General features: G+C 37.8%; 8 protein-coding genes and 2 pseudogenes across 17 annotated transcripts; 4 read left to right on the plus strand and 6 right to left on the minus strand.

Moving 5' to 3' along the window:
• Positions 1 to 14,583: 14,583 nt before the first annotated feature.
• Positions 14,584 to 20,311, plus strand: LOC118812869 (pepsin-3-like). The gene is made up of 9 exons (XM_036577974.1): positions 14,584 to 14,681; positions 15,097 to 15,238; positions 15,778 to 15,895; positions 16,047 to 16,165; positions 18,133 to 18,332; positions 18,614 to 18,727; positions 19,616 to 19,760; positions 19,917 to 20,015; positions 20,162 to 20,311. Exons 1-9 carry the CDS (start codon positions 14,629 to 14,631, stop codon positions 20,294 to 20,296), a joined length of 1,125 nt encoding a protein of 374 aa, XP_036433867.1. The 5' UTR covers positions 14,584 to 14,628; the 3' UTR covers positions 20,297 to 20,311.
• A 9,386-nt stretch (positions 20,312 to 29,697) lies between these two features.
• Positions 29,698 to 35,792, plus strand: LOC118813178 (pepsin-3-like). The gene is made up of 9 exons (XM_036578372.1): positions 29,698 to 29,820; positions 30,236 to 30,377; positions 30,931 to 31,048; positions 31,214 to 31,332; positions 33,688 to 33,887; positions 34,169 to 34,282; positions 35,125 to 35,269; positions 35,426 to 35,524; positions 35,643 to 35,792. The coding sequence occupies exons 1-9, from the start codon at positions 29,768 to 29,770 to the stop codon at positions 35,775 to 35,777; spliced, it is 1,125 nt and encodes a 374-aa protein (XP_036434265.1). The 5' UTR covers positions 29,698 to 29,767; the 3' UTR covers positions 35,778 to 35,792.
• Positions 35,793 to 47,314: 11,522 nt separating this feature from the next.
• LOC118813177 (pepsin A-5-like) lies at positions 47,315 to 51,875 on the plus strand. The gene is made up of 9 exons (XM_036578371.1): positions 47,315 to 47,427; positions 47,806 to 47,947; positions 48,537 to 48,654; positions 48,835 to 48,953; positions 49,603 to 49,802; positions 50,070 to 50,183; positions 51,080 to 51,224; positions 51,383 to 51,481; positions 51,643 to 51,875. The coding sequence occupies exons 1-9, from the start codon at positions 47,375 to 47,377 to the stop codon at positions 51,775 to 51,777; spliced, it is 1,125 nt and encodes a 374-aa protein (XP_036434264.1). The 5' UTR covers positions 47,315 to 47,374; the 3' UTR covers positions 51,778 to 51,875.
• Positions 51,876 to 52,572: 697 nt separating this feature from the next.
• LOC118814036 lies at positions 52,573 to 56,160 on the minus strand (annotated as a pseudogene).
• A 3,214-nt stretch (positions 56,161 to 59,374) lies between these two features.
• Positions 59,375 to 63,448, plus strand: LOC118812870 (annotated as a pseudogene).
• Positions 63,449 to 64,184: 736 nt separating this feature from the next.
• On the minus strand, positions 64,185 to 70,412 carry LOC118813181. The gene is made up of 6 exons (XM_036578384.1): positions 69,466 to 70,412; positions 68,315 to 68,629; positions 67,492 to 67,594; positions 66,782 to 66,897; positions 66,605 to 66,681; positions 64,185 to 64,476 (listed from the first exon to the last, which is right to left on the minus strand). Exons 1-6 carry the CDS (start codon positions 69,503 to 69,505, stop codon positions 64,288 to 64,290), a joined length of 840 nt encoding a protein of 279 aa, XP_036434277.1. The 5' UTR covers positions 69,506 to 70,412; the 3' UTR covers positions 64,185 to 64,287.
• Positions 70,413 to 70,562: 150 nt separating this feature from the next.
• Positions 70,563 to 92,677, minus strand: znf335 (zinc finger protein 335). Of its 10 annotated transcripts, none has more exons than XM_036578376.1 (28): positions 92,368 to 92,677; positions 90,137 to 90,368; positions 89,648 to 89,918; positions 89,414 to 89,491; positions 88,185 to 89,162; positions 85,530 to 85,691; positions 85,266 to 85,430; positions 83,018 to 83,279; positions 82,699 to 82,876; positions 82,218 to 82,330; positions 82,023 to 82,041; positions 81,625 to 81,762; positions 80,659 to 80,735; positions 80,392 to 80,552; positions 79,539 to 79,756; positions 79,032 to 79,131; positions 78,847 to 78,935; positions 77,492 to 77,793; positions 77,157 to 77,298; positions 76,287 to 76,493; positions 75,960 to 76,102; positions 75,062 to 75,210; positions 74,739 to 74,839; positions 74,432 to 74,518; positions 73,953 to 74,036; positions 72,690 to 72,755; positions 72,414 to 72,519; positions 70,563 to 71,324 (listed from the first exon to the last, which is right to left on the minus strand). In XM_036578376.1, exons 2-28 carry the CDS (start codon positions 90,326 to 90,328, stop codon positions 71,200 to 71,202), a joined length of 4,713 nt encoding a protein of 1,570 aa, XP_036434269.1. In that variant the 5' UTR covers positions 90,329 to 90,368; positions 92,368 to 92,677; the 3' UTR covers positions 70,563 to 71,199. The 10 variants fall into 10 exon arrangements, with proteins under 10 accessions (XP_036434269.1, XP_036434276.1, XP_036434274.1 ...); XM_036578383.1 differs by having other exon boundaries at positions 75,071 to 75,210; positions 81,625 to 81,741; positions 83,018 to 83,282; XM_036578381.1 differs by having other exon boundaries at positions 81,625 to 81,741; positions 83,018 to 83,282.
• A 2,772-nt stretch (positions 92,678 to 95,449) lies between these two features.
• Positions 95,450 to 100,275, minus strand: LOC118813185 (matrix metalloproteinase-9-like). The gene is made up of 13 exons (XM_036578387.1): positions 100,015 to 100,275; positions 99,499 to 99,737; positions 99,159 to 99,307; positions 98,751 to 98,879; positions 98,380 to 98,553; positions 97,536 to 97,709; positions 97,184 to 97,357; positions 96,917 to 97,072; positions 96,556 to 96,763; positions 96,201 to 96,340; positions 95,960 to 96,110; positions 95,726 to 95,829; positions 95,450 to 95,559 (listed from the first exon to the last, which is right to left on the minus strand). The coding sequence occupies exons 1-13, from the start codon at positions 100,147 to 100,149 to the stop codon at positions 95,450 to 95,452; spliced, it is 2,043 nt and encodes a 680-aa protein (XP_036434280.1). The 5' UTR covers positions 100,150 to 100,275.
• Positions 100,276 to 109,012: 8,737 nt separating this feature from the next.
• LOC118813183 (matrix metalloproteinase-9-like) lies at positions 109,013 to 114,065 on the minus strand. The gene is made up of 13 exons (XM_036578386.1): positions 113,403 to 114,065; positions 112,712 to 112,950; positions 112,339 to 112,487; positions 112,098 to 112,226; positions 111,708 to 111,881; positions 111,179 to 111,352; positions 110,837 to 111,010; positions 110,570 to 110,725; positions 110,209 to 110,395; positions 109,869 to 110,008; positions 109,628 to 109,778; positions 109,410 to 109,513; positions 109,013 to 109,231 (listed from the first exon to the last, which is right to left on the minus strand). Exons 1-13 carry the CDS (start codon positions 113,535 to 113,537, stop codon positions 109,122 to 109,124), a joined length of 2,022 nt encoding a protein of 673 aa, XP_036434279.1. The 5' UTR covers positions 113,538 to 114,065; the 3' UTR covers positions 109,013 to 109,121.
• A 6,435-nt stretch (positions 114,066 to 120,500) lies between these two features.
• On the minus strand, positions 120,501 to 125,772 carry mmp9 (matrix metallopeptidase 9). The gene is made up of 13 exons (XM_036578385.1): positions 125,454 to 125,772; positions 124,938 to 125,176; positions 124,617 to 124,765; positions 124,247 to 124,375; positions 123,634 to 123,807; positions 123,079 to 123,252; positions 122,748 to 122,921; positions 122,479 to 122,634; positions 121,983 to 122,199; positions 121,522 to 121,661; positions 121,281 to 121,431; positions 121,035 to 121,138; positions 120,501 to 120,879 (listed from the first exon to the last, which is right to left on the minus strand). Exons 1-13 carry the CDS (start codon positions 125,586 to 125,588, stop codon positions 120,770 to 120,772), a joined length of 2,052 nt encoding a protein of 683 aa, XP_036434278.1. The 5' UTR covers positions 125,589 to 125,772; the 3' UTR covers positions 120,501 to 120,769.
• Positions 125,773 to 144,179: the final 18,407 nt, after the last annotated feature.

The raw sequence follows: 144,179 nt of genomic DNA on the forward strand, positions 1-144,179 counted from the left end.
GCAGTGAACATGAGGGACCACTAATAATACAGAGAATTTCTTTAATGTATGTTATTTATATACAAAAAAAAACAAGAATACAAATTAACATGTTAAACCTCTTTGACAACATAATGTCTCAAAATAATTAGACACTAAAACTAATGTCGCATTATTAACGATAGCCAAAAATGTGATTAATGCTTACCAGTCTGTGTGGTTGATCATCTGCAGGTCTCACTGTTAACTGCAGTGCTGGAAATCCAGCACTCAGACGTATGCAGGTAGACAGAGAAAGATAAATAGAGAAATATGTGATTATACCGACTGTTATTGCCTGTTTGGTGAATGAGAGAATTAACAATAAAAAAATCTTTAACCTTTTCAGTTTGATCTCTCCTCACAGTGTGGACCTGGATGAGTAGGGAGGTAAAAATTGATATAAGTGTCTTTTAGAAATACAAGTAAATGGAAAAAAAACACATTTATAACTGGAAAATAAGTTGTCAGAAAAGAGAGAATATAGAAGATCAGTTAAAAAATACAGATCATTTCTGTAGCCCATATTATCTTTATATTAATGAAAAAGAAAAACAAACCAACCATGTCATACCACTTTGATGACAGACTATTGTCTTAAAGTCAACAGACACTAAAACTGACACAGTGATATTAGCTGTAGCCAAAAATGCTAATAACACTTACCAGCCAGTGTGGACGATCATTTAATTCACTCATCCAACATGTAGACAAAAAGAAGAAGACACTGTATTCATTTATCTCCACAATGAGAAGTGTACATCATTTTTCACATAAAATATCATAATTTTAGAGAATTTCTTTACTTACCTTTACAGTTTTGTAATTCTTCACAGTGCGAACTCAGATTGAGAGAGAGGTAAAAAAGTGGTATTAGGGTCTTTTAGATAGACAGCCATATACACTAAGCAGTGAACACGAGGGACCACTAATAATACAGACAATTTCTTTAAAGTATGTTATTTATATACAAAAAAAAACAAGAATACAAATTAACATGTTAAACCTCTTTGACAACATAATCTCTCAAAGTCACTAGATACTAAAACTAATGTCGCGTTATTAACGTTAGCCAAAAAATGTCATTAATGCTTACCAGTCTGTGTGGATGATCATCTGCAGGTCTCACTGTTAACTGCAGTGCTGGAGTTCCAGCACTCAGACGTATCCAGTTAGACAGAGAAAGAAAAATAGAGAAATATGTGATTATACCAACTGTTATTGCCTGTTTAGTGAATGAGAGAATAACATATAAAAATTTTTTTTAACCTTTTCAGTTGTATCACTCCTCACAGTGTGGACCCAGATGAGTTGGGAGGTAAAAAAGTGATATTAGTGTCATTTAGAAATACAAGTAAATGGAAAAAAAACACATTTATAACTGGAAAATAACTTGTCAGAAAAGAGAGAATATAGAAGATCAGTTAAAATACAGATCATTTCTGTAGCCCATATTATCTTTATATTAATGAAAAAGAAAAACAAACCAACCATGTCATACCACTTTGATGACAGACTATTGTCTTAAAGTCAACAGACACTAAAACTGACACAGTGATATTAGCTGTAGCCAAAAATGCTAATAACACTTACCAGCCAGTGTGGACGATCATTTAATTCACTCATCCAACATGTAGACAAAAAGAAGAAGACACTGTATTCATTTATCTCCACAATGAGAAGTGTACATCATTTTTCACATAAAATATCATGATTTTAGAGAATTTCTTTACTTACCTTTACAGTTTTGTAATTCTTCACAGTGCGAACTCAGATTGAGAGAGAGGTAAAAAAGTGGTATTAGGGTCTTTTAGATAGACAGTCATATTCACTAAGCAGTGAACATGAGGGACCACTAATAATACAGAGAATTTCTTTAATGTATGTTATTTATATACAAAAAAAACAAGAAAAACACAAACTAACATGTTAAACCTCTTGGACAACATAATGTCTCAAAATAATTAGACACTAAAACTAATGTCGCATTATTAACGATAGCCAAAAATGTGATTAATGCTTACCAGTCTGCGTGGATAATCATCTGCAGGTCTCACTGTTAACTGCAGTGCTGGAAATCCATGACTCAGATGTATGCAGGTAGACAGAGAAAGATAAATAGAGAAATATGTGATTATACCGACTGTTATTGCCTGTTTGGTGAATGAGAGAATTAACAATAAAAAAATCTTTAACCTTTTCAGTTTGATCTCTCCTCACAGTGTGGACCTGGATGAGTAGGGAGGTAAAAATTGATATAAGTGTCTTTTAGAAATACAAGTAAATGGAAAAAAAACACATTTATAACTGGAAAATAAGTTGTCAGAAAAGAGAGAATATAGAAGATCAGTTAAAATACAGATCATTTCTGTAGCCCATATTATCTTTATATTAATGAAAAAGAAAAACAAACCAACCATGTCATACCACTTTGATGACAGACTATTGTCTTAAAGTCAACAGACACTAAAACTGACACAGTGATATTAGCTGTAGCCAAAAATGCTAATAACACTTACCAGCCAGTGTGGACGATCATTTAATTCACTCATCCAACATGTAGACAAAAAGAAGAAGACACTGTATTCATTTATCTCCACAATGAGAAGTGTACATCATTTTTCACATAAAATATCATGATTTTAGAGAATTTCTTTACTTACCTTTACAGTTTTGTAATTCTTCACAGTGCGAACTCAGATTGAGAGAGAGGTAAAAAAGTGGTATTAGGGTCTTTTAGATATACAGCCATATACACTAAGCAGTGATCACGAGGGACCACCAATAATACAGAGAATTTCTTTAAAGTATGTTATTTATATACAAAAAAAAACAAGAATACAAATTAACATGTTAAACCTCTTTGACAACATAATCTCTCAAAGTCACTAGATACTAAAACTAATGTCGCGTTATTAACGTTAGCCAAAAAATGTCATTAATGCTTACCAGTCTGTGTGGATGATCATCTGCAGGTCTCACTGTTAACTGCAGTGCTGGAGTTCCAGCACTCAGACGTATCCAGTTAGACAGAGAAAGAAAAATAGAGAAATATGTGATTATACCAACTGTTATTGCCTGTTCAGTGAATGAGAGAATAATATATAATTTTTTTTTAACCTTTTCAGTTGTATCACTCCTCACAGTGTGGACCCAGATGAGTTGGGAGGTAAAAAAGTGATATTAGTGTCATTTAGAAATACAAGTAAATGGAAAAAAACACATTTATAACTGGAAAATAACTTGTCAGAAAAAAGAGAATATAGAAGATCAGTTAAAAAATACAGATCATTTCTGTAGCCCATATTATCTTTATATTAATGAAAAAGAAAAACAAACCAACCATGTCATACCACTTTGATGACAGACTATTGTCTTAAAGTCAACAGACACTAAAACTGACACAGTGATATTAGCTGTAGCCAAAAATGCTAATAACACTTACCACTCAGTGTGGACGATCATTTAATTCACTCATCCAACATGTAGACAAAAAGAAGAAGACACTGTATTCATTTATCTCCACAATGAGAAGTGTACATCATTTTTCACATAAAATATCATGATTTTAGAGAATTTCTTTACTTACCTTTACAGTTTTGTAATTCTTCACAGTGCGAACTCAGATTGAGAGAGAGGTAAAAAAGTGGTATTAGGGTCTTTTAGATATACAGCCATATACACTAAGCAGTGATCACGAGGGACCACCAATAATACAGAGAATTTCTTTAAAGTATGTTATTTATATACAAAAAAAAACAAGAATACAAATTAACATGTTAAACCTCTTTGACAACATAATCTCTCAAAGTCACTAGATACTAAAACTAATGTCGCGTTATTAACGTTAGCCAAAAAATGTCATTAATGCTTACCAGTCTGTGTGGATGATCATCTGCAGGTCTCACTGTTAACTGCAGTGCTGGAGTTCCAGCACTCAGACGTATCCAGTTAGACAGAGAAAGAAAAATAGAGAAATATGTGATTATACCAACTGTTATTGCCTGTTCAGTGAATGAGAGAATAATATATAATTTTTTTTTAACCTTTTCAGTTGTATCACTCCTCACAGTGTGGACCCAGATGAGTTGGGAGGTAAAAAAGTGATATTAGTGTCAATTAGAAATACAAGTAAATGGAAAAAAACACATTTATAACTGGAAAATAACTTGTCAGAAAAGCAAGAATATAGAAGATCAGTTAAAAAGTACAGATCATTTCTGTAGCACATATTATCTTTATATTAATGAAAAAGAAAAACAAACCAACCATGTCATACCACTTTGATGACAGACTATTGTCTTAAAGTCAACAGACACTAAAACTGACACAGTGATATTAGCTGTAGCCAAAAATGCTAATAACACTTACCACTCAGTGTGGACGATCATTTAATTCACTCATCCAACATGTAGACAAAAAGAAGAAGACACTGTATTCATTTATCTCCACAATGAGAAGTGTACATCATTTTTCACATAAAATATCATGATTTTAGAGAATTTCTTTACTTACTTTTAAAGTTTTGTAATTCTTCACAGTGCGAACTCAGATTGAGAGAGAGGTAAAAAAGTGGTATTAGGGTCTTTTAGATATACAGTCATTTACACTAAGAAGTGAACATAAGGGACCACTAATAATACAGAGAATTTCTTTAATGTATGTTATTTATATACAAAAAAAAACAAGAAAAACACAAACTAACATGTTAAAACTCTTGGACAACATAATCTCTCAAAATAATTAGACACTAAAACTAATGTCGCATTATTAACGATAGCCAAAAATGTGATTAATGCTTACCAGTCTGCGTGGATAATCATCTGCAGGTCTCACTGTTAACTGCAGTGCTGGAAATCCATGACTCAGATGTATGCAGGTAGACAGAGAAAGATAAATAGAGAAATATGTGATTATACCGACTGTTATTGCCTGTTTGGTGAATGAGAGAATTAACAATAAAAAAATCTTTAACTTTTTCAGTTTGATCTCTCCTCACAGTGTGGACCCAGATGCATTGAGAGGTAAAAAAGTGATATTAGTGTCATTTAGAAATACAAGTAAATGGAACAAAAACACATTTGTAACTGGAAAATAACTTGTCAGAAAAGCAAGAATATAGAAGATCAGTTAAAAAGTACAGATCATTTCTGTAGCACATATTATCTTTATATTAATGAAAAAGAAAAACAAACCAACCATGTCATACCACTTTGATGACAGACTATTGTCTTAAAGTCAACAGACACTAAAACTGACACAGTGATATTAGCTGTAGCCAAAAATGCTAATAACACTTACCACTCAGTGTGGACGATCATTTAATTCACTCATCCAACATGTAGACAAAAAGAAGAAGACACTGTATTAATTTATCTCCACAATGAGAAGTGTACATCATTTTTCACATAAAATATCATGATTTTAGAGAATTTCTTTACTTACTTTTAAAGTTTTGTAATTCTTCACAGTGCGAACTCAGATTGAGAGAGAGGTAAAAAAGTGGTATTAGGGTCTTTTAGATATACAGTCATTTACACTAAGAAGTGAACATAAGGGACCACTAATAATACAGAGAATTTCTTTAATGTATGTTATTTATATACAAAAAAAAAACACAAACTAACATGTTAAACCTCTTGGACAACATAATCTCTCAAAGTATTTAGACACTAAAACTAATGTTGCGTTATTAACAATAGCCAAAAATGTTATTAATGCTTACCAGTCTGTGTGAATGATCATTTAATTCGCTCATCCAACATGTAGAAAACAAGAGGGACACACTTTATTCATTTATCTCCACATTGAGAAGTGTACATCATTTTTCACAAAATACATAATGATTTTAGAGAATGTCTTTACTTACCTTTACAGTTTTGTATTTCTTCACAGTGCGAACTCAGATTGAGAGAGAGGTAAAAAAGTGGTATTAGGGTCTTTTAGATATACAGTCATATTCACTAAACAGTGAATTTAATGGACCACTAATAATACAGAGAATTTCTCTAATGTACATTTTCTATATCCAAAAAAAAGTAAAACAAACTAATATGTTAAACCGCTTTGACAATATAATCTCTTGAAGTAACCAGACACTAAAACTAATGTAGTGTTAATAAGATTAGGTAAAAATGTTAATAACTCTCACCAGTCTTTGTGGATAATCATCAGCAGGTCTCACTGTTAACTGAATTGCTGGAGGTCCATCACTCATATGTATGCAGGTAGACAGAGAAAGATAAATAGAGAAATATGTGATTATAAAAAAAGCATAAACATATATCAGGGTTGCACTTTCATTCACAAATTCTATTTAACATTCCATAAATAAAAAAACTCGAGACTTAATTTGCCAAATTTTATACATGTTGTTAAATGCTTGTGGCAAGTACTTCCACACACTGTGATATTAAGAAAGAAATACTTTTAATTGTGCATGTGATTAAAATATTAACATATCAAAACCTCCATTGAACCCAAACATGTCTTCTGAGCTTTCATATGTAATGATGGTTGTGAAATGGTAAAATACAGACTATTTAACTCCCTGCATGTACCCCTTTGCAATGAATGGCTGAAAAAATATATACTTTTGAAGTTGAACATTGGCAAAACAACGTTACAGGCATCTAAATTATATGAAGATCGTCTTGATTTTAAACATATTGACATCTAGGCCACCAAAAGACACCAAAATAATTTTAAATTACTAAATTTTGTAAAATGACTGCTTCTTAAGTTTAATTTTAAAAGTAATTCCAAACTGTCTCATGTCATATCCACGGCCACATTAAATAGGTTTATGTTACTTATCACGTGTTGCTTTAAATTCTCACACAAAAAGGCATCAAGTTTGAAAGATCTTGTAATGTAGAGGCAGCAGTATTAAATGTCAAAGTTATATCAGCCAGTCTGGGCTATCTAGTTGTCTTAATAGGAAATGGCTCGCTGACAGTGTGGTGCTTTAGCTCACTAGCTAAAGTTTGAACATGTAAGCTAGCTATTAGCTCATCAGGTAACGTAGCTATTACTCAAGCAAATGATGGCCAAACTTGGGGATTTTTATTTGCCAAAGTGTTAACTAACTTACCTATAATATCAGTGTGTACTAATGAGTTAACGTTAACAGTAAAAAATATCACTGACTAGTTTTAATCTAAAAACAGTAAAAGTTCAGCTATTAACTTTAGTTAGCTAATGTAGCTAACGTTAGCTAGCAAACATATTTCAAAATAGGCTGCTATAGCTAACTAGCTAATTTTGCTGTGTCCTCTCAGTTGTCCTTGAATGTTAACGATAGCTTTAAAAACAAGAAACACGCATATTTTAGGCAGTGCTAGTCATAGAGATATATAGATGTTATTAATAAATAACATTTAATCGTATATATGAATAAAATTCCAAGCATTACTCACCAAAGCCGACTGTAAACCGTCAGGAGTGGCGACGGTTAAACCGAAGAAATTCAAATTTCAAATGGAACGTTCTCCTCCGTGGAAGATGCGGCTGTGAATCAGTGCTGATGTCACAGAGAACCGACTCGCGAATCGAATCCGGTGATTGTTACGCGGTTCTGCCGTAATAAAAGCGGATCAGGAGCGGAGTCCTCTGAAAGTTTCACGCTTCTCAAAATGCATGAAGCGGATTAGATTTCGTGCTTAAATGTGAGCACAAATATACTGATGGTGAAAAAAAAAATCCTGAATGAATGCACATAAACGCCACCACGATGTCGTGGGAAACTCGGATTCTTCAATGAGCCCCGAGTTAACAAAAAACAATGACAGCCGCTGATAAACTGGCTGTATGTCAGTGAATTTATCAGCCACGCCCTTAAAACTGCAGGCTAAAACCATCCACAAACGGAAATACAGATATAAACACGTTATGTGATACATATAACTGCATAAAACATGGCTCTTCTCATAAGCATCCTCTGCTCTTCACACAAATCAAGTGGTACCTACGACCAGTTGTATCGACTTCGAGGACTTGAAGGCAGAATATACTTTGTAGGTTTACAGTACAGAATGTAGCCCATCTATTGCTACAGTTTTTCAGTGTATAGAACTCATGGTTTGGTTCTAAATAGATCCAGTCCATTCACTAAAGAGCCATTGAAAAACCACGTTTTTAAGTGTGTACTTTTCATAAACAGTCAGCTTCTTGTCACATGATCACTGTTGGCTGGATATGTTTAAGTGGTGGACCACTCTCAACCTAGCATGATGATGAACCTAGTATGATACACTTGTACCACATCAGTGTCACTGCTGTGCTTAGAATGGACCACCACCCAACTACTATCTGGTTCACTAACCAGTGATGAATGGGGAAGAGAGGGAGCTGATATAGCGGCAACAGATGGGTCTGTAAATGTACACCTACAGAGAACATCTATATGGTATGTCTACCTGATAAAACGGCCAGGTGTAGGTATAATGTAGATGGATCTAATAAACTGACAACTCGATGTAGAGTCACTGTGGTGTAATGCAGTGATTTTTGTTGTGGAAAATTGTTTGTATCTAATTAAAAATAAAGGAATTCCAACACAAAGAGTGGCAGAAAAAAACAATTTTTAATTCAAGATTAAGGCTCAACAAACACAAGCATTAACCTGAGTTTTCTTGAGAATCAACTGAAGTGCATACAAAATTCAGTCCTCTCTTATACAGTTCTGCGACAAGGAGTGGTCATCACCGGACCCTTTACTTGCTCCTCCCAAATGCCTTATATCACCTGATTTGCCCATTATTTATCAGTCACATGCTATTCTGACTTCATTGAATACTGTTATGTTTGAATAAACATGCAGAATCAACATACAAATACACTGTTTCTTTAAGTCGTCCTTGACCTTTTGGAAAAAATACTTTGTCATTCTTTCTGGCTGATTTACAATTACTCCACACACATTCTTCCATTATTTACAAAAGGTGAGTGATATAAAAAAAAAGTAACAGGCCGAGGCCACAGACCATATCAGCCATACACTGTAAAAAATGTCTCGTCAGTTCTAGCTCAGAAACGATCCCTTCACTCTTACCAGGACTGTGCATTGTGGATGGCCTGCCCCTAAACCATTACATTTTCGTCAACAGTCAAAATTACAGTGTGTTAAAGGCTCACATAAAGTCAACATTTTGCCTAACCAATAGAAATATTCTAGCATTATTCAAAATATTCAAAAACTGAACCTGAAAATATGAAAAATGTAGTGTAATTTCCATGAGTGAAGTGTGCAATAATTAGGACAAGCATTGTAATGTTCACTGTAAAAAACTCTTTAGGCAGTTCAACCAAAAAAATACTCTATGTGGCAACAAGTAGCTTAAAATAGGCTTTGATAGATATAATACTTTGACAGACACAAAGCAAAGCAAAGCAAAATAGATCTCCTGTAAATCAACCTCAGTATGATTTTTTACAGTATATAGGCTACAACTTTGCATGTGACTCCCATAGGATCTTCCCATCTATCCGTACTGTATTGTCCTTGGTAGAAAGTGAGCAGTAGTTTACATGCAAGCATTTTTCACTTTTCAGATTAATATCATCAAAGGTTTATCAGCATAAAAGGACAAAGAGAGAACAATGTACAGTACCTCTTGCTGAAATTATCTACAAAACAAAGTTTGAAAAGTATCTGTATGTTAAGTGGTGCAAACTGTATTAAATATAAAAATTTAATAGAAAAAGAAGAATAGAAGGAGTAACAAATAATAGGAATGACTACTTTGTATAAGTCTGTGCAAAACTCATAAATACTTACACCTGATCACTTTGTATGTATTTGCAAAGAAACTATAGACAGCCATGGTATGTATTTATAAAAATAGACTAAACCAGTGGTCACCATGTGTCCACTTAGAGATCTAAATTTCACCTCCAACATAAAACTAACATGTCACATTCAGCTAATTAAGGATTTCTGAATCAATAACTAGATAGGTCAAGTGGGGTGGACTAAGGTTGGAGCTAAAGTCTGCAGAAAGGCAGATGTCCAGGAGTAAGGTTGGTGACCAGTGGACTAAACTATACACATCCATGTGAGTGGCAAAGTATCCAAACCTCAGGAATAATGTTGAGGAACACTGCATCTCACTGTTCATTTCTCATGAATTAAGGTGAGGAGCACTGCATCGCACTGTCCACTCCTCAGGAATTAAGGCGAAGAGCACTGCATCCCACTGCATACACATTGGTGTAAAGACGCCAATGTACATCAACATGTTAACTAACATGGATACCTGCCTGACACACTGCAACGTTTTCTTTAATTGGTATGAAGATTTATTCATGATTGGTACAGTCTTTTACACCTGGCATTAAAATCCATCTTTAATGGGGTCTGGTCTGCGACAAATTATGTATTTTTAAATCAAAAATTGATTTGAGTCCTGCCAGTTTTAAAATAAACAAATCTGAAACTACCGAAATGATCAGTTTACAGGTGCTGTCTGGCTCAAAGTAATGTGCAAGAAGTAGATTTCCGTGACGCGCCATGTCCATTTATTTTTGTTACTACACACACATCCTCTTCTCTAAATATTACATGTATTTACACACACATATGAGACGAAGGAGTTAAAACAGTAGGTTTTTAAAAGCGTCAGAAATCCAAATGGAAGAATCAACTGTTTCATTTTAGTTTTTCAAAAATACAAACAGCTCACATTCTTGCAAAAGCTCACAGTCTAACAGGCCCCCCAACTCACAGTTAGCCTTTAGGCTGAAGTACTGACTGAAGGATTCACTGTAATACACAGTAAAGATATGTTATATGCTTGTGTTACAAGCTCCAAAACCCAGTGTTTAAGCTAGATGTATAGTATTAAACTCAGTGTGAAAAATGGAATTAGCTGGATAAAAGTAGCTTATTGTAGCAGTGGTAATAAGATACATACAAAGACACTGATACTTACAAAGATTCTGCTTTAAAGTCTGATATGTAATGACATATGACAAAAAAGTCCATGAACTCAAATGAAGTCCATGAAAAAATAAGCTAGCAGTTCTTGGGGGGAGGTGGTGGGTTGGGTACATTGGGTTCATCCCCCCAAATCTAAAAGAAGGAGGGCGATGTCCTCCCAATCCTAGTCCAAAGCTTGAGAAAAGCTGCTTTAGTGCAACTGCATACAACAGCCTGAAAACAGCTGCTTTAGTGAAACCACATATAACAGTAAGGATTTTAAGCTGTGGTGATGCTACAGCAACCAAAAAAGTGTGCAATTTTCACATGCTCATGTTTCACTCACTTATTTGTTCCCTGTCATGCAGGGTTTCCAGATTTGCAGGTTTCCTTACAAATCCATCTGGTTTGAAAGTGCAAAACAGGTGTGTTTTATATAGTTGTAGTGTGCATTTATCTTTGGACTACTTTCTAAATGTACTGCAGCCGTGGAAAGAGGTTTGAAAGTGAAAACAAATTGTCGCATGAATGCATGTCAATCCTAGTGTTGAAAAGCTGGCAACCCGAGGATGCACGTAACAGAAGAGAAGTGACAGAGGAGCGTGGCTTGTTTGGTGGTGATGCTGACCATTCTTAACCTCAAACATGTCAGGGACATATTTTATTAGCTGGTTAAAACAGCACAGCTAGCTAGCTTCAAGCCCAAAAATAATGCAATTTATGCATGAAAGCCAGAAAAAAACACTTTTTTTTAATTTATGAAGTATTGTTGATGGTGTTTGTGTGTTTCCATATCATCAGATGTGGAAAAATTACTGGTGATTAGAAAGTCAGGTGCTGCCTGACCTTGCACGAATCTTTCCTTCAGGAGGAACAGCCAACAAACACTGGCACGCGCAGAAATGTTTCCAGTTGATAAAGATCACAAAAGAACAATGTTTTCATTAGACATTAATCACGTTTCACTAAAGGAGCAAAATCTTTATAGATTATTTATATGATACAAAAGGACAAGAAAGGGACAAGTCTTTAGCATACCTTAAATGTGTGATATGTCCAACACAGAAGTTTACATTCATTTTAATATCTCTTGATCGAATTGTATGTTATATTTATTAAGAATATATTAGCTAAAATTTAAACTAATGCAGTCGTGTTCAGAATTGGGATGTAACAGATTACAAGTATTCAGAATACCAAAATGTGTATCATTCAGATACAAAAGTATCTGTACACTTACACAATGAAGAAAAAAAACATTCTTTAAAAGAAACACCATCAATGTTTGTTTAATTATTCTATCAATCAATGCTTGTTTTAAAATCAGCACACAATGGGTGGTAAACGAACTCTAAAGAGAAACAAACAGCTTCTTTACCAACACTGTACTACTGCTAAAGCCTGAGTAGTCTGATAAATCAGTGTGATGATCCAGTCACTAACTCAGCATTACTAAGCTCTTTTGAGGGATGATTAAACTGAGCAGTCTTGTAGTTGACATGTTCATGACTGATAATCTTAGTATGCTGAAATGAGCATGGATGTCCCTGAAAAAGACGCTGTCTACAAAGCAGCATATCGCTGCTGTTGGAAGAAAACCTTGTTTCTCCATTTTTGTTGTTTTTCAGTTTTTGACATAATTTGAAAATGTCGGTTATCCTTTACATTGTGCCAAAATTTAATGCAGAATGGACCAAAAGAAACGGCCCAAAATTACTTGGAAAAAGTCTGGTTCCATTGACTTACATTAAAAGTAAGGTAGGTGTTTTTCTTTTCCTGTAAAGTTATCGTTTTGTTTTCTTCTGACAACAGTGATGAGTTGCTCCAATACGTGTTTATATCTTAATGCCTTTCAGATGTGTAAGTTACCTATGCCATGGGCTGTAATGCATCCCTATCCCATGATAAACTCTGGTTTTTGAACTTTATGCTAGAAGCTTTATGCTTCTTCATAAACAATCTAAAAATTGACTCACCAGACCACAGCACACACTTCCACTGTGCATCAGATCAGTTTAGTTGAGCTTTAGCTCAGAGAAGTTGGTGGCATTTCTGACTATTATTGACACATGGCTTCTGTTGTTCGCAGACAGACTCAACTTTTGCATTTCTGAGGGCAGAGAATGGTGTTTAATAGCTACAGCTTCTTAAAGTATTCTAGAGTGTTCTGGATTTTATTGCAGTGCCATGGAAGGGATTAAGGGTCATCCGCATTCAGCTGTGGTTTCTGGTCTTGAATTTTATGCACAGAAATTTCTGCAGATTCAATGAATCTTTGGAAAACATTAGGTACCATAGGTGGTGAAATACAAGGTGACTCAAAGAGATCATCCAAATTCAAAATTATTTATTTTACTTGTAAATCAATACAGAACAATGCAATAAATTGTAAATGGTTTAAGTGAGCATAAAGTTTATTATGTCATTTTACAAGTGCTCAATATGAGCCTCCTCCAGCTGTACGGACAACATCAACACGATAGTCAAATTCATCCCAAACTGGATTGAGCATGTCGGGTGTCACTGAACTCATGGCTCTTTCAATGCGATTTTGGAGATCATCCAGGGTTGTGGAACCAACAACGAATGCTCTGAGCTGATGGAGGTTCACTGCCGACGAAAATCATGTTGCACAGTTATGACAGATTCACTCTTATTGAAATGGAGAACGGCAAACGCTTCCTGCTCAGGGGTTGCCATCTCCTCGCAGACTGAAGGGAGCCATCTTCTGGTGACAGTCAGAAACTCTATGATCCTCTCTTTCAATTGGTATGTGATTGGTTCCTAGGCACCTCACGGTTGTAAAAATATGGCGCTTTGAAAACGGATGAATCTTTTTGAATCACCCTGTACCTAAAAATCTTGCAAATCCTTGCCTATAAAAGATGAGGTCTTTCCTGTATGCTGCTTTTGTCCCTCAGAATCATTCATGAATGAGTACATATTTCCAAAAAAAGGAAGGAGTTGATGAGGGAAAATATTAAATATCTTGTGTTTGTAGTGTTTTTGTTTAAATAAAGGTGAAGTTGAATTTCTAAATCACAGGTTTTCTGTTTTTATTTGCATTTCACATACTATCCTAATTGATTTTTGCAATAAATATTTATATGTTTTCTAGATGCTCCCCTTTTGTCTCCTTCACAAACATCCACATCCTAAAATGTATAATTTAGTAACTACATCGAAAAACAACGGAAACTGATTGAGTCATTAATAAGTTATTTGAAGAATGGAAATCTGGATCTGCCAGCAGGTATATGAATTTTAAGAGTACCTGATACTCTTTCATGAGTCAATAAAAGTAATGTAAATTCTAAACAGTGCATAGAATATTTAAGTGTTTCGTTTGCATTAGTTTCATTCATTTGTTAAGCTCGTCAAAGTTAAATATGATGTAAGCTACAGTTTACCTTGCAATGAACAAAACTATCAACCTTGAGGGAAGGGAAAAAAACAAATTTCTCACACACACACAATGTGTATCTGATGTTTCAAGTTCAAATTAACAATTTACCGGTGAGAGAATCATGCGAATGCAGTTATGTAAAAGGTCATGTTTTAGATTCACTGGCTTAATCTGTGTTAAAATCTGGCCGATAAGAAAAACTAAAGATAGAAGACGTGAGCTGACCGTATATAAGGGCTGAACTCTGTGGGTGTGTACTCACTCTTTGAGCCCAACAGTAAAGACAATGAAGCTGATCCTGGCCTTGTGTGCCTTAGTGGCACTTTCTGAGTGCCTCAGGTAAGTGCTGTATATATTCATTTTCTTATATTAAGGCAACACTGGGGACACACTGACAGAATGTGTCTTGGTGTTACTTATTTTCAAATGCTTCTTAAATTCTTTTCAATTTTCAAATTCTTTTTTCTGGATTCCCATTCAGAGACTTTGGGGTTACAATGTTATTCACGTCCAATGCATCTTATTAGAATATAACAATGTGACCAGAATATGATGTGGACAGGGCAGTGTGGCTGGTGACTGATCTATAAATATGGGCATTAGTACTGCATGAGTCCCGAATTTCTTGTGCTTTTGTCGTCACAGTTCCCTCTCTCTCTGGGGTTCATGATGATATTCAGTCCGTTTTACTCTACACTTGTTTTGTGGTTAAGTTTTAAAACCTGTAGAAGTAACACTGTAACCTGTGCTTCAGGGTTCCTCTGATCAAAGGCAAGACTGTACGTGAGAAGATGAAGGAGAAAGGCCTTTGGGAGAAGTTCAGGAAGCAGTTTCCCTACAACCCCACCGTCAAGTTTGTGCAGGATGGTACTGAGTCCATGACCAATGATGCTGATGTAAGTTACCAGAATGTCAAAGTCAAGTCAAAGTGTTCTACCAGCTTAGTGGCATAGATTGATTTATTTTCACAGTATTGAACTTCGTTTTCTTCACCACAGTCAACATTACTACTTACCTAACTCACTAACTAAGTAAATAGTAGTCTAGCAGGGTAATGTGATGTTTATGTGTTACTGTCGGAAAAAAAAAAGATTTAGTTTGCGTAAAACTGAAATGGCACACAACCGATCATGGCACTGTGCCATGTGAAAGTTGTCATGGTCACTAAAAATGAATGATCAAAGTGATCTTTGGTGGCCTCTATTATTTATTTAAAGAGAAAAAAAGACATGAAGATTCATTGGGGTGGGCCAAACTGGGTAGGAATGGGTCCTCCTGGCCCCCCAGCAATGTGTCTGTCTAAAGTGCAAAGTGTCCAAAGTTGTTCAGAGCCAGATAAATCATTTAATAAACGAAAAAAAAACAAACAAAAAACTAAATAGTAAGACATGAAAAGTGCTGTTAACACCTACAAATACGTTGTTGTTCTTCTCAGCTGTCCTACTATGGTGAGATCTCCATTGGCACCCCTGCTCAGACCTTCACAGTGATTTTCGATACTGGCTCCTCCAACCTGTGGGTGCCCTCTGTTTCCTGCTCAGACGAGGCTTGCCGTAAGTACTGATGTGAACACATAGCGGAATGAGCTGAAGTTATTTAATGGTCAAACATAGTGTCCTCCCTCATGGTCAGCTAACTTCTTGAAGGTTTCTTTATAGAGAAGCACAAACTCATTTATCTTTCAACACTATTTCTTTACTTTAGAGAACCACAAGAAGTTCGACCCTGCGGATTCCAGCACTTTCCAGAATGCCAGTGAGGCTCTCTCCATTGAGTACGGCACCGGCAGCATGACTGGATACCTGGCATACGACACTGTGACGGTACTCACTGCATTTCAAAATCCTAACATTGAAAATTAGATGACTTTCCTTGAGGAAAACTAGTAGAGATCAAATCGAGTTTCAGTTTAAGCCTAATCACACATAAAGCTGTAAATGCTTGCTGATGCTGCTACTGATATTGTAGCTTATTATTTCATATTATTAGCTTAAACAAGTTGACATCTTTTTATCCAGCAAAACATCTTTTGAAGCTGCACTATGTACAATTACTTTTATAATAATGTTTTAAAAGTCAGAGTTGAGAGTTGAGTCAGATTTTGCAGTAGCTTGTCAGACCTCTTCACACATCTTTACGTTACACGCACAGATTCACAAAGTAGGTTCAGCTCGATGTTTGGGCCTCAAATGCAAACTCAGCTTTATACTGATGAAAATATAATCATGATAGTAGATAATTCATATACTTCTTTGGAAGACAAAGTTACCAAGTTCTCAGTACTCTTTGAATACTCTTTCAGCATGCTTGCAATCATCAGACCCATCCTCTCGGGGAAGGGGTCTGAAGCAAAATCGACATTACAAATGTCTTCTTCTGCATGTTGCATGCAGTTACACATTTCTAACAATGAGTTCCGTGAATCTCCTGAGCTTATATAACACAGCTTTAATTTATTATAAAATGATATTATTTACCAAAACAATATTTTGTACTGGCTTTTGGCTTTAAGTTTTCACTTGGAACCTCAGCCTGCAAAAACTAGGAGAGAACAATTACACTTCTTTATGCCTCTCAAAGCTAATAGGCCTTTTTCACATTTCCACATATTCGAAAAAAACTGTTGCACAGTCTGGCTGTGAGGGCTCTAATGCTGCGGTACCTTCTTCCAGATGGCAGAACAGAAAACAGTTTGTCTGAGGGGTGTGTGGGGTCAGTCACAATGCTAGTGGCTTTTCAGATGCAGCATCTGGTGTAAATGTCCGTGATGGAGGGGAGAGAGACCCCGATGATCTTTTCAGCTGTCCTCACTATTCGCTGGTATTAGAGTATTAGAGCTTGAAGCAAAAACAGCCTTATCTCAATTTCAATGGTTCGTCAGCTGATGATGAGCAGAGGAAAATGGGTGTGTGCAATTAATAAAGAAATAAACTTTGTCATATGGAGTAAAAGAACCTCTGTGTCTGCATTTCACCACTGCTGACTAACATTACACCGAATGCAGTTTGTGCTTTAAAGTTGCTGCTACAGCCATGAGCCATTCATTTTCTCCCTCAAAAATGATCAGCAACTGAGAGAGGGAGTGCTCGGCAGAGAGTAGATGTTCGTTCACTGGTGCCAGTGGTTCCATCTTAAATGGTGCCTGAGCCACCAGAATGTAACTGCTGCACCATTTAAGGTGGAACGGTAAAATTCAAACTGACTTCAACCTTGCGACTTTTTAGTGTTTGATAGTTTCTTGTTGCAGATCAAACATATCAGGAAACCAAGTGAGTGCTTACAAATCCAAATAAGAAAAATGTCTATAGTGGCGCTACGCTTTAACTAGTTTATCGTTAGTGAGCTGTTTCAACATCTCCAGCTAACATGGCTTATCTAGTGTTTTGGTTATAGTTATTTTCACCTATCCATCGATTTATCACTCTGTAGAGGTTAGCTGACGTTATTATATCCTAATAGCTGTAAAGGATTTTATCCACGAATCATTCATATCCTTTATTTTGTGTGGGCTCCCACATTGTTGCGTGTTTGGTTCTCCAACAGTTCTGAACACATCCTCAAATTATGACAAAGATAAAGTGACACACCTTTCTGTGGTAAATTGAAGTGATACAAATGCCTGTATTTCTGAGGTTAGTAACTGTCTGAAAAGCAATGGCGGAACTAGTTTTACTCAGCGTTTACGCACTTCCGTTTCTTGTGAAAAGGGCCTATTAACTGAATGTAATGAGTGAAGGGAGAACTGAATAATGATATATCAGTGTGCTAATCCTAAAGTCATGTGTTGTAGGTTGGTGGAATATCAGTTAAGGATCAGATCTTTGGATTGAGCGAGTCTGAGGCTGCTTTCATGGCTAGCATGACTGCAGATGGCATCCTGGGTCTGGCCTACGAATCCATTTCCTCCGATGACGCCACCCCTGTCTTTAACAACATGGTGAGCCAGGGCCTGGTCTCTGAAGACGTCTTCTCAGTCTACCTGAGCAGCGAGTAAGATGACACCTGAAACAGTTTGTCTCCAACTAATTCTTACTTTTAACTTGTTTAGGCAACAAACAGCAGCACACAACCCTGAAGAAGTTTGTAAGCGTGCCTTTACAGTCTCAGCAGCAACATGCTTTAGATCAACATCATTGCTAGTTCAGCAATCTCCAGTCTGGCTAAATTCCAACAATATTTGAAGAGAGTTTTAACTTTGGCTGTTGTTTAGTTTGGGTTTGAAAAACTTAAATGGTGGTTCATCTCAACTTGACATCTTTTGAAATCTGCAGTGAGGAGGAGGGCAGTGTGGTGATCTTTGGTGAGATTGACAGCTCTTACTACACTGGCGATATCTACTGGATTCCTCTGTCTTCTGAGACCTACTACCAGATCACCATGGACAGGTGAGCTGTGCACAGTCTGATCATAAACCCATGCATGCTACACTAAAATTCACCATTTCACAATGACTTTTACAAGCATTCTCAAAATGATATGACTGGTGGTGTTGAAGTTGTTTTCGCTCTATTCTCCAAAACAATTTAGAAAATGTAAGTCCTGACTGAATAACCAAGGAGACATAATCACAACAAAAAATGTCAGAGTTAAAATGTTTAGTAAGACCTACCTACATAAACACTCCATAACACATGAATAATTATTATACATTGTATATACATTATACATGAGTGTTTATGAACATATGAACAGCTTCTGCCATTAATTGCAAGATGACATGTGATGTTTTTTGATGTAAATGAATTTGTATTGACCTTAAACTAAAGCGACGGACACTTGTTTTATTTGTAATACTGTTATAAAGCTTCATTCCCATGTAGTGTAACTCATACAGCAGAGGCATATTTAACACCAGATATCAGTTGCATTTATTTCTATTTGAGTTACTTAAACTCATTTAAAAGCAAGTGTCTTTTGTTATTGTAGACTAGATGACAAACATTATGTCATCTTGCTGTTAATGGCATAAAACATCTCTAAATATGAAAATATTGCTTTATAAATATATAATTTAATGCTTATGCATGTAATATGAAGTCCCTATATAGGTAGCCTTCAAATACTCCAACCACAATAAACTCACCATACGTTGAAAATAGTAAGTTAATTTGGACTTTTGCATGGTTTTCTGAAACGTATGTCTGTAAAAGTTAGCACCAAAATGCAGCTTTCAAGCTCCCAGTTCCAGTTCCTCATCTATTTCTTACCTCTTCAGACACTCACCAAAAACTACACTGATGTCATCTACAAATTATCCTTATTGATGTTTGCAGTGTTATCATCAACGGGAAGACGGTTGCTTGCTCTGGTGGGTGCCAGGCTATTATTGATACTGGAACTTCCTTGATTGTGGGGCCAACCAGTGATATCAACAGCATTAACTCTGTGGTGGGCGCCACCACAGACGAATATGGAGATGTAAGTTGATGTACTTAGTGACGATGTCTGATGTTGAAGTTGTCTTGATTCAGGTTAGAAAGTCTAACTTCAGCTCTTCTTCTGATCAGGCACAAAATTTCACTGAAAACTGAAAACTGGCAAATGACATTGTGTGTTCTCGTGTTTGCCTTGCAGGCTATTGTGAGCTGCAGCAGCATCCAGAGCATGCCTTCAGTTACCTTCACCCTTAACGACTACACTTTCACCATCCCTGCTTCATCCTACGTCTCTGAGGTCAGTTCTCTCACACCTGTTAGTGCATATTATGAACTGCATATATATGAATGTTTACTCAGACCTAAAGCCGTATGAAAACTTTTGTTCAAAAATTTCAAAGAATATATTTTGTATAAATAACAAGACAAGCTCTTTTTTTTCAGTCCTCTGATACCTGCACCACCGGTTTTGGTGGCAGCTATGACTCATTGTGGATCCTGGGTGACGTTTTCATCAGAAACTACTACACCATCTTTAACAGAAAGGACAACAGCGTGGGCCTGGCTAAGCTTGCATAAGTGAAGATGGCAAAATCTGTTGGCTTTTTAAACAGAATGCAATGTGTTCACTCAACAGGAGGTACCTATTGTAAACAATAAAATATATACTAGAGCATCAAAACTTTGAAGTCCCTGTGTTTTTTCATTGTGTTTAGAATATAAACAGTTTTCTTTGTCAAGTGGAATACTGCAGCATGAGAGCATGTCATGTGCATTAAGGAAATATCAGAGAATTGGTGTCAACAGCACCCTTTTTGATCGTATTTGGTGCTAGATTACTAAGATAATGGTGTATTGCTACAAGGAAACCCTTTTCTTTCTTATGGATCAGCGTTTTAATACTGGCTAGGACCCCCCATTGCTGTCAGAACAGCCTGAACTAATTGAGGCATGGATTCAACAAAGCACTGGAAACACTGTCTAGAGGTTAAGGTTCATGTTGACATAATAATTGCTGCAGTTCTGTCAGTTGCATGTTCATGCTGTGAATCTCTTGTTGTACCACATCCCAAATATGACCTACTGGATTCAGATCTGGTGACTGCGGAGGCCCCTGAAGTACACTGAGCTCACTGTCACATACATGAAACGTGTCTGAGACGATATGTGCTGTGCTATGCATTCAGCCACATACACATTCAAATTCAAATACGGCAGATCTTTACAATACATCCTTTACAGCTAGCTAGACATTACATAGTCTTTTCTTTTACTAAACAAATGAATTGTTAACTCGCACTATTCGTGCTTATATAACAAACAAAATGTAGCTTTACCCTGTTCTTTCTGCTAAAATGGCTGCTATGTAGCTATAGCACCATTAACTATTCACTTAGGTATCATATGTATACTGGTTAAAAAAATGGACAAATTGCTCTAGAAAATGACAATATTGTCAACAAAAATGTGCTTTAACATCAAATATAAAACTAGATTCTATACATACGTGTACTTAAAACAACTTTTAAACAATATAACCACCTAAAAAGGAAAATATGTGAGCAGCAGGTTCCTCAACACGAGCTTGTGCATTTGAATGAAGAGGAAGACAGTTGGTTGCTCCCCTTACTGGTGATTTTAGGTATTGCAGCCCAGGAAATACTTGCTTCGATTAACACAGATTCACAGAATTAAACACCTTTAAATCTTCATTTATCACTTTTTCTCAGTTTGTGCTTAGTGTGAGAGATCAGCATGAAAAGAAATAGAAGAGTCACTGATTGGACCCCCCCAAAAAATAACACCAATGTTTTTAAGAAACACCATTTTTCTTGCATTTTATATTTTCTTCTATAGTAAGTAGTTGTTACTGAGAGACTCAGAAAGATGTAGTGCATTATTTTTAAATCAAGTTATACAGTACAGCTGGATATTTAATGATGGGAAGCTAAGTAAGAATTAAAAATGCTTACTCAGCTTAAAAAATGCTAATAATGCTTACCAGTCTGGGTGGATGATCATCAAAGGGTTCTTCTGCAGGACTCATTGTGAAGTGCTGGAGCTCCATCACTCAGATGCATGCAGGTAGACGGAGAAAGATAAATAGAGAAATGTGATTAGACAGACGGTTATTGTTTGGTGAATGAGAGACTAAATAAATAAAATCTTTAACCTGTTCAATTTGATCACTCTTCACAGTGTGGACACAGATGAGTAGGGAGGTAAAAAAGTAATAATAGAATCATTTAGAAATACAAGTAAATGAAAAAAGTAGATTTCCAACTGGAGAATATGTTGTCAAAGACAGAATATGGATTAGAATAGTTAAGATACAGATCAGTTAATATACAGATAATTTCTGTTGCACATTCTCTGTATATAAATGAATAAAACACTTTGATAATAGAATATTGTCTTAAAGTCACAAGACACTAAAACTGATATAGTGAAATTAGCTTTAGCTAAAAATGCTAATAACACTTACCAGTCATTGTGAACGATCATTTAATTCACTCGTCCAACATGTAAACAAGAAAAAGAAGACACTGTATTCATTTATCTCCACAATGAGAACTGTACATCATTTTCACATAAAATATCATGATTTTAGAGGATTTCTTTATTTACCTTTACAGTTTTGTAATTCTTCATAGTGCGGGCTCAGATTGAGAGGGAAGTAAAAAAGTGGTATTAGGGTCTTTTAAATATACAGTCATGTTTACTAAACAGTGAATATAAGGGATTGTGGCATGCACCTGTCCCCCGCGCCTGGAACGAAGGCAGGGCCTGAACCCTGAGAAAGGAAGAAGCCCTGCGAGGACAGTAGGGAGAGGAGAACTGAGTGGGGGGACGGTGCGTGAGTCCTGAGCCCTGCCTCCTTAAAAGCTTAGCTTTGGTTTGGTTTCATTGTTGAGTTTGTGTTCAGAGTAAAAGTAAAGTTAATGACAGGTGTGACCTTGAACCCTGCCTCCAGCGTCCTCCTTGTGCCTGGGGTAGCACATGGTGTGCTACAGGGATCATTAATAATACAGAGAATTTCATTAATATTCATTATCCGTGTACAAAAAAGAAAAACACAAACTAACAAAGTGGTTCAAACACTTCAACTGTTTTTACTGGTATTAAATTTCAAGCATGCTAGAAGAGTTATTTATTATTTTACTCTATCAACTTTATTGATTTTATAAGCATACATGACTTGATGCGTAACATAATTTGATGCCTGCAATACTTTCCAGGAAAGTTGGGGCAGAGGGAATATAAGAGAGGAGAGTTTATGGGAGGTAAATGGATGAACAGGTATCAAGTTGTTATCAGGTTAAGGTAGAAAAGGTATAAAACAACAGTTTACGAACAACATTTCTCAGTGCACAGTTGCAAGGAATTTAAAGATTTAACCATCCACAGTTCCTAACATAATTAACAGATTTAGCGGATTTAGATAAATCTGTGCCTGTGAGATGACATTGCATTGAAAACAATATGCTTCTGTAATGAACATAACCACATGCGGTCGCAACACAGTTTTGTCTCTGCATTTACAAAAAGTCTCCCATTGAAAACATATGGCGCATTATAATGCGCAGTATCCAAAAACAGAGACTCTGGACTATCGAGCAGCTGAAGTGATATATTAATCAAGAATGGGGGAAAAAAAACACTTTCATAATTAAAACAATTGATGTCCTCAGCTACCAAACGATTACTGAACGTGCTTAAAAGGAAAGTTAATGTAACACAGTGGTAAACATGCCTCTGTCCCAACATTTTTGGAAGATGAAATTTACAATAAGCCTACGTATAAAAAACTGAGTAAATTAAATATCATGTCTTTGTACTGTTTTCAGCTTAATATAGGTCAAAAAGGAATTGCAAATTATTGTTGTGTTTTTATCAACTGTATTTGTCCTACTGTTCCATTGTTTTTAGATTTGGGTTTGTAAATTTTGTTACTCAACACACGTACTTCTCATAAGCATCCTCTGCTCTTCACTCTTAACCTCTTTTTTAAGTGTGTACTTTTTCATAAACAGTCAGCTTCTTGTCACACGATCACTGTTGGCTGGATATGTTCAAGTGGTGGACCACTCTCAACCTAGCATGATGATGAACCTAGAATGATACACTTGTACCACATCAGTGTCACTGCTGTGCTTAGAATGGACCACCACCCAACTACTATCTGGATCACTAACCAGTGATGAATGGGGAAGAGAGGAAGCTGATAAAGTGGCAACAGATGGGTCTGTAAATGTACACCTACAGAGAACATCTATATGGTATGTCTACCTGATAAAATGGCCAGGTGTAGGTATAATGTAGATGGATCTAATAAACTGACAACTCGATGTAGAGTCACTGTGGTGTAATGCAGTGATTTTTGTTGTGGAAAATTGTTTGCATCTAATTAAAAATGATGGAATTCCAACACAAAGAGTGGCAGAAAAACACAATTTTTAATTCAAGATTAAGGCTCAACAAACACAAGCATTAACCTGAGTTTTCTTGAGAATCAACTGAAGTGCATACAATATTCAGTCCTCTCTTATACAGTTCTGGTACGAGGAGTGGTCATCACCTGACCCCCTACTCGCTCCTCCCAAATGCCTTATATCACCTGATTTGCCCATTATTTATCAGTCACATGCTATTCTGACTTCATTGAATACTGTTATGTTTGAATAAACATGCAGAATCAACATACAAATACACTGTTTCTTTAAGTCGTCCTTGACCTTTTGGAAAAAATACTTTGTCATTCTTTCTGGCTGATTTACAATTACTCCACACACATTCTTCCATTATTTACAAAAGGTGAGTGATATAAAAAAAAAAAGTAACAGGCCGAGGCCACAGACCATATCAGCCATACACTTTAAAAAATGGCTCATCAGTTCTAGCTCAGAAACGATCCCTTCACTCTTACCAGGACTGTGCATTGTGGATGGCCTGCCCCTAAACCATTACATTTTCGTCGAAAGTCAAAATTACAGTGTGTTAAAGGCTCACATAAAGTCAACATTTTGCCTAACCAATAGAAATATTCTATCATTATTCAAAATATTCAAAAACTGAACCTGAAAATATGAAAAATGTAGTGTAATTTCCATGAGTGAAGTGTGCAATAATTAGGACAAGCATTGTAATGTTCACTGTAAAAAACTCTTTAGGCAGTTCAACCTAAAAAATACTCTATGTGGTAACCAGTAGTTTAACATAAGCTTTGATAGATATAATACTTTGACAGACACAAAGCAAAGCAAAATAGATCTCCTGTAAACCAACCTCAGTATGATTTTTTACAGTATATAGGCTACAACTTTACATGTGACTCCCACAGGATCTTCCCATCTATCCGTACTGTATTGTCCTTGGTAGAAGTGAGCAGTAGTTTACATGCAAGCATTTTTCACTTTTCAGATTAATATCCTCAAAGGTTTATCAGCATAAAAGGACAAAGGGAGAGCGATGTACAGTACCTCTTGCTGAAATTATCTACAAAACAAAGTTTGAAAAGTATCTGTATGTTAAGTGGTGCAAACTGTACTAAATGTAAAATATTAATAGAAAAAGAAGAATAGAAGGAGTAACAAATAATAGGAATGACTACTTTGTATAAGTCTGTGCAAAACTCATAATACTTACACCTGATCACTTTTTATATATTTGCAAAGGAAACTATAGACAACCATTGTCCAGACCTCAGGAATAATGTTGAGGAACACTGCATCTCACTGTCCACTTCTCATGAATTAAGGTGAGAAGCACTGCATCCCACTGTCCACTCCTCAGGAATTAAGGTGAGAAGCACTGCATCCCACTGTCCACTCCTCAGGAATTAAGGTGAGAAGCACTGCATCTCACTGTCTACTCCTCACAAATTATGGAGAGGAGCACTGCAGCCTTGTGTCCACCTCTCAGGCATGAACCTGAAAGAAAAAAAAAAAGACATTGGTGTAAAGACGGCAATGTACATCAACATGTTAACTAACATGGATACCTGCCTGACACACTGCGAGGTTTTCTTTAATTGGTATGAAGATTTATTCATGATGGGTACAGTCTTTTACACCTGGCATTAAAATCCATCTTTAATCGCATCTGGTCTGTGACAAATGATGAATTTTTAAATCATGCATTGAGTCCTGCCAGTTTTAAAATGAGCAAATCTGAAAGTACCAAAATGATCAGTCATGCAACCGGAAGGTCACTGGTTCGATCCTCTGAGCTGACAGTCTGTGACTTGAGCAAGGCACCTAACCCCCCAACTGCTCCCCGGGCACTGCGGATAGGGCTGCCCACCGCCTCCCCCTAGTCTGTGTCTTCACTAGTGTGTACGTGGTGTTTCACTGCATAGATGGATTAGATTGCGGAAGTGAAATTTCCCCATTGTGGGATTAATAAAGGTCACTTAATCTTAATCTAATCATATGCTGTCTGGCTCAAAGTAATGTACAAGAAGTAGATTTCCATGACGCACCTTTTCCATTTATTTTTGTTAGTACACACACATCCTCTTCTGAATATTACATGTATACACACACACATGTGAGACAAAGGAGGTAAAATAGTAGTTTTTTAAAAGTGTCAGAAATCCAAATGGAAGAATCAACTGTTTCATTTTAGTTTTTCAAAAATACAAACAGCTCACATTCTTGCAAAAGCTCACAGTCTAACAGGAACCTCTACTCACAGTTACCCTTTAGGCTGAAGTACTGATTAAAGGATTCACTGTAATATACAGTAAAGACATGTTACATGCCTGTGTTACAAGCTCCAAAACCCAGTGTTTAAGCTAGATGTATAGTATTAAACTCAGTGTGAGAAAGTGAATTTACACTGCTGTTAGCCTGGTGCTAACATGACACTGTAAGCCCCATAAAGACTGAATCCCATATCTGGATAAAAGTAGCTTATTGTAGCAGTGGTAATAAGATACATACAAAGACACTGATACTTACAAAGGTTCTGCTTTAAAGTCTGATATGTAATGACATATGACAAAAAAATTAAAGTCCATGAACTCAACATAAGCTAGCAGTTCTTGGGGGGAGGTGGTGGGTTGGGTACATTGGGTTCATCCCCCCAAATCTAAAAGAAGGAGGGTGATGTCCTCCCAATCCTAGTCCAAAGCTTGAGAAAAGCTGCTTTAGTGCAACTGCATACAACAGCCTGAAAACAGCTGCTTTAGTGAAACCACATGTAACAGTAAGGATTTTAAGCTGTGGTGATGCTACAGCAACCAGAAAAGAGTGCAATTTTTCACATGCGAGTGTTTCATTTACTTATTTGTTCCCTGTCATGCAGGGTTTCCAGATTTGCAGGTTTCCTGACAGATCCAGCTGGTTTGAAAGTGCAAAACAGGTGTGTTTTATATAGTTGTAGTGTGCATTTATCTTTGGACTACTTTCTAAATGTACTGCAGCCGTGGAAAGAGGTTTGAAAGTGAAAACAAATTGTCGCATGAATGCATGTCAATCCTAGTGTTGAAAATCTGGCAACCCGAGGACGCACGTAACAGAAGAGAAGTGACAGAGGAGCATGGCTTGTTTGGTGGTGATGCTGACCATTCTTATCATGAAGAATGACAAACATGTCAGGGACATATTTTTATTAGCTGGTTAAAACAGCACAGCTAGCTAGCTTCAAGCCCAAAAATAATGCAATTTATGCTTGAAAGCCAGAAAAAACCCTTTTTTTAAATTTATGAAATATTGTTGATGGTGTTCGTGTGTTTCCATATCATCAGATGTGGAAAAATTACTGGTGATTAGAAAGTCAGGTGCTGCCTGACCTTGCACGAATCTTTCCTTCAGGAGGAACAGCCAACAAACACTGGTACGCGCAGAAATGTTTCCAGTTGATAAAGATCACAAAAGAACAATGTTTTCATTAGACATTAATCACGTTTCACTAAAGGAGCAAAATCTTTATAGATTATTTATATGATACAAAAGGACAAGAAAGGGACAAGTCTTTAGCATACCTTAAATGTGTGATATGTCCAACACAGAAGTTTACATTCATTTTAATATCTCTTGATCAAATTATATGTTATATTTATTAAGAATATATTAGCTAAAATTTAAACTAATGCAGTCGTGTTCAGAATTGGGATGTAACAGATTACAAGTATTCAGAATACCAAAATGTGTATCATTCAGATACAAAAGTATCTGTACACTTACACAATGAAGAAAAAAAACATTCTTTAAAAGAAACACCATCAATGCTTGTTTTAAAATCAGCACACAATGGGTGGTAAACGAACTCTAAAGAGAAACAAACAGCTTCTTTACCAACACTGTACTTCCTGCTAAAGCCTGAGTAGTCTGATAAATCAGTGTGATGACGGCGTCTACAACACATCATATCGCTGCTGTTGGAAGAAAACCTCGTATCTCCATTTTTGGCATTTCTGACTATTAACACACTCATCTTTAGCATTTCTGAGGGCAGAGAATGGTGTTTAATAGCTACAGCTTCTCAAAGTATTCTAAAGCCCATGTAGTGATATCTACAGAAGTGTTCTGGATTTTATTGCAGTGCCATGGAAGGGATTAAGGGTCATCCGCATTCAGCTGTGGTTTCTGGTCTTGAATTTTATGCACAGAAATTTCTGCAGATTCAATGAATCTTTGGAAAACATTAGGTACCATAGGTGGTGAAATACAAGGTGACTCAAAAAGATTCATCCAATTTCAAAATGATTTATTTTACTCGTAAAGCAATACAGAACTATGCAATAAATTGTAAATGGTTTAAGTGAGCATAAAGTTTATTATGTGATTTTACAAGAGCTCAATATGAGCCTCCTCCAGCTGTACGGACAACATCAATGCCATAGACAAATTCATCCCAAACTGGATTGAGCATGTCGGGTGTCACTGAACTCATGGCTCTTTCAACACGATTTTGGAGATCATCCAGTGTTGTGGAACCAACAACGAATGCTCTGAGCTGATGGAGGTTCACTGCCAACGAAAATCATGTTGCACAGTTATGACGGATTCACTCTTATTGAAATGGAGAACGCCAAAGCTTCCTGCTCAGGGGTTGCCATCTCCTCGCAGACTGAAGGGAGCCATCTTCTGGTGACAGTCAGAAACTCTATGATCCTCTCTTTCAATTGGTATGTGATTGGTTCCTAGGCACCTCACGGTTGTAAAACATACGGTGCTTTGAAAAGGGATGAATCTTTTTGATTTACCCTGTACCTAAAAATCTTGCAAATCCTTGCTCATGAGGTCTTTCCTGTATGCTGCTTTTGTCCCTCAGAATCGTTCATGAATGAGTACATATTTCCAAAAAAAGGGAAAATGATGAGGGAAAATATTAAATATCTTGTGTTTGTAGTGTTTTTGTTTAAATAAAGGTGAAGTTGAATTTCTAAATCACAGGTTTTCTGTTTTTATTTGCATTTCACATACTATCCTAACTGATTTTTGCAGTGAATATTTATATGTTTTCTAGATGCTCCCCTTTTGTCTCCTTCACAAACATCCACATCCTAAAATGTATAATTTAGTAACTTCATCGAAAAACAATGGAAACTGATTGAGTCATTAATAAGTTAACTGAAGAATGGAAATCTGGATCTGCCAGCAGGTGTATGAATTTTAAGAGTATCTGATACTCTTTCATGAGTCAATAAAAGTAATGTAAATTCTAAACAGTGCATAGAATATTTAAGTATTTCGTTTGCATTAGTTTCATTCATTTGTTAAGCTCGTCAAAGTTAAATATGATGTAAGCTACAGTTTACCTTGCAATGAACAAGACTATCAACCTTGAGGGAAGGGAAAAAAAAACAAATTTCTCACACACACACAATGTGTATCTGATGTTTGATGTTCAAATTAACAATTTACCGGTGAGAGAATCATGCGAATGCAGTTATGTAAAAGGTCATGTTTTAGATTCACTGGTTTAATCTGTGTTAAAATCTGGCCGATAAGGAAAACTAAAGATAGAAGACGTGAGCTGACCGTATATAAAGGCTGAACTCTGTGGGTGTGTACTCACTCTTTGAGCCCAACAGTAAAGACAATGAAGCTGATCCTGGCCTTGTGTGCCTTAGTGGCACTTTCTGAGTGCCTCAGGTAAGTGCTGTATATATTCATTTTCTTATATTAAGGCAACACTGGGGACACACGGACAGAATGTATCTTGGTGTTACTTATTTTCAAATGCTTCTTAAATTCTTTTCAATTCTCAAATTCTTTTTTCTGGATTCCCATTCAGAGACTTTGGGGTTACAATGTTATTCACGTCCAATGCATCTTATTAGAATATAACAATGTGACCAGAATATGATGTGGACAGGGCAGTGTGGCCGGTGACTGATCTATAAATATGGGCATTAGTACTGCATGAGTCCTGAATTTCTTGTGCTTTTGTTGTCACAGTTCCTTCTCTCTCTGGGGTTCATGATGATATTCAGTCCGTTTTACTCTATACTTGTTTTGTGGTTAAGTTTTAAAACCTGTAGAAGTAACACTGTAACCTGTGCTTCAGGGTTCCTCTGATCAAAGGCAAGACTGTACGTGAGAAGATGAAGGAGAAAGGCCTTTGGGAGAAGTTCAGGAAGCAGTTTCCCTACAACCCCACCGTCAAGTTTGTGCAGGATGGTACTGAGTCCATGACCAATGATGCTGATGTAAGTTACCAGAATGTCAAAGTCAAGTCAAAGTGTTCTACCAGCTTAGTGGCATAGATTGATTTATTTTCACAGTATTGAACTTCGTTTTCTTCACCACAGTCAACATTACTACTTACCTAACTCACTAACTAAGTAAATAGTAGTCTAGCAGGGTAATGTGATGTTTATGTGTTACTGTCGGAAAAAAAATGATTTAGTTTGCATAAAACTGAAATGGCACACAACCGATCATGGCACTGTGCCATGTGAAAGTTGTCATGGTCACTAAAAATGAATGATCAAAGTGATCTTTGGTGGCCTCTATTATTTATTTAAAGAGAAAAAAAGACATGAAGATTCATTGGGGTGGGCCAAACTGGGTAGGAATGGGTCCTCCTGGCCCCCCACAAATCCAGCAATGTGTCTGTCTAAAGTGCAAAGTGTCCAAAGTTGTTCTGTCATGCAACAGTTTGCAATAGAGCCAGATAAATCATTTAATAAACGAAAAAACTAAATAGTAAGACATGAAAAGTGCTGTTCACACCTACAAATACGTTGTTGTTCTTCTCAGCTGTCCTACTATGGTGAGATCTCCATTGGCACCCCTGCTCAGACCTTCACAGTGATTTTCGATACTGGCTCCTCCAACCTGTGGGTGCCCTCTGTTTCCTGCTCAGACGAGGCCTGCCGTAAGTACTGATGTGAACACATAGGTCATAAACATCAGCGGAATGAGCTGAAGTTATTTAATGGTCAAACATAGTGTCCTCCCTCATGGTCAGCTAACTTCTTGAAGGTTTCTTTATAGAGAAGCACAAACTCATTTATCTTTCAACACTATTTCTTTTCTTTAGAGAACCACAAGAAGTTTGACCCTGCGGATTCCAGCACTTTCAAGAATGCCAGTGAGGCTCTCTCCATTGCGTATGGCACCGGCAGCATGACTGGATACCTGGCATACGACACTGTGACGGTACTCACTGCATTTCAAAATCCTAACATTGAAAATTAGATGACTTTCCTTGAGGAAAACTAGTACAGATCAAATCGAGTTTCAGTTTAAGCCTAATCACACACAAAGCTGTAAATGCTTGCTGATGCTGCTACTGATATTGTAGCTTATTATTTCATATTATTAGCTTAAACAAGTTGACATCTTTTTATCCAGCAAAACATCTTTTGAAGCTGCACTATGTACAATTACTTTTATAATAATGTTTTAAAAGTCAGAGTTGAGAGTTGAGTCAGATTTTGCAGTAGCTTGTCAGACCTCTTCACACATCTTTACGTTACACGCACAGATTCACAAAGTAGGTTCAGCTCGATGTTTGGGCCTCAAATGCAAACTCAGCTTTATACTGATGAAAATATAATCATGATAGTAGATAATTCATATACTTCTTTGGAAGACAAAGTTACCAAGTTCTCAGTACTCTTTGAATACTCTTTCAGCATGCTTGCAATCATCAGACCCATCCTCTCGGGGAAGGGGTCTGAAGCAAAATCGACATTACAAATGTCTTCTTCTTCTGCATGTTGCATGCAGTTACACATTTCTACCAATGAGTTCCCTGAATCTCCTGAGCTTATATACAAACATACATACATACATACATACATACATACATCATCTAAACCGCTTATCCTTCTGGGTCGCGGTGGGGTGCTGGAGCCTATCCCAGCTGTCATTGGGCGGAAGGCAGGATACACCCTGGACAGGTCGCCAGTCCATCGCAGGGCCGAGCTTATATAATGCAGCTTTAATTTATTATAAAATGATATTATTTACCAAAACAATATTTTTAACTGGCTTTTGGCTTTAAGTTTTGACTTGGAACCTCAGCCTGCAAAAAACTAGGAGAAAACAATTACACTTCTTTATGCCTCTCAAAGCTAATAGGCCTTTTTCACATTTCCACATATTTTCTGCAGGGAAGAGTTGTTGCAGGGTAACGCTGCTTCCGATAAAGCAATGACTATAGCAAAGAGTTGAGCGTGTACAGCTTATTCAAGTCAAGTCAGGCTTTATTGTCATTTCAGGTATATAGAAGTACACAGTGAAATGAAACAACATTCCTCTAGGACCATGGTGCAACACAGGTGCAAAACAATTCAGACTGTGGTAGTTGAGGAATCTAATGGCTTGTAGAAAGAAACTGTTGCACAGTCTGGCTGTGAGGGCTCTAATGCTGCGGTACCTTCTTCCAGATGGCAGAACAGAAAACAGTTTGTCTGAGGGGTGTGTGGGGTCAGTCACAATGCTAGTGGCTTTTCAGATGCAGCATGTGGTGTAAATGTCCGTGATGGAGGGGAGAGAGACCCCAATGATCTTTTCAGCTGTCCTCACTATTCGCTGGTATTAGAGTATTAGAGCTTGAAGCAAAAACAGCCTTATCTCAGTTTCAATGGTTCGTCAGCTGATGATGAGCAGAGGAAAATGGGTGTGTGCAATTAATAAAGAAATAAACTTTGTCATATGGAGTAAAAGAACCTCTGTGTCTGCATTTCACCACTGCTGACTAACATTACACCGAATGCAGTTTGTGCTTTAAAGTTGCTGCTACAGCCATGAGCCATTCATTTTCTCCCTCAAAAATGATCAGCAACTGAGAGAGGGAGTGCTCGGCAGAGAGTAGATGTTCGTTCACTGGTGCCAGTGGTTCCATCTTAAATGGTGCCTGAGCCACCAGAATGTAACTGCTGCACCATTTAAGGTGGAATGGTAAAATTCAAACTGACTTCAACCTCGCGACTTTTTAGTGTTTGATAGTTTCTTGTTGCAGATTAAACATATCAGGAAACCAAGTGAGTGCTTACAAATCCAAATAAGAAAAATGTCTATAGTGGCGCTACGCTTTAACTAGTTTATCGTTAGTGAGCTGTTTCAACATCTCCAGCTAATATGGCTTATCTAGTGTTTTGGTTATAGTTATTTTCACCTATCCATCGATTTATCACTCTGTAGAGGTTAGCTGACGTTATTATATCCTAATAGCTGTAAAGGATTTTATCCACGAATCATTTATATCCTTTATTTTATGTGGGCTCCCACATTGTTGCGTGTTTGGTTCTCCAACAGTTCTGAACACATCCTCGAATTATGACAAAGATAAAGTGACACACCTTTCTGTGGTAAGTTGAAGTGATACAAATGCCTGTATTTCTAAAGGTTTAGTAACTGTCTGAAAAGCAATGGCGGAACTAGTTTTACTCAGCGTTTACGCACTTCTGTTTCTTGTGAAAAGGGCCTATTGACTGAAAGTAATGAGTGAAGGGAGAACTGAATAATAATATATCAGTGTGCTAATCCTAAAGTCATGTGTTGTAGGTTGGTGGACTATCAGTGAAGGATCAGATCTTTGGATTGAGCGAGTCTGAGGCTGCTTTCATGGCTAGCATGACTGCAGATGGCATCCTGGGTCTGGCCTACGAATCCATTTCCTCCGATGACGCCACCCCTGTCTTTAACAACATGGTGAGCCAGGGCCTGGTCTCTGAAGACGTCTTCTCAGTCTACCTGAGCAGCGAGTAAGATGACACCTGAAACAGTTTGTCTCCGACTAATTCTTACTTTTAACTTGTTTAGGCAACAAACAGCAGCACACAACCCTGAAGAAGTTTGTAAGCATGCCTTTACAGTCTCAGCAGCAACATGCTTTAGATCAACATCATTGCTAGTTCAGCAATCTCCAGTCTGGCTAAATTCCAACAATATTTGAAGAGAGTTTTAGCTTTAGCTGTTGTTTAGTTTGGGTTTGAAAAACTTAAATGGTGGTTCATCTCAACTTGACATCTTTTGAAATCTGCAGTGAGGAGGAGGGCAGTGTGGTGATCTTTGGTGAGATTGACAGCTCCTACTACACTGGCGACATCTACTGGATTCCTCTGTCTTCTGAGACCTACTACCAGATCACCATGGACAGGTGAGCTATGCACAGTCTGATCATAATGCCATGCATGCTACACTAAAACTCACCATGTCAGTGACTTTTACAAGCATTCTCAAAATGATATGACTGGTGAAAATGTAAGTCCTGACTGAATAACCAAGGAAACATAATCACAACAAAAAATGTCAGAGTTAAAATGTTTAGTAAGACCTACCTACATAAACACTCCATAACACATGAATAATTATTATACATTGTATATACATTATACATGAGTGTTTATGAACATATGAACAGCTTCTGCCATTTATTGCAAGATGACATATGATGTTTTTGATGTAAATGAATTTGTATTGACCTTAAACTAAAGCGATGGACACTTGTTCCATTTATAATACTGTTATAAAGCTTCATTCCCATGTAGTGTAACTCATACAGCAGAGGCATATTTAACACCAGATATCAGTTGCATTTATTTCTATTTGAGTTACTTAAACTCATTTAAAAGCAAGTGTCTTTTGTTATTGTAGACTAGATGACAAAGATTGTCATCTTGCTGTTAATGGCATAAAACATCTCTAAATATGAAAATATTGCTTTATAAATATATAATTTAATGCTTATGCATGTAATATGAAGTCCCTATATAGGTAGCCTTCAAATACTCCAACCACAATAAACTCACCATACATTGAAAATAGTAAGTTAATTTGGACTTTTGCATGGTTTTCTGAAACGTATGTCTGTAAAAGTTAGCACCAAAATGCAGCTTTCAAGCTCCCAGTTCCAGTTCCTCATCTATTTCTTACCTCTTCAGACACTCACCAAAAACTACACTGATGTCATCTACAAATTATCCTTATTGATGTTTGCAGTGTTATCATCAACGGGAAGACGGTTGCTTGCTCTGGTGGGTGCCAGGCTATTATTGATACTGGAACTTCCGTGATTGTGGGGCCAAACAGTGATATCAACAGCATTAACTCTGTGGTGGGCGCCACCACAGACGAATATGGAGATGTAAGTTGATGTACTTAGTGACGATGTCTGACGTTGAAGTTGTCTTGATTCAGGTTAGAAAGTCTAACTTCAGCTCTTCTTCTGATCAGGCACAAAATTTCACTGAAAACTGAAAACTGGCAAATGACATTGTGTGTTCTCGTGTTTGCCTTGCAGGCTATTGTGAGCTGCAGCAGCATCAAGAGCATGCCTTCAGTTACCTTCACCCTTAACGACTACACTTTCACCATCCCTGCTTCATCCTACGTCTCTGAGGTCAGTTCTCTCACACCTGTTAGTGCATATTATGAACTGCATATTATGAACTGCATATTATGAACGTTTACTCAGACCTAAAGCTGTACAAATAACAAGAAAAGCTCTTTTTTTTCAGTCCTCTGATACCTGCATCACCGGTTTTAGTGGCAGCTATGACTCATTGTGGATCCTGGGTGACGTTTTCATCAGGAACTACTACACCATCTTTAACAGAAAGGACAACAGCGTGGGCCTGGCTAAGCTTGCATAAGTGAAGATGGCAAAATCTGTTGGCTTTTTAAACAGAATGCAATGTGTTCACTCAACAGGAGGTACCTATTGTAAACAATAAAATATATACTAGAGCATCAAAACTTTGAAGTCCCTGTGTTTTTTCATTGTGTTTAGAATATAAAAGTTTTCTTTGTCAAGTGGAATACTGCAGTATGAGAGCATGTCATGTGCATTAAGGAAATATCAGAGAATTGGTGTCAACAGCACCCTTTTTGATCGTATTTGGTGCTAGATTACTAAGATAATGGTGTATTGCTACAAGGAAACCCTTTTCTTTCTTATGGATCAGAGATATGTTTTCACTCTCTTTTGAACACCATTTTAATACTGGGTAGGACCCCCCATTGCTGTCAGAACAGCCTGAACTAATTGAGGCATGGATTCAACAAAGCACTGGAAACACTGTCTAGAGGTTAAGGTTCATGTTGACATAATAATTGCTGCAGTTCTGTCAGGTGCACGTTCATGCTGTGAATCTCTTGTTGTACCACATCCCAAATATGACCTACTGGATTCAGATCTGGTGACTGTGGAGGCCCCTGAAGTACACTGAGCTCACTGTCACATACATGAAACATGTCTGAGACGATATGTGCTGTGTCACCATTGACAAAGCATTGACAAAGTTATGTTATGAGGGTCTTTGAATGTGTACTCACACAATTAGCCCAAAAGAAAGACCACGGCAAAGACATTAAAGCTGATCCTGGCATTGTCTGCCTCAGTGACACTTTCAGAGAGTCATGAAGTGCTGAACTTTTTTCATTTATTGAGGCAACATGGAGGACACACTCTTTGATGCATCTCTTTGATAGTTTTTTCAAATGCCTTTTAAACTATTTTCAGGTCTAAAGTCTCTGGATTTTCCCTTCAGAGAGGATTGAAAATGAGATTTTTTTTTTTTTTAACACCCAGAGCATTTAATGAAAGAATAACAATGTTTCAAAAACTGCAGAGGGGTTGAGAGCAAATCATTTGTGTGTGTTTGCGGGGGGCAGCAGGTGCCCCTTTACAATCTTGTGCTTTTACCCTTGTAGTTCCTCCTCTCTCTAAAGTTTATAATGTTATTCAGTCTGTTTGTCTACGCTTGCTTATTTCAGATGCAAAACATGTCACTCAATCATGTTCATGTGTAGAAGATTCTCCACAAGGGGGAGCTACTAGCACTTAGATCTGTGAGAGCCGTGCTTTACAGCCGTGCTTCACTGGCAGTAATTAAGGCATTTACTAATGAATAACTAATCAGAAAGTAATGAGACATTAATCAGGAACAAATGAATGTCATATATTAACAACCACAAGACTAAATTACTAACGCATGTAATGAATGAAGATGAAGGTAATAAAGGCTTTATTCAGTGCCTGTGTTGCATGTGTTAATTAAGCATACAAAAAGAATGTTAGTACACATTGGCGAACTGCTAGAAGCTCTGTTAGTTTCATTCTATTCATGCAATTTATGATTACCTATGTCATACTGCAATGTCATACTGTTACAACAGAAACATAAACTGTTGTATGTTTAATAAACGGTAAACTAGTTTATTTACTGAAAATAGCCATTTGATTTAATTAAACCTGTGAATTATCTTAATATATGCCACAGTTATTCTGAGAAATACCACCTTCAGAAAATGAAAATGTGTTTCCCATTATACATCTATTATTCTTTTTTTTAATTTTTTTAAAAATGCTATATCTAAATGTTTTATTGATGGAAACACAGCATTTTGCAATGTAACACTTCAACTGTTTCCGCAGCTGGAAATTACTGCTATTTTTCTTCGCCAGTAAATGGCAGTAATTGCGTTAAATGCTATATGTCAGGGACAGGGACTCTTATTGTGAAGGGCTATGTGTGCGGTGGCAGTGCTTCACACGGCCTAGTAGTAAACAGACTGAGCCGAGACAGCGAGAAGGCGCTGACTGCGCTTAGCCGAGCGCTACCTAGCGCTGTGTTCTCCCCTTTCTTTTGTACTCCGTTCTGAGTTTTTCAGTAAAGCTGAGTCACAGACTCGATGTTCAGCTTGTGTGAGTTATTTGGAAATACCTCTGCAGTGTGAATATCTTTGTGACTTTAATTAGCTAGTAGTTCTGTCCGTTTTACAGATGTTTGTGGTACTACAGAACCAGTATGTATTGGTTTCTCTTCATTTTCCGTGTTACAGTGACATATTCACGTGCTCTAGTTCTGTGTATTGTGTAGAAGTCATAAGATGATAATAAAATATGCTTTTTTATTCCTGTGAATTTCGTCAATGTCATGTTTTCATATGAGCCATATTGTAGCTAACTTACTTATCCTTCATCACTGTTCTTGAGAGGGCAAAAGAATGACTGTCATTTTGGTAAGTAAAATGATTAACCCTTGCTATTTTATTAGCTCATGAACTCATCACGAAGAATTAGTATATAATCAGTAATAAATTGCGATTCGCTCATCACTTTCAGGGGCACAAACATGAATTCATCATGAAGAATCAGTATTTAATAAACATTATAAAGTGTGACTGTTCATCACTTTACTTTAGGGGACACAAACATTATGAATTCATCATGAAGAATCAGTAATGACTGCTTTCTTTATCGTGAATTGAGAATTGACACTGCATAGGTTATAATTTCTCACTCTGACACAACTCAACCAGCACAACAGGAGCTTATAAATTAGCAGTTGAGTTCAATCAGGTGTACTAGATCTGGAAAAGCACAAAAATGTGCATACAATTAAGGATTCTTATGAGCCCAGGAGAAAGACACTCCAATAATCAACTCATTTCTGAGTTCAGTGGTAACTGTAGGCTAAACCATTCCCTCATGAGGCACTGTGTATCAATACAGGAGTTAAAACATGTCATATTACTAACATGAAAGATGAATTAAAACTATGGCAACTGTCACAAATGAGGACTAGTTGCAAAACAATGTCGGTGTAAGCTTTTAATTTTACTGTGCAGTCACTAGGTGGGTAGAAACAGACGAGGTAACATGAGAAATCAAAAACAATAAACTCAAGACCTGACAGAAACAGGCAAATACAAGGGCTGCTTACGCAACATGATGAAAAAGGTCAAGATGAGAGGATGGAGCTATAAAAAAAAAAAAAAAACAGTTGACTTTGATAGGCATAATATTCCAGAGCACTGTGTCTCAGGGGGATCTTGTGACAGCATTAATTAACACATGAATTCCTAATAAATTCAGGCACTGAATAAAGCCTTTATTACCTTCATCTTCATTCATTAGTAATTTAGTCTTGTGGTTGTTAATATGACATTCATTTGTTCCTGATTAATGACTCATTACTTTGATTAGTTATTCATTAGTAAATGCCTTAATTACTGCCAGTTCATGTACCCTTATTATAAAGTGTCACCGAAATATCCCTACAACTCCATTATCAAGCTGATTCAAGCAAACGCTGAGTCCATGACTAATCTTTGACTTTTCTTTTACTAAACAAATTGTTAACTCACACTATTAGTGCTTATATAACAAACAGAGTGTAGCTTTACCCTGTTCTTTCTGCTAAAATGGCTGCTGTGTAGCTGTAGCACCATTAACTGGACAAATTGCTCTGGAAAATGACAATATTGTCAACAATCATGTGCTTTAACATCAAATATAAAACTAGATTGTACAAATACGTGTACTTAAAACAACTTTTAAACAATACTCCCACCTAAAAAGGAAGATATGTGTGGACCCAGATGAGTAGGGAGGTAAAAATGTGGTATTAGTGTCATTTAGAAATACAAGTAAATGAAAAAAGTAGATTTACAGCTGGAGAATATGTTGTCAAAGACAGAATATGGATTAGATTATTTAAGATACAGATCAGTTAATATACAGATAATTTCTGTTGCACATTCTCTGTATATAAATGAACAACAACAAAAAAAAAGTCATAACACTTTGATGATAGAATATTGTCTTAAAGTCACAAGACACTAAAACTGATATAGTGAAATTAGCTTTGGCCAAAAATGCTAAAAACACAGTCATTGTGAACGATCATTTAATTCACTCGTCCAACATGTAAACAAGAAAAAGACACTATTCATTTATCTCCACAACGAGAACTGTACATCATTTTTCACATAAAACAAATGATTTGAGAATGTCTTTATTTACTTTTACAGTTTTGTAATTCTTCACAGTGCGAACTCAGATTGAGAGGGAGGTTAAAAAGTGGTATTAGGGTCTTTTAGATATACAGTCATGTTCACTAAACAGTGAATATAAGGGATTGTGGCATGCACCCGTCCCCCGCGCCTGGAACAAAGGAAGGTCCTGAACCCTGAGAAAGGAAGAAGCCCCGCAACGACAGTAGGGAGAAAAGAACCGAGTGGGGGGGCGGTGCACGAATCCTGAGCCCCGCCTCCTGTGCATGAGGCCACTTTGATTTGCCTCATGTTCCCGGTGGCTGAGCCGGAGAGCGGTGGTGGTGACGGAGGCAGAACAATGAGCTCTCTGTGCCTTTTAATAAGAGCAGGGACGGAACAGAGAGAGAAGGGATGAGTAGCAGCAGTGACAGATGGAAGAGCTGAAAAGCCAGAGTGAAAAAAGGACTGAAAAGTCTAGTTTGAAGTCACATGAAAAGTGGCCAGCTTAGCTTTGGTTTGGTTTCATTGTTGAGTTTGTGTTCAGAGTAAAAGTAAAGTTAATGACAGGTGTGACCTTGAACCCTGCCTCCAGCGTCCTCCTTGTGCCTGGGGTAGCACATGGCGTGCAACAGGGATCATTAATAATACAGAGAATTTCATTATTGTTCATTATCTTTGTACAAAAAGAAACAGACTAACAAAGTGGTTCAACCACTTTGACAACAATTTCTCAAAGTCACTAGACACTAAAAGTGACTGTGTTATTAGCTTTAGCTAAAAATGCTAATAATGCTTACCAGTCTGTGTGGATGATTAAAGGGTTTGTCTGCACGTTTCACTGTTAAGTGTAACGCTGGAGCTCCATCACTCAGACATATGCAAGAGGAAAAAAGAGAAATGTGGTGAGAGAGCCTGTAACAGTATGGAGTGCATGTTGCTATTTATATAAATTGACAAAAATTAGTTACATTTACATAAAGTACTGGCTGATGCCTCTGACTGTTTTATGATCATTGAGAATGTTTTGGTATAAAATATTTATTTTAAAACACGTTCATGGTAGAGAGGTATACGCAGGGTGTCAAATCAAATTAGTTAATTCTTAAAGAAAACTTGACGTGTAGGATAACTGGTGGTTTTGCGTAGTAAATAAGACAGCTATATTTGTGTTGTGGTGATGGCAACTCCCGGTTCCTATCCCCACCACTGTAAAGGAATCTAAGTCTCAATACATTTCACACCATCTCAACCACTGAATTATGAAAGAACATTGAAAAAAATTGTATATAAATAATTGAGAAGGGCTTGATAGTTCCACTATCGATGCTCATGGAAAATGCATAATAGTACTGCACTATTAGGTATTATACTCAACCCAACTGTCAGGATGCTTTGGCAAAAGGCTGTAGCAAAAATGCTCTTTGGTAAAGCCCCTGGCAGATTGGTAAATGTAACGATTTGTAATCCTTTGTTTTGCCAGAAAAAGGGCATTGTAACATTTGAGGCGAGATGCAAGTGCAAGTTGCTTTTATTAAAAAAAAATAAAAAAAAACAATAGTCCAGAAACAGATTAGCAGAGGGTGGTAGAACAGACAAGGCCATAATGACTAAACCAAAAAAGATCAAAGAAAACAAGCACACACACAATGCAAGACAAGGAGACTGAACAAAACAGAGGTATAAATACACTGAGGAAAAACAAGAAACACCTGGGACTAATGAGGGGGCAGAGCTACCAGTAGGTGGAGCAGATAACAAGAGACAGGACCAGGGAGGAGACACATGGCACAAATAAAGGCCATCCAAAGTGGGAGCCGGGCACACAGGAAACTAGACAGGACAGGGCCCATATACTAAACTGTGCAAGGGACTGGACAAGGGATTGAACTACACAAAAAGGGACAGACCACAACAGTAACAGGTACTGGGACAAGGACAGTAATATGGACAGACAAATCCAGAAATGTATACAAAAACAAACACCAACAGGCACAGGTACTCTAACAGAAAGAGGAATAGAAACAAAACCTTGAGTAAAACACTGGGGAAAACACAGACTAAGTTCTCAAGGCTGGGCAGGAAACAGCAAGGGTGGCTGGGCAGGTGACTGAAAGAGCGGCTGGGGTACAGGAACAGGGGGTGCTTGGGTAGCAGAAACACTGGTAGCTCGCACCAGAACACAACAGGGAGTTGGTACCAGAACCTGACAAGGAACTGGCACAGGAGCTGGACCAGGAAACAACTCAGGGGGAGCAGCAGCTCTGGAAGCCAGCTTCGGAACACAATGGGTAGCAGGAACATGACACACAGGGTAAGCAGATCAGAAGACATGATGGCCATGGGCATGTCTAAAGATATGGAGGCTACAGGTATATCAGGTTTTAATGCGATTCACCTGTGTCTGTTTGTCTCAGACTCTAAATAGTCTTTGGTTTGCTCTCCTCATTGTGAGGTATTGCCCTTTCCCTGGTTTATTGAGTGTTGTTATTCTGATCTTTTGACTTGTGTTTTGAACCTTTTGCCTGTTTTGTGGATTTTGCTTTTTGTATTTGCCCTTCTGATCTGGTTGCCTGTATGTGTCTTTTCTGGTTTTTGACTCTTGCCTGGTTTTTGGATCTTGATTTTGGATTTGCCCTGAAACTGCCTTTCCATCTTTACCTCTCTCATTAAACAGCCTTTTGTTTAAGATCCACGAGCGTCTTCTTGTGCTTGTGCAGTGTTACACTGGTATTAAATTTCAAACATGATAGAGTTATTTATTATTTTACTCTATTTACTATTTTATCAGCTTCATTGATTTTTGTAATCATGCATGACTTGATGTGTAGCATAATTTGATGCCTGCAACACGTTCCAAAAAAGTTGGGACAGAGGGAATATAAGAGAGGAGAGTTTGTGGAAACAGGTAAATGGATGAACAGGTATCATGTTATCAGGTTATGGTAGAAAAGGTATAAAACAGTTTGGAACAACATTTCTCAGTGCAGAGTTGCAAGGAATTTAAAAATGTAACCATCCACAGTTCCTAACATAATTAACAGATTTAGTGAATTTCAGAGAAATCTGTGCCTGTGACCTAAGATCACTGAGATGACACTGCATTAAAAAACAATATGCTTCTGTCAGGCGCATAACCACATGTGCAATGCAGCACAGTTTTGTTGCTGCATTTACAAAAAGTCTCCCTTTGAAACCGTATGGCACTTTGTGATGCGCAGTATACAAAAACAGCGACCCTAGACTGTCAAGCAGCTAAAGTGATATATTAATCAAGAATGGGGAAAAAATCTACTTTCATAATTAAATGTACACCTACAAAGAACATCTATATGGTATGTCTACCTGATAAAACGGCCAGGTGTAGGTATAATGTAGATGGATCTAATAAACTGACAACTCGATGTAGAGTCACTGTGGTGTAATGCAGTGATTTTTGTCATGGAAAATTGCTTGTGTCTAATTAAAAAAAATAAAGGAATTCCAACACAAAGAGTGGCAGAAAAATACAATCTTTTATTGAAGATTAAGACCCCACAAACAAAAAACATTAACCTGAGTTTTCTTGAGAATCAACTGAAGTGCATACAAAATTCAGTCCTCTCTTATACAGTTCTGGGACAAGGAGTGGTCATCACCTGACCCCCTACTCGCTCCTCCCAAATATCTCACCATTATTTATCAGTCACATGCTATTCTGACTTCATTGAATACTGTTATGTTTGAATAAACATGCAGAATCAACATACAAATACACTGTTTCTTTAAGTCGTCCTTGACCTTTTGGAAATTTTTTGTAATTCTTTCTGGCTCATTTACAACATTTACTCCACACACATTCTTCCATTATTCCACAGGCCTAGGCCGCAGACAATATCATTCATACACTCTAAAAACGGCTCGTCAGTTCAACATAACAACCAATTGAACTAGCTTTATTAAACTAAAATATGAGTTAGTCATTTATTTAGTTTAATAAAACTAGTTGATTTTGTTGTTGCCACATCAAGATTTTTTAGGTTGAACTGACGAGCCATTTTTCAGAGAGTACTGATTACATTTACAACCTTAAAGAAAATCTTCCACATTTTCAATCACAGTTCTGGGGATCCACTTATTGACTGTTTCACCAACTCCTTATCCCAGCACACTCTTCATGAGCTGGGTCAAGTGTGTTAAAGAATATCATAAGCTGTGAAAGGCAGTGGGTCACCAAGACTAGGACTGAAATCCCCTGGTGCTGTGTGGTTTGAGTAGGGGGCAGGGCACCATTTCAGGAAATGTGCCTCAACTGTAAAATTAAAAAATACCAACTTACAGACAGACTCAGATGGATTCACGAGTTAGGCAGTCAGAAAGGCTCCCTTCACTCTTACCTGGACTGTGCATTGTGGATGGCCTGCCCCTAAAACATTACATTTTTGTCGAGAGTCAAAATAGCAGTGTGTTAAAAACTTACATTAAGGATCTTCTCATCTATCCTTACACTGATGCTCTTGGGAAGAAGGTAAGCAATATATCTGCAAGCAAACATTTTTCACTTTTCAGATTAATATCCTCAAAGGTTTATCAGCATAAAAGGACAAAGGGAGAGCAATGTACAGTACGTCTTGCTGAAATTATCTACAAACAAAGTTTGAAAAGCATCTGTATGTTAAGTGGTGCAAACTGTATTAAAAATTAATAGAAAAAGAAGAATACAAGGAGTAACAAATAATAGGACTGACTACTTTGTATAGGTCTGTGCAAAACTAAATACAAAAAAAAAATAAATACTTACACCTGATCACTTTGTACAGATTTGCAAAGGAAACTATAGACAGCCATGGTATGTATAAATAAAAATAGACTAAACCAGTGGTCACCATGTGTCCACTTAGAGATCTAAATTTCACCTCAAACATAAAACTAACAAGCTTTATTCTGCTAATCAAGGATTTCAAAATCAATAACTAGATAGGTCAAGTGGGGTGGATTAAGGTTGGAGCTAAAGTCTGCAAAATGGCAGATCTCCAGGAGAAAGGATGGTGACCAGTGGACTAAACTGTAAACAACCATGCGAGTTGCAAAGTGTCCACATCCCAGGAATCAGGGTGAGGAGCACTGCATCTCACTCTCCACTTCTCAGGAATTAAGGTGAAGAGCACGTCATCCCTATGTCCACTCCTCAGGAATCAGGGTGATGGGCACCGCAGCCTTGTGTCCACCTCTCAGGCATGAATATGGAATTTGAAAAGCTGACAGGCTAACAGGCACCTCAACTCACAGGTAACTCACAGGCTTCAAGTTGAAGTACTGACTGAAGGATTCACTGTAATACACAGTAAAGATATGTTACATGCCTGTGTTACAAGCTCCAAAACCCAGTGTTTAAGCTAGATGTATAGTATTAAACTCAGTGTGAAGAAATGTACATTGCTGTTAACAGAGGTGAAACTGCAGTAGCGCATTTAACAGTAAGGATTTTAAGCTGTGATGATGCTATGGAAACCAGAATTTTCACATGCGCATGTTTCACTCACTTATTTGTTCCCTGTCATGTAGGGTTTCCAGATTCTCGGTTTTCCTGACAAATTCAGCTGGTCTGAAAGTGCACAGCAGGTGGATTTTATATAGTTGTGGTGTGCATTTATCTTTGGACTACTTTCTAAATGTACTGCAGCGAAAGTACATTGAAAAGTGAAAGCTTCAAGCCCAAAAATAATGCAATTTATTCTTGAAAACCAGAATTTTTTTTTTTAATTTATGAAATATTGTTGATGATGTTTGTGTGTTTCCATATCATCAGATGTGGAAAAATTACTGGTGATTAGAAAGTCAGGTGCTGCCTGACCTTGCACGAATCTTTCCTTCAGGAGGAACAGCCAACAAACACTGGTACGCGCAGAAATGTTTCCAGTTGATAAAGATCACAAAAGAACAATGTTTTCATTAGACATTAATCACGTTTCACTAAAGGAGCAAAATCTTTATAGATTATTTATATGATACAAAAGGACAAGAAAGGGACAAGTCTTTAGCATACCTTAAATGTGTGATATGTCCAACACAGAAGTTTACATTTATTTGCATATCCTTTAATCTAATTGTATGTTGTGTTTATTAAGGATATATTAGTTAAAGTTTAGCTTAAAGAATACAAGTTTTCTGAATACAAAAATGAGTATCATACAGATACAAAAGTATCCAAAAAAAAATGTGAAACACCAAAAATATTTGTTTAATAGTGCTATCAATCAATGCTTGCTTCTTCTTGCTAAAACCTGAATGGTCTGATAAATCAGTGTGATGATCCAGTCACTAACTCAGCATTACTAAGCTCTTTTGAGGGTTGATTAAACTGATCAGTCTTGTTGTGGACATGTACATGAGTGATGAGCTTAGCATGCTGAAATATGCATGGATGTCCCTGAAAAAGACTGCCAGAAAGCAGCACATGTTGCTCCAAAACGTGTTTATATCTTGATGCCTTTCAGATGTGGAAGTTACCCATGCCTTCCACTGTGCATCAGATCAGTTCAGTTGAGCTTTAGGCCAGAGAAGTTGGTGGCATTTCTGACTATTATTGACACATGGCTTCTGTTGTTCACAGAACAGACTCAACTTTAGCATTTCTGAGGGCAGAGAATGGTGTTTAATAACTACAGCTTCTCAAAGTATTCTAGAGCCCATGTGGTGATATCTACAGAAGTGTTCTGGATTTCAATTCAGTGCCATGGAGAGAACTGAAGATCACAGCCATTCAGTTGTGGTTTTTGGTCTTGATTTTTATGCACAGAAATTTCTGCAGATTCAGTGAATCTTTGGAACATTAGGTACCATAGGTGGTGAAATGCCTAGAAATCTGCAAATTTTAGCTCATGAAGAATGAGGCCTTTTATCCCTCAGAATTATTTATGAATATGACTGAGTACATATTTACAAAAAAGGAAGGAGGTAAATTATTAAATATCTTGTAATGTTTTTGTTTAAATAAAGGTGAAGGTGAATTTCTAAATCACCATTTTTCTGTTTTTATTTGTACTTGCAGCATGCACACAATCTTATTTACATCATATTTCTAAAGCTAAAAGAAATCTGTACCTGATACTCTTTCATGGGTCAATATATAAAGTAAATTCTAAACAGTGTGTAGAATATTTAAGTATTATATTTGCATTAGTTTCATTCGTTAAGCTTGTCAAAGTTAAATATAATGAAAGCTACAGTTTACCTTGCAAGACCACTGACCTTGAAAGAAGGGAAAAAAAACCTCTCACACACAAGAGTATTTGATTCAAATTAACAGTTTAACATTGAGAAAACAATGCGAATGCAGTTATGTAAAAGGTCATGTTTTAGATTCACTGGCTTAATCTGTGTTAAAATCTGGCCGATAAGAAAAACTAAACATAGGAGACGTGAGCTGACCGTATATAAAGGCTGAACTCTGTGGGTGTGTACTCACTCTTTGAGCCCAACAGTAAAGACAATGAAGCTGATCCTGGCCTTGTGTGCCTTAGTGGCACTTTCTGAGTGCCTCAGGTAAGTGCTGTATATATATATATATATATATATATATATATATATATATATATATATATATGTATATATATATCTTTTTTTTTTAATATTAAGGCAACATTGGGGACACACTGACAGAACTGCATGTATCTTGGAGTTATAAAATATAATATTATTAAATGCTTATTTTTTGGATTCTCATTCAGATACTGCAGTAGTTTTGACTGATCTATAAATATGGGCATTAGTACTGCATGAGTCCTGAATTTCTTGTGCTTTTGTCGTCACAGTTCCTTCTCTCTCTGAGGTTCATGATGCTATTCAGTCCGTTTTACTCTATACTTGTTTTGTGGTTAAGTTTTAAAACCTGTAGAAGTAACACTGTAACCTGTGCTTCAGGGTTCCTCTGATCAAAGGCAAGACTGTACGTGAGAAGATGAAGGAGAAAGGCCTTTGGGAGAAGTTCAGGAAGACGTTTCCCTACAACCCCACCGTCAAGTTTGTGCAGGATGGTACTGAGTCCCTGACCAATGATGCCGATGTAAGTTCCCAAATAGTCAAAGTCAAGTCAAAGTGTTCTACCAGCTTAGTGGCACAGATTGATTTATTTTCACAGTATTGAACTTTGTTTTCTTCACCACAGTCAAGATTACTATTTACCTGACTGACGAACTATGTAAATAGTAGTCTAGCAGGGTAATGAAATGTTTATGTGTTACTGATGGGGAGAAAAATTGATTTATAGTAGGCGATCGATCATGGCACTGAGCCATGTGAAAGTTGCCATGGTGATAATGGCTGCTAAAAATGAATGATCAAAGTGATTTTTGGCAGCCTCTTTTATTTAAAGTGGAAAAAAGACATGAAGATTCAAGAACTCTGTGCCATTGGGGGTGGGCCAAACTGGGTGGGAACAGGTCCACATGGCCCCCCACAAACCCAGCAATATGTCTGTCTAAAGTGCAAAGTGTCCAAAGTTGTTCTTTCATGCAACAGTTTGCAATAAATAGAGCCAGATAAATCACAGATTAAATGAAAAAAACCACAAGTAGTAACACTTCTAAAATACACCAGCATCAAGACGTGAAAAGTGCTGTTAACACCTACAAATACGTTGTTGTTCTTCTCAGCTGTCCTACTATGGTGAGATCTCCATTGGCACCCCTGCTCAGACCTTCACAGTGATTTTCGATACTGGCTCCTCCAACCTGTGGGTGCCCTCTGTTTCCTGCTCAGACGAGGCCTGCCGTAAGTACTGATGTGAACACAAAGGATATAAACCTCAGCTGAATGAGTTTAAGTTACTTAATGGTTAGATATAATCTCATCTAGTATTCCCTCATGGTCAGCTAACGTCTTGAAGGTTTCTTTTTAGATATACTACAAACTCATTTAGCTTTCAGCACTAAACATATTTCTTTTCTTTAGAGAACCACAACAAGTTCAACCCTGCGGATTCCAGCACTTTCCAGAATGCCAGTGAGGCTCTCTCCATTGCGTATGGCACCGGCAGCATGACTGGATACCTGGCATACGACACTGTGACGGTACTCACTGTGTTTCAGAATCCTAACATTGAAAATTAGATGACTTTCCTTGAGGAAAACTAGTAGAGATCAAAACGAGTTTCAGTTTAAGCCTAATCACACATAAAGCTGTAAATGCTTGCTGATGCTGCTACTGATATTGTAGCTTATCATTTCATATTATTAGCTTAAACAAGTTTTTGTAACTCTTTAACCAGCAAAACATTTTTTGAAGATGTACAATTATTTTTTAGATAATATTTGAAAAGTAGAGGTGTAGAGTCAGATTTTGCGGTAGTACTCTTTGAATACTCTTTCAGCATGCTTGCAATCATCAGACCCATCCTCTCCGCGAAGGGGTCTGAAGTAAAATTGACATTACAAATGTCTTCTTCTTCTGCATGTTGCGTGCAGTTGCACATTTCTACCACAGAGGTCCCCAATTTTCCTTAGCTTACATAGCACAGCTTTAATTTATTCTAAAATCATATTTCTTGGCAAAACAACATTCTGTACTGTCTTTTGGCTTTAGCTTTTCCTTGGAAATTCTGTGAAAACAATCACACTTCTTTATGCTTCACAAAGCTATTTAAGTTGACTGAAAGTAATGAGTGAAGGGAGAACTGAATAATGTGTATCACTGTGCTAATCCTAAATTCATGTGTTGTAGGTTGGTGGAATCTCAATTCAGAATCAGATCTTTGGACTGAGCGAGACTGAGGCTGCTTTCATGGCTAGCATGACTGCAGATGGCATCCTGGGTCTGGCCTACCAGTCCATTGCCTCAGATGACGCTACCCCTGTCTTTGACAACATGGAGAGCCAGGGCCTGGTCTCCGAGGACGTCTTCTCAGTCTACCTGAGCAGCGAGTAAGATGACACCTGAAACAGTTTTATTTTAACTTGTTTAGGCAACAAACAGCAGCACACAACCCTGAAGAAGTTTGTAAGCATGCCTTTACAGTCTCAGCAGCAACATACTTTAGATCAACATCATTGCTAGTTCAGCAATCTCCAGTCTGGCTAAATTCCAACAATATTTGAAGAGATTGATGAGAGTTTTAGCTTTAGCTGTTGTTCAGTTTGAAAAACTTAAATGGTGGTTCATCTCAACTTGACATCTTTTGAAATCTGCAGTGAGGAGGAGGGCAGTGTGGTGATCTTTGGTGAGATTGACAGCTCCTACTACACTGGCGACATCTACTGGATTCCTCTGTCTTCTGAGACCTACTACCAGATCACCATGGACAGGTGGGCTGTGCACAGTCTGATCCTAAACCCATGCATGCTACACTTAAATTCACCATTTCACAGTGACTTTTACAAGCATTCTCAAAATGATATGACTGGTGGTGTTGAAGTTGTTTTGGCTCTATTCTCCGAAACAATTTAGAAAATTGTTTAAAAAGTGTAGGTCCTGATTGAATAACCGAGAAAACCCACGACACAACAAAAAATCACAACAAAAATGTCAGAGTTAAAATGTTTAGTAAAACTACCTGCATAAAGACTCCACCTAAATAAGCACTGAATAACATAATTATACATGTATTTATGAAAATATGAACAGCTTCTACCATTAATTGCAAGAAGACATATGATGTTTTTTGACGTAAATGAATTTGTATTGACCTTAAACTAAAGCGATGGACACTTGTTCTATTTATTATACTGTTATAAAGCTTCATTCCCATGTACTGTAACTCATACAGCAGAGGCATATTTAACACCAGATATCAATTGCATTTATTTCTATTTGAGTAACTTAAGTGCATTTTAAAGCAAGCGCTTTCGTCATTATAGACTACATTTTTTTTAATAAACATTATGTCATCTTGCTGTTAATGGCATAACATTTTTATAAATGTGAAAATTGCTTTATAAATATACAATTCTATGCTTATGCGTGTAATATGAAGTCCCTATATAGGTAGTCTTCAAATACTCTTAGACATCACCATACATTGAAAATGGTAAATCGATTTGGACTTTTGCATGGTTTTCTGAAACATATGTCTGTAAACATTAGCACCAAAATGCAGTTCTCAAGCTCTCAGTTCCCAGTTTTATCCAGTCCTTACCTCTTCAGACACTCACCAAAATCTACACTGATGTCATCTACAAATTATCCTCATTGATGTTTGCAGTGTTACCATCAATGGGGAGACAGTTGCTTGCTCTGGTGGGTGCCAGGCTATTATTGATACTGGAACCTCCTTGATTGTGGGGCCAAGCAGTGCCATCAGCAACATTAACTCTGTGGTGGGCGCCACCACAGACGAATATGGAGATGTAAGTTGATGTACTTAGTGATGATGTCTGACGTTAAAGTTGTCTTGATTCAGGTTAGAAAGTCTAGCTTTCTAACCTTCATCTTCTGATCAGGCACAAAATTTCACTGAAAACTGAAAATTGGCAAATGACATTGTGTTCTCGTGTTTGCCTTGCAGGCTATTGTGAGCTGCAGCAGCATCCAGAGCATGCCTTCAGTTACCTTCACCCTTAACGACTACACTTTCACCATCCCTGCTTCATCCTACGTCTCTGAGGTCAGTTCTCTCACACCTGTTAGTGACAGACTGCATATTATGAATGTTTACTCAGACCTAAAGCTGTATTAAAACATTTGTTTTCAAAGAACAAATGAATTTCAAAAAATATAGTTTAAATATAGTAAATAACAAGAAAAGCTCTTTTCTTTTTTTTTCAGACCTCTGGTAGCTGCATCACTGGTTTTAGTGGCAGCAGTGACTCACTGTGGATCTTGGGTGATGTTTTCATCAGAAACTACTACACCATCTTTAACAGGGAGAACAACAGCGTGGGCCTGGCTCAGCTTGCATAAGCAAAGATGGCAAAATCTGTTGGTTTCAGCATGCAATGTACCCCCACAAGGGGGAACCTTTTGTAAGCAATAAAATATATGCCATAGCATCAAAACTCTGAAGTCTCTATGTTTTTTCATTGTGTTTAGAATATAAACAATTATTAACCATTTTGTGAAGTAAATATTTCTTATATTATGTTGAAATGATGCAGCAAACAATGGAAAAAGCATCCTTTAACTAAGGAATTAAAGAATACTGCAGCATGAGAGCAGATTGTGTGTATTAAGGTAATATTAGAGGATTGATGTTTATAGCTCCCTTTTTGACCATATGTAGTGCTAGATTAATAAGATACTGGTCTATTGCTACAAGGAACAGTTGAATACACTGAACTCACTATCACATTCTTAAACAAATCTGAGATGATATGTGTTACAGGTTATCATGCTGAAAATAGCCATTTAATGGCTAATTTGGGAGGCATATGGTCAGCAACAGTCAGGCTGTGGCACTTAATCAATTCTCGATTGTTATTAGCATGGCTAAAGAAAACATTCCGCACACCACTACACCACCAGCAGCTATAACGGTTGACATAAGGCACAGTGGCTTCATGGATTTGTGCTGTTTATCCCCACATTCTGTCCCTGCCACCTGCAGCAGTAATTGAGATTTGTCAGACCAGGCAATGTTTTTCCTGTCTTCAGCTGTCCAGTCATGTTGAGCCTTTGTCCACTGTAGCTTTAGATTTCTGTTCTTGGCCAACAGGAGTGGAACCAAATGTGGTCTTCTGCTGTTGTAGCCCATCCACCTCATGGCTCAATGTGCTGTGTGTTCAGAGATGCTCTAGAGCCAGAGATGCTCTAGAGCCAAAACAGCACGTCAACATTGCTCCTCTACATAAATGAAGTGTACTGAAGTTAAACCTACTTTTTTCGTTCACTAGCAGTTTGAAAACCACAGAGACTAAAAAGGTATAGACTAACCTCAGTGATGAAGGATGAAGCAGGAATGGAGAAGGAGTAGCCGTTAAGGGTGAAGGTAACTGACGGCATGCTCTGGACGCTGCTGCAGCTCACAATGTACTGTAATGAGAAATTTAATTTGGGATGCAACTTGGGCACTGTCACCAGGGTGGATTAGTTACGAGTCGCCTTCACTGAGGATCAATAAACACATGTCCAGCCATCCTCTCACATCTCCGTTTTCATCCTGCTCAGCACCCAGATAGGCATTCAGATTGCTGACGGCACTAATTGGTCCAACAATAAGGGAGTATCTCCAATAGCCTGGCAACCACCAGAGCAACCAACAACCTCTCCATTGATGGTGACACTGCAAAAGGCCAGAGAAAAGAGACTTGTAAACAACTTCTATGTGGCTTTACTATTTGATAGCTAAACAGAAGAATACATTAATAAATACAGCAGACATTAATGTGATATCTAATGGACACCGGATGGACATCTGCTATATAGAAAGTCTAGAAGTGACCATATTCCACAACATTTACACAACTCTCAGGGCATGTACCCCTTTAGGAGGCTGCTGTAGCTCACCTATCCATGATGATCTGGTAGTAGCTCTCAGAGGAGAGAGGGATCCAGTAGATGCTGCCAGTGTAGTAGGAGCTGTCAACCACACCTAGGAACAACATGCTGCCCTGCTGATCACTGAAATATTAAAATAGATTTATTTTAGTTTCTCAAACTAAACTCGACGTAGCTTAGAGTAAAACCTGATCTGACACAGCTGTAAATGCTTCATAGCAGCACAAAAGAATGTTAATTTGGGTCGTTACTTAGTTTGGGATTTTAATAAGCATTGCTATGCCAAGGGTTCAGTTATGGTGCTAAAATTCCCAGGTTTGCATCCTAAGGTTTATTCTTTCTGTAAATGTTAACTGACTGGATTATTCCTAAGTCATTGGATAGTGAAATGCAAGGCTTACCATTTAAAGGGTTAAGTTAGGAATGGTTTGAAAGGTAACTTCAAGAGTAGGGTTGCATTGTAATGGGGGGGTTCATCTGAATATTATCTTGTTTAAATATACTAACACCTCCAGAAAAACAGTAAACTCTGTAGCTCCAAGACTCTCCAGGAATGTTTTAGTGTTTTAGGGCTTCTACAGCACGTACAATGAGTACCAAATAAAAAATGTTTTGGTGTAGACAATTATACGATAAGATTGTATGTGATGATCCGTGCACTACAGACAATGTCAAAATTGCTACACAGAGTAAGACCAAGACTAAGACTAAGAAACGATAATTACTGTCACAGTGTCGTATCCCAGGATGCCAGTCATGCTGCCAGGGCCGTATGCAATGGAGAGAGCCTCATTGGTGCTCTGGAAAGTGTTGGAATCCTGAGGGTTGAACCAATCATGGTTCACTAAAGGAAAAAAATAGATTTTTTAGTCTAGTTCTACTTTTTCTTGCAATTTTATAAGACTACAATGTAAATGAAATTCAGCAGGCCTGGCTTGAGCAGTAGACAGAAGGCACCCACAGATTGGAGGAGCCAGTATCCATAAGCACTGTGAAAGACTGAGGAGGGGTGCCAATGGAGATCACACCATAGTAGGAGAGCTGAGAGGGACAAGAACACTGATGTTTAAACAGAATTCTCTCATGCCAATGCTAATGCTAATATCTGCTCAGTGAATTTGTAAACTATTTTATTTGTTTATTTACTTGTAAAAAACACAATCTTCTTTGATAAGACACAGACACAGACAGAGATTCTGGTTAACGTACATCAGCATCATTGGTCATAGACTCTTGACCATTCTGCACAAACTTGGTCCATGGTGTATAGGGATGTGACCTTCTATACACGCCCACAGGCCTTTCTCCTGCAGTCTCTGGCGAGCAGTTTTGCCCTTGATCAGAGTCACCCTGGAAAAAAATATGGCAATTGTTAATTATTAATACTTTTTTGTACATAGTATTTTTAGAAGTTGACATAAAAGAAAAACTCAGCAATAAACAGCAATAAAATGATAAAATATAGAGTAAAGGAGTGAAGGACCCAGCTCTTTCTACATAGTATGTTCAGTAACAGAACACCTACATAATCTTGTCAGGACAACTGACATAAACATTTATTCATGGCTTATACCAGCAGGTGTCATCTGTCATAAAGGCTGCATTTGTCGACTTTGATGTCAATTTTTTCTGACATTCGATGTGTCATTGCATGAAACTGGGTGACTTACTGGGTGACATAGTGCAACATAACAACTGACTTAGCATAGCATAGTGCACATCACAGTACAACATAATGCTGATATGACACATTTTCAGTCTAATAAATGATAAAATGAATGACTATGAGAAATGATGCCTATTGAAATAAGTGTTTATAAATGCTTATGTAGGTCTATGTCAGATGTCATGAAAAGCTTGTGTAGGTGTCATTCATTGCCCTACAGTAAAGTGTTAGTGTATCTTTTCAAAATTCACATGGTAAAGAGAAACCCCAAAACAGAAAGAGAATGCCACAATACCGGATAAAGCAAAAGACTAAATGTCCATATCTACACTTATTGTCTATTATATCAGCGACACTCATGATAACGGAGCACTTTGTAGTTCTGCAATTACAGACTGTAGTTTGTCTGTTTCTCTGCATACTTTGTTAGCCCCCTTTCACCCTTTTCTTCAATGATCAGGACCCCCACAAGACCACCACAAAGCAGGTATTATTTGAGTAGTGGATCAATCTCAGCACTGCAGTAACACTGATGTGGTGGTGGTATGTTAGTGTGTGTTGCGCTGGTCTGAGTGGATCAGACACAGCAGTGCTGCTGGAGTTTTTAAACAACTCAGTGTCACTGCTGGACTGAGAATAGTCCACCCACCAAAAATATCCAGCCAACAGTGTCCTTTGATGAATGACTAGAGGATGACCAACACAAATTTGATGAGCTATTGTCTCTGAGTCTAATAGAGTGGACAGTGAGTGGACAACACTGTATATATATAAAGCCAGCCCTAAAGCCAGCCCTGTGCACTTGTATTTAGAACAGCTCAGGAGTAACTGAATATGAATAACTGACTACAGCTTCCGTGAGCACTTTCGACTAGACAAAATGTAAATACAAACAAGACTGTGACCTTTTGTGTATTCGCACAGGATGTTTTTTTCACCTAGCATGTGTGACAATATGTGACATATTGTACATACACCTAGTATGTATGTACAATATGTGACATTGTACAGCCCTGGTCTCTTATTATTAGTGACATTATACACAGTTGAACTACATACAGCGCATTATAACATCAAGACCTTCGACACAAATGCGTCCCAGTTCTGACTAAGGCAAGTGTAATTGCTTACCTGATGCACTCTGAGAGTGCCATTAATGCACACAGAACCAGGATCAGCTTCATTGTCTTCATGGAAACCTCTGTCCAGCTCAAGAGTGTGAGTACGCATCCAGAGACCCCACACTCACTAGAGAGCCTATGTTTACTTTTCCAATAGATAATAACCCAGATTAGTTTGTGCCACTCATTGGAACATCCTATTACGTTTCCTTACTCTATATAATTTCAGTATGAGTTGGTTGAGCTAAAAAGCTTTTGCTTGAATAGGAGGACATCGGCAAATTAGTTGCTTTTTGCGACTTCAAAAAACAATTCATACAAAATAGGCTGTTTTTGCGGCTTGGTCTCTATGTATGGACTGTATGGACTGGGGTCAGTACATTTTGAAACTTTAATAATGTTTACATGCTACATCAAACTCTTCTATTCAAGTAAAGTGTGGAAGGTCTCGTTTCCCCATGTTACTCTCAGCTCTCTTAATATGGTGTAATCTGCACTGTCCTCCCTCCTTAGACTTTCAAAATGATTTTTGATGCTGACTTCACTTGAAGCAGAATTGCAGCATGACAAGGAAGCATCAACTATCAATGGATACATGTTAAAAACACTCTTTATAATGGTAAAATTTGGGTTAAAACATACTACATACTTCTCTCTCTTACACATCAGCAATATGAATCCCATTTGTTCCTGCCATGGTTTTGCACACAGACGTGCAGTGACGAGTATAAATGTTCTGAGTGAGATCAGGCTAAGCAGTTCTCTTGTATTTATCATTACAAAGTCATACACAGAGTGAGTGAGTGGTCAGGTTTGACGATGGGGAAAGGGTTCAGTTAAATTAACTTTGTTTCCAAAGGCTAACAAGTTCTATTACAATTATTAATATGAGTAAATGTAATGATTTTGATATCAGATATATGTAGGCTGTTTCTTTAATAAAACAAAGCAATTTAAAATTTTGTTCTGAAGATTTCTGATACATCCTTGACCCACCCAAATTCAAAGACTTGCCTCAAGGCATGATACAACAGTTCTGCTGTTTCAAACCCAAGAAACATAGTAACTTTATAAATGTGACAGCGCTGTCCTCGTTATGAGACAGCTGCATCACTTAGGTTAGACTGTTCCACTTTCATGTGAGCCAGTTTAGCATTAGAACATAAAATCATGGGATGTGAAACTTAAAAAAAATATGCTGAAAGATGCTGATAGTTATGTTATGTTATGTTATGTGTATGTTATAACATAAGCCATCACATCATATCTTACTGGAGAACAAAAAACATTTAAATAATAGGAAAATCATATGCTTTATAGGCTAAATTGAGGCATTCCAAAGCTGTATTTGTTGATAAGCAGAACCCAATAAAGCAAAAATAACATAAACAATTACGTAGTTTTTCATCTGTTTCTGGAACAAAGCAATCTAACATTAAATTTCTTTATTGGTAAAAGTATGTCAACCTCTTGAATTATCAGTTGGGTATAGGTAATAAGGGTCAGGAGGTTCAATCGATTAGATGACAATCAGGTGTAAGTGTCGCTGAGCCTGTTTAAAAAACATTAACTGAGTCTTCACCATCAAAGTCTGGTCTTTAGGCTGGAAGAGGTTCCAAGACTATTTTTGATGAGTTTGTATTTCACTGATCCATTGTCAGGCAGTTAGTGTCCAAATGGAGGAAATTCAACTCCATTGTTACCCTTCCCTGGAGTGGTCATTGAATAAAAATGACTCCAAGACTAAAGGGTAGAAAATCATAAAGAACCTCAGAGTAATATCTAAGGATCTTCTAAGTCCATCGTCATGCAAACACTGAACAAGTACAGTATGTATGGAATGATAGCAGGAAGAAATCCACTATTGTCTAGGCAGAATATTTTTGCAAGACCACCTGGATGAGCCATAAGACTATTGAATAATGTAAACATATGAGACCAAAAATGGATCTTTATGGTTTAAATGAGAGACGTTATGTTTGGCAAAAACTAAACACTGCATAAGATCCTCATCTCAGCTGTGAAACACGATGGTGGCAGTATTGTAGTTTGGGGATGTTTTGCTGCTATTGAACCAAGACAGATTGCCATTATTTGATGGAACTATGAATTCTGGATTGTATCAAGAAATTCTACAGGGGAATGCTTGGCTGTTCATCTATGAATTGATCCCCAGCAGAAGGTGGATCCTCCAGAAAAACAACGACCCTAAAACACCAGTTAGTCTACAAAGAATGGTTGAAGCAGAAGAAATGTTACATTTTGGAAAAAAGTCTAGAGATTAATCCCACAGGAAGAAAGCCCGCCAACATAACACAGTTGAAGCAGTTCTGTAAGCAGGAATGGGCCAAGATTTGCGTTTTTTCTTGCAAAAACCTGCAGAAAAGCTTTGTGTACATCTTGTGTTTTCAGTATCAATAAGGGAAACTATGTTGTATGCTGTGTATATATGTGTTGTATATTGTACTGTTGTGAGCTGTGAGAAGCTCAAATGTAATGCAGTAACTTCCTGGAATGCCAGAAGCATGGCCAGAAAGTATGTTTATAAAAGTCACACACATCTACACTTGGCATCATATCCACCTGGAAAATACTGATAACATAAAAGCAGTATTTGCTATTGTTTAAAAACAAATAAGTGACCATATCTCAGTTTCACATTAATTACTTGATATAGCTACACCAACCACTTTGTTTTTTTTCATTTATCTAGATAAGATAGTATCTGTTAAACTGTTGTTTATTCTTTTTCGTTTGAAGCTGGCAAAGTCATTCCATAATCAGAGAGACAGTGATGAGATGTCTCTGATCTGTGTTAAAATAACGAAACAATTATACATATTCATTGACCTCATCAGTGTTATTTGATTTAAGTATAAACACATTTAAACACACTGAAAATACTTCAGACCACCCCCTATCATTTTCAAGTGCAATAAAAGATGTGATGGTTGTTCAAAGAACAAGTATTTCTTGGGCCTGTTGACATTTGATATCATTAATCTTATCAAAGCTGAAAATGATGTAAGTGATCTCAGTATTGTAGAGAGCTAAGCACTGACCTTGGAAAAAATAGCATTTGATAATCCAAGAACATGATTCCAAAACATTAAGAAAAACATATGCAAACAAGTAAAATGCTACGTACTGGGACGTTCCAATGAGTGGCACAAGTTAATCTGGGTTATTATCCTTTTGCAATGGAAAAGTAAAGATAGACTCTGTAGTGAGTCTGTATATATAAAGTGTGGGGTCTCAGAATGTGCACTCACACTCCTGAGCTGGACAGAAGTCTCCATAAAAACAATGAAGTTGATCCTGGTTCTGTGTGCGTTGGTGGCACTCTCAGAGTGCATCAGGTAAGCAATTACACTCGGCTCTGTACTGGGACGCAATTGTGTTAAAGGTCTTGATGCTAAAATGCGCTGTATGCAGCTCCACTGTGTATAATGTTATTAAGAATAAGAGACCAGAGCTGTACAATGTGACAGTCACACATACTAGGTGAAATAAATCCTGTGTTAATACACAAAAGTTCAGTCTTTAACAAACACTTATTTCAATAGGCATCATTTCTCATAGTCATTCATTTCATTTTATCATTTATAAGACTGAGGATGTGTCATATCATCAGCATTATGTTGCTGTGATGTACACTATGCTACAAAGTCAGTCGTTATGTCGCACTATGTCACCCAGTAAATCACCCAATTTCACGCAATGACACATCGAATGTCAGAAAAAATTGACATCAAAGTTGACAAATGCAGCCTTTATGACAGATGACACCTGCTGGTATAAGCCATGAATAAATGTTTATGTCAGTTGTCCTGACAAGATTATGTAGATGTCCTGTAGCCATATGAACACTGCCATACAGTGAAGTGTTACCGAACATACTATGTAGAAAGAGCTGGGTCCTTCACTCCTCACTTTACTCTATATTTTATCATTTTATTGCTGTTTCAGAGTTTTTCTTTTATGTCTACTTCTAAAAAATACTATGTAGAAAGAGTATTAATAATTAACAATTGCCATTTTTTTTTTCCAGGGTGCCTCTGATCAAGGGCAAAACTGCTCGCCAGAGACTGCAGGAGAAAGGCATATGGGGCATGTATAGAAGGTCACATCCCTATACACCATGGACCAAGTTTGTGCAGAATGGTCGAGTCTATGACCAATGATGCTGATGTACGTTAACCAGAATCTCTGTCTGTGTCTTATCAAAGAAGATTGTGTTTTTTACAAGTAAATAAACAAATAAAATAGTTTACAAATTCACTGAGCAGATATTAGCATTAGCATTAACATGAGAGAATTCTGTTTAAACATCAGTGTTCTTGTCCCTCTCAGCTCTCCTACTATGGTGTGATCTCCATTGGCACCCCTCCTCAGTCTTTCACAGTGCTTATGGATACTGGCTCCTCCAATCTGTGGGTGCCTTCTGTCTACTGCTCAAGCCAGGCCTGCTGTAAGTGCTGAATTTCATTTACATTGTAGTCTTATAAAATTGCAAGAAAAAGTAGAACTAGACTAGAAAATCTATTTTTTTCCTTTAGTGAACCATGATCGGTTCAACCCTCAGGATTCCAGCACTTTCCAGAGCACCAATGAGGCTCTCTCCATTGCATACGGCCCTGGCAGCATGACTGGCATCCTGGGATACGACACTGTGACAGTAATTATCATTTCTTAGTCTTAGTCTTGGTCTTACTCTGTGTAGCAATTTTGACATTGTGTGTAGTGCACGGATCATCACGTACAATCTTATCGTATAATTGTCTACACTAAAACATTCCTGGAGAGTCTTGAATCTACAGAGTTTACTGTTTTTCTGGACCCCTCCCCCACCATTACAATGCAACCCTACTCTTGAAGTTACCTTTCAAACCATTCCTAACTTAACCCTTTAAATGGTAAGCCTTGCATTTCACAATCCTATGACTTAAGAATAGTTCAGTCAGTTAACATTTACAGAAAGAATAAACCTTAGGATGTAATAAACCTGGGAATTGTAATACCATGAAACCCTAGACAGAACTGATTAAACTGATTAAGACACAGAGAAATCCACACTTTGGTAAATGAAGGTATTCACTGATGACGTCTGGACCCTTTCGGCAAGATGGAGCGAGTGAGTGACTCCTTAGCTTTTTTGCTGTAGGTTGGTGGACTCGCAGTTCAGAATCAGATCTTTGGACTGAGCGAGTCTGAGGCTGCCTTCATGGATAGCATGACTCCAGACGGCATCATGGGTCTGGCCTATCAGTCCATTTCCTCCGATGGCGCCACCCCTGTCTTTGACAACATGGTGAGCCAGGGCCTGGTCTCTGAGGACGTCTTCTCTGTCTACCTGAGCAGCGAGTAAGATGACACCTGAAACACATTCTCTCTCTTAATTGTGTTTAATTAGTTAAACAGCAAAGACATGTTTGGTTTCTTCTTTAGGTTTAGTTGAAGCTAAGTTACAAGTAATGTAGACTCATAGCCACTAGGTTAGCATCATGCCACACTGCATGCCTAAATCATCAGCTTGTCGTAAAAAGTTTCTGACTACATGATTTACTGTTTTCTTTAAAAATGGACATGCCACAGTGCTAAAACAGTGGTCTGTACTTTGATCTACATTTAATGATAACAGTACATCAAACGTGTCAGAAAAAGCAGGTCTATTTGAGATGACTTAATAGGAGCTACTTTACTTACTAATGGTAGCGAGATGGCTTGAGGAGCAATGATGAAGCTATGCAGTTTGCATGTAACCTAGTGACTACAATCATCCATTACTTTTCTTTTGTCATTTTCTCCAATTTTCTCCCCAATTTAGTCATGTCCAGTACTACCTGCTAGATAGGCCTTCCCTAATCACATGATACTACAAGTGCTAGGAGGGTGAAGGCTGGCACATACATCATGTGAAGCCAGCCACCACATCTTTTTCAACTGCTGCTAACACAACATCATTGGATGGCTCAGTGTGCTTGTAGAAGAACATCAGCTAACACATACCAACATAGGCTAGCATCATGCTAGCAACGAGTGATGGGGTAGATGGGGGCAGTCCTGCCCACTCAGAAAGAGCCAGGCCAATTGTTCAGCCATGCATGCTCCACCAAGCTTCCTAGCTACATTAGTTTTATAGCCTGATGGCAAAACTAAAGAAGCAAACGTCTTTAAACATTTTTAGCTGAACCAGTGTTCTACAATTTATCCAAGTGGACAGCATAGCAATGCATATTAAAATCCCAAACTAATCTTATTTTCATTTTTCAGTGATGAGCAGGGCAGCATGTTGTTCCTGGGTGAGGTTGACAGCTCCTACTACACTGGCAGCATCTACTGGATCCCTCTCTCCTCTGAGAGCTACTACCAGATCACCATGGACAGGTGAGCTACAGTACATGATGGTCTACACTGAAACCCTGAGTTTGTTTACATAGAATTTACAGCAGCCCCCCAAAGGGGTACATGCCCTGAGAGTTCTGTAAATCTTGTGGAATTTAGTCTAGAAATGTAATTTCTAGACTTTCTCTATAGCAGATGTCCATGTGGTTTCCATTAGATATCACTTTAATATCTGCTGTATTTATTCATACATGTGTTCTTCTGTTTTAATCTCAGTGTTTAGCTATCAAACAGTAAAGCCACATAGAAGTTGTTTATAAGTCTCTTTTCTCTGGCCTTTTGCAGTGTCACCATCAATGGAGAGGTTGTTGGTTGCTCTGGTGGTTGCCAGGCTATTGTTGATACCGGAACTTCCCTTATTGTCGGACCAAGTAGTGCCATCAGCAATCTGAATGCCTATCTGGGTGCTGAGCAGGACGAAAACGGAGATGTAAGTGGATGGCTGAACATGTGTTTATTGATCCTCAGTGAAGGCGACTCTTAACTAATCCACTTTGGTGTAACCCCAAATTGAATTTCTCATTACAGTACATTGTGAGCTGCAGCAGCGTCCAGAGCATGCCGTCAGTTACCTTCACCCTTAACGGCTACTCCTTCTCCATTCCGGCTTCATCCTTCGTCACTGAGGTTAGTCTATACCTTTTTAGTCTCTGTGGTTTTCAAACTGCTAGTGAACGAAAAAAGTAGGTTTAACTTCAGTACACTTCATTTATGTAGAGTAACAATGTTGACATGCTGTTCTGGCTCTAGAGCTACTACGGCTGCCAGACAGGTTTCTTGGAACCAGCTTCTCCTGGATCCTGGGTGATGTTTTCATCAGGAACTGGTACACCATCTTCAACAGGGAGACCAGCAGTGTGGGTCTGGCTCAGTTCGCCTAATCATAAATGGCAACATCAAGAGAATTTTCGACCTTCATGTTATGTTTTTGGCAAGCTAGGAAGCAGCATATGTATTAGAGCAACTCTAACATGCAATAAAACAAAGAAATCAGCACCAGAAATGATACCTGCTTTTGTCATTGCTTTATCAAGTTCAACACAGAAAAATGTGATAATGGATCCCTACTTTGATGGACTGGTTGAAAAGATGACACACACACATGATCAGTTACAAAAGGATCAGCACTCTGATTTATTTAAGGTGTGGAGAGACTCTATCAGCTGTCTTAGATCATCATTAGAATTTTATTCATATTATGATAGAACAGGTTTCACCGCTGAAGTTCTCACACATTTTTGTATATAAATACATTGTTAAATGATCAGTAGAAGACATTCCCATCATCATGACAACAGGGAACAGTGAAAAAATCATCTACAGCATTGTAATAAACTTAACAAGGTCACTTTTTAAGGCCATGATGGGTTAATAATAGACATATATATTTCCACAATATACAGTACTGTGCAAAAGTCATTGATTTAATTTCCAGTCAAAGCCAACATTAAGAACAAGTGATTTATTTTTCAGTGTCAGTAAAAAAACATAAATTAAACAGAGGGTTTCACAGAAGGCTCAACAACTAGGCATAGTCAGGTGCAAAAATATTTGGATGTTGTCACAGTTGTTGTCATTTTAGCTTTCTACTAAAACATACTGGAATCATTAGATAATCAATATGTGCTCAAAGTGCAGATTATCAGCTTGAATTTGAGGATAATCGGGTGAATGCTGTAGGCTGTTTTCATACACAGAACCCCCCCAACCATTTTTCTTGGCTCAAACATAATTTAGCCCTTGCAACAAAAAAGAGCATTTCTTCAACATTTTAAAAATCAAATATTAGATATTAAACTGATATTGTTTTTGGTCATGACAGTGGACAGCTATGGTAGAGTACTCCACGTTCTCCTGTGACTTCAGTGCACTTTTTGAGTTGTGGAGGCACAAGTTGGCATACAGTTGAGATGTTTCTTCATGGGGCTTGAAATCCACAGTAGTGTAGATGATGCTGTTGAGCTCCTGTGGTGGCTGTTGAAGAATCCAAAGAGATCAAGAATGAAAATAATTGCAGCAACCACATGTAATATTTTAAGATCTATAACTATAATAAATAAAACCTACATTCTCAAAGAATCAGTAGTGATTAGTTGGCAGTTTCCATTAGGGATGTGCCCAGGTACAGTTGGTTAAACTGTTCAAGGTGCCAGTATTTGAATACTGAAATTGCTGAATAAGTATTCGTAAATTCAGTGAGACACCAGTTTTAGGTTTGAACAGTACTGTAAGGTGTGTCAAGCTTTCTTTACGTACTTGCGAGTAAGTATGCATACAGCGCTATTACACTTTGCTAATACACTGCTTTACTGTTACCAGTTACACCATTGTTAAAGGGGAATTCCACTGATATTGCAAAAAATTCAGCATAATTCAGTAATTGAGATGTAAACAAAGTTAGTAAAAGGATTTTGGAACCATGGGTCGCAGTGTCTACAACACAAATTTATTTTATTCACTATCCAAAACCACCAGTGAAGCTCAAATGTCTCCTGAGTTTTTATATATAATGTTAAAGGTAAAATAGTGATATAGTAAATCTGGGGGGAAAAGTTTTCTTTAGGGAATATTTTGCTCTCTGCCACAAATGTGTTTTAAAAAAAAACACATTTTAGGTCCAAACTTTGCTGGAAAACTATCGAAAACCAATGTCTCAGATGGCAAACAATATATTTGTAACCATTTCATGTAATAACTTTCTGTGAGGGAGCTTTTATAGGCATTAAACACTTAAGACATGGGGTTCCTATCACCACTCTGTGAACAATTCTGACACGGTAAGTGTCTCTAGAACGGATAATTTCACATCAATCCAATCTGAATGATCTTATCTACATCTGAACGATGTAATTATGCTGAAATTCTTTAACGACCTAGCTATCATCAGCAACAGTAGTTAGCCTGGTTAGCAATCAAAACAGAAACAGCGCGGTTTGATTGCTAAACAGGCTAACCGCTGTGGCTGAGGATAACTCCTGGATAAAGTCCAGAAGCAGTAAAAAAACATATTTCTCTGCCAGACTAACATGTCGGCAAATCATCCATTGAAGAGAACTGACATCTGTAAGAAGACGATGAGTCCTCATCAGATCCAGAGTTGTACCCGTTAGCTAGTTAGCTGTGTAACGGCCGCTGCCTCTTCAGTTAACATTAGCTCAACATTATCCAACTCGACAAAACCTACTGACTTCCCTCGGCTATTTTGGAATAATAAAACACGGTTTAAAATGTAAACTTATGTGTGCTGGTACATTTTTGTGTAACACCAGTGTTTTCACCTAAAAAGGTAAGCCTACAACACTGCAATAATGTCATTCAAAGTCCGTTTTTATGTATTTACACATTATCCGTTCATTAAATCCTAGTTCATAGGATCCTAGTGCTCCGTCTTACAGTAAGAAACAGAGCCAGATAGACGCACCTATTTATATGCATTTATATTTATAGAGTAGAGGTGCGTGATATGGCAAAAATATACTATCGCGATACTTCGTGAAATTGTCTTGATACACAATGATAATATTTATTTTTTCAGACATCTGATCAGCTGGAACAGAGAAGAAAAGAACCAGTAGTCCTACATTTTAAAAAATACTATCAAAAACTGTGAAAACAATGATTTTTATTAAATATTTGGCATACTGTGTTGCACTAAATAAAGTTAGACAGTCGAATATTGCTCTTTTTGTAGTGAAACATGCAGTTGGTTAGTGTTCTACAAGTACTGATGACAGCCACAGTATGCTCCGAAAGGTGTATTGTTTTGTGTTGTGGTATAATTTATCACAATAATGACATATACTGTCATAATGCCCGGCCCTATTATAAAGTATTAAACGTCAGAATAATTGTCAGTTTACTTGAATACTACCATAGCTGAAGTTAACTTCTCCATATTTATAGTATGGATTATGGTGAAAGTAGTGGGCTGACGTAAGGACAATTCAGCTTTTGCAAACATTCACCTTTAGGGCTTTTCAACCTTACAAAAGAGCTAACAGTGTTGCAAAACTTCAGTTCATGACTTTATTTCGAGTGTTACAAAACAGCACGCAGTTGCTCCACAGGCATCTGAGCATGAGTCAAATGGGGAAGATCTTACTGGGATGATGTCAGGCGCACTGCTGAGGCTTCTTCCACATTTATCCGAGGAAAAAGAAGACGTGCCGTATTCTAGGTCTACAAAAACAAAATCAGGCTGCTTACTAGCTCTTATTCATAGCATGAATACCCTGTGATTTCAGCATTGGATCTTGTTTGTGGGAAATTGAGTTCTTACCTTTTGCTTTCTTTTTGTGGTAGGCCACTCCGAGTATGACTGTGATAATGAGGATGATCACGATGCCAAACACTGTTCCCAGCGTGTGTTTCAAGCTCCATGAATCACTGATTAGACTGCAAACAAGAGTGAGAGTAGAATTAGTATCAAATAGAAGTGATCATAGTGTTTCACAACCCAGTCCTGTAGTTAAGAGAAGTGCAGACAATTATAGAAAAGTATGGCATGCTGTTCTAGCTCTTAATCCACAGTTTCTTGAAACCAGAAACTGATTTTTAAAAAATTGTTAATGATATTCATGCTAGCAAAAATAAAAATTTAAGTTTACCTTGTAAAAATCCAATCTTGGCATGTAAGAGTTCAGTTCTCACTAGTAAGAATTCATAGCTCTTCCCAATTTATTTAAATGGGAGAAAAACAATTCATTTTTTCCCAAGTAAAAATGACTAATTTTAACTATTAAACTGAAATTCGAACTTGATAGATTTTGAATGATTTAATACTGAACTGTCAGAGATAAAAAATATATTTTTTTGCATGTAAAACTTATGTAAAATGACTTTTTTAGGTAAAAATTATTTTTTATAATATCCTTAACATTTTTATTTGTACCAATTAAATTCCTGTTAACAAGAAACTGGTTTAAACACTAAAGCCACTTCCCTGTTATAAATGTCTTTTTGTTACTGATATTTGTACTGATTGCTTACCTGGGTGGTTCTTGGTGTTTCCCTGAGATTTGGTTCAGTGAGGTGACAGTTGAAATGGTAGATTTGGGAAAGAGCAGCACTGGGTCCAGCCTAGGTTTTCTGTCTGCATCAACACACGAGAGAACAAAGCCATGTTGGAAATGGGAAAGAAACATGTCAGTCCCTTCTACATATCAGTTTCACAGTAGTTACTGAATAATTAGTCTTAAGATTAATAACTGAATAATAAGGCTGTCATTTATAGAAACAGCTTAAGCAGACATGCTGTTGAAACTTATGATGAATGTAAGCCAGTAGCCACCAACTAGCATGATTTCATTATCATAATGCTGCTGGTGGCGCTTCATTTTTGTGCTGCAAAAGTTTGGCCACACTTGGTCGGATGATGTTTTGTTGATTTTTTTAAAGAAAAAAATAAGTTAAAGCATTCTCTACAAGAGAAGACACTTCTGCACATTGTAATGAACACTGTTTATTTGCTGAGTTTAACATAGGAAGAATGAAACCATGTAAAATTACTATATACTATATAAACTATATAAAATTGTGGCATGTTTAATTTTTTTCCAATATGTTAAGCTCAACAAATAAATAGAAATTAAGTCTGTTCTCTGTAGAGGATGTGTTACTTACTTTCACTTAGAAAATCAACAAAACATGTAATCTGACCAGGGCATTCAAACTTTTGCACACCTGAGTATTTCTGCTGTACACAGTAAGAGTAAAGAACTTAGTAAGTTCAGCTGTGTGTGATACTTTGTGACATTATATCTGGTGTAAGCCAAACAATAACTTTATAATAACTACGTTTTAAAGAACTTACCAACTATATCAACTTGAAAATCTTTATAAATGATGTAGTTTTGTATCCCATGGATCTTGCATCTGTATATTCCAGCATCGCTTGCTTGCAAATTCCTGATCCTTACATCCAGAGCTCCACTGTATTCATGGGTCTTTATTCTTCCTCTGTAAGCTGCATCTGCATATCCGTTGTTGTCCACAATGAATAAGCACCTAAACTGAGTGAACTTACAGCAAGACTTCTTGAAGTAATTGAAGTATGGATCAAACATAAAGTGTATATTCACTTCTCCTGACACCTCTGCAGTTAGCTGTGCTTTCATCAGGTTTATACCTGAAAAGTAAAGGCACGACATTCAGATTTTATAAGGTACACGCTTAAAAGAGATGGTTCTTCAGGAATTCTTTAGGAAAGACAATGGTTCTACATAGAACCAAGAAGACTCAAAGAACACTATGCATGGTTAAAGGGTTCTTTGCAGCAAGAATGGTTCTTCCGATTGAAGGAGAATGTACTGTAGATGGTTCTATATAGAACCTTTTTGAAAAGGGTTCTCTATTGTTACAGACTTGACATCGTCACAACAGAAGAACCCTTTTGGGTGCTATATAGAACCCTTTTTAAAAAGGTTCTATATAGAACCATCTACAGTACATTCTCCATCAATCTGAAGAACACTTTCACCATGCAAAATATTCTTTGAGTGTTCATGGCTCCACATAGAACCATCTTCTTTACAAAAGAACCCTTGAAGAACTATCTTTTTAAAGAGTGTACACTCTTAAAAAGATAGTTCTTCAAGGGTTCTTTAGTGAAGGGAATGGATCTATTTAGAACTATGAGTTTTATATAGTTGCATGGTGAAAAAGGTTTTTCCGCTTGTTGGAGAATATGTTGTATATGGTTCTATATAGAACCATTTTGAAAATGGTACAATATAGCACCAAAAAGAGTTCTTCTATTGTGACAACATCAAGCCTATAACAATAGAAGAGCCCTTTTTGATGCCTCAGTCTGAAGAACCATTTCACTATGCAAAGAACTATTGGAGCGTGAAACTATTCTATATAGAACTAATGGTTCGAAATAGAACCATTCCCTTTACCAAAGAACCCTTGAAGAAGCATCTGTTTTGTGTCAGAGTCAGCAGAAGTGGTTGAGTAGCTTACCGTTCTTGAAAAAGAAAACGAAAAAGAAGAAAAGCTTCATATCGGCTCCTCTTGTCCAAGAGAGAAGAGTCACTCGAGTGTCACTGGAGCCGAGACGATTCAACAGAGCGAAATGAGGAAGCACATTTGTGGAGCTGAGTGATGGGCTGAAAATACAGGTTTAAGGACTGCTTTTTTAAGCGTTTTGCACTTCCTCTCATTGAAACTTTGACCAGATCTTTGACTTGCACGGTTAATTTGCTAATGAACATTCCAGTCTTACCTCATAATTTCCACTGTCTGAATGAATTTCTTTAGCAGCATAGTAGGTCTGTGATTGTACTTATTAACACTGTCATCTGTCATGATTATTGAACTAAACTTGATTTAAAAATCTTAACCTCAACGAATCAGCAATGATGATAATGCATATCATGAACATCCTTTTGTAAGCATTTTTAACCACATTGTGCTTTTCATGTTTTTTCAATGATGTCTTTGAAAAGGTGTTATCTCTTTCCAGTGACGTGTTTTGAAAAGCTATGAACAGTTTCTGATTGCTCAGGAAGAAATACAGCTGTAGTTCATTTGAATTGTTTGGCCTTTTTAAAAATCACTCAAATAAATATCAAAATAATAGCCAAGTTAGACGATTATTTGTATAATTGATAGTGATAGCCGTGATACAAATACTGTGACTGGTAACATTTACTTCAAGACTTCAATGAAGTCTTTGGCAACTGAGAAAATTACATTTAAAAAGCTATTTAACTGGGCAGTAAAATAAATACAAATTACATTAATAAGTACTGTAAGTAGTAAGTAGTGATTTCATGTATGTCAGTGTGAACTACTTCTAAATCCCCCCTTGAGGAAGCTTAGTATTATTTTTAATAAGACTTTCCTGTTATGTTTTACTGCATTCATGCTCAGTTGTATTTATTCTATTCTGCTATATTGTGTGTTTACTGGCAAAACCACTATTACTGCTGAGATCTGCACAGGTGTTTTTGCAAATTACTGCAGCTACAGCTGGAGGTATTCCAGTTAAAGTTTACAGAATAAATGCATTAACATCATCCTTGTCATGTTAGCAACAGAAAGGCAGAAAACCCATTTTAAGTTCGCTGTTCTTTTTCAGACAGCTTAGGTAAAGTAGGCCTGATTTATTTGGTATGAGCATTAATGCAATCTCTCAAAGCCAAAAAAACCTCCTGGAAAACTCTTTATATGTACATAAAAAAGAGGCTTGAAAAGGAAAATGAATGCTACTTCATCAGAACTTACAACTTTAGCGAACCATATCACAAAATAAAAGTCCATAAATCTGCTCTGGTATAACTCTCAAACAGAGAAACAGTACCTAGTACCATCTGTAGTCACTCTTCGCAAACATTCCCTACCGCATACCAAACCAATGTTTATATTTAATTAAATACTGAATCTGTCATTCATCCTTACTACATATTTTTACAAAGCAGAACAGTGGAGGCACAGTAAAATTAATCATTTTAAATAATTACAAGGCATGATTTTTGTTATACTAGCTTACTACTGTACCGCCCCACTGATTCTCTGATTGTACTATACAGAATATACAAAAAAATACTTGTTTGCACATGGCCTCGCTGTAGCGTAACAGCAGGCTGTGACGTCTTCTTCTGTTTAGCAATCTCTAATGAAAAGGGAATTTGGCTGCTGATCTTCACACTCCTCGACGACAGCAGGCTGTGTACTTAAACCATACGGGTGTCCCTATTCTTCTGTAAAGGTGATGACGTCATACTGGATGCCTTGCTGCTGCATCTGCTCCAGCTGCTCGGGCGTGGCCTCTGTGGTGTACACTGTCTGAGCTTGGGCCATGGCTGCGTCTGCTACAGCTGGAAACAGAACAAACCCAAACTCAATAGCATCACGTGGCTTCCGCTGTGGATGTTCTGCTTAATTACATTAAGATAATTCAATCCATATTAAGACAACTGTATTAAAAAAAACCCTTCAATTTCTTTTGTAGCTTATCTTAACTACAAGTAAGAAAAAGGAAGCCATAAAAGTAAAGTTATAGTTTCCTGCTTAAAGGGTGCCAAAATAGTTTTAGAGTGAGAATTTCAGATTTCAAGATTAGGACAAACTGCTTCTGATGATTTATATTGAAGGTAGAAGGAAGTTTTGAAAACTGCTTTGGGGCACCCAATTGAAAGCAGGCTGTTTAAATGTTTTGACATCACACAACTAGCAGCTTCACCAGAATACCCTGCCAAAAGCAAACTTTCTCAACTGTGGTATTCAACTGACTTTGGTAGTAGTAGGCTACTATTTAAGTAGCTGGTTTTGTTATACTGGTGTTGTTGTACTTTCACGTAACATAGTGATGCCAATTAAATGTGAAAGATTGTTAACTTGTGTGTGGCATATATGGATCTTTACTGCTTAATGTCTATGTAATTTAGAGGCCTCCAAGATGTTCAGGGGAAAATATTTCTTGGGGAAGAAAACATTTAGGCTTTGGAATATTTTGCTTACCATAACAGCGACGTTTAAAAAATGCCATTAATTTTTCTCATAAAGGGCTTGAATTGTATATTTGTGTATGATGCTGACTACTACGAAATGATGCATGACATGAGGTTTTGGGTTAACATTCAGCTTGCATAATTTTGACCAAATGATTTATATCTGCTGGGTAATGTGAATGCCTTGATTCATACAAGAAAATGTGTGATTGGTCACAATGCTCTCAGCACACAGTAAAACATTCACGTTTGGTTAGATGCTTGTTTTCACAATGCAATGTCTGCAATATTAGTACTGTGAAAACAGATATCACAATAACTGTTAGCAGATGATACTGCAAGCCCTACTGAGCAAGCTAGGCAACATTTTGCCATCATCATATTCTACATATGGACTGATGTGGTAATCACTATTATAACATATCAATGGAAAAAATAAAAGGTGAAAGGGCGTACCGGTGACAGCAGAGTGAGCAGCAGCCTCAAGATCCTCAGGGCTGACTATCTGTTGCTCAGTGCTGATGGGGAAGTACTGGATTTGCCCGTCGTGAGTCAGAGCAATCTGTGCACACGCACACGCACACACACACACACACACACACACACACACACACGCACACGCACACGCACCCACACAGGATTGAACATTAGCTACTAGTGCACTAACAGTGAGTTTACTTACTATACACTGTGTTGTATTTTTTCTATAAAAGCAACTGTTCCTTTCTTTACCTGCTGTTCCTGTAGAAACGTCCCATCATGCTCGTACTGAATATGAGCAATCTGCCCATCTTCCATCTACAGAACAAAAGACATTTTAAACAAGCATTTTATTCTCTGAAAATGCACCAACCACATTTATGACACTCATGTGTGATCATCTGTTTTTGAAAAGGTGGAACGCTATTATTCGTAGTGACTAACCCTTAATTTGCTTCCCCGTTTTTCTTATTTATGCTACTAAATTTTTAAACTCGCTTGCAGATAAAAACATCTGAAGTAAAGGTAGGGCTGGCCAGAACAGCATTTTACTGGCTTCAAATACTTGTTTGTATTTCCAAATGAGTACCTGAATACTTTTTTCCAAAATCACCCTTAAGAACAATAATATTCCCGTTTATAATTATCCATAATTTTATGTCTGTTACTGCAGTTACTGCAAAATATGTCCAGTAGACTGCAACGGTGTATTAACAGTCAGGCTGAAACTCAGCTGCCCAGCTATATGTTGATATAGAAGGCGAGATTGTAGCCCTCTTACTCAAACATTTTTTTTTGATTAGGAGTCACAATTAAGGGTGCAACAAATTAGAATTACCATTTTGCTGAGGTTTTTTAATCATGGAAAACAGCAGCGAGGGCGTCACACAGGCTGAGTTTAGTCATAGATGAGCTCCAGAGAGTGGATTCAGAATTTAGAAGCTTTTGGGGCTACAGGCCTGTCTGAATGCAAGGAGAACCACCATGCATGCAGCAGCAGAAGCAATGGGGTCTGATCTACATCCATAACTTGCCACAACAAACAAGACTGAGGCTCTGAGCCCCAGTTTTAGCTACTCCTTTAGCAGGGACTAGTGGTACTTGGATATAGATAACTATACTTACATATTGAGATGATTCATCACGCTGTGCCATTATGCCAACCTCTTATCGTAAATTTTGCACTGAGCATTTTTATTATCATCTGATAATTTAAAGTGTCCTTTAACATGGTTTCTTTCTGAGGCATCTTTTCTCTTTGGTTATGTGCAAAAAAAGGTGCAGTTTGTTGCGTTCTTAGGGAAGATGACATGGATGCCTAAAGGCCTTTGCTGATGAAATGTATCACAGTTAAAGCTACAATTTTTGCTGCTTGAAGGAAAAAAAAGACAACACTTCCGAATACTAAATATAGAATCGAATACCATCATAACAAACGAATACTCAAGTATTCAAATAATTCAGGCCAGCCCTAAATAAAGTTTAATTGAGTATTCTATTAGAGTGTACACTGACCTGAATATGATTGCCATCGGATACCACTACATATTCCTGTGGGATCAAGTGCTGTACGCCGTCCTGAGAGATTATATATTGGACCTGAGTGACAGAAGAAAGATGAAGAGATTAGTACGCTTATACTCACAGCCACTGAGATGACTTATAAAAGCTTCTTTCTGCCTATGAAGTACAAAACACAGATTTGCCATGACAGTATAAATAGTCAATATGAAGGAACCAATACTGGGGCAATGTCTTTCCATATCATCAATACTAGAATTACCTAATTTGCTCACCACTGACATGGCAATTTAATAGTTTTTCCCAATAGCTTACATTGCTGTTGCTAGAAAACTAAGTCATGTCACTCATATCAAAGTAAAACTAAGAGCAGATGCAGCCTTGTTCCACATCACTGCCTAGAACACTATATAGTAGATTATTAACATAGGCCAAGATCTGAGAATTATGATACTATAAAAAGACAACAGTACCTCTGCCACCTGATTGTCTGCCGTCATCAAGTGCTGCACAGTCTGGCCATCTACTGTGGTTATTTGCTGAATGTATGTAGCCTCCTCCTGAGAGAGAAGACATTTATTCATACATGAATCATCAGGAAAAAAGCACAAGGTTTAATGCCTGAGACGATGTAAATGCTCAAGGTCAGGAGATTTTAACCTGTTAGTTAGAATATATAGGGGTAAAGGGTGACTCTTGCTTGATTCTATCCTAATAATCTTATAAACATTGATTGCATTAGTGGTAACAATAACTGGAGTGGAGTGTGGATGGCTGTACCTGGTCTGAGAGAGCCTGCTCCTGTGCTACGATTATATGTTCTTGCTCCAAAGCCTGCTGCAGTTGCTCTGAACTGATTACGGTCTGACCAGCTTGCAAGGCTGTTACATGTACAGAAAATAGAAAGGGCAGAAGCATTACAGATATTTATATAAAAACACAAGAACACAGCAATGCTACCACCTAAATTGACAATGTCATATTTGGTTATTTGTGCAGGTGGACTTGAGCAATGGTTTCTACTAATAAGGAAAAATATGAATCTTTATGATCTGAAATCAGACTCATGAGTAGCCTGCTGCATGTCAGTTATATATATTTACAGTGCTCACTCTGCAGAGTTGCCAGGGCCTCCTCATCGCTGTTGACTATGATGGTCTGTTGGGAGCTGTTGGATCTGGGCTTGCGAGGGGGAGGATCCTGCATGTGCAGCCTCTCCATGTGGAACTTCAGATGGCCATTCCGGTTAAACCTGGGAAAAATGCACATGCATCAGAGACTTCCATTTTTAATCAACCCCTAAATACTAGTTTAGTCAACACTTCCAACAGTTTCCCCACTCTCATAACAACATAACTTGCATATTAGTTTAAAAGAAGTTACCGAATAATTTAAATGAGTCACTATGTGTCTAACTAGGACTTTCAATTGTGTCAAGATTCAAACTGATCTCTGATATTCCATGCTTTAAAAATGTCTTGATTCTACAAAGCTCTAATTGTGACTTCTCTAACAAAAAATCCCCATCATTTGACTGTGTGTGCAAAGCAGAAGCCCCTGCCCATCCCCGCCCACTTTACTGTGATAGGATACCCCTAAATGCATACTTTTGATTGACAGTGGTTTCCATAAAAGTCAGCAAATGAGAAACCCTCTGAAGAGACTAACAGAAGGGGCAATAGCACTTCAAATTGCATGTTCATGTAACAAGTCTAGTCAGAACAATAACCGAATAATATGCTTAGGACTCGCTTTATCATTGAAGCCTTTGAGCAGGGAAACAGGCTTCCTCATGCAAAACTGGCTGCACGTGAGTGTTTAGTGCAGTTTTCCATTCCAGTAACTTTGCTACCATTGTGGAGTTGGCAAGTTTTCTTAATACGCATATTAAGCTACCAGCTGCCCCTTCATTATCCTTGCTTTTAGCACACAGTGGGGTGAACTCTCCTACTTAGTAACACTATCCAAACATCAGTGTCAACTAAAGCCCTGTTTTCTCACCTCTGTCCACAGACTTCACAAGAGAAAGGTTTCTCGTTGGTATGTGTCATCATATGGCGTCGCAGGTCTTTCTTGTTTTTAGAAGCGAAGCTGCAGTGGGAGCATTTGTGTGGCCGCAGGTAGGCATGCATGGCCATATGAGTCTACGAACAATGAATGATAAACACAGCTCCATCACTTTTGATGTAGACACTATCAGGTTAAGGAATCAAATATTTTTCTACACCAATACTTACACCAATACTTGTTCATACCAACTTTGCTCTTACTGACTGTTGTTTCATTTTATAAGGGCACCTTCATGCAGAGAATGAGTCACATTCTTACCTTGACTTCTGGCCAAGAGTTAGCAGTGAATTCACAGTCGGGGCATTTGAACGTGTTGGGGTCCACATGTGCCCTCTTGTGGTTCTCCATGTCAGAACGGCCTTGAAAGGTCTCCATGCAGACCCTACAGGAAAAGCGCTTGGTGTTGAGCTGCTGGCTCTGGGAGGATGAACTCTGGGATGGAGAGCCTGGGGTCTCACTGCACAGCTACAGGGGAAAGAATTTCAACACAGAGAATTTAAGTATTGAAAACAAAACAAAACAAAAAGAAAACTGGAGCTCTACCTTTCATATAACAGAGAATCAGCTGAACTCTAGATGCTCCCATTGTAATAATTCTAAAAATAATTTAGAAGTAATTTAAAAAGCCTATAGGAAGTAATTTTTGAAATGCAATTTACTACAGAAGTGCATGTTTCACAAAAATACTACGAACTCTGAACGCTAACTCAATGTGTAACTCAACGAGTTTATATAATTACAAATAATTATATAAATAACTATTTCAATTAATAAGCTGTAAAAAATGTAAATTCTAAATTAACTGCACAGAGTTATATTAACATTAATAGCCAGAATTCCTTGCATTTCCAAAGTGATAATCATATCTTAAGCTGATAAATTTTGTAGAAGAAAAAGTCTATAATAGACAATTATAGTATATTATTTATCACTGAATAACTTCTTTTTGTTGCCAAACTATGTGAAATACTGAATACAGCATCTTAAAGTATATTTGTTGTCTGATTTAGAGCATTTAAACCAGCATTGTATAGATTATTGTATATAAAATACCAAAACTGTTGAAATAATCCTTTAAATCCTTTGATTTCAATTATAACAAGATTGTGAATGATATAATGTTCTAACCTCCACTTGCTGTAGAACCCCATCAGCCAAACTGGAGCTCAGGTAGAACTTGTTTTTGTTTTCTTTCAGTGGAGTAGTGATGGACACAGATTCACTGCTCACCTCCATGGCCTGATGATCACCTGAGCTGTCCTCCACACTGCTGCCAAACACACACACACACAGGTGCAAATGTGTTAATACACAATCTCAACACAAAGACGCAAACAGTACATTGACAATTTCCCAGACTGATGAGATCTGTAGGTCACTACTATGACACCATAGCCTGCTACAATTTATGTTTTCTATGTAACAGGCGCACTGGTGATGAGGGTAATGGTAATTAGCAGTACCTATATGCAGTTTCAGTGCTCTGAATCTCTTCAGCTGCCTGTTGCACCACACTGAACTCTCCTGCACTCTCAAAAGAGCTGATAGCAATCTGCGTAAACTCCTGGCCTCCTCCAGCTGCCTCCTCCTCAGCCACTGCTCCGGCCACGGTCTCAAATGCCTCCTGTACAAGCGTCTCCCCGTTCTCAGACACGTGGAATGTCACGACTTTCTGAGGTTGCAGAGATGAACTGTGATCTGCGGACTCCGCTTCAGACCACGAGCCTGTTTCTAATGTCTTCCCATCAGACTTCAACACAGCTACCTGTAGAGACCAGCAAATAAACATCAGACACTGTGGAAGTGAATGAGACTGTGGTGGAAGTCAGCGCAACTCACTGATGGATTCTCAACTGGTTTGTTAGGTCTGTGCCACTGGCTTTTCAAAGTTTCTGCATAATTCACTCATAGAGATGTAAATAATGTAATTCAGAGCAGTCCATGGTATTAACAGGTACCAGGGGGTTGCGATACAATGCAAATGCAACCATTTCATTTAACCAAAACAACCACTGAACCTACACGTTTTCTAAGTTTATATATATAATGTTAAGAATGGTCAAATAATGGTAAAGTCTAGGGGGAAAATGGTTTCTTTGGGTTACTCATTTACCTTACAATGCTCTTCATCTCTCAGCCAAGAAAATGTTTTAGGCCAAAACCTTCTGAAAACTATCGTAAAACAATGTCTCAGGCGTAAGGAGTGTATTCATAACCATATCATGTAATATCTTCATGTGAAGTATGTCTGGTTCCTATCACCACTGCTGTGAGCAGTTCAGACTCTAAGATTCTCAAGAACAGAGCATTTCACATCAAACTACTCTCTCCAATTTAATTATGCAGAATTTTTTACAAATGGGTGAAACTGCTTACTAACTTCTACAGCTGAGGCAAAAATCATTCAGAATCATTTGGCAAACTTAACAAAATACAAGCATTGTGAAATATTTATATATATATATATTTTTTTATTTTATTTTTTTTTTATTTTTATAGTGACTGCAAAACACTTTGCAATATATTGATATTGGTCAATCTATAATGTGATGCGATTAAAGACTGGGCTACATTATTTTAACCCAAAGAATTTACTTTTGCTAGATTGCATACATCTTCATTCACAGTGGACAGAGGGCTTATTTTGTATATATCAGTATTAGCATCAGTATCAGTATTGTTTACATATATCAGTACTGCAAAGGTCAAAATGGTGATAACAATGCATCTTTCAAAGTATCATCTACAGTAAATAAGATCTAAATACCTCAGTAGTTTTGATTGTTTAAATAATTCATAGACCCCCATTGTGCAGTACCTGGAGCGAGTTTCCCACTAACTCTCGGGCATTGCTCATGTTCAGTAGGAGGTCTAGAGCATGCTGGGCAGACAGGTCTGATGACTGTGCTACAAAGAATTACACAGAAAATTATAATTACACACAATGTAAGAATGCAATATGTATTTAACAGCTCTCTGTGCAACAGTGAGAGTTCTCCAAACCTTGCTCATAGATGATGGTGGTGTTTCCAAGTGCATCCTGGGACACAGAAGCATTCCCCATGGGCTCCATTGTTTGGAGAGATAAAGGGTCCACTGATACCTGAGGGAAAAAAATGAAGATGTTCTATTGCTACAGAGTTTCCAAAATATGAAATGGATAAAATAGTACACTGTGATTACATCGATTACCTGTACCTTGCATTATACTATAAACAAGCGATGTGGACTGACCAAAATAATTTACCTTGTCTTGATTCATTAAACTCAGAACACTAATATAGAATGTCTCAGATTAGGATTAGGATGCTTACAGTACAGAACAAAAACCTGATTTATTATATAGCTGATTTGTATACTAAAGCCTTTTACTATATCACACTGTAAATGCCAGTATTGCGTTGGTGATATGCATTGTGACCAGATGACATGCAGCAGTGACAACACAGCCCTTAGTCATTTCATTTCAGTGTGCAATGCAAAATAACTGACGTGGATGTGAGGACTTACAATGGTGCCCTGCAGTCCCTGGTTCTCATGCTGCTGTTTAAGCTCCTCAATCTGTTGCAGGGTGAAAAAGGGTCTCCTGCGGCGCCGCACCGGTTCCTCAGGGTGGGCCTGGCTCCACTTTTCAAACTCCTCGGGGTGACGGCACTGCACATGCAGCCGCAGGTTCTTCCTGTGCTTGGTCATGAAGTGGCACATGTCACAGGAGAAGGGTTTCTCTCCTGAGGAACATGAAAGATGAAGAGAAGGGTCAGGAACCACTCATTAGGATTTATGGATTTCAGCAAGTCTGTAGAACTGCATTATGGATGCAGAGTGACTGGCTGTTGTGATGCAGGGGCTGGCATTTGCAAAAATCACAAAGGACAAACCGCTCTCCATAGTTCTGAGCCAATTTCCTACAAACACATTCAGCATCAGTGTTGTGGACAGCTACTACATACTGTATCAGACAGGACTGGGAGAAAGACATATGAGGTAAGCTGCAGCCTCTCACCTCTCACCTCCCTGTTAGCTCTGGCATAAAATGCACAGTCAACAGATAGAAGCCCATTCACAATAACGCATGCTGGGTATGAATGCCCTTTAAAAATGGAGTTTTAAACTGTCATCATGTGTGTTCACGATTTATGTGTTCAGCTCTTGCCAGTTCAAATCTTAAAAATCCACTTTGAAAGCAACTTAACAAACTACCTTAACAATATTTAGTTTCAATTTCAAAAGAAAACACAACTAATGTGAAGACTAGGAGCTGAACTGTAAAACAAAGTTGAACATCAAACACAGAATTTGCCAACAATACCTATGTAACCGTTTTTTCAAATGTCTGTAAATGCAGCGTAGATGCTTTACTCACCAGTGTGCTTGATAGCAATGTGGGACACCAGGAAATCCTCTTTGCTTGTGGAGTACTTGCAATAGTCACATTTGAAAGGCTTGTCGTTGGTGTGGGACAGTTGATGGTTTAGCAGTTGCTTCTTATCAGTGCATGTGACCTCACAGAACTCACACTTAAACCTGACACAGAAATACCATCAGTTTAATAATGTAAACTGCTTTGGAATAGGAATTGGTAGTATGAAAAATGGAAGCAGAGATAAAAAATATGAGGAGGGTAACTTACAAACTGTTTCCACAGTTTTGGATATGTGTGAGGAGATGCATTTTGAAAGTGTATCGTTTCTTGAAGGACTTTCCACACTGTAAAATGGACAGAGAAGCATTGAAAGCATTGAAAAATAACTGAAGACCAAACTGTACTGTGCAAAAGTCAGAGACCACCCTTCATTTATTTAATGTCCAGTCAAAACAGACATTAAGTACAACTTATTTATTTTTCAGCAGACATTTCTGAAGAGCTTAGATATAAGATGATCCACTTTCAGGAACAGGAAAAAAAAAAAACAATAAATGAAAAAAAAACAGGCTTCGAAAACTGGATTTAAAAAATTATTAAACGATATAAAAAAATGGGACCCCTAACATCCACCTGGTAGACCAATAAAACTGTCACCATCAGATAAACAGTACTTAAAGCTTTCATCTTTGAAAGAGAGGAGAAAATAAAGCTCCACTCTTGCTTCAGATCTGAAAAATACACAGATGTTTCTGTCCATCCTTCCACTGTGAGAAGACAACACTACGAGTCTGAAAGGATGTGTCACTGTCAAGAAGCTGTTACTGAGAAAATTAATAGAAGCTAATAGTAATAAAGTAATACAGGCAAAAGGTGGACAAAACATACAGAAAAAAATATTATATTTAGTTTTTGAGATGTCTGTGTAATTTCTGTTAAATGTATATTTTCTGCTTCTTAACAAACAAACAAACAAATAAATACATACTTATTGGCTTTTGACTAGGAATTAAACAACCTAAGGGTGGTCTCTGACTTTTGCACAGTACTGTATACGGTTAAAACTCTATTTAAAATCATTTATGCTTTAACCTTCTAATACCAGTGTGTCATATTCTCTGCTCCCAGAGCATTTCAGGGTTGTTGTTCTTTGGTATTTTTAAAAATTGAGCTATGCTGAGCCACTAGAAATTACTAATGGGAATACAGAAAGCCCATCTCTTCTGTTCATACCTTATCACACATGTGCGGTTTCTCTGTGCTGTGTGTCTTCATGTGCTGAGTGAGGCGTTTCTGCATAGGGTACACGCGGTGGCAGATAGGGCACGGGAACTCAGACACTTTCGGAATCTGAAAAGTATCATCACAAGACTGCTGTCGCATGAAAAGCTGATACATGCCAAACTGATCAAATTTTAACACTATGCAAACTGTAAAGATGACAAACATTTGACTAAAGGAAGGTGGCAAAAACTATAATGTCATATTCCTGTATGTTCGTTTGTAAAATAGAGAGACACAAACTGCTATTTATCAGATTCAAAGTTGCTCTGAATTGAGGATTTGATGTTGCACATATTATGATGTGATGATGCACTGCCATAGGTTTATTGAAAAATAAGAAGTCTTACCACGTCTGTCTTCCTCCTCCTGTGGTGAGAAAGACAGAATAACAGAGCCTTTTAATCCACAATAAACATGTTTATCTAACTGTTAATAAACTGTGGACTCATATGAGATTCTATTTCTTGTGCTTCATATGACACTGTTTCTGAAGCTAATATTTATAATTTAGTAGATCTTTTTAATGCTCCATCCAATCTTACTTGTCTTTATTGTGAACAGCAGAATGTCGGATCACATCCTTCTTGTAGACACTTGAGTAATCACACACGTCACACTTATATGGTTTGGTACCCTGGTGGTTGAACATGTGCTCCTACAACATGCAGAAGAGGGACTGGATTCAGGTTCAGTAGAAGGCTGGATCACAGCACATTTCTGAACTTTGAATACGTTTCCAAGTCTAAAAATACTGTGGCATAGCTCATGTAGACCCACAATGTAGATTGAAATATGTTAAACTAAACACTAAAACATACTGTAAATTTTTTATCTAAAGTATATTTATTTAAAGTCTAACAAATGAATAACAACTTGTTCTCAAAACAGTATATACACTGTAACCAATTTGCCTCTATTTTTGATCTCCACTTTTCAAATTTGCATTCCTGACATTAATTCAAAACATTTAAACAGGAATGTATTTATGAAGATATTTATCTAGATTCTTTTCAACCTACTTACCTTAAGGGAAGACCAACGCTTGCAGCGGTAGCTGCACTGGAGGCACTTGAAACGTTCAGGGTCATTGCCCTCATGAGAATCCACATGAAATCGGAGGTCTTCCTGAGACAGAAAGCGTGATCCACAGATCCAGCAGTTATGAGGTCTCAGCAGGGGCTTGAGGGATTTATAGTACTTGCTTTAAAAACAAAGAAAGAATGTCAACTGCATATGTCGTTGGAGGAAAATATGATGCTGTTGTTAGTTTCCAAAACAAGCTGATGACTTATTTTCAAAAGCAGAATCTAAATATGCAAAAAGCACTTGTGAGGACACTTACTTCCGGTTTATATACTTTTTATACTTTTTGCGTAGGAAACGTTTTGATGGCCGGCCTCGCTTCCTTGGGAAAAACTCATCATCCTCCGGCCCTGTGTTTGATGAGGGGTCTTTATTTTCCGAATCTGATTGGCTGACACCTGGCTCTGCAGCACAGCCGTTGGATAGTGAGGTATTTCCGTTCTCCAGCCCAGAGGAAGTGGCCTCTTCAGGAGCCTGAGAGTCTGTTGTATTGCTTATCTGAGACCCTGGTGCTGTTGCTGCTGCTTCAGAGAAGACATAGAAAGATGTAGTTCATTATAAAGACAAAGGTTGGAAAATGAATGGAAACGCTCATAACTCTAAACATGGAGCATGTTTACAGGGAAAGTCCTGCCCTGTCATTAAAATAACCAATCAGCTTGCTGATTAAACTGCAGGTGGGAAAAGCGCCCCCTCAGTTGTGGAGATCTGTGCAAGTACATGTGGATAAGGCTCTGATTATGGACTAAAACTCTTTGTGTTTCAGTAGTTATGTGAAAATATGGTACAGCATTTCTAGAATAAAGTTTCCTATTTACAAATTAAACTCATGATAAATCTAAACCTTTCACATTCACTTTAAAATGAATCAAAAGTACCTTAAAAAATGAAAAAAAAATTATTATTTCCACAATTTGAACTAGGTTAAGTTAGGTTAGTGTTCACCTCCCAACAGAAGGTACCCTATAAATGATTATTTTGCACATATTTAGCTTATTACTATCTCAATCAATGTGTTGAGTTTAAACAGATCATAACATAATCCCTGTCAGTATCTAAGGCCTGAATGTGTAATTGTTCATACTTAAAAAAACATTTTTATGGTGGGGCTGCAGTTTGAATTAATTCAGTAGAACAGTCCATAAAACTCAGACACAGGTAGGTTCACTGATGTTTTTGGATAATAATAGAATGGATATTTGCGCTGTAGACATTGCAACCCCTGATTCACCACCACTGTAAAGAAATCTGTGTCGGTAAGTTTCTCTAAACTATTTTACCATTTTGCATTAAACAATAACTTATGCAATTATTTTGAATAATTTGTGGAATTCTTCTTTAACACTTATTAGGTAAAGTTCTGATCAACCTTTGCATTACCAGTATCCTGCATCTGAGAACATGTTTTCTAACCAGGTGCTGAGTGAGAACTGCTATTTTGCTTTTGACAGAATGGAAGGGTCATTCTGGAACTGTTTGGTAATAGTAATGAAAATCAAATATGTGGCTTATTAAGTGCACCTGGCCATCAATTTATTTTCTGTGGCATCCACTGGACAGTAGACCCAAACAAGCTTAAGGTACTTTCAATAAGGCACCTTAAGAACTATCTAATTTCAATATCTAAATGTATACTGTCAAAGAAAAAAAAAAAGAAATGCCAGACCGCAAAATCAAATGCCCATCAAAAGACCCCAGCCTTTACAGCCCATGTGTCAAACACAAGGTCTATCTGGCCTGTGAAAGTATTTTGAGTTTGTATTAATATTTGCCCATTTCACTATGTACCTCACTACAGGCCCCAGCATGACTCTCCTACCCCAACAACAGTCTATGGGACAGCAGTTACACCTCAATTCTACACCATTCTACGCAGGTCCACACCTGTCATGCCACTGAACACACTAACTACAATTTTAGCTGCAGTTCAACCAACATAAACACCTAATGTCAGCTCAGCAGCTCAGAAAATGAGCCCAAGTCATAATGAACTTGCAGCAAAGAAAGGATGCCAGGTGTCTTATTCAAGCAAATAGGTAGGTTTAGAAAACTGAGCTCCTGGGGACATTTCAATTTTGAATATTTCAAGTACTCATGTAAAATTTCAACGTCTACTACTAAGTGCTTATATTTTACTGTTGAGGTTTTTGCGTATTTTTAATAAACAATCACCAGTTCAGTTTGTAGCACTTCAATTAAAAATGAAGGAAAAAAAATTGTCTGGCCCAGTTTGACACCCCTGCTTTACAGGATATAGTTTGTCATTAGCAGTGATGTATGTATTACTATGTGTACTTAGTCTGTGGTGTTCTATATTCAGTATGGCACAAGGGATGTTATTTCACTGGATCTTGCAAGTTATTGCTGTTTGAGAATATTACATTTGGGATTTTCTATCTAAACAGACCAAGATTTATGACTCTCAATTAGTATCTGTAAATGAGATATGAAGGCTTGAGAGCTAACATGGTATACTCCAATAATGTGCTGTTGTTTATCTGACTGACCTGTGTAACTCTGGGGAAAAAGGAATTTGCGAGGTGGGCCCACCATCCTGCGAGGTCGTTTCCGTGAAAAAGAGAAGGAAGAGGACGAACAGGAGGGAGGGGCTGGCCGATGTGGAGGTGGTCTTGCCCTGAGCTGTTCATCCGCAGGGTTATAGTCACTGTCACCTGAAAAACAAAGCAAAAGAAATACAGAAGTAGTGTAAGACTGTGTACAATCAATCAAGTATAGAGCCTTCTACACATGCAAAAAAAAACAACACCAACCTTCAGGATCATCAATGGCACCTGCATCAACAATGTCATCTTCTTCCTCCTCTGGTGGCTCTTCTTTCTTCACCTCTGACACTGACGCTGATTCTGATACTTGTCGTGCCAGTGTCTCTGCCTTTCTTGGTCTTCCCCGTCCTCGCTTTTTAGGAGGATCACCTGAGTGTCAGAGAGAGCAGACAGTGATGAAGACAGTAGAAATCCGAAGGAACCCTGTATGTGGTAGCCACATCTCTCTTCTCCTAAAGTCTTACCGATGCTATTGTATAGACTATAAATCCCTTTAGTTTAAAAATCATAATAACATCACACCATGGAGGAAAACATCATAGCAGTCACAATTTTCTTTTCTGCTTCTATATTTTCCAAGATGCTTATCTAGCATTCGAAAATTAGATATTTTCTTCTGTGGCCAGTTTTTGAATCAAATGTTGCCAATACACACCGAGCGGCCACTTCATTAAGTACACCTCCTTGTATTTACACTCACTGTCCATTTTATCAGCTCCACTTACCATATAGGTGCATTCTGTAGTTCTACAATTACAGACTGTAGTCCATCTGTTTCTCTGCATACTTTGTTAGCCCCCTTTTACCCTGTTCTTCAGTGGTCAGGACCCCCATGGACCCTCACAGAGCAGGTACTATTTGGGTGATGGATCATTCTCAGCACTGCAGTAACACTGATGCGGTGAAGGTGGTGTGTTAGTGTGTGCTGTGCTGGTACAAGTGGTTTTTAAACACCTCAGTGTCACTGCTGGACTGAGAATAGTCCACCAACCAAAAACATCCAGCCAACAGCATCCTGTGGGCAGCGTCCTGTGACCACTGATGAAGACTAGAGGATGACCAAGACAAACTGTGCAGCTGCAGATGAGCTATCGTCTCTGACTTTACATCTACAAGATGGACCCACAATACAGAAGTGTCTAATAGAGTGTACAGTGAGTGGACACAGTGTTTAAAAACTCCAGCAGCACTGCTGTGTCTGATCCACTTGTACCAGCACAGCACACACTAATACGCCACCACCACATCACTGTCACTGCAGTGCTCAGAATGATCCACCACCCAAATAATACCTGCTTTGTAGACAAAGAATGTAGATACAAGGGACTTAATAAAGTGGCTTAAATAAATGCAGTACTGTGCAAAAGGCATTAAAACTGCCAGTAAAGACACTATATAACATTAGAATAAATGCAAGCGGACATTAACACAGTAAAAATTAACAAGATTTATTGTATTGTTTATTGTTTTTAAAAAAGTAGTTGATATCCTGTGAACTAGTGAGAAGAATTGATAAGTCAAACCAGGTATTTTACAATTTAGTGTTTTTCGAAGCAAATAACATTTACTGCCCAGATAAACAATCCTTTAAATATCATTTTCTCATGTATCTAAGACTTCTGCAAACTAACGCATATCTAAAGCATATTTAACTGTACATACTGTAGATACTGTAGACAATACTTTATAAATGTACACTTCATAATTTATAATGTGCCTGTACATAACATTAATTCCACTTCTTGTATGTTATGTTTATTTTGTGTGCTATGTCGTTTTTTATACATTTTCTGATTTTTATTGGAATTTATATTGACTAGCACTTGCACATCTTTAACTGTTTAATATATAGTCATATGCAAATGTTCAAACACCCTAAGTCTGATTATCTAGGTGAAAATATGTTAACACATACACTACAGCAGGGGTGTCAAACTAAACTCAAGCTAAAAGGGCCTTGTTAAAAAATCTCAACAAATCCATGGGCCAGAGAACATCTCTGCCACTTTTCTGTCGCCTCTGCTGTCTATCCAACTCTCCGGTGTTTTGTTTCGTAATGGATTACTGTGATGCTCTTTCATTATGGCTACAGCTGTCTTGGCTACAGATGCCCCTGCATTCACATATAGCAAAACTAGGTGTTTTTGTTTTTGGCTGGCTAAGTGTTTATATCGGTTGGACTACTGCTGAAACACTAGTGTGATTGGTGATGTGACCGGTGTGGTAGGGTGGAGGTGTAACCACTGTCCCATAGATTGTTGTTGGGGAGGGGGGGTGGAACACACTTCACGTTGCAGTGCATGCCGATAGGACTGTGGACCCTGTGTTTGACATATGGGCTCTACAGGGAACAAACTTAAACATGACATTTTTTGCCAATTTTAGTGCACAATTATTATTTATTTGCAATGAACAAAACATAAAATATAAAAAGTTTTATAACACAGGCCACATTTGAAATGTAATTTTCCCCAAAAATTGTGCACTAAAATGTGCAGATGTTTGTTTTCTGTACTAGATGTGTACCTGTAATTATTTTTAATTTAATTCATTTATTTATTTTAAAAAATAAATTGTGTAATTTGACCAGTGGCGGCAAAATTTTTGCATACGACTATATCTTTATCCGGCACAACTTTACCTGCAAATTGTATACGTTCACTTTGTAACTATACTATATTAGTATGAATATACCTAAAATTCCTTGTTTTCATAGAATGTTTTGTACTGTCTATTGCATATTATGTTCAAATTTTATGCTTGTATTTTTATTAAAATTCATGTTGACAGCTGCACCAGGAGAAATTCCTTGTACATCTTGTCCTTGACCAATTAAAAAATCTGATTCTTCGTACTCCTTACCAGGAGGTTTGAAGTGTCGGTCTCTCATGTGATTAATAAGCGTATCTTTGGACACACTTTTATACGGGCACATCTTGCACTTGAATTGCTGCACAATCACCACTTCCATCATCTCTTCCAGTTCAGCCAGATCAGGAGCTCTCTCCCCTGGCCCGGCCGCCACCCCTGACTCCACCACGGCCACGTCGTCCTCCTGGGGTCCTGCTGACCCGCCTGGCTCTGGGGACCACTGTGGCACTGTCTCGGGTTCAGGATGGGCGGAGTACGTCCCACTGCTGCTGATATACGGTCCGGCCTGGCTTTCGTTGCACTCCATCTGGTCTGGCAGCTGGGAGCCGGCTGTGTCGGCCAGTGAATGCTGAACAGCACCGTCATCTGCGTATAGCGAGTCCTGGACCATGTAGGAGTGCTGTGGTTCTTCTGCTGCATTACTGTCCTGCTCTGAGGCAGAAACCCGCTCAGTATAGCGGCGACTAGGCTCACCATCGTCCACACTGCTGTCAATGTATCGAGAGTGCTGCGGCTGCTCATGTCCATCCTCAGGCAGATAGCTTTCACTACATTCCACTACGTAGCGCCTCTGGGGGCTGCTGTCTGCACCACTGCATTCAGCCACATAGCCATCCACTCCATAGTCTGCAAACCGGGACTGGCGTGGCGTCTCGTCTGCTTCTGCTCCGGAGCACTCAATGTACCGAGCCTCGCCGGTCTGGTCTGGGTCATCACCTCCTCCTCCACATTCTACGTACTGCGAGTGTTGGGGCTGGTCGGGCCGGCTGCTGCTGCTGCTCCCATCCTCATGTTCAGGGTAGCTGGAGTGTCCAGGTTGGTCCGGCTGGTCAGGCTCCAGACTGCCCTGCAGGCTCTCTGATAGGTCAGCCTGATCCAGGCAGGTGGAGGTGGGCCCATCAGCTAAGGCTTCGATGGCGATGCGGCTAGATAGTGCTGAGGAAGACATCTGAGCAACCATAGGAGCTCCTATAGACAGAAGACGATACAATGGCTGTCATGCTGTATTTCTTAAGTTTCCATATTCCACGATATTCTGTTATACATGGTGTATCACGTCAAACTACCCTGAATCATTTTGTTTATCTTAATGATTGTGTTATGCAGAAATGTTAAACATTCTGTGAAACTCCTTCTTTACTAACATCCAGGGTAACCGACCATAATGTCCCAAAAGAGTTTTAGAGTTTATTCATTATTGACAGACAAACTTTGCTCACCATCATCTGGTCCTTGCAGGATCAAATACTGTGTGGCTTCAGCACTATCATCTTCTGCACTGGTAACTGCTATACACCCTGTAAAACATTTCATGAAGTTTATTCACTTTTGGAGATATTTCCATACTCAAAGGAAATACATTCATTGCTGTATGTCATTATTATTACAAAGAAGAGTAGCGTGACCTACTCTCCTATCAATATCATAGACAGTAATATATATTTTTTTCCCACCATTCATTATATCAGGCCCAATTGTGGACTCGATTATCTTGTCAATGGCAGAGCCCAGGTCAGAGGACGTTGAGGCTGTTGAGTCAGACACCATCATCCCTCCTTCAGATACAGCACTAGAGTGCACTAGGACCTGAGCAGACTCGGACACCAGGACGGACTGGGTCACCGTGGAGACACTGGAGACGCTGGTTGACTGGGCAACAGAGGAGGAATCTGGGAGATGGATCCTGCGCACATCTGTACTGGAGCTTGTTTCTGGGATAAAAACCTGCAGCAACATCAAGCCAGCAGTCAAGAGAAATAAATATATGTAATGAAAATATTTATTAATACTAAAAGTAATTCTGAATAATTTATATGGGTCTAGTACATCAGCTATTGTCAAATAACATGATAATATTAAATTAAAAGCAAAAAAGTTAAGAAGTTTTAATGTGATAGCAATATTTTGCTTATATAAAGATGTAGATAAATGGCTTTTCCTACCACAAGGCCCTCTGAACTCTGTCCAACATGGCAGTCGGACTCTGGTGCCAGAGCTGGCAGCGTGGCCGTGTCGCTGCTGTCAGCAGACATGGCCTCTGATGTCTCCATGCCCATTCCACTCTCAGACGGCTCCTCCATCCCTGAATGCCCCACATCACTGCTGCTCTCCACTTCAATCTCCTCTGAATCCATGTCAGCTCTTTGACTGAGACTGTCCTTGCTTGGACAATGTCTATACAGTGTAAATTAAACATGTACATTAAATATTAATATTAAATATGTACATTTACATTTAAGTACATTTATATTCACAGGCATTTCAAGCACTTAAGGAGAATTCCACCAATTTATCAAAATTTCTGTATAACTCAATCATTGAGTTGTAATTAAAGTTAATCAGAGTGGTTTGATGTGAATTGGTGAGCTGTGAACATTTCTGATTCGGATTTCTGTACAGCGGTGGTGGCAGGAACCAGGAGTTGTGTTGTCTATAATGTAACCTTTTTGTTTACCATCCAAAACAACCAATGAACCTACATGCCTTCTGAGTTTTTACATGTAATGCTAATAGGGTTGCCCACTGTACAGGATTTCATGAACTGTCCAGGAAAAAAATCATTAGTTTTTAGTGAATAAATGTATAGGTTTTTTTATACTATTTTGCCTCAAAACTCCCTGCCCCGCATGTATTAAAAATGTGTTAGGCCCAAACCTTATCTCAAAACTATCACACAATGTCTCAGGTTTTAAGCAGCAAATTTATTCAAATATTGATTATATATTATTTTGTGAGGTAGCTTTTAGAGGCGTTAAACTCTGCAGATATCACGTTCCCACCACCACCACTATGAACAGCCCTGCCTTTGTAAGTTTCTCTAGAATTTCACATCAAACCACCCTAAATGACTTTATTCACTTTTTAGCAGTTTAGTTTTGCAGGAATTTTGAAAAGAAATATGAAATTCCCCTTTAATGAGTGAATTCTATGTTCAACAGCCACACGTGGAACACAGGAACCACTGCACTGGAAATGATAAAGGATTAATGTTAATATTTTGTCTGTTTCTCACTGAGTCATGCTTCACATGGATACATGAACAGCACTAGAGATGCTTACTTGAATGGCCAGTACTGCTAAGTCACTTTTACACTGGGACAGGAATCAGTTCGGACAGAAAGAATGCTGAGCCTTGGACAAGGCAGATGGGGAAGACTACCCTTGACTTAACTGAAGTCGAGATGCAACTGCTGAGGGCATCATGTGTCAGAACTACCCTATACTCACAGAACAGAATACGAGTTAACTTACTTGGTGACTGGAAAAGCAATACTGATAAACATTTGACCATATCAATTTGTGGTGGTCTTTAAACAGAATTCCACTAAGTAGACCCAGCCACTGAGGTAAGATGAGTAAGACTCCCTGTGAGGAACATGAGGCTAAAATCGTTTACCTAAGGTAGGTTCACGTCATGGCTAGCTGGCTACGGTGCTAACTTACAATGTACATCATTAGCCACGCGAAGTGACCAGGAATGCCAGCAACGTGGTTGGCATAAGGAATTATTTTCCATGTACACGACACCACACAATCTTTTATTTTTACATCAGGCAGCTATGGGCTAAAAGTGGCCCCTCACGTCTTTGGTCGAGGCTGAAGTCAACTTCCTTCTCGAATTTTCCCGTTCCACCTTAAATAGTGCAGCAGTTACATTCTGGTGCCTGAGGCTTTCTAGTCGGGCGCCACAACAACCTCAGCTCCATTTAAGGTGGAACGGGAAATTTCTAACAAGAACATGACTTCAGCTTCGTCGTCCTTGGCCTCACATGATGTAACTCAGCTAAGCTAGCTTTCTGCTCTGTACGAGTGTGCAAGGACAACAAGCAGGCCACAGCGTCCCCTTACACTCCTAAACCCAGCCGACCAGAACGGAGAATTTTCATTTACTCGTGCGAAATTGTTTATTTACACGCACTACAGTACGAATTCGTGGCCACACTGCAGCTGCTTAAGCTGCTCAGGTCGTAATTTAACCCCGCCGAGCTGCCCTCTCTCCTGCCTGCAGCGCAGCGCCATTTCCTCGCTCTCGGTTTTCCGCTCAGGCACTGTGAGGAGCGGCTTAGGGACCTCGAGGGCCTCCGCGCCGACACAGACCGCCCGAGCGTCGTCCCTGAGAAAAATTAACGTAAACATTTAGACTGAGTCTTTATTCGGGACATTTTTTTCTTACCGGCGACGCCTTTCTGGTTCGTTTTTCTCGTCAGCGGCGCGCTGGAATAAATCCGTTTGAGTAAGAAGCTCTCGATACGGCTTTCTAGTCGGGCGCCATCAGTATCTCCTCGCTTCCTGTTCACCAGACCGGATCCTGTTTATGTGAGAAGAACAGACGGCGGTTCCTCACAAAGGGTTGAGTTAAATATTAAAGTATTAAATGTGTTTATTTGGGAAAAATGAACAAGGATTAGAATCCAGTTTCTGGAATAACTTGTCAAATGAGGCGTCAAAATGAAGGACTATTATTCTCAGAGGAGGGAGATGTTTTTGGCGGATTAATATGAGCGTAGCGTTAAAAGGTTAATGCAGTAAGTAATGGTGAGAGCTCCGCGCGGTCATTATATAAAGTTCATTAATTCACCGTTTCGCTGTCGGTTCTTCCATATATGCTCGTGCTCTGTAGATTGAATATGTGAGTCTACCTAAATGTGCTGGGTGTGTTGATATGTATGAATGTTATTACCCACTTTCCAACAAAGTGAGAGAAGTTACGTTTAAATTAATCAGTAACGTTAGACTCTATTCAGCAAAAGCGTTTTTAAGAGATACAAGCCTGACATTGAAACGGATTGCTCTTTCTGTAAAACTGTAAAAATGCAACCGAAGATGTTATTAATCTGTTTTAGCAATGTGTACACACAAACAAGTTTTGGTCTGATTCCTTGATGTCTTCTTTGGTATGTTAAATTGTGAGAAAGAGTGAAGGGAAATATTTCAAGTCTTGTCTTTTGTGTAGCGTGTAAATTCAGAGGGTCCCAATCCTTCTTTCTTTGAAGAGTGAACTTGAATATATGGTCAGGGTATGAGTTAATATTTAAAAAAAACTCAAAGCTAAGAAGACAGTGCTAACGTTACTATATTCAATGTTAATGTTCTTGTGTATTGTTGTGTTATGTGTGGTGTATCCTTTGGCCTATATACAGTCAAGTAGTCAATAAAAAAATAATAAATTAATGATATTTAGATGTTGCTGTATCTGTGCTAAATGTAAATACAACTTTTGAAATAAAATGGAAAATGTTTAAAATGTGAGCTTATGTTATCTTTTAGCAGCTGTTGATAATGCATTTTAAATGTGGAAGGACTTTATCTGTCCACGTGCCCCACTTAAACTGACTGTCTCACTTTTCCTGAATTCACCTTACAGTTTCCAAACGTGCTTTTCCTGCATGTTCATACAAATGTGGTCATTATGACAACTCGTTTAGAGCATGTCCGGTCAAATGATGAAATTTAGAAAATTAAAAACAATTTAGTTAATGTGACCTTGCAAAATTATGCTCCAATTAGTTTTCAGGTTATGATTTTTAAAACGTTTGCTTTATTAAGGTCTAAATTGCACCTTAAATATTAAGTATACAACTATGTATAACAATAATATTTTACTTTATTTTACTTTAAAAACTACTTTTATACTGTAATGCCTTCAGCAATTTATTAGAGGATGTACTTTTTAGGTCAGATTGTACAACGTTTTGTTTTTGAAATGTATTATTTTAGTTTGCAAAATGTTTTGTAAAATTAAAGTTTTATGTGATGTTTGAGTCAATCTGTGTATTATTTATTCTGAATGCAATATTTGAAACTACAACATCAGTTCAAAATAACTTGGTCATATATTTCCTCGAAGGGATTTATCGGACGGTTGTCACATTAACATATGAAAAATGACAGCTGTGCTCTTAAATCTTTATGGTTTAATCATTTTTTGAAAATAAAGGTACTTGACCAAGAATCCCAGTATAAAGAAGCAGTAAACTGTGAAAAGAGAAACTGCAGCAGAACTTGGAAATTCAGGTGAAATCAGCTTTATCTCAGGAAAGCATTTTGCCTCTTGGTTTGATGGAAAATGATGGTCAATATCCCTTCTGGAAACTCCAGATGATGGTGGTGATGTCTTTTTATTCATTTTTTTTTTGCATTCTCAAAGGTTTCTTTGTGTGCCTCTGTGAGACGTGCTGTCCAGTGCCCTCTGCAAATATTGGCAACCCTAGTAAATGAGCAAAACGGGCCTTAAAAACTTCCTTTATTGCGCATCCTTTTAATCTTTCATTCAGAATATTAACAAAAACTGATTGCTATTTGAAGGACAGTGATTGAGTGATTGAAAAAAAAATATTTTAAACATTAAATATTTTTTTCTCAAATCTTTGTGTGCCACAGTCGTTTGCACCTCAAGAAAGTCTTATGAGTGAAAACTAACTAAAGTATATTCCTATTCACATTTCATGTTTTAAAGTTCACCTGAGCGATTAGGAACTCTTAAATAGTCGTGCCTTACTGTTTCACTGGGGTATAAATATGAGGTATCACACAGGCCAAACTGGAACTGACTTTGCGTCAACCATTGTACGTATGGTTTGTATATTGTGCCATTGTACATTGTATGACAGCACTCACACAAAATGTATTTCAAATAAACAAGATCAACTCCATGTTAATGTCCCAGTAGTTTTGTCCATATAGTACTTATCAATCGTAAAGGCATAGTAACAAAAACAGCCTGTTTAATTCTAAGGGATAAATAGAAGTTGGAAAATGGTCATGTAAAATTTGATTAAGACTGTTTTGAGTACATGAAGTGACACAAACCTCTTAAGATGATCTCAGGATATGGGCAGTATAAGTAAGTTAAAACATTACCCTTGCAGTCAACCACAGTTTCAGTGTTTAAGTAATATAAATATCTAAATAAATACAATAACAATTGGAAAAAGAGGTTTCCAAACAAGAAAACACACATAAAAGATAATTAAATATTTATTAAAGAGTTCATATGACAAACTACTACTGAGTTTTATACATAAATGAAACAAATGTGGCTGCAAGTCAAAGAAAATGCAAAGATAAATAAGCACAAATAAACTGATTATAACCTTAAAAATTCAATTAATTTTTGCTCCAGGCAATGTCCTCTTAATATTTTAAATGAAAACCTGTTTGTCCTTTAATATTAATGAATGAATGAATTAATTAATCTCATCCTAAACATATGTGTTTTCCTGTCTTTATAATACTTAGTTCTGAAGGTAACAGATTCAGTATTTGGGACACTTCAGGAGGTCATATCTCACATATCCAGCTTTGTCCACCTGTTGCTTGCTGGTCATTCTCCAGTAAAACATTTCTTGGCAGAAGTAGAAGTGTCCTGAAATTATGCCAACATGAAACAAGAATATGCAGTTTGTTTAATTTGTGGCCAATAAGAAAAGTAAAAAAAAAAAAAAAGTTTAAACAAGATACGAACTCTAATTGCTTACGAGACTTTTTGACTATTTGATAACCAAGAATTAATATTGCCTTAAGGATCTTACCCTTGTAAAGGAACACATCGTGAAAGTCCACTGGGACCCCACCGAAGGTCTGGTCAGTGAAGCGAGGATATCCCTTATCTATCCGCTGTGTCTTTACATCCAGCCTAAGAAAGTGAACAAGAGCAATGGAAAAGTTTAGGTGAAAGACTAAGCCACTGAAAATGTTACCTTTTTTTGTTGAGGTAAATTACTTGAATAATATCTACAGATATCTTTCGAAAGACTTATTCTCACCTCCAGAAGTTCTCCCCACTAAATAGGATCACCTTGCCTTTTCCCCTCTGCAGTGCACCCTCCACCTTCTGCAAAGTGCTGGGAAGGCCAAGTTTCTCAATTCTGCGTGGTCCCTTGACCTCCTGTCCGTTGTACACCCAGAACTGAGTGTCTGAGGAAACAAGACAGTTGGAAAAGCTCAGATGTGCATCTAAATTTGTTTATCATATCATCACGATGACCTATCTGAACATGCTGTTACCTGCAAAGAAGTAGATCTTTTTGGTCAGATGGTCCTCAAAAGCAGTGTTGATCTTAGCTGGCAGGGCAGGCCATCTCTCAGAGATGCGGAAAGGGCCTTTGTGGTTCCCTTTACCACCATTTGATGTCTTCCAGTAAAGCCTAAACAAGTGATACTAATTAAAAAAGTGATGACTGATGCCAATGTTCTTGAACTGGAACTTGAAGTTGCACCAATTTTAGAGCTCAAGAAACTGTGAAATGCTTTCTGCAACAGAACCACAGTGCTGACTGGTGGGCCTCATTAAATGTACTTGGAATACTTGAGTATATATAATACATCATAATATTGTAGCATACAAGCTACTGGATCTTACCCATCTTTGAAGAAATGAAGCTCGCCCTGGATCTCAGTGATTGTGTCAAATATCTCCACCTGGCAAGCATCCACAGATGGGGTTGTGGTGGGCACAGTTGGGGCAGTGGGTTTAGGTGTTTGAGCGGTAGGTTTGGCAGTAGAAACTGGGGAAGATGTGGTTGAGGGCTTTGTAGGAATTTTGGGTCCTGTAAAAGGCAAAAGAAACCCTTTATTACATCAAGGTACTACTTCTCATCACTTGTCAATCTACATCTTCTCAGAATGCTTCAGTGCATGATTCACTTGAAAGGGTTTCAGTAAAGATTCAGTCATTGGCTATATATGATCTTATTAATCAGTAGTCCCAAACAATGTCATACCATAGAGGTACTGGATGCCCTCAATATCATCCTCATTCAGTGAGAAGTCTGCTACATATTTGTACATTGGGAACATCAGAGCATCCTGAATGTTGGAGTGATCCAGACCAAGAGCATGTCCAAACTCATGAGCTGCTACCAGGAACAGGCTGTATCCTGTGAGAGACAGAAATAATGGAGTCAAGCAGGTCCTTGACATTTGCCTTGCAAACCTCTTTTATATCTACCGATGGGAGCATACAACATGGCGAAGGCCAGTGAAATTACCCTTGTCTGGACAAAATCCCCATTTTTGGTCAGTGTCAAAGTTGCTGGTTGTTGCGCACCACAGTTTTCCGTCACTCCGGCCTTCGCTGGTGCAGGAAGTGTAGGTCTTCCCCAGGAAGATGAAGGGAAACTGACATGGCTCACCTTCAGAGTTTCCAGAAGTCACTGCAGTGTCTGTGAGCCAAAATCAGTGCAGTATTACATCAGGTGCTGATGAACATCAACTGTATGTTGGAGCTGTTTCTTTGAGGTACATGACTTAATATCTAGTTTTAAAAAGCTAAACCATGTGTCGTAGCTGGGTTTTCTGCTGTGATAAAGTTAACTGGTACAGAGGAATTAAGTTTCTCACCTCGGTTAGGACAAAACCCAAATTTTTTGTCGGTGTCAAAGTTGGTTGTGGTTGCACACCAGCGATACCCATCAGTGCGTCCTTCTGTGGTGCAACTGTCATATTTTTTCCCCAGAAATGTGAATGGGAACACACATTCTGCCCCGTCACTGTTGCCTCCATATGTGAACAGAACTGTAGAAATAAAGAAACAAACTCAGTAGTGCACATCTCAGGTATAGCACTATCCATTAATTAGTGGTTTTAAAATATAGATATCAAAAAGGATTCTGTGGAGCAATGACATAAAAGAACCATTTTGTTTTCTTCAAGATCCATTCAAATGATATGAACAGTTGTAAAAGAATCTATTCTTGTCCTATTCCATTATTATGTCAGTTTTTGGACATATAATCCTAATCTTAAATGGCGCACTTTGTAGGTTGCCAAAGTGTCCCATTTCTCATTTTGCCATTCAAAGTGGTGCTCACTAGCACTCTCTATGCTCCCCTACTGGACTGCATTACAGCAGCCTCTTACCCAAAATTCAATGAGATGCAGGAGAGGACCCATCAGAGAGAGTGTTTGTTTACAGCTGTCTGATGTGAATAAAAATGCTTTTATTCATTAATTTAACTTGTCACTATATTATGCTTGTAGTCTCAATTCAGATATGTTTAAACCAAGCACCCTCAAAGTCTCTTTCCCTGGAAGTCTGCACGTTGTTGACATCAGCAAAGATGGCTGTAGGGCTTAGAGTGCCATTTGGGACTGGGCTAAAGTGAGGGGAACTAACCAGAGTGCTAGACTCAAATGAGGTTACAGATGATATTCTCACAGTGGTAGACAAGGATAAAGAACTTACGCTCACTGGGGCAGAAGCCATATTTCTGGTCTTTGTCATAGTCAGCAGTGGTGGCGCACCATGGCAGACCATCAGTACGGCCTTCAGTGATGCAGGTGGAGTAAGACTTTCCCTCAAAGAGGAATGGGAAGTGGCACATAGCACCCTCTGCATTGCCATAGCGAGTCTTAACAGCTGAAAGAACAACATGGAACCATGTTTAGCTACATGGAAGTGTGAGAATTAAAGAACACCTTGTAGAAGGAGATGCTCTGCATTCTCATTCGGTATATAAACACAACTCTAGAGGGAGCTATTGTTCTATTTTAGCTCGTTTAGCATCACCACTATTACATGGCAGATAAATGTTAAGTGTGTTAGAAATCTCTTACATGGTCCATTGCCAAGGGTCCAGTATTCATTATCATCAAAGTGGGCATCCCCCTGAATTCCTTCACCTGGAGGATAGGCATGTGCCAGCAGGCCATCTTTACCATCAAATGGGTAGGGGTCTCCATGATCTGAAAAAAAATCAGACCTTGTTCACATAAATATACACCTTAACATAAAGTATTGCACTATTTTTTATCTTGTTATAGTTTTGAAAGTACTGAGCTGCAGATTATTCTTGCTTTAGTGTCCTTTTACATTGCAAAAATGTAGGCATATATCATGCTATTGATGGGAATCTGGCAAATGAATCAAGAGACCAGATGGATTTGAACATTGAGGCTTGAATCTTAGGTAATTAGGTAATCTTAGGTAAACAATTTAGACTAGTAATCTAGATCATAACAAACCTAATCTTCCAAATGAGATCATGATGTCAGCCATGCCCTCGTAGAGACGTGTAAAAGTCAGAGGTGTGACATCACTCCACACCTTAAAGGCTCTGGCAAAGGCATCGTCAATAAGAGATTCTTCCATATCTGGAGAGTAATTCATGATCCTGCAGATTACAAAACAAAACAATTTAGTTAACACTGCATTCACATCAGCAGCAAAGATGACACTACATTAATGGTTTACTCATTTGCTCATTATTACTGCACATAAATGCTTCTATAAAGTAACATCTGAGACACATTTTTATGACAGTAATAAAAAAGGAAGCCTTGGGCCAAAACTTGACACACTTACCTGTATGTGATGTCATTGTGATCCCACTTCAGGTCTCCTTGAAAGGTCTGATAGTTGCGGACGTCCGGCACACCACAGCGAGGCTGCTTCATGGCGCTGACTGTAGCTTTGTCCAGCGTGCCGGTCTCGTCCAGACCCAGCTGCTTCTGCAGCCTCTTCAGAGCTTTAGAGGTGGACACTACTGACTGCAGCCCACTCTTCTCCTGAACCTCCATATAACCAAAGCGCTTCAGGTACGTCTGATGGCAGAAAAAGGAGAGAAAGCATGTCAGGCAGGATCAGGTGATTACACATATAATATGTTCTAGTAAGATATCAGTGCATTTTATATATGAACCCTGTTGTCTCATATAAAGCGAATTTATTAAATGAATGTAAAATCCTTTCAGAACCTCTAGCTTTACATTTGGGCAAAATAGTTCATTCTACTGACCATGTTTTCAGCAAGCAGATCAGAACTGACCCTAAATTAGCATAAACTAATGAAATACATTAAATAAGATAAGCAGTACTCACCTCAGCCAGCTCCACGTCTGTCGTATTTTTGATTACATCCCCAGGGAACTTCACAAAGACAGACTTAATTGGATGGCACCACACACTTAAAGCGCAGGTTCCAAGAACCATGAACGCCACAGCGCTAAGTCTCATAGTGAGAACTTTGGAATCAGCCCCTGAACCTGAGAAGAAAAAGTCTAAAAGACTTTCTCTGAGACGAAGATCTGTTGAAGTCGCTGGAGAGGTCTGTCAGACAAGAGCGTTTACCAGTGTTTTCTTCAGTCCTCTTCCCCTGGCTCTTGTTGCTCTTTGTCTGCTCTTGAAGTGACACTGTGCCCAGCATTTATAGCCCTAATGAGGATTAGGTCACTCAGCCTCACCACTGTTCACCTTAACTTCCATCAAGAATTCCACAGAAGTTAACTTGCTGCAATAACAGAATGCATTCAACAGGAAATTGAAGTTTACCTCCACTGTTTGGGTATTTAAATTCCTTTTAAAGAAATATTGTTAAGCGTTCATTATTAATCCTTTTCCTATGAAAATAACTCAGTTAGTATGTACTTATCAGAACATGGTTCTAATTAATGTGATAATCATCCAAATTATTAATCATTCTCTGACACAAGAGATAAAGGAAAAGAAATAAAAAGCAATTTGTCCAGTGTGACAAACAAACCATGAAAAAGAGCAAAGAATCGTTTTTTCCGACTCTTTTCAAAAAAAGTATTTCCTGTATTGATTGTAAAAGTAAGTGTTTCTAATAATTAATATGCAGATGAATTAAGAAATTTACAGAGAACATACTTATTCAAGAATTCATATTTTGACTTTAATGTGGACTTAATATGGGTTTGAAATTGAACTTAATATGGGTTTGAAATTGAAAAAGGTTTGAACTGTTGAATGTATTAATTATTTTTATAGAAACAGATGTTTGATCCTCTGGAGGAGGCGATGTGGATCTTGAGGAGTTTTTACAAATAATGTCAGTTTAAATTAGGCCCCAAATGACAATTATAGTCCATTCTGATGACTTTGTGTACTCTGTTTTTAGTTGTGCTTCTGTATTTCAAGTCTGTTGGTCCGTCCGAAAGCTCTCTGTTAGATCAACTGTCTGAAATGTACAATATTTACAGGTCCTACTTGACTACCACAAATTCAAATGTTTAGGCTTTAAACACTTTTCTGTATCCATTTGTTCTCATTCAGCTGAACAGCTCACCTAAACACTGTGACGCATTTTAATAATAATTTCAAAACATGATTCAAATTAGGACATCACAGCACTTTAGTCACTGGCGATCATCTCAGTTGCCACAGTCTTTTCCTGTTTCGATTGTGAAATGCACTGTTTCCTTGTCTTATGTCTTTGTGTTGCATTTTGTCTGATTTTGACAGATGTTGTGAGTCTTGAATAACTAGACGTGTACCTGTGCAACAAAAATCAGTATTTTTAAACTTAAACCATTAAACACAAACCTACAGTTTAGAAACATGCTCAGAAATGTAATTATTTTTTCCAAATGGTTAACTGCATTTATTTAAATGAGCGGGATACTCAATGAATGATCAGTGCTTTACTTGGACAGTACACTCTTTAAAAAAGATTTCTTCAAGGGTTCTTTAGTAAAGAAAATGGTTCTATTTAGACCATTGACTTCTATATAGAACCATTCACATGTGTTGTTTATTAAATAGCGATGCTGTGAAGATGTTGAAGAAGTCTCTGCTGACACCACCTTGCTTGTATAAGATGTTTATTGCAAAGTAAAACAGTATCATATCAAGCACTATAAAGTACCTGAGAGGGGATCCATGCCAATTCTGAAGTGTCCCCTCCAAAGCAGTATGACCTACTGCTTATATAGGGTGGTTGTTATGGAAAAAGGAGACGGAACATATAGTCCTTCTTAGAATAGTCTCATTCATCTGGAACTAAAGTGGAAACATTCCAATCCTGCAACGTCAGATTACACCTGGAGCTTGGATACTACATATTTCCCCTCTTCTGTACAGCTACTCTTTTAAATATACTTCACAAGCTTAAATTGTTCTTTGCGTGGTGGTGTTCTTCAGATTGATGGAGAATCTGTTGCATATAGTTCTCACAGACACACTCCAAAATCTTGTAGAAAGCTTCCCAGAAGAGTGGAAGCTGTTATAGCTGCACAGGAAGGACCTACTCCATATTAATGCTGTGGATTTAGAATGGGATGTCAAAAAAGCTCCTGTAGGTGTAATGTGGAGGTGTCCCAATACTTTTGTCCAAATAGTGTAGATCAGAAATGTCTTGTCTCATTTGGACACACTACAATTTTAGTTACATTACACATTACACATGTTGTAATATGGAAGGTGGCGTCATGAATGAAAACCATCACTTCCTTTTGACTATTCACTAGATCACCTTTAAAAAGGTCTTTACCAATTAAAAGCATGCTGATATGCTTTAATATTAAAGCGCACCACAGATTTTCCAGACAACATTTCTCAAACCGGCGATGCATCATCCCTGCTCCCTACATTATCATCCACTGGCAAAAGTCATAAGTCATCTGCTGGCATAAGTAATTTAATTAACAGGTCCAGGCCTTCATCCCTGCATCCTGGTGATCATCCTGAATGTGCTGTTGAATAATCATTTATAGGCTGAATGTTTAATAGAAAGCAACGTTAAACAACAAACATTTACCCATGAAATTCAAGTATAGAAGTCTTCAAGAATGAGCATTTTAACTTGAAATGGACTGTATGTATATAAGGCACTGTAGTATATATTGCTTATGTTTATTTAGCAAACATATGAAGCTTTACACTAGATTAAGCTTAAAATACATTTACAGTCCATTGTGATGACTGATGTGTACTCTGTTTTTAATTGTGGTTGTGTATTTCTGGTCTGTTAATCTGTTCTACAATCTCAGCAGTGTTTAGTTTAGCTGTTCACTTAACTGAGAATGTTAGGAAAAGTTGGGACAATCTGGACTGTAACATCAACTGAACACCAGTGTTCAAAGCCAAATAAGCTTTAGACGAAGAGGAAAAGAGGAGGAAAGTCAAAAGGAGAAAGTTTACTTGCAGATAAACATGGCAAATGGCATCTTGGCAAATCTGAGCGTAATTTGTGACTGTGTTGTTTATTTAGTGGCGATGGTGTTTAGATGTTGTGAAGAAAAACTCCGCCGATCCTGAGTTGCTAGCAAACGGTTTGTTACATAGTAAAACAGCATCATATCAAGCACTATAGAGTACCTGAGAGAGGATCCGCGCCAATTCTAAATGTCCTCCCCCGAACAGACTGACCAACAGCATATATATATGGTTCTTGTTGTTGAAACAGGAGACAGAACATATGGTTCTTTTTAACATGATCTCATCTATTTGGACCTAAGAGAAGAAGGGAGAAAGTGAGAGGCCCTCTCCCAATGGGAGCAAAGGGGCCCCCCAATTCACATTCCTAGCCCCTGCACACACGGAGCCCACAGGGAACTCCTAGATACTTGGAACTTCAGACATCAGCTTATACTCAACGTTAAGAGTGTTTTTGCCTTCTTTTATAAAACTACTTTTCTGAATACACCTCAACTGTTTTGATTTCTCTACTGAACCTCAAGAGGAGACACATCTAAGTTTCTGGATTTTTTTTTTAGGGGAGATATCTGGCCAGCAGACGGTTCCTTTGTCTTTCTGTGTGATTTCATTGTTGTGTAGGAGAAACTACAGAGATACTAAGGTCTCTTTTTTATTTTTCTTTCAGATGGGAACTTCTCAAAATGCGCTGAACAGCTCAACTAAACTGTGTTACAGTACATTGTTGTACTGGTGCCCATATTTCTACTAGGGAGGCAAACATAAGTCATTCCATGAGATCAGTGCCAAATGGATCATGCTAGTTTTATTTTTTTCATGTAAGTAAACTCACTGTCACATTCTTTCTTTTTCTCTCTCTCTTTCTCTCTCTCTCTCGCACAAGTTTTGCCCTTTGTCAACTCTGTTACTACTAAATAACGATATTTTTGGTCTTAGAAATACTGTGGCATCGGCTTAGAAGAAGAAATAAAGAATGACATTTTTCTGCTCAAGGAAATTGCTCTTTATCGAACAAAGCCGAAAGCCACTGAATGACACTGAGAACAGCAGGGAAGGTCACCTCTAGTCATACAACATCTACTTAGGATATTTAGGATATATATATATATATATATATATATATATCCTAAATTTCTATGGATTGTAAAAACCCATCCCCTACTGGCAACCGATTCTTCTGAACAAGTCAGAAATGTTGCATAAAAGAACCGAGTTCAGTCCCACTGTCAGAGCATTTATTTGGAGTACTAAGGATGGCTCTAAGCAGTCTTGCATAGATTTGTGGTTTGTATCTGACAGTTTGGAGAAAAAATATGTTAATGTTAGTATTTTTGCAGAGCTTCTCTCAGACCATAAGAGGTATTTTTACTATTGACATTACAGTCTCATCTCATTACAGTTTTAAAACAGAATAATAACATAAAAAGACTGGGGACAATACAATGTTTTAGAACAGTGACAGTTCATTTCGTATTTTTCTGAGAATATAGTTAAATCTGCAAGCTTGCACAAATGAGTGGTACCTATGGCAACTGTGGGAACTGGCAACCTTTGAAATTGGAAGTTGAGAAATTTCTTAGGAAGCATGGTTCTTTTCTTATGAAATTGTGTAAAGCTGCAGAGAAGCAAAGTGTATCTGAATGAACCGTTCTTTCACGAAAGCCCCTCAGTATTCTCTCACCAGATGAACAAACTTGCTTTGCAGAATTGTAACGTGATTTGAATGAGTTCTGTAGGTCCAAAGCTAAAGGGTCTTTTATCAGATCCAGAAGTAGATGACTGGAAAAACATGAACAGTATTTGTCTTATTGTTTTAATCTGGAGAAATATAGAGGCAATATTAAATATTAATGATTGTGTTACTGATGACCCATACAAAATTTTCAACTTCTGTGCTGTTTTTGTTTTTACAGATCTGATTACTTTGATTATTCTGCAACTGCTTTTTAAAACTGCTTCTCAAATGTGAAATTGTGCATCAGAAGGTGTGCAGCAGGAAATGATTAGATTTTATCTGATTCTGTAAACAGATGTTTTCAGATGTACTCGCCCGCTTTTTACTTGAAGTATTCACTAAAAGTATTGAAGTATTGTGTTCTCCCTCCCAGTATATCACAGGGTATCATAAAGCTTATTCCAAAGTTTACTTTTGAATGATAATTGACATGCAATTAGTTTATTAAAACATGATTACAAAATATTAAATGTGTCCTCTATTATAGACGTCCTCAATGTGTCCTCTATCATAGACAATAACTCTATTACAGATGAGTCACAACCCAGTTTTATGTGTAATAGGCATATTTCTAATAACATACATTTACTTCTGGACATTTTACATTATTCAGATCTAGTCACTCATGATAGCTTTCTTCTCTTCTTGGACTGGTACAAGGCATATGAAATGGTGGAGCACAACTTTTTTTAGTTGTCTAGAAATTTTTGGCTTTGAAAACTTATGCAGTAACTTTTATGTTGTTTCAGATGCATTTTAAATATATTTTCCAAATGTATTTATCAAATAAATCTTTGCAATGTTTGAAAATGGCCAAACGTGTCACGCATCGGGAAGATTCGGACTTCATTTCCCAGCATGCATGCGGAGATCACGTGTCTAAACAACTTCCCTCGGACTCGAAAACCGAAACGGACTCCATTGCCCACAATCCTTCAGGAGATCACATGACATCAGACAGTCGCGCGCACACCTATCAGCGCTCCCGATCGCCAGAATACTAATCTTGTGCACCTGTGTTTCTCGTCGTATGGCCATATTAGTTCAGTAGATAAGCCCGGGCTTTAGATGTAGACATTGCGAGGTATTGTTTATTCCAGAAACTTACTGAGCGTTATATTCTGATTGTCTTTGCCTGTTATGACCTTGTTTTTTGCTTAACCCCTTTGTACTGCTGCCTATCGTTTGTGGATCTGTGTTTTTGACCTTTTGGATTGTTTTTTGACCACGATTTTTGCTTATTCCCTTTGTTCTCGTCTGCCTGCTTTTATTATCACGATTGTGATCTGGCTGGCTTTCTTGGATTTGACCCACGCCTGTTTTTCTGATCACGGTTTTGCCTGACGATAATAAAACGACTGTTGCACCTTTTATCCGCGAGCGTCTGAATTCTGTTGACTCGTCACAAAACGTGTATTTGTTAAATTTATTTTTAAATGCATTCATTTGTATTTGTTACATTTTTTCAATTGTATCTAGTTTGTAAGTACAAAGGACAACATAGAAGTCAGATAGCATCAACCATTGTACGAGTGTGCAGTTGTGCAATTGTGCATTGTTATTTATTTGAACCAAAAAAATAAACCAAATAAACAACATATCAAATTATCAAACTGCATTTTCGAAGTGGATTAATACCCACAACACTTGCTTTTGCCATATTAAAGGTTCATTTGCTAATAGGATATTGATATTAGAAGACAAACCTCAGAAGGTATTCCCAACAGTAAAATGCATTAGACAAGTATTTTGGCTATTTTCATACATTTTCAAACGTATCTGATTAATAAATTTACATACATTTATTTTGGTAAGTACATTTTTATGAGTAATATTTCCCCATACATTTTAAATACATATTGGGTTAATAAGGTAATATATTGTGAAATGCATTTTAGTGTATGTAATGTATTTTGGCATTGATTGCAATGTATTTGTAATGTATTTTAAATATATAAAACTACACGTCCATATATTTTTTCCATATTGGTTTATGTGTTAATAAGAATAGCTCTATCATTTTGAAACATGGAACCTCTCAGAGAATTGAGGTAAATAGGGGAATTAGGCAAGGTTATCCCATCTCACCCTGTTTCTTTCTCCTTGCTGTCCAACTTCCCTGCACACATATAAAAACTAATAATTTGAAGAGGATTCATTTTGCAGGGCAGGAAACTATTATAGGTCAACTTGCTGATGGCAACACCCTTTTCCTTAAGGATGTCACTCAGGCATCGCTTATCATTGCCTTTGGGTCTCTGGTCTTTATTTGAATATTAAGAAATGTGAACTTTTAGCTGTTAAAGACAGTCAGATATCTTCCATTAGCAGTACTCCTGTTAAGGATCAAATCTCTCATTTAGGTGTGGTTGTGAAAATAAAATGAAAGATGCACACTAAAGTATTGCTCACAAAGGCTAAAGGCCTATCTAGACGTAGTTATACAGCACAATCTGTTCATGTTTATATGAAACTGAGTAGAGCAGTTTCTTTTTAATATTGTGTGGAAGAATCAAATTCATTATTTTAGGAAATGAGTAGTTACATATGTGTATGAAAAGGTGGACTTATTTTTATTTAGTACTTAAGATTAACTGGCTTAAACATTAAAAACACAACATCTTTGTGGAATTTTATTCCTTATGGCCTAGGCATTCTGTAAAATTAACAGTTGAATTTATAATTTAATAATTTAACTTGTAACTTATTAATTCTAATTTTCATTCTGTAAATTTAAGTTACCCCCTAGCCAGTTAGTCAATTATCAGGAATTTTAGTTAGTAGTTTGTTTTCAATTTTCTGCTACCTATAAAGAATTGGCGTTTGATTCTGTCACTAGTAGACAAGAAGAACATCGTTATTCAAATTTAGTAATACAGCTTTCCTCTGATCAATTATTCTGTTGTGCTCAGATTTGTTTTAGGTTGTTTTTTTCCAGACTTGGTCTGATCAGATTGCAAGTGGTAGAGTTTGAAGCTCCTTTTATCACACGCATGCTGTACACAGACAAAACAGAAATCCCCTCACATCAATGACAAGCTATTAGAGACGTCAGTGCATCACTCCAGCAGAGTTTAAAAGTGCTCCATCATTTTGGAATTTTATTACCATGTTACTTCAAGAAACCAAAAGGTCAAAATGTACCAGGAAACAAAAAACAATTTAGCGGTGTAGATTGTGTGCAAAAAGTATATGTAGCTCAGCCTACTGGAGGCTTAAGTGAGCATTAAACAAAGTACATTTACTAAGGTCCCCAGAACATGCGATGCAAAGGTACATGCAATATGGGAATAGAATACACAAGATCAGTTGAAATACCAGCACTGTCCTGAGCTGTGTTACTTTTTACTTAGCTTATGGTGTTCATATGGATTTTATACTACAAGGTCACACAGGTGCAGGTGCTCAAATTCTTCTATATTTAGAGAGAAAGAAAAGTAGCTGGGGCATTTAGAATAGATTGTTATGACATTCACATGCTTACTGCTTTGGCCTACGCTTTCTGAAGATTAAACTGGGAACTTCTGCAGTAATTAATATAATGTTTGATATGATGACTGATGTGGCTGAAATTATATTCAAAAACATTTCTCCTGTGATTGTTTTACTTTACCTCTTCCGCTTCTTCCCTTTTTCTTCCTCTAAATCATATTATTCCTCACATAACATTATAGATGCCTGTACCCTTGTTAAGCTCCTCTGTGAAGCTAAATGTTTATGACCTTTTGCATGTATTTTAGATGTCTGTGCTGTATGATCCAACCACAGGTGGACATAATGGATATATGATGAATGTACTTTTTGGAGCAACTTGTGATTTGCATTTTTTGTTCTGTGTAATGAGTTTCATGTTCAGAAACTTATATCAAACAAAAAAGACCTAATCAAAGAAACCTTTTAGTTAGAAGATGAAAAGATCAGTTAATCAACCACAGAGATTTAAATGATGCATTTATTAAATAGTCCACATAATAAAATATTACTGATTTGTAGAAATACATTAAATAACTTCAAAACATGTTTAAATGTGCAAATTTGGCTATAAGAGAACAAAAATACATGGGTAGAATATTATACATTAGCCAACTATTACTTTAGTATTTGAGTTGTCTTCTGCTCCAGGCAGAGACCTCTTGAAAACATGTTCTTCCATTAATATTAATTAATTTAATATTTAATTATACATTCACTGCGTAATATATTATGTTTCAATTCTTTCAATGACAATGTACTTTCTTTTGTCAAACACATACAAATTCTGTGCTTTACTGTCATATAATACTTAGTTCTAAAGGATTCAGTTGTCGGAACATCTCAGGAGGTCGTACTTCACATATCCAACTCTGTTCACCTGCATCCTGCTGTTCATCCTCCAGTAGTATATTTCTCGGCAGAAGTAGAAGTGTCCTGAAATTAGACCAATAAAAAAAGAGAAAATGCACTTTGCTGAATTTGTGGCCAATAAGTAAACTCCAATAAAACAAGTGACTGTTGGTAATTTGAAGTTTAATTGTTTACAAAAAAGAGCTAAACTGACTTTTTGAACTGATTTTATTCTTTTTTTTAACTGCCTTAAGGATCTTACCCTTGTAAAGGAACACATCATGAGAGTCCACTGGGACCCCACCGAATTTCTGGTCAGTGAAGCGAGGATATCCCTTATCTATCCGCTGTGTCTTTACATCCAGCCTAAGAAAGTGAACAAGAGCAATGGGATCTTAGATGAAGGTGAAATTATCACAGACTAAAGATGATTGTTTCAAGATTTTTCCTTTTTTTGTTGGGAGAAAGAGCTGTTCTCACCTCCAGAAGTTCTCCCCACTAAATAGGATCACCTTGCCTTTTCCCCTCTGCAGTGCACCTTCCACCTTCTGTAAAGTGCTGGGAAGGCCAAGTTTCTCAATTCTGCGTGGTCCCTGGACCTCCTGTCCGTTGTACACCCAGAACCGAGTGTCTGAGGAAACAAGACAGATGGAAAAGCTCAGATGTGCATCTGAATTTGTTTATCATATCATCACGATGACCTATCTGAACATGCTGTTACCTGCAAAGAAGTAGATCTTTTTGGTCAGATGGTCCTCAAAAGCAGTGTTGATCTTAGCTGGCAGGGCAGGCCATCTCTCAGAGATGCGGAAAGGGCCTTTGTGGTTCCCTTTACCACCATTTGATGTCTTCCAGTAAAGCCTAAACAGGTGATAACGATTACCTTAAGAAGTGATGAACAATCCAAGACCATCCAAGGAGCCATTATCCTAATGATATAGATCTGGAAGCTGCACCAATTCTAGTGCTTAAGGACCCATAAAAGGCATTTACTGCAACAGAGCTATGATTGAATAAATAGTGCATCATAATACTTTAGCATACAAGCTACTGGATCTTACCCATCTTTGAAGAAATGAAGCTCGCCCTGGATCTCAGTGATTGTGTCAAATATCTCCACCTGGCAAGCATCCACAGATGGGGTTGTGGTGGGCACAGTTGGGGCAGTGGGTTTAGGTGTTTGAGCGGTAGGTTTGGCAGTAGAAACTGGGGAAGATGTGGTTGAGGGCTTTGTAGGAATTTTGGGTCCTGTAAAAGGCAAAAGAAACCCTTTATTACATCAAGGTACTACTTCTCATCACTTGTCAATCTACATCTTCTCAGAATGCTTCAGTGCATGATTCACTTGAAAGGGTTTCAGTAAAGATTCAGTCATTGGCTATATATGATCTTATTAATCAGTAGTCCCAAACAATGTCATACCATAGAGGTACTGGATGCCCTCAATATCATCCTCATTCAGTGAGAAGTCTGCTACATATTTGTACATTGGGAACATCAGAGCATCCTGAATGTTGGAGTGATCCAGACCAAGAGCATGTCCAAACTCATGAGCGGCTACCAGGAACAGGCTGTATCCTGTGAGAGACAGAAATAATGGAGTCAAGCAGATCCTTGACACTGAATTACAAACCTGTGTTATCTGTACTGATGAGAACATAAAACATGGCGGAGAGCCAGTGAAATTACCCTTGTCTGGACAAAATCCCCATTTTTGGTCAGTGTCAAAGTTGCTGGTTGTAGCGCACCACAGTTTTCCATCACTTCGGCCTTCGCTGGTGCAGGAAGTGTAGGTCTTCCCCAGGAAGATGAAGGGAAACTGACACGGCTCACCTTCAGAGTTTCCACCAGTCACTGCAGTGTCTGTGAGCCAAAATCAGTGCAGTATTACATCAGGTGCTGATGAACATCAACTGTATGTTGGAGCTGTTTCTTTGAGGTACATGACTTAATATCTAGTTGTAAAAAGCTAAACCATGTGTCGTAGCTGGGTTTTCTGCTGTAATAAAGTTAACTGGTTAACTCTCTCACCTCGGTTAGGACAAAACCCAAATTTTTTATCGGTGTCAAAGTTGGCTGTGGTTGCACACCAGCGATACCCATCAGTGCGTCCTTCTGTGGTGCAACTGTCATATTGTTTCCCCAGAAATGTGAATGGGAACACACATTCTGCCCCGTCACTGTTGCCTCCAAATGTGAACAGAACTGTAGTGAGAGAAACAAACTCAGTAATGCACATCTCATAAAATACGGCTTTCTTCAGCAGCATTCTTTGGAGCTCACCATTCTCATGAGTTTTTGTCTTTTTTTAAGAACATTCCACTGAATGGGTCTTTGGCAAATCAAAGCTCTTCCATGGCATAATTACAAAGAACCCTTTTTTGGTGACTTTAAAATTTCAGAATGTAAAGTTTATTTTTGCTTAAATTAACTTTAAAATAATCAAAATAAAAAAAAGTTGACCTAATTTGGATGTATGGATTACCAGTGACAGAGTGCTAGACTCAAATGAGGTTACAGATGATATTCTCACAGTAGTAGACAAGAATAAAGAACTTACGCTCACTGGGGCAGAAGCCATATTTCTGGTCTTTGTCATAGTCAGCAGTGGTGGCGCACCATGGCAGACCATCAGTACGGCCTTCAGTGATGCAGGTGGAGTAAGACTTTCCCTCAAAGAGGAATGGGAAGTGGCACATGGCACCCTCTGCATTGCCATAGCTAGTCTTAACAGCTGAAAGGACCACATGGAAGCATGTTTAGCTACATGGAATTGTGAGAATTAACACACTTGTGTACAGAGGTGCAAGATTAACCTCCCTGTGAGATTCACCACATTCTCGTTCAGTATATAGTAACTCTAGAGGGAGCTTTTGTTCTATTTCATGCAGCACTTTTAGCATTTACATGGCAGATAAATACATAAATGTCTGTATTAGAAAGCTCTCACCTGGTCCATTGCCAAGGGTCCAGTATTCATCATCATCAAAGTGGGCATCCCCCTGAATTCCTTCGCCTGGGGGATAGGCGTGTGCCAGCAGGCCATCTGTACCATCAAATGGGTAGGGGTCTCCATGATCTGAAATAAACACACCATGTTAAGGTCTTTTGGACACTTTTATGTAAAGTATTGCAATAGTGTTGCACTATTAAATTCTATTAAATAGAATCTTGTCCTGATCATAACAAACCTAATTTTCCGAATGAGATCATGATGTCAGCCGTGCCGTCATAGAGACGGGTGAAAGTCAGAGGTGTGACATCACTCCACACCTTGAAGGCTCTGGCAAAGGCATCATCGATAAGAGATTCTTCCATATCTGGAGAGTAATTCAAAACCCTGCAGAGCCAAACAATACAAATTAGTACTGCTATCAGATCAGCTACAGAGAAGGTAACATTACATTAATAGTTTACACATTTTCTCAAATGTTTGTCTAGAAAGGCGTGAGTGAAACCATGTGGAGTGATGTGAACAATGAGGACAAAAAAGTTTTCCATATGAATCTCTAAAAAATGTTTTGCAAAGTAAAAGTAAGAACCTTGGATAATAAATTTACACACCTGTATGTGATGTCATTGTGATCCCATTTCAGGTCTCCTGGGAAGGTCTGGTAGTTGTGGACGTCCGGCACACCACAGCGAGGCTGCTTCATGGCGCTGACTGTAGCTTTGTCCAGCGTGCCGGTCTCCTCCAGACCCAGCTGCTTCTGCAGCTTCTTCAGAGCTTTAGAGGTGGACACTAGTGACCGCACCCCACTCTTCTCCTGAACCTCCATATAACCAAAGCGCTTCAGGTACGTCTGAAGGCAGAAAAAAGAGAGAAAGCATGTCAGACAGGGTCATGTAATCTCCTCTAGTCAGTACGTTTTACATATATACCTATACAGAATGTGCACATACAGTGTGCGGCATACCAGTAAGGGAGTAATTCAGCATTTTTAAACCTAATATCTACCTGCTGCATCAGTAGCATACAGGCAATCACCATAGACAGTACTTGACATGTTTCTCTGTACTTACTAAAAGAACAGAAAACCTATTGACTCAAACAGAAAACCTATTGACTCAAAGCACAATTGTAAAGAAATTAGCATGCAGCGGCTTCAGCAGGTTTTCTGTTCTTTAAGTATAAAGAAACTCATCAAAAGTGTTATCCACAGTTAACTACTGTTCAACAGAGACACAGCAGGTTAAGAACTCTACCTATATTTGCTTTAAGTAAGATGCGTGAAGTAAGACTAGACATACTCACCTCAGCCAGCTCCACGTCTGTCGTGTTTTTGATTACATCCCCAGGGAACTTCACAAAGACCGACTTAATTGGATGGCACCACACGCTTAAAGCGCAGGTTCCAAGAACCGTAAACGCCACAGCGCTAAGTCTCATAGTGAGAACTTTGGAATCAGCCCTTGAACCTGAGAAGAAAAAGTCTGAAAGCTCTGAGATGAAGATCTGTTGTAGTTGCTGGAGAGGTCTGTCAGACAAGAGCGTTTACCAGTGTTTTCTTCAGTCCTCTTCCCCTGACTCTTGTTGCTCTTTGTCTGCTCTTGAAGTGACACTGTGCCCAACATTTATAGCCCTAATGAGGATTAGGTCACTCAGCCTCACCAACTATCTGTCACTCACTTTAGCCCTCCCACACACCCTGCTTTTTTGATTCTCCTCCATTCCTGGAAAATTCTATAAAAGATGACTTGCTGCAGTAATAGATGACATTAAACAGGAACATTATGTTTTCCTTACTCTTCAACTTCTTTATTTAATGTCTATTAGTTCATTCTATTTGATGTGAAGAAAGTCTCAATTTGTATGTAATTATAGGAACATTCTAGGAATTAGTGTGTTAATCATCCTAATGATTAGTTTCTTTCTGAGAAGAAAGATGAAAACACATCTTTAAAACATGACAAATTACCTAACCCATCAAAACGAGAAAAGAAGCAGCGGAAACAGTATGTCTTACTGAAAGAGTGTACTAATAAAGAAAGAAAATCCCCCAATTTTCAGTTAATCACTAAGAATTACGAAATTATATTTTAATACATTAGTCACTGATGGTCATCACAGTTACCACAGTCCTTCCTGGTTTTGATTGTGAAAGCCAGTGTTCTCTTGTATCACTGCCTTCTGCTTGATTTTGACAGATGTTGATAGATATGAACCTGTATAACAAATTAAATCAATCCTGAAGTGGTCTAGGAATATTGTTAGAAATGTAATCTTTTTTTCTAAGATGGCCATTTGACATAAAGACATGTTGATCATAGTTATCCTATTAGTGTGAGATCAAGTACAGTGCAGTGAAAAAGTTTTAGGCAGCCCTGAAAACTTCTGAAAACTATCTCAGCAGCAAGTGTGTATTTGCCAGTGAAACACTATACAAATAAAGATTAGAATGAACTATTCACATATGAACATAAATACAGTATTATAGATTACTGCAGAAAAGTCAGAGACTTCACTTCATTTATTTAATTTCAATTAAAATTACCATCAAATACAAGTTATTCAGGCTTCAGCATCAGTAAAAAGTGGAAAACAAATGGAAAAAAATTACACAGACGCCTCAACAGATAAGTATAAGCATGGATATTTATTACGGCTTCTGATCTTTTCAGGCTTTCGGTTTTTTATGTAAGATGATTATTTTAAGATAAGATAAGATAAGAGAAGATAATCCTTTATTTGTCCCACAACACGGAAATTCACAATGAACAGGAAAAGTCTGATGCTCTACTGACTGAGCTGTCTGGGCCCCTTGGTTTTTTGTGATATCTAGTCTTCTCAGAAATATCTCCTGTAAAAGGACTAACTTACTTTTTTATGTACTTAAAGACCATTTTGAACGGATGCATTCAGCCATTGCATGATTTAATTTAAGCACACCTGATTTAATTCAATGTTCAGTTGAGCTGAACTTGGTATTGGATAATAACTGTAAACACTGGGCTTTCTCAAGGAGAGGTTTAGAAATGGTTAAGATAACACACTGATCCACACATAATCACTATGTGTTGTTATTTATTTATTTAGAATACATTTATGGAGCTATATTAGAAATCAGTCCACCTATCATCTTACTTTTTGTCATTCTACTAAATTATGTGAATATTTATAGAAATGACATTATAACATTATGTAATGTTGGATCAAAAATAAAAACATGCTTACATCCTTTAACTTTGAAGCTCACCACAGATTTACCAGTAAATATTTCTCAGTCTAGCCATGTATCATTCCTGCTCATTACATCATCATCCGCTAGCATAAGTGATGAGTAAATGAATGATCTGGCATCCATCTCTATGTCCTGGTTATGATAATGAATTATTTAAAGCCCAGTTTTCATTCATAAAAGCCCTTGAGCACAAATGAAGTTATACTAAATAAACGCTTTAAAGTATTTTTCGAAAGTATAATTCTCCACAGGGGGTAGGGTGGTGGGGGGTGGGGGTTGTAAGCACACAAGTCACTTTCATGTGTATCACTGAAACAGAGGAAAGCCCCCCCAGCAGGATCTCAAGAATGCGTGCATGTTTGCAGTTACAAATTTCGTGTTTATGATGTAAAATCAAACGTATGCTTCTAGAAACTGTATGTACATGAAGAAAAAGTGTACATAAGGTAAAAGGTTTAGCCTAGGCACAACAGCTTTGCAGATATTTTTCTGTTTCATTTGTATATTTTCACCTGCAGAAGCCGTGCGATGTTTAACTTAACAGTGTGTTTTTATTACAGTGAACCGACTCGCTCCCTCACCAACTGTTGGGCACTGTGGGGGCAAGTCACTAAATACCAAGCAGGTGGAGGCGCAAAGGGGGAAAGTGTATGCAGAGTTATAGTCTGGGTCTGTGCCCCAAAGCAGCTAATATTATTTTTTTTAAAAATCATCTCACAGAAGAATCACATTTTTCTATACTATTATATCTGACTATGACTATGAGCGTGACATATATGGTTACTGCCCCACTCTTTAATAATCTCATCAGTCACCTCTCAGATCATTTGCTTGACGTTTGCCCTGAGAGTGAGAGTAGATAGAGGATGTGCATTAGCAGTTTTATCAGTTATATGTATATATTGTCGTTTCTTATTGTAATACATTCTTCTTGATGTAAATCATTACAAAAAAAAAACAAGGCAATCATTTTGCATAACGTTGTCATTAATACCCTTGTGTGGTGCCATTAATACCCTTGTGTGGTTAATGCTGCTTAAAATATCAGCACACACAACTAAAAACACCTTCCTGTGTCCATGTGCATGGTCATGATACGTTTATTAAGTTTCTCAACAATTCTCAAAATGGCTTCACAAATTGCTTAAAAAGCATTAAATTGGTTTTGCTGATACCTGCAGATACTTTGATATACATTTTAAATTCTCCCTACTGTTGTCTCTTACAGTAAGAAACAGAGTATGATTGAAATGCTAATTTCTATTAATGTGTGTGTGGATGTTTTCAAAGACATTCTTTTTTTTATATATTTTTCAATAAAGTATTCTGCAATCTTTGAAATGCTCTGCTCAGTATATCTGTAATGAGACAGAATTAGTCAGACGCCTGCGGTTAAAATAACCAAATGAGGCTTTACTTGTTTGTACATGTTCCAAAGTCGTGGTCCAAAAACAGGTGAAGGTCAGATCCAAAACAAGCCAATTATAACAACAGACAGACATAACAAAAATCAGGTCTAGACAAACAATATCCAAACAATATCCAAAATACTGAAGATAAGTCAGAACAAAACACGGTGAAGAACATTCAGTAGCTCTGTGAAAGAAGCAATACCTCACAATGAGCTAAGCTAAAGCCTGGGCTTATATACTAACTAAAGTAATCACACGATGAAACAGGTGAGACAGTCAGTAGTGGTGAGGCAGATTCTGAAAGGTGGAATGCTGTGACCTCACATCAAGTGTCCCAGAGGGTTGGGCTGGCAGGATGTGTGACAATATTATTGCTCATTTAAGCCCATTTATATTGTTTAGCCTTATATACACACACTACTCGATCAATCGTCTAAATGATCAGATTCCTTAAAAATAAGAAACAATATATTACTGTATGACCAATATTATCGTATTATGGGTTTTATGTGGGTTTGCAGTGGAAAGTAAAGTTTACACTGTAGTGCATGTTTGTGAATTATTTTTATATAGCAGACATTCAATCATCTGGGGGAGGCAATGTGGATCGTGACGTTACAGTGTAAGGTCAGTTTAGACTAGATTCAGCTCAAATGACAATTCTAGGCCATTCTGATGACTTTGTGTACTCTGTTTTTAATTGTGGTTCTGGTCTGTTAGTCTGCCCTGAAACCTCTCTCTTAAATCAACTGTCTGAATTCCACAATATTTACAGCACAAGTTCTGCTCTGAAGAAACTGAGGTCCAGACCTTAGAGGTTTCATATAATAGTGATATTCAGCATGGAAACAGTGACGTCTTGATAATGTGGTAACCTACAATGCAGAGAAGCTTGCATATAAGATAATGTGGCTGTATCTTTTATCGTTAAATGTAGGACTAGTTTAAATACCCTTCCCGTTACTTCGGCTTTGGCAGAGATGGCCTTTTGTGGCAAATTTTAATGTACACTTTTTCAGTAATCAGTAAGGTACAAGAGAGAAAAAGGGTTAAGCACATACAGAGAGAAAAAGAGGGAGAGAGAGAAATGCAAGCATCATTAAATCAGTAAAGGCTATATAAAAATAAGTAATATAAAACTATACAATAAGTCAAATAAAACCATCAATTTAATATTTATAATATTTAACATGCACTTTCACCCGTGTGAAACCAGTGTGCTCCTGTGTCACATTTAACCCTTGTGCGGTGTTCATGTTTTTGTTACTCAGTGGGTCTGGTGGACCCACCACATCATTGTTTTTTTTTTAAATCAGCCATAACAGTTTACGTAAAAATACCAAATGTTTAAAATATAACAAGTGGCCAGCGTAAGTTTCTCCTTTAGCAGCTGTAGCCAGTCAGCAGCCTTTCCATTTTGTCCACTCTAACACACACGCACACACATTAAAAATTTGATTATGTGACTGAGGAAGGGGGGCTATAGAGGGCAGTACATTTGGTTTTGAAAGAAAAATAATATTTTAAAGAAAAAAATGTAAAGTTAGACCTCTGGGGTAAGAAGTCCTCTCAGACCATCAACAATATGCTCCCTTTAGCATATCATGTACTTAGATTTTCACCTTAAAGATACAAAGTTGTTCACAGGAGTTTCGCTGACAAGCTAGCATTAGCATTACATGCCACCTATAGTGATTGTTAGCTATTAGGCAACATGTTTACATCTCTGTCTTGCTGGAGGTGAGTTTGTATATTGCTGCTGTTGGAAGAAAACCTTGTATCTCCATTTCGTTGTTTTTCAGTTTTTGACAAAATTTGAAAATACCCATTATCCTTTACATTGTGTGTAAATTTCATGAAGAATAGACCAAAAGAAACGGCCCAAAATGACTTGGAAAAAGTCTGGTTCCATTGACTTACATTAAAAGTAAAGCAGGTTTTTTCCTTTTCCTGTAAAGTTAGCAAGTTAGCATGGAGATACAAGGTTTTCTTCCGACAACAGCGATATGGATTTTGCAGCTCGTTTCCTTGTCATGTCTAATAATCATTTACACTTACCAGTCAAATATTGACTGTTATTGCTTGGATTAAATTGTCTTTATTATGCTGCCATAATAATACTAATATAAAGATCATCATAAATGAATTAACACAATATAATTTTTAGTAATATAATGACAATGTGTAATTTATAGGCAAAATTAATCTGTTAAAACTTAAAATATTTCTATTTTACTGCCTTTTGCCATCCCCCTATATGTTTTTACAGCTTCAGAAACAAATTCTGCTTTTAAATAACTAGAAGGGACAGATTTGAATTGTTTACCCTAATGCCCCACTGCAGCATCACCCAGGACAAAGTAGAATTGTAGCTGCTGTTTGAGCTTTCAACCACCAGGTGTCACTCACAGAGCTTTAAAAGCTTTAAAAGTCAAAACTTTTCCGATGCAATTTAAAAGAAAGCTTCATGCTTCAAAAAGCTTTGTTTTGCTGCCACTAGTAAAAATGTAATGGGCAAAGAGGAAGCTAATGAGGCAGACGAGGGAGCAAGATGCAAGTGCACATTATTGCAGTCCATACAGAATACAACAAAAGGAAAGGCTAGAGTAGGGAATGGAACCATAGACAAAAATAACCTAGACACTAAACAGAAAACAGTTGAAAAAATACTACAAACTAACACCATGAACTGGGCAAAACAAGCATTAAGAAAATTAGACTATCGAACAAAAAATGCTAAACAAAGCACAAGCAAAGCACATCTTGTTATTTCTTTTCGTTGATCAATATATTGTGCAGTTTTGATTAGTTAGTAGTGGTTATTTTAATTGATATTATTGTGCAGCACTTTGGCCGACACTTCTTGTCTTTTAAATGTGCTACAGAAATAAAGGTGACTTGACTTGACTTGAAGTCAAAGACAAGCGGTATGTGTACAAAGAAACACCAACAAGAAACACTTGAGTACAATTACAAACAAGACACATGTGAACAAGTTAACCAGCGGTGGAGCTGGGTGTGGGGGGTACAGGCTACACTACTGGGCCAGGGAGAGAGAAGGTGTAAAGCATGTTAATGCTTAATGAAGTTAAACTCCACAGCACTTTTGCCTGGAAGGTTTAACATGCCTGGTGTAAAATGTACTGGAAAAAATTGTAACAATAACCCATTTCTGCAGAAAAACTGCAAACTTTGGTGACAAATGAACAAGATATGTGTATTGATATATAAACAGCAATACCTATAAATAGTACTCAGCTGCATTTATGACAGGGGTCAGTTGTAAATATGCCAAGTTATTAGTAATATGTTTCAGCCTATGACCCCTTTCAGTTTTACAAAAACTCATCTGTTTTTTACTTTCCCTCCTGCACTGTTCCACTTGTCTTGCTACTTGTCTTGTTATAAGTTAAGGAATGTTTAGATTGTTTAGAACAGTGTGTGATTTTATATTTTCACTGTACTGCTAATTGTGTAGTTGTGTAGTGCTTTAAGTAGTGAGGGACTCAAATGTTAATTTCTGTGTTCATAAATAAAAAAAAAAATCAAATGGAATAAAAAGTTTGCTGAGACTTCATACCAATACTCATATGTAACACATAAAAGATCAGTTAACCATCGATAGAGATTTAAATAATACATTTATTGAATAGTTCATATAACAAAATACTACTGATTTTTTATAAATAAATTAAACAACTGGGAAATGTTCACTTGTGCAAATTTGGCTACAAGACAACAAAAATACAATGCACATTATACATTAACCGATTATAACATTAACATTAAGTACTGAGTTATCATTTGCTCCAGGCAAAGATATTTTAATATCTTACATGAAAACATGTTCGTCTCTTAAAATTAATTAATTTAATATTTAACTATACATTGTATTCACTGCAAAAGATGTTAAGTTTCAATTCTTTCAACAACACTTATCGCAAACACATACATATCTAGGACAGATTTTCATCCCCAACGTTTGTACTTTCCTATCTTTATAATGCTTAGTTCGGAAGGTAATGGATTCAGTAGTCAGAACACTTCAGGAGGTCGTACTTCACATATCCAACTCTGTCCACCTGTCGCCTGCTGGTCATTCTCCAGTAGAACTTTTCTCGGCAGAAGTAGAAGTGTCCTGAAATTAGACCAATAAGAAACGAGAATAAGAATTAATTTCTGGCCAATAAGAAAGGTCCATTAAACAAGTGACTGTAAATGGGTACAAAGAGGACTAAACATTTCGTATCTGATAGCACAAGAAGGTTTTTTTTATTGCCTTAAGGATCTTACCCTTGTAAAGGAACACATCATGAGAGTCCACTGGGACCCCACCGAAGGTCTGGTCAGTGAAGCGAGGATAACCCTTATCTATCCGCTGTGTCTTTACATCCAGCCTAAGAAAATGAACAAGAGCAATGGAAAAGTTTAGGTGTAGGTAAAAGACTGACCCACTGAAATGATATGTTTTTGGTTGGGGCAAATTAATCAAACAATATTTGAATGTCTACAAATATCTTTCGAAAGACTTATTCTCACCTCCAGAAGTTCTCTCCACTAAACAGGATCACCTTGCTTTTTCCCCTCTGCAGTGCACCCTCCACCTTCTGCAAAGTGCTGGGAAGGCCAAGTTTCTCAATTCTGCGTGGTCCCTGGACCTCCTGTCCGTTGTACACCCAGAACTGAGAGTCTGAGGAAACAAGACAGATGGAAAAGCTCAGCTGTGCATCTGAATTTGTTTATCATATCATCACGATGACCTATCTGAACATACTGTTACCTGCAAAGAAGTAGATCTTTTTGGTCAGATGGTCCTCAAAAGCAGTGTTGATCTTAGCTGGCAGGGCAGGCCATCTCTCAGAGATGCGGAAAGGGCCTTTGCGTTTCCCATCACCACCATTTGATGTCTTCCAGTAAAGCCTAAACAAGTGGTATTAATTACTTAATGTGGTTCCTGAAGTGATGATAGATGAAGTGTTTATGACTAAACACTCAATACTGCCAAAGTTCTAATTACAGACATGTACACATATTCCCTCTGATTATTCTAGTGCTGGAAGCTACACCGCTGTTAATGCTCAAGGATCCCTCACTGGTCTGTATTTATTTGTTCTGGTACTCAGCAAGAGAAATAAATATAGGCCATTGTTGAAAAAGAACCCCATTGCTGACTGGGGTATTAGGAACGAATGAATATTTAGTACAATGTAGTACTGTAGCATACAGGCTACTGGTTCTTACCCATCTTTGAAGAAATGAAGCTCGCCCTGAATCTCAGTGATTGTGTCAAATATGTCCACTTTGCAAGCATCCATGGAGGGGTCCACAGATGGGGTTGTGGTGGGTACAGCGGGGGCAGTGGGCTTAGGTGTTCGAGCAGTAGGTTTGGGAGTAGAAACTGGGGAAGATGTAGTGGTTGTGGGCTGGGGAGGCTTGGGATCAGGGCCTGGTTTGGGTCCTGTAAGAAAGAAAGATGTGAATATATATATATTATAACATACACTCAAAGTTTGTGACATAATATCAGGATATTACTTCTCATATCATGGCATCTACATCTTCTTACACCACCGCTTTAGGGGGTTAGGAAACATTGATATAGATGCTTTAGGGTGCCTTACTATGGCATCACCCCAAACAACCATTTTTGCACCATTATTTTTAAAAGTGTACATCTGAAATTTTGTCATTATTCTGATATTATTGATCAGTAGTTCAAGCAAGTTTGACATCATACCATAGAGATACTGAATGCCTTCAATGTCATCCTCATTCAGTGAGAAGTCTGCTACATATTTGTACATTGGGAACATCAGAGCATCCTGAATGTTGGAGTGATCCAGACCAAGAGCATGTCCAAACTCATGAGCTGCTACCAGGAACAGGCTGTATCCTGTGAGAAGAACAAATGATTAAGTACAGCAGCAGATCTTTGACATTGCATTGCAGACCTGTGTTATCTGTACTGATGGGAGCATAAAACATGGCGAAGGCCAGTGAAATTACCCTTGTCTGGACAAAATCCCCATTTTTTGTCAGTGTCAAAGTTGCTGGTTGTAGCGCACCAAAGTTTTCCATCACCTCGGCCTTCGCTGGTGCAGGAAGTGTAGGTCTTTCCCAGGAAGATGAAGGGAAACTGACATGGCTCACCTTCAGAGTTTCCACCAATCACTGCAGTGTCTGTCAACCCAAATCAACATGAACATCAACTGTATGTTGGAGCTGTTTCTTTGAGGTACATGACTTAATATCTAGTTGTAAAAAGCTAAACCATGTGTCGTAGCCAGATTTTCTGCTGTGATAAAGTTAACTGGTACGGAGGAATTAAGTCTCTCACCTCGGTTAGGACAGAACCCAAATTTTTTATCGGTGTCAAAGTTGGCTGTGGTTGCACACCAGCGATACCCATCAGTGCGTCCTTCTGTGGTGCAACTGTCATATTTTTTCCCCAGAAATGTGAATGGGAACACACATTCTGCCCCGTCACTGTTGCCTCCAAATGTGAACAGAACTGTAAAGATAGAGATACTTCAGTAATGATCACAATCTCATAAAGTATAGCACTGTTCATTAACTTATGGTTTTCAGAGTTAAGAGTTAATAAAACAGGGAGTGTTGAACTGTACTCTTAAAAAGAAAGGTGCCAAAAAGAGTTTTTTGGACTGATGCCATTTCTATTTTCCTAAAGAACTTTTAAATTGACTTTAAAAAAAAAAAGTCCACAGTAAAGTCCTTAATGGAGCCTAAAGTATGTATTTTATATGTATAACTATTTTTGGTATTTTTATTTTATAAAGTGTGATGTTTCTTTTTTCCTTAAAGGAACAGATTTTTCCATTTGTGACCACAGTGTTAGACTTAGATGTTGCCAGAGTAGTAGGCAAGAACTTACGCTCACTGGGGCAGAAGCCATATTTCTTGTCTTTGTCATAGTCAGCAGTGGTGGCGCACCATGGCAGACCATCAGTACGGCCTTCAGTGATGCAGGTGGAGTAAGATTTTCCTTCAAAGTGGAATGGGAAGCGGCACATAGCACCCTCTGCATTGCCATAGCGAGTCTTAATGGCTGAAAGAACAACATGGAAGCATGTTTAGCTTTGGAATTGTGAAGATTAACATCTGGTAGAGAGAAATCCAAACTGTCAAGATTCTGCGCACTCTTATTCAGTGCCTAATCAAAACACTAGGGGGAGCTATTGATCTGTTTCACAGCCTTTTCAGCATCTTCACCACTGGATGTATATTAAGGGAGATAAACTGAAAATATGCTAAATTTAATGGAACCATGAAATCACATGGAAGCATGTTTAGCTATATAGAATTGTAGGAATTAACACACTTGTATAGAGAGGTGTAGGATTCACCTCTCTATAAGTTATTCTCATTCAGTATATAGCAACTCTAGAGGGAGCTATTGTTCTCTTTTATCAAATTTCGCAGCTCTTAGCATCACCACTATTACATGGCAGATAAGTACATAAATGTCTGTATTAGCCATCGCTTACCTGGTCCATTGCCAAGGGTCCAGTATTCATCATCATCAAAGTGGGCATCCCCCTGCATTCCCTCACCGGGAGGATAGGCATGTGCCAGCAGGCCATCTTTACCATCAAATGGGTAGGGGTCTCCATGATCTGCAATAAACACTCCATATTAAACTCTCTTCTTTGTCTTTTTTGGTGGAAGCTTACAGCTGTAATGAAACTGCCAAGCAGGAAATCTGATCCTGTCTTATTCCTGTAAATGGTCTAATTTTTAGTGCTTTTGATGCTGGAAAACTAACCAGAGTGTGTAAAAAATTAAAGTGATATGCCTGGTTACAGGCTTGAGTCTTGGGTTTGAACAAATATGAATCTTGTCATGTTTATAACAAACCTTGTTTTCCAAATGAGATCATGATGTCAGCTGTGCCGTCATAGAGACGGGTGAAAGTCAGAGGCGTGACATCACTCCACACCTTGAAGGCTCTGGCAAAGGCATCATCGATAAGAGATTCTTCCATATCTGGAGAGTAACTCATGATCCTACAAAACAAAATAACATAAAATAATTAGTACTATAATCAGTATGTTTTGGCTAAACAGGCCACCATAGCTGTGTACATAATACATTCATTCTTTAAGCGTTTGGTGATTTACTCAAGGTTTCGTTATAATGAGAAATGAAGAGCCTTGTACACCAAATTGACACACTTACCTGTATGTGATGTCATTGTGATCCCACTTCAGGTCTCCTTGAAAGGTCTGGTAGTTGCGGACGTCCGGCACACCACAGCGAGGCTGCTTCATGGCGCTGACCGTGGCTTTGTCCAGCGTGCCGGTCTCCTCCAGACCCAGCTGCCTCTGCAGCCTCTTCAGAGCTTTAGAGGTGGACACTACTGACTGCAGCCCACTCTTCTCCTGAACCTCCATATAACCAAAGCGCTTCAGGTACGTCTGATGGCAGAAAAAGGAGAGAAAGCATGTCAGGCAGGATCAGGTGATTACACATATAATATGTTCTAATAAGATATCAGTGCATTTTATATATGAACCCTGTTGTCTCATATAAAGTGAATTTATTAAATGAATGCAAAATCCTTTCAGAACCTCTAGCTTTACATTTGGGCAAAATCATTCATACTACTGACCATGTTTTCAGCAAGCAGATCAGAACTGACCCTAAATTAGCATAAACTAATGAAATACATTAAATAAGATAAGCAGTACTCACCTCAGCCAGCTCCACGTCTGTCGTGTTTTTGATTACATCCCCAGGGAACTTCACAAAGACAGACTTAATTGGATGGCACCACACGCTTAAAGCGCAGGTTCCAAGAACCATGAACGCCACAGCGCTAAGTCTCATAGTGAGAACTTTGGAATCAGCCCCTGAACCTGAGAAGAAAAAGTCTAAAAGCTCTGAGATGAAGATCTGTTGAAGTCGCTGGAGAGGTCTGTCAGACAAGAGCGTTTACCAGTGTTTTCTTCAGTCCTCTTCCCCTGGCTCTTGTTGCTCTTTGTCTGCTCTTGAAGCGGCTCTGTGCCCAACATTTATAGCCCAAGTGAGGATTAGGTCACTCAGCCTCACCACCTATCTGTCACTCACTTTAGCCCTCCCACACACACACACACACACACAGAAAACTGTGGGGTGTTTTTTTTTGGTTCTCCTCCACTTCTACCCAGAAGGGGAATTCCACAAAAGATGACTTGCTACAAAGATAGAACACATTCAACAGGAAAATGAAGTTTTCCTTACAGTTTAACGTTTTTAATTACTGTCTGTTAGTTCATTCCATTATAGTGAAAATTACTGAATTAGTATGTAATTATAAGAACATCTTTCTAATTATTGGTGTGGTAATCATTCTAATCCTTAATTATTCTCTGAGAGGAAAGATGAGGGAAAGGATCTTGAGATGTGATGGTAAATGAACAAGCACAACAAATAAAGAACGTGAAAAAAGCAAAAAGAATAATAAGAAAAATACTAATACTGCAACATGATGCCTCATTTTTTTTCAGACAGGACATTACAAAGTATTAGGACATCACAACACTTTAGTCACTGGCGATCATCACAGTTGCCACATTCCTGTTTTGATTGTGAAATGCATAGTTTTCTCGTCTGAGTGTTCGTAACCAAATGTCACCAGACGCTGTGGTTTTGAATAACAGTATATCTCTACCTGTAGAAAAACAATCAGCAACTCAGAGAGTTACACAGTAATGAAGGGTTGAGGAATATTGTCAGAAATGTAATGTTCTTTCCACATGAGGGTATCTGGAGCATGTTGACTATTACAGTGGGAATATTACCTATGTGCAGGTATTTAAATGAATAGGCTACTGTAAATAATCATTGTATCAGTTGGACAGTGATCAGTCAGCTCATGAAATTCCACTTTACCGGACCTAATAACGGTTATGCTGTTTAGCCAGAACAAACTTGTGGAACTATACTCTTGAAAGTAAAGGTACCAAAAAGCATTCTTTGAAGTGATGCTATATAAGAACCATGTTGGGTTCCCTAAAGAGACTTTTAGTGAACGGTTCTTTAAAAAATCAATTGAAAAGTTCTTTATGGAGCCAAAAGTGGTTCTTCTTTGGCATTGCTCCATAGAAGACTTTGTGGTGCATTTTTTCTTCAAAATTAAATATTAGAAATGTTTTCTCCCACTTAGAAACACTATAATTTCACTTTTTGTTCTACTCAATGATATAAATGTTCATAGAAATGACATTATAATAAGTTGTAATATGGAAGTTGGATCCATAAATGAAAACATCTATCACTTCCTTTTGAGTGTTCACTGGGGCACCATAAAGAAGGACTTTACTACTAAAAATCATGCTGATACGCTTTACTGTTAAAGCGTCTCTCACCGCAGGTTTTCCAGAGAATTCTTCTCACGCCAGCAATGCATCATCCCTGCTAATTGCATCATCATCCACTGGCATAAGTAATCATGTAAACAAAGCCAGGCTTTCATCCCTACATACTGTTTATGGTCCTGAATCTGCCGTCGATAATTCACTGAAATGTTATACTGAAACAAACATTAACCTTAAATTCCATGTGTAATGAAAATTAAAGGGTTTAATATAGACTTCCACCAACTTTTCCAACTTTCTGAGTAATTAAGGCCTTGAGATGTAAACAGAGTTATTCAGAGTGGTTTGATGTGAAGTGGTTCACTGTAGAGAAACTGCCTTTCTTTACAGTGGTGGTGATGGGAATCAGGGGTCATGATGTCTACACACAATTACAGGCATTTTATGTACTGTCCAAAACCACCCTTGAACCAACACATCTTTTGAGTTTTTAGATGTAACGCTGATGATGATAAAATAGTCATGAATCTGAAAACATACGTTTTCTTTGGGTGGGGGGGCTATTTTGCTGTACGGCAGCCTGCATGTGCCCCTCCATCCTGAATGGATTTAAATATATTTTAAGCCAGTGCTATCACAAAACTATCATAACACAATGTCTCAGACATCAGGCAGCATATATCTTTTAACATTTTCATGTAATAACTTTCTGAGGGAGCTTTCAGAGGCATTAAACTCCCCAGATGTCTGGTTCCTATCACCACCACAGTGAACAATTCTGGCTCTGCAAGTTTCTCTAGAATGTAGCATTTCACACCAAACCACTCTGAATGACTTTGCTTTCATCTCAACCATTTAATTATGAAGATTTTTTTGAAAAATTGGTGGAGTTTCCCTTTAATATGGATTTGTAGATAGAAAAAAATCACTGTGGTATATATGGAATTATTTTTACATAGCAGACATTTGATACTTTGTGGGAGGCAATGTGGAGTAAGAGTATAAGGTCAGTTTAGACTAGATCCTGCCCAAATGACAATTCTGATGACTTTGTGTACTCTGTTTTTAATTGTGGTTCTGTACTACTGGTCTGTTTGTCCGTTCTGAAACCTCTCTGTTAAATCAACTGTCTGAAATCCACAATATTTACAGCACAGGTTCTACTCACACACTGTAAATTCAAATGTTTAGGCTTTAAACACTTTTCTGCAACACTTATAAAATGCACTGCAGTGTTTAGTTGAGCCGTTCTCCTAACTAAGAGCAACTTGGTAAAAGCCTGAAGCAACATTAAATAAACACCAGTGTTTAAAACCTAAATGACACATAATGTTTTGTAAATGTTTTTTTCTTTAACCCTGATGTTTATTTGATGTTACAGACAAGCAGTCCTAATCTAATCTCAACAGCTGCAACATTTCAGCTGGACACTGTGATAATATCAAGTTCAAATGGATCTGATCTTGAATGGAAAACAAATCTGCCACATCTGCTGTCTCTTGCATCTATCTGAACCACAGTACTGTAAATACACTTGAGCAGCTGCTAACAAACACTGAGTCTTTCTGATAAACAGCCATTACCCATGACCTCCAGCAATGGGAAAATCATATACTACAAAGTCCATTATATCCAACTATGATATGTTTGCCACCCTGCAATTTGTATTGTCTTTTGTACAAAAAATGGTTCCTTAATGGTTCTTATTTATTTTCTTCTACCTAATTATCTCTCAGTTTAAGTCAGGGCCATTTCTTACCCAATACTTAGGTATCCCCATTACACGTGATGCTACCTAGCTGAGAAGGTTAAGGCTAACATATGCTTACTCAGGTAACAGATGCTCTCTGAAGGATGGCATCGCTGGGGATCAAGCTCACATCTCGGGAGCTCCTTTCCGAAATGGTTCTTGAACTTGTATGTATGGTTCATGGAGATATAGAACCTTTACACAGTGTGGAAGTTCTTAAAGCTTTAAAAAGACACACAAGTCTCATTTACAAGAATGGTCTTTTAAAGAACCAGCCATTTAAGTTTTCTTTGATGCTTTAGTGACATCACGCTTGTGATATCGTACTTCAATGCCACCATTCCAATGAACCCTATTTGGCAACCTTATTTTTAAGATAGTGTTATGCCTTCACTCATTTATGTATCATACTTTCAACTGCAATACTGTATATGGCTTTTTACCAGTCCATATAAGGTGGTTGATGGCCTGTGGAAACTGAGGAAGCTGACTGCATTCAAGACTAAGACATGGTGAGGTAAGTGTGTATGTGGTGTGTGTGTGTGTGTGTGTGTGCGTGTGCGTGCGTGTGCGTGTGTGTGTGTGTGTGTGTGTGTGTGTGTGTGTGTGTGTGTGTGGGAAATAGGAGAGGGTGACACAAGTTCTTGCTGCAGCACTGTGAAACGGGATATTGAGCAAGGTCCTGGCACCACATTTAAACATAAATTAGCCAAAAATTGCCCAACTGGGTTTTTTTAGTGTTGACATGCCTATCTACATCATCCACATCTCTTGATCCTGATTTCTATATGCTCACTAGTTGCTCACTGTGCATCAGTAGGGATCTAGTCTGCACCAGTTTTAGCAGGTATGGAACTAGAAGTAAAGAGAAACCTTCCCAGTTATTTAAACCATAAATTGAAGTGTTTGTTTTGACAGCATGGAAATAACTCATTACTTTGCCCAACAGTACAATTAATACACTCTTACAATGTTCAACTCTAGTGGCATGACTAGGATCTTATAAACCCTAGTGCAAAATAATTAGTCAACCTTCAATGTGAATAAAGAAATGGCCACATAATTTGCCTGTTTCAGGCTAATATACTAAAAAAATTTGATTGCTATCCATGCGTAGTGGATGTAAACTTACATAAAGCCTTGCTTATGTTGGCAGGCCTGGTTGCTACAGACCCAATTGCAATTGCTGTACTTGCACTGCCGGTAGTTACACCAGATATGGACTGTCTGATATCATGTTTTAAGCATACCAATCAGGATTTTGTCAGTGGCCTTCCGATTGGTCAGGCACGCATCTGTGTTTAAGCACTTCAGTTTTAATCTGTCCTGCTCTGTAAATTTCGACAATTCTTTCAGGGCAAGATCAAGTTGGATTAAAAAAGTGGACATCATCTCTTTAAAAGATAATTAATTTTTTTTAAAGCAGTTAGTAACTAAATAAGCAAAATATCTTCATGTTTGCCTGCACATATCATTTAGTTTCCCATGGGTCTGTTTTTGCTGTAGCCCCATTTTGAAAATTTCCTGTTCCTATAGTCACACAAAAACAGTCTGTGGTCAGTCTAACATCCCATTCCTGTCAAAGCAGGCAGGTCTTGGCCATGTTAAATAACAAAACCCACTGGGAATTTTCTGCTGATATGCATAAGTCTGGCCTGTGAGACTAAACAATGTTGGTCACAATGACCAACTTAACGGAAGTGATTTTTGTAACACTTTTTTTCAGTCTTGGCCCTACAGGGCCCCATGCACACCAAAGAGCTTTGTTTTTTCTGCTACAATAACAGATTTAATATTCTCTCTGAGTCTGAGACCCAAAAATACTTTTACATCAGAGAGCATTACATCACTATAGTGTCATCAACATATCTGTAACACAATAAACCACAACATAATAAAGTCACTAATCTTGTGATGTAACTACGTTAGTGACAACTGTGAGAAGAAATATATTGTAATACTGAACTAAACTTTCTAAAGTTGCGTCACATAAGTATACAAGCTGTGTAGCAATAATAAATGTTGTTCATTGTGAGAATGCTAGTGAATTTGCTAATGAATTGTGTTAGTTTATGTTTCATTTTGTGACATTATTCATTGTTTTGCAAAGGAGAAACGTGTGCTTGTGAATGGTGCATTATGTGTTTATTGTTTTCAAAAGTGGGCGGCACGGTGGCGCAGTGGGTAGCGCTGTCGCCTCACAGCAAGAAGGGCCTGGGTTCTTTCTGTGTGGAGTTTGCATGTTCTCCCTGTGTCTGCGTGGGTTTCCTCTGGGTACTCCGGTTTCCTCCCACGGTCCAAAAAACATGCAGTCAGGCCAATTGGAAATGCTAAATTGCTCCTAGGTGTAATGGTATATGTATGTCTGTCTGTCTGCCTTGCGATGGATGTTTTTAAAAGCTGGGGTTGGGAGAAGGCCGAAGGTTACAAGCATGCTATAGTCAATGACATGACTGAAAAAGCATACATTTACAACACAGGGCTGTAAGTCTGTACATTGAGGAATGCATTGTTTTTGCTCTTTTCCACTTGCTCGTCAGCCATACAATTACTGTTTTGCCTTTGACGTGGAAACTTGTTCCTCAACAGCAGTGTGCTTATAAAAATGCTTTTTAAGACAACACCCCATTCAAGTCTATGTCAAACATTTGATTTAACAACACCAAGACACGGTGGTTTTAACAAGCGTAACAACAATGTGTACGCCCTTTCATAGGCAACATCCAGACACTGACAAAAATGATTAAATCTTTGGTTTATGAGTCACCAATGAGCCAATGGTTTGGACAGGTTTGGTTTGACATTGTTTTTGTGGCAAGAATACTAGGTCAGATGATAACTCACATACCATGTTTGTAAACAAGGCCTTGACATATTACATAAGACATATAAAGCTTTAATTATTGTGAAAAAAGTTGTTATGAATTAGCTGTTTCAGCTTAAGCCATGCTACACCAACAGAGTTAATTCAATACAACTTTATGACCATTTATATATAACCGTATATGTTTTCTTCTATTTTTACATTTTACATTTAAAAAACCCAAAGAAAGCACAGAAAACATCTGCCACTATTTAAGTGTGGCGTCAAATGTTTAATGAATATGGCTCCAAGGCTGCGTCCAGTGGCACTTCGGTTTTGTTTTTTCGCTGGTTCAAAATGGCTGGCAAGCTGGCAAAAACGCATCCTCCGCTGTAAACAAAATATATCACATCTTGTTTGCCAACAGTAAATTCACCCCCTCATTTGGCAGCCGCGTTTCACGTCCCATATGTTACAAGGGGAGGCTAGACTAGAGCGACCGCACTGTAAATGAGATAAACTCCATGGCCACTGTGGTTTTCTGACCATTTTTTTCAAATGGCAAAGGTCCTGCATGGTTCATTGGGATAGCACTGACCTTACATGCCAGTGTACCCACACAACTGTCTGAGACAGCTTCAGCTCAGAGTTCAGCAAGCCAAAAGTACTGCCTGGAGCTAGTTTCTTTATAAGCCACAGATTGTTACATGAAAATTATTATGCTTTAAACACTGCAGGCAGAGAAGTTTGGCCGTAAAAGAACCACAACTGCAGCAGAGTCGGCCCTGCCCTCCTCCCTCAGTCAAGTCCCACTCAGACTCTGAACCCTCACACTTGGCTTGAATCCTCTGTGAGCCATGCAAGCTTTATAGGCAAATAGTACTCCCATAAAACTTTATATTATATTTGTCACATAGATTTAATATCATGAATTGGTTAGGTAACCATATAAAAGATGCACTAATTTACTAATGGATTGCACAACAATAATAAATGACCATAATGATGTATAAGGGAGGACTGCATCTACACCAGCTATATATTTTTGGCCATATTTTTATGATCTCATGATAACAAATTCAGTGTAGATTCAGAGGAGGCTGTGGTATTACTTAGAGACCCAGTAGTCCAGCCAATAGATCTATTATGCTCTGCCCTCAATCCCATTGTTTCATAGAAAGTGTTGTGAGATTGGATAAGCTTTATAGATCAGGCAAAAATCCTAACGAGTCTAATGAGAAGTTATAGTGATCTTTGTTACTACATAAAGTCAGTTTCCGGTAAAAAATTCTACACTACTGCGCTAAATTTTGTTGTTGTATCTAATCAAAACTGGTCAGGTTGGAAACACCACTGAATTTGCCACCATGCTAAGATAAGCTCGATTATATAATCGAAAACAATCTAACAGTGTGACCTGTCACATCCTAAAATAAATAGCATTTGAATTAATAATATTCTAAAATTAGGTACAGTATTGTGCAAAAGTCAGAAGCCACCTTTCATTCAATTCATTTCCAGGCAAAATGGCCATTAAAAACAAGCAATTTATTTTTCATGTTTCTGAGAAGATCAAATATAAGACAAACCACTTGCAAAAGGAAGGGAAAATGCAAAAGAAAACGAGTAGAAAAATAGGAGTTTTCAAAACTGGAGTTCATACAATTATTAAAAGATATAATGGGACTCCTAAAGAGCTGTTAGACCACCACAACTGACACCATCAGATAAACAGTACTGAAAGCTTTCATCTTTGAGAGAGAGGAGAAAATCAAGCTCCTGAAAATGCAACCAACTTCTAAGACTAAACTTTGGAGGTGTGAAAAAATATCCCTGCAGATTTATTTGAAAAACTGAAAGCAATTCTCCTGAAAAGAATAGAAGCTATAATAAAGGCACAGTGTGGACGAACTAAATACTGAAAATAACTGATATTATTTTTAGTTGTTGAGGCTTCTGTGTAATTTTCTGTTAAATATACGCGTTAAGCGCATCACATGCAGGATGGAGAGCCAGTCATGTTGAACCAACGGGCCAAGTAGCTGATAATGTTAACCTGTGCCTTGTTACTGCCAACCTACTTATAGCCATGTCTTTTCTCAGTAGGGGGCAGAGCCCAGAGAGAAGGAGACCAGTGAAGATGTCAGGGCAGAGCAGAGCAGAGCTAAATGAAATCAAAGCAAAGCAAAGACTGAAAAGTCCCATCTTGTTCTGTAATTTTGTGTTGGCTGAAAAACTTCTCACTTGATTGCACACTGTGGGTCTTCTCAGTTCACAGTCCTGTTCCTCTTCTTGGTCACATGTTATGTTATTATTCTGATATTACAGTTGTCATGTTCACATTCATATTCTGTATTTACATGGCGTAAAACCAAAGAAGATTGACACACAGGGTAAGTGGGCGCTGGGGAATTTTTCTCACAGATGCCGAATTAAAACCACATAAAACAGGAGTATTTTTTTTCCTGACTTCACACTTACCTTATGACCAGTGGTTAGAATTGCTTCCTGCAAATAGCTATCTAATGTATGTGGTTAGCATGAGTAGGCCGGGTGTAACCAACATGAAGAAACTTGCTGAATACATGACAGCAAGGTTCTAAGCAACTGCTGCAACTGCGACCCCATCCCAACCTCTGCCTGGAAGCGAGGAGTGCTGTTTTCCGTCATTTCTTTGAATATAAAGTGAGTTACATGTACTTGTCCTTTTATTCTAATGAGAACTAGATGTCCTCACAACCATAGCAAAATTCCCCTAAATGAAGACATACTGCTGTCTTTGGAAGTCAAAATTACAATCATTAACAAAAATAGAAACATTATGCACACTTAATATTACTAGTGAGGATTTAACAGACATTTGCAAACCTATAATTAGAAGCAGACGTGAGGCTTTTAGTGTATTCCAGATTTAAGAGTGGGGAAAAAGCCACCTTAGAGAAATCTGGAATACATACTAATGTTGGCTTGAATGTCTCATGTTAAAGTCAGTGTTTGTATTTTTTCCTGGATAGAGATGTGGAAATTTTAATTGCCTGATTTATTCTGCATCACTTCTTTTCTGTCACAGCAGATAGAGTGGGCCACATGAGTAACACCCAAAACCAACATATCATATGCATCACCTTTGTAAGCCTAACTGAATGAAGGTGAAACTAGCTTAAAAAAAACAACACACCAAAATAATCCGCCTCGTCTGAAGAGCTTGGGAGAAATGAGTCACAGCGCTTGTGCTAGTAGCACTCTGATGACTATATAGTCTGGCCATAAAGAAGTTCTGCTAAATCTTTTCATAGTACAGTTGTCTGTGTGTGTCTGAGTATTGCTACGGACGTCCAACCAAGATTAGAGCTTCCTCTTTTATCATTAAAAATAATATCTGGGTGAAGGTTAACGTAGCTGATATACTAGGTGCCGTCTATGGCTGGCAGAACTACAGCAGCTCATGTATCTGTAGTTGGTCAAACTCTCTTGACTGACAATCAATTGTAAGCCTAAGACCCTGGACATGACCCAAAATAGTAAAATAGATAGTTCCAGTTCTAAAATCTGATTGTCTGATCTACTTTTAAAGCCATTGTGAAATACCTACTATACACCTCTGAGTGCACACATCAGTCGAGTTCTGTATTGAAAAAATGTTCCTTGTATGGACCATGAAATGTAGTACTGACAATAGGTCCGAAATAGGTGTGTGTAGGCCATGTCATGAATAATGTCCAGCAGGTGTTCTAGGTCTATAGAAGTGGCTGTGTAAATAGACTCCCTTTTATTTGTTTCTATAGAACTCTTTGTACTGGCTGATCACTGAATACAATGTATCTTGTCAAAACAAAAGCAAATACGGCAGCTGGCGAGATAGACACTCACCACCTCCAAGACTAAATGAAACATTATTTCTAATTTATTCTGTATTTATTCTGAGCAATATTTTTGTATGTATGGTCTTTTAGAAAATCCCTGTTGTGAAAGGTACAAGAGGAAATAGTAGATTTTTATTTCAACATACGCACATTTTGAGATAAATTTTAATGTCCAGTAATGTGGACATTTGAACTTAGTAATGCTTTAATTAGAAAATGCAATCATTCAAGATTTTGTTAAAAGTAGAAACTAATGTGCATTTATGAGTGTCAGTAAGTGATGTTCTATGAATTTGGGGATAATATTGTTTTTCAGTGATTTCAATGGATTTTACTCTCTAGTATGCTGGACATTGGAATTAAGCACATTAAATCTGCAAGATTTTGAAAAAAGGAATATATTTATTATCATCAGGATAACAGACTCAAAATAAAAATCTGAACATTTCCTGTGTGTCAGAATTGTTATTTCTGAAACACAGAAATGGTATTTCTGTCTACAACACTGGGCTAGTGCATAAAATGTGTAATGTATTTAATATTAAACATGAATCTATATAAATGTAATAAGGCTTATGTAATGTTTTACATGGTAATGTTTCATGGTAACCAATCACAACAGAGGTCATTTACAGATATCAGTCTTAAAAGCAGGGCAACAAACACATGTTTAGTTCTTAGGGATAAGGAGAGGTTTGAAATCAGTCATGTAAAAATAATTCTGGCTGTTTTTGGTGTGTAAACTCACATGGACTTCATAAGTGGGCCTCAGAGAAAAAGACATGACCCATTTAACAGTACAGTTTACAGCAACATCAGCAAGAATATTTCCAGAAATGCAAATGCAACCCCAAACCTTTGGTTGCCCACCTGCTGGCTGTGACAAAGTAACTGAAAAGCTGTTTGCTTTTTGACTGGTAAAGGCAAACTGCCAACAGCCTGACTCAGACATGCGCCAAAACCAAAGCCTATTCATGAAAAGCAGTGAAAAGCACAAGCTGAAGTATGGACTTCTGCACAGACATAGATGGTAGAAAACCATGTAAACTACACTACAGATCTTTTAACATCAGTGTTTAAAAGCAATTAGGCTATGTTTGAATAGTAGAGAGAGACATATGAATAGCAGTAAAACAAAAGTGGTTAGCAGTAAACAGTGTTTGAGGGCAGGGTAAAGAGCTGTAAGGCTCTAAGGCTTGTGCAGTAGAGTGAGGAGGATCAGAGAGGATGCTTTGAGATGGGACAAGCCAAACGTTATGCAGACTTTGATTGCTCAAGCTATAATTACTACTTATTTAACACTGCGGTGGACGCACGACTACGCCTCCATGCAGTGTTCACGACTGTTTGTAATTTTCTTTCTGTGGGCACTGTCTGAGACACAGAAACACAGAATGTCCTCTGATAACCCATAAAATGTGAAAAAAAAGGCAAAGTGGGGGTTTCCGAGTACAATCAGTGTCTGAAATAACAAGGGGCAACAATTTTTGCCCCTTTGAAATCAGAGGAGGGTAGAGTAGCCTAATCCCGTACTTAAGTAAAAGTATTGTTCCTTCAGTGAAATAATGACTCCAGTGAAAGTAAAAGAACCTTTCCAAATAACAACTTGTCTAGAAGTGCAAAAGCTGCAGGTCAAAAACTATTTAGTAAGTTACAGAACTGCAGTGGAACTTCTTAGTACTTTTAACATAGAGCCTACAAACCTGGACAAGAAATAAATAAATAAATAAACAACAAAAGGACTAATTTCAGTTTCCGAAAGTACTATGTGAGATTTTTTGAGGGTGAAAAACCATTAAAAGGTTTAAAGAACCTTTATATAATGTAAAGGTTCTATACTAATTTAAGGGTTCCTCCTAGAGCCTCAAGATTATGTGGAGGTTCCTAAAACTTCAAGCAGGTTCTTCACACATCTCATTTATACAAATTGTTTTCTAAAGAACCATGCATGGAAAGATACACCCTTAAAAAGATGGTTCTTTAAGGGTTCTTTAGTATTGATGGAGAATATTCTAGATTGATGTAGAATGTGCTGTAGATGGTTCTATATAGAACCCTTTTGAAAAATCCAACCACCAAGAAGGGTTCTGCTATTGTTACAAACTTGACATTGTAATCACAGAAGAACTCTTTGAAAATGGTTCTATATAGCACCAAAATAGGTTCTATATAGCACCACACACAAAACATTCTCCTTCAGTTTAAAGAATCATTTCACCATGCAAAGAACCCTGTAATCATGGGTTTGTTGAGTGTTCATGGTTCTATATAGAACCATTTTCTTTACTAAAGAACCCTAGAAGAACCATCTTTTTTAAGAGTGTACTTTTGGAAACCAGAAACCCCTTTTGGCAGTTTAACTCTTAAGAGTGTAGGTGTTATCCTAGAAGTTGCTGATATGGAACAATATAATATAGCAATACTTCGAGAAATTTTCACTATACATGATATATCATGATGTTTATTGTTGGAACAGTTGGAACAGAGAAAAAAGCTGCAGTGTTGCATTTATAAAATACTAATATACATAATGATTTTCATTCAGTATTTGGCATACAGTGATGTACTAAATCCAGTTAAATTGGACTAATTTTGCTCTCTTTATAATGAAACATGCAGTTGGTCAGTGTTCTACAAGTACTGACAATATCCACAATATGTTCAGAAAAGCATATTGTGACATAGTCAATATAAGGATATATATTGTCATATTGTCCAGCCCTATGTTATGCCTCTCCTTTTTGTAGAAACCTTGATGTGAAATTAAATAATAAACATAAAAAAGAGGTGTGACTGATCACAGATCAGTACAGATGCTGGCACCAATGAAATACAATGAATTTATAATGAATTAAAAAAAAGAACAAGTAACCAAATGTTAATGAGTAAAATGTAACAGAAAAAACTGATTTGTTTTCTTCACAGATATGCTTTTATGGAGGTGACAGTTATTATTTTTTGAAAACATCTAGAGGAGTAAATATAAATTCATCAAAATGTTACATGGGTACATGTAATTAGTTACCTACCCACCTACATCACAAAAGTACAGGGGCCTAAAATCCCTTCAAAATAACATGTAATAAATCTACAAATTACTAAATGCCTATTAGTCATTATTCCACTAACAAACAACAGACACTTTACAATCATCACTTTGCCTTCTGATCTTCATCTGAATGTGCTTGTCCATAGCTAAGAAAGACCATTATATTATACAAGAAGCTGCTGCAAATGAAGAGCATTTGTCATGAATAATTCTGCAGGTTTTTGCAATTATCAAAATGCATTTCAGTATCTGCATTGTATGATTTATCAATTTTCTGCTATACAGATTAAATTGGAAGTTATGACAGTATTCTGTATTAATATCAACTTTAACATTATTTTGAATATTTTAGCCACATTTTGCCCCCATTATGCCCACAATTATGTGTAAAATACTCTTTCATTTCAGTCCATGAGGGCAAAGACAGCTCTTTAAAAAGGATGATTATCCTACCATGTGAAGAATATGCAGAATAAAATGTCAGATATTAGTTTCTTACTATGAAATACATGTTGTGCACTTTTCAGCAATAAAATCCTGATTTATAGGTGGTAATGCAACTCTATTCCCTGCACATTTAGCTGCAGTGGATTTAGGGAAAGGAGAGCATACTTCAAATAAAAGGCTGTGACTTTTTTCTCTCAAAGCAAATAACTGCTGACAAGGCAGGATTCACTGCTTTATTTAGAAAGGCTTACCCCACTTAATTGTACAGAAAAACTGTAAGGTCAGATGTCGCTATGGAACTCATGAAGGCTGAGATCTTTGAGGTGGTTTGGGGAAGTCCCAGATAAAAGGGCTTGAATAAAGCCAGCATGTAGCCTACTGTTAGAGATATGGCTGACCTGGCAAGGATTACTCCATTGTTTTTCAGTATGATCTCTATCCACCGGATATAGCATATGGTCCATTACCACAGAGAAGAATTTCCCTTTACTTAGTAAAAAAAAAACAGAAAAAACATTGATTCATGTAATGGAAGTCAAGGAGAAGGTGCTTGAAATTGCCGTCCTTACTAATCGACTGAATGCTACAGACAGGCGCAGATCATCGAGATATAGGCCCCTAGACACATAAGTTTGTTGGGCCCCTACCTGGCTACTTTTTTGGGTGGTGAGTGATTTTGTTACGATATCACAGCAAGTTAAAGAAGGCCTATGCAGCACCACAATGGCAACATACTAACCACAGTGTTGGCACGTCACCACTATGAGCTGTATAAAAATAAACTGACGTTAGGAAAGATGTGGAGAGCGTCAGGATTATGATGGGCTGTAACATTAAATTACACTGTGTCCTAATAGCAAGCTGACATTCAAATGTAGTATTGCGTTGTGTCGCGAGGCCTGCAGGATGGCTACACCAGAAACAGCAAGTGTGTGACAAGTCAAAATGTAAACAAACCACAGACCTCTCAAAAGTTAGCTACTTTACTGACAGAGCTGTCCAGCTTGGTTATGATAACTTGTATTTACTTATCTAGATAGACTAACTAGTTATCTTACACAGTTTTCACCTCTAACTTCCAGCACTCTGGCAGTTTCTCTCCACATTGTTTATTGGAAGGATCATAGAGGTCCCTCTCTTCTCCACTTCATGGAAGACTTTCTTCACATCCATTTCAAGGTGGAACTGAAAAACAGAAACAGGGCGTCCATCAAAAGTGGAGTATTGCATTGTACCACATCCTCAACAGAAATATGTTGAATCAGTTTGCATCCACTTGCAAAACAAAATTTGTGAACTTTTCTGAAGGCTTAGCTCCGCCCACTTAGCACAACCATTTCCTTTATACTAACGACAACGTTCTCACAACTAGTGCATGTTTTTTAAGATCTCATTGGGAGTTGTAGTTCTGGAGCCCATCTCAAAATCAGCTTTTCTTTACTTTCAGAACCAAAAATCTCAGTTTCTAGAATTATTAAGCATTTAATTAATTGTTACATGTTCATTTCTAACCCTGTTCTGGTAGACATTACTGTAGGACTTCCAAATATTTCGTCCATAGCTGGATTTACGGTAGATTATCTGCTATAAAATAACCTGAAAAGCATTTTATAAGTCTTTTCTTGATAATAATAATTATAATAAAAATATTTCAGTAAGCTGTTCTATAAAATCCTTTCTCTGGATTGTGTCTACACAACAAAAACAAAACACTTTAATATCATCCAAAGGCTAGATTTTTGTTTTTTAAAAAATATGCAAATATATGCAGATTTTTATTTGCATATCTACACGTAATTTTCTTACTAAACTTCCAATACAAAAACTACTTGTAAGAATGTTAGTAATCAGCTGGCAAAGATTAACTGTGATATGTGTTTTTAAAAAATGACTCTATTCACCTGTACTCTCTAACCTAAATATGAGTGCTTTTGATGAGGTTGAACAGGATGCAACCAGAGCGTAAGCTAACCAAGAGTTCTACATTGCTTCGCTGTGAAATGTAATTCAGTTGTGCCTTTTGCTAGCCTTTTTAGTCATCTATAAAACCCTGAATTTAAAGACGTGTAAACACTCACTACTTACCAGACATGAAATTGGCTCATGTTCCTGAAACGCAAGTATAACATGAACAAGTGCCTCAGGGCCAGTCTGTTTTGTAACCCAGTTTGGAAACATATAGACTGAAAGGAGAATATCCCCTGTGTGACGCACCAAACCTACGTCAGTGATAATATCAACTCCCCTCTAGGGCTCACCTATACAGGTAGCACGCTTGAGTCCACCTCATTACAACTTACAAAACTGATGACTTGTCAAGCACTTAGTCATCTTTTTTAAACTGGTTAATCTGGACCAACAGTAGTGGAAGGCAACAGTACAACACTGTTTGTTTTCTGTGCTCACCTAATAATCAGCTTAGTCCAAAGATGAGTCAAATCAGAGTAAGAGCAGGGAATACACCATCCATTGCTTCAGGCTTTTAGGACTGGAATGCCCACACCTGGCCTTGAGTGTTTGCAAATAATTCATTTTTGTGTGGATTCTGTAATTTAGCAGACACCGTATAGACATTATTAAATAATATGTGCAGCTTTTCCTGACAATAAATGTCCAATGCATCTCTATTATTATACTTCTCACCTCATAGGTTCCTAGTGCTTTTATATCTAAATATTATTGTCCTCATAGTACTTACTACATTTAGCAAAACAGTCTCATGGTCCAGCTCAATAAAGAAATAGGCACATCTATGATAATATTCAAATATTATTTAATAATAATGCCCTCGAGCAGGGGATCCTAACTTTTCGCAACTCGTGGCCCACATAAGCTTTTGTTACCCACAAGCAGTTTCAACTGAGCCAACTGTTTAAAACGCTAACAAATATTACACAAGAGCATATCAAATTTTACTTGACAGTATAGTCACATGACATAATAAACTCCAAAAAGAAAAATATCCAAAAATGTTCTGTTTGTAACCACTTATTGTGTATGATGGATGAATTCCATACAGTCAAAGAGAGAAAGGTTTACACTGACTAGGACTAAGAATATAAACATAGCTGGCTATGTCAGTTGTGCCTGACATGCATTTTGCCAGACCAATCAACAAGCTTGAGCAAAATAAAAAACAAAACTGACAGCCAATGGCATCCCAGCAAAACTACTGCACTAGAGTCCATAAAAAGAATCCATTCAGAAGTCCATTCACAGTTATATGTTGAGTGTAGTCTATGGCTTTGTTCCTCATTTCATTTTAGGTTTAAAGAAAAAGACACTCATTTTACCTCATGCAGTTAAAAAAGCTGGTTCTTCTTCTGTCCATGAGAGTATAACTGTCTTCTTAGCTACTCATAGATGGTACAATTTTGTGAGATGGATGACTCAATCTTTTAATTTTACTTTTCTTATTAACTAATGTGATCTCTAAATGAGGTAATCATGCTTACTTATATATGGAAAGAAAATGACCTAACAAAGCTGAAAATAAACAGTTTTTGAGGAGGTGAATAAGTGCATAAAGATTATTGTGAGCACTTTTGTTCAACATCAAAAATAATCTGTCAATGATCTGGACTTCTATGTGTTTCAGTAACCAAGAAATCCCCTTTGGTGCTAACTCACATATGCCCTTTCTCAGTCTCTACCTTTCTCTCATAATTGCTGACATGCACGCACTTACACACCTGTCACTATTATCAGCCTCTGTCCCCCCGAAACACCCCTCATAAATGGTCCTGAAAACTAAACTTCCTTTGGGAAACCACTGTTTGAGGCGGGAGAAATGGGAAATAGGGAAATTCCTATCAGATCCAGACAGATATGAGTCAGGGCCAGAATTCAGCCCAGTCAGCCCTGCACACAAGCCTATACTTGATGAGGTGAGCAATCAGCACTTGAATGTGTTTTTTTAGTGGAGGAGGGTTATGGGTTTGTGTGTGTGGGTTTGTGTTTATGTGTGTGCGTGTGTGTGTGTGTGTGTGGGGGGGGGGTCCCACTGGTTAAGGTGACGCTATCAATATGCGTAAACAAGTTGTTTAGCCGGAATGTAGCCGCATACAAACTGTGGACAGATGTTTCTATGATAGTCATGTAAACATCAGGATAGAATTAGGCAATAACATAGCAAAGATGAACACAAGTCACTTCCGTTAAGGGTCATCAACAAGCTAAGAAAAGCTTGTTTGTTACTATTTATACTACTTACAGTTATTTTCTCCTAGCCTGATTCGGACAGTTAGTTCACAAAGTGTCTTAAAAACAAGACATGACAGGCCTAGTGCTGCTGGACAGCTGTCAGCTGCATAGTATTTGTGTCCTGCAAACATCTGTGCTACAGTATATACCCCTGTATTATGTGCAGAGTAGCAAAATAACAGTCCACTAGCCTGCAGTAAATGGTGGATGCCCACTCAGATTTTTTTACAAGAACATTTTCATTAATAAATACACAAATGCTAAATCATACCACTGCTATGCCAACTACTGCTAATCTGTGTTCGCTGTGGATTTGTTTAATAATTGAATTCTGTATCTGTTCCATTGTGTACCATAAGTAAATCCACAAAGTCTGATTTGGTTAGCTCTGTAGCTAGGTTTAAAGTAGCATCCTCTGGGACTCTTATTAGCATAACAGACACTAAGGATGGATTCAGGTGGTGAAAGGCATTCCGCAAAAAAGTTCTGCATCTGTACTGTGACCAATCTGCCTGTGACAAGTTCTGCAAAGCTGTGAAGGCCAGGAGTGGATCTTTATGGATGGGTTTATGGGCAGGAAGTTCAACACCAAATCACAATTCACACCAAATGGACAGACTTTAAAACCTTGTGCTTTTTCTTGATGGAGAAATGTGGGGAGAAAAAGTTCAGCAGGTTTCAGTCTTTCTACTCAGCCCATGTGAACATTAGCAAGGTTAGCAAGCGCCTTGCAAACAGCAAGCAAGATGATGCATCATATTTCTATACGAAACTATCCATACAGTTATGGTATATACCATATGGTGGTGAGGAGTATTTGTCGCCTATTTCTCAAGGTCTTTTAGCAATCCTCAGTGATAGAAATGTAGAAGATGGTACATCTGAGTTAATATTTCTAATAATTGTAATATTTAATAACACGCAGTAAACTAATATTTATCTTTCAACTTAATATTTTTTAAATCATGAATGTAAGCAAAACTATCATACTGTACAGTCTTGTGTGT

This window comes from Colossoma macropomum, unplaced genomic scaffold (genome assembly GCF_904425465.1).
Source record: "Colossoma macropomum unplaced genomic scaffold, Colossoma_macropomum, whole genome shotgun sequence".
Lineage (NCBI taxonomy): Eukaryota > Metazoa > Chordata > Actinopteri > Characiformes > Serrasalmidae > Colossoma > Colossoma macropomum.

What these genes read in the sequence shown, in the direction of transcription:
- LOC118812869 (XM_036577974.1), top strand. Translation starts at nt 14,629, where the DNA reads ATGAAGCTGATCCTGGCCTTGTGTGCCTTAGTGGCACTTTCTGAGTGC. An exon ending in TACCAGATCACCATGGACAG is followed by an intron (nt 18,728 to 19,615) that starts GTGAGCTGTGCA and finishes TGATGTTTGCAG; the next exon opens with TGTTATCATCAACGGGAAGA. An exon ending in CTTCATCCTACGTCTCTGAG is followed by an intron (nt 20,016 to 20,161) that starts GTCAGTTCTCTC and finishes CTTTTTTTTCAG; the next exon opens with TCCTCTGATACCTGCACCAC.
- znf335 (XM_036578373.1), bottom strand. Translation starts at nt 90,328, where the DNA reads ATGGATTCAGAGGAGATTGAAGTGGAGAGCAGCAGTGATGTGGGGCAT. An exon ending in CCGACACTTCAAACCTCCTG is followed by an intron (nt 85,692 to 88,184) that starts GTAAGGAGTACG and finishes TCTGACACTCAG; the next exon opens with GTGATCCTCCTAAAAAGCGA. An exon ending in AAAAAGTATATAAACCGGAA is followed by an intron (nt 82,877 to 83,017) that starts GTAAGTGTCCTC and finishes TTGTTTTTAAAG; the next exon opens with CAAGTACTATAAATCCCTCA.
- mmp9 (XM_036578385.1), bottom strand. Translation starts at nt 125,588, where the DNA reads ATGAGACTTAGCGCTGTGGCGTTCATGGTTCTTGGAACCTGCGCTTTA. An exon ending in GATCTCATTTGGAAAACAAG is followed by an intron (nt 124,376 to 124,616) that starts GTTTGTTATAAA and finishes TGTTTATTGCAG; the next exon opens with ATCATGGAGACCCCTACCCA. An exon ending in AGTGGAGAGAACTTCTGGAG is followed by an intron (nt 121,139 to 121,280) that starts GTGAGAATAAGT and finishes TCATTTTCTTAG; the next exon opens with GCTGGATGTAAAGACACAGC.
- LOC118813183 (XM_036578386.1), bottom strand. Translation starts at nt 113,537, where the DNA reads ATGAGACTTAGCGCTGTGGCGTTTACGGTTCTTGGAACCTGCGCTTTA. An exon ending in GACCCTTGGCAATGGACCAG is followed by an intron (nt 111,882 to 112,097) that starts GTGAGAGCTTTC and finishes TGGTCCTTTCAG; the next exon opens with CTGTTAAGACTAGCTATGGC. An exon ending in GGGATTTTGTCCAGACAAGG is followed by an intron (nt 110,726 to 110,836) that starts GTAATTTCACTG and finishes TGTCTCTCACAG; the next exon opens with GATACAGCCTGTTCCTGGTA.
- LOC118813181 (XM_036578384.1), bottom strand. Translation starts at nt 69,505, where the DNA reads ATGAAGCTTTTCTTCTTTTTCGTTTTCTTTTTCAAGAACG. An exon ending in AAACACCAAGAACCACCCAG is followed by an intron (nt 66,898 to 67,491) that starts GTAAGCAATCAG and finishes TCTTGTTTGCAG; the next exon opens with TCTAATCAGTGATTCATGGA. An exon ending in GTGCGCCTGACATCATCCCA is followed by an intron (nt 64,477 to 66,604) that starts GTAAGATCTTCC and finishes ATTCTTCAACAG; the next exon opens with CCACCACAGGAGCTCAACAG.
- LOC118813185 (XM_036578387.1), bottom strand. Translation starts at nt 100,149, where the DNA reads ATGAGACTTAGCGCTGTGGCGTTCATGGTTCTTGGAACCTGCGCTTTA. An exon ending in CTTCATTTCTTCAAAGATGG is followed by an intron (nt 96,341 to 96,555) that starts GTAAGATCCAGT and finishes TCACTTGTTTAG; the next exon opens with GCTTTACTGGAAGACATCAA. An exon ending in AGTGGGGAGAACTTCTGGAG is followed by an intron (nt 95,830 to 95,959) that starts GTGAGAATAAGT and finishes TCACTTTCTTAG; the next exon opens with GCTGGATGTAAAGACACAGC.
- LOC118813178 (XM_036578372.1), top strand. Translation starts at nt 29,768, where the DNA reads ATGAAGCTGATCCTGGCCTTGTGTGCCTTAGTGGCACTTTCTGAGTGC. An exon ending in CCATGACCAATGATGCTGAT is followed by an intron (nt 30,378 to 30,930) that starts GTAAGTTACCAG and finishes TGTTCTTCTCAG; the next exon opens with CTGTCCTACTATGGTGAGAT. An exon ending in CTTCATCCTACGTCTCTGAG is followed by an intron (nt 35,525 to 35,642) that starts GTCAGTTCTCTC and finishes CTTTTTTTTCAG; the next exon opens with TCCTCTGATACCTGCATCAC.
- LOC118813177 (XM_036578371.1), top strand. Translation starts at nt 47,375, where the DNA reads ATGAAGCTGATCCTGGCCTTGTGTGCCTTAGTGGCACTTTCTGAGTGC. An exon ending in CCACAGACGAATATGGAGAT is followed by an intron (nt 51,225 to 51,382) that starts GTAAGTTGATGT and finishes TTTGCCTTGCAG; the next exon opens with GCTATTGTGAGCTGCAGCAG. An exon ending in CTTCATCCTACGTCTCTGAG is followed by an intron (nt 51,482 to 51,642) that starts GTCAGTTCTCTC and finishes TTTTTTTTTCAG; the next exon opens with ACCTCTGGTAGCTGCATCAC.